At 46.0% G+C, this 121,896-nt stretch overlaps 1 protein-coding gene across 2 annotated transcripts; it reads left to right on the forward strand.

The window, feature by feature from the left end:
* Nucleotides 1-60,236: 60,236 nt before the first annotated feature.
* On the forward strand, nt 60,237-119,677 carry CD82 (CD82 molecule). Of its 2 annotated transcripts, none has more exons than XM_014602428.3 (9): nt 60,237-60,349; nt 86,912-86,993; nt 96,133-96,205; nt 99,569-99,693; nt 100,710-100,784; nt 110,555-110,662; nt 114,284-114,460; nt 115,127-115,210; nt 117,458-119,677. In XM_014602428.3, the coding sequence occupies exons 2-9, from the start codon at nt 86,931-86,933 to the stop codon at nt 117,533-117,535; spliced, it is 783 nt and encodes a 260-aa protein (XP_014457914.1). In that variant the 5' UTR covers nt 60,237-60,349; nt 86,912-86,930; the 3' UTR covers nt 117,536-119,677. The 2 variants fall into 2 exon arrangements, with proteins under 2 accessions (XP_014457914.1, XP_059578754.1); XM_059722771.1 differs by lacking the exon at nt 60,237-60,349 and adding an exon at nt 60,503-60,626.
* The last annotated feature ends 2,219 nt before the right edge of the window (nt 119,678-121,896 follow it).

The raw sequence follows: 121,896 nt of genomic DNA on the forward strand, positions 1-121,896 counted from the left end.
AAACATAGCCATCTACGCAGCCTCCAAAACAAATGCCCTGATCGCTCCATTCCCAACATGTATGCTTATTCCCCAAACATGTAGTCATACAGTTCCCCTGCAAGTTTCCTTTGTTGGTAAACACAGCCACATACCCAGCCCCAGCTTAAACTAGCACATTTTGCTTCCAATACATACACTGTCCCTCTAGCCAAGATACCTACCCACTCCCTCCTCTAATATCCTCCTCAATAGCCCATTTTAAAGGAAACCTGCCTGCAAGATGTCAGTTCCCTTATGCATTCCCATCGCTGCACAGCAATTGGAAAAACAGTCTCTGACAGGAGCCCATGTAGGCCTCCCATTGTTGGGAACTGAAGAGCTATAGACAGACCTCATGGACTGATGTATAAATAAAAGAGACAGTGGTAGAAAGTGCTGGACATGCAAAAAAATTACCTAAAAGGTAAAAGTCAAAAATAAATAAGAACAGTCCGTGTAAACTGTGTGCTCATCTTAACAATAAACAGAGCAGCTATGAAGCAGGGACTTGAAAGAGTTCTCCTCTGCAAAGATGAATGGTTTGTTGAAGCCGCTCTGGGTTCCGTTCTAGGGGTTCAGCATGAGTAATTGAGTGTTAGAAGAGCTTGCTCACAACAAGGGCCTGTGCATGCCAGCTCTGGGGAGAGGCAAGCATGTAATGATCCCTCAGGTTATTTATTGTTTCATTTGCTCATTAGCTTGGCATCACCGTAACTCTCCAGCCACAGCACGTGACGCCTTTGAACTGGCGCCCCGGGTGTTGCAGGCACAGCGACATGGGGTTTTGATGTGTGCCCTGCAGCTCTCATAGGATTTCCGCTCTCTGCTCCGTTCAGCCGAGCTGTCCAGCCAAGGATAAATCACCTTCCCTTCCTCAGAACAGCTCTGGGGTTTATGGGTATTATCTATCATTGTAGGCTCCTCTTCTGGACGTGTGCAAGCTTACTGTCTCTCAACAGTCAGGGCAGGATTTCACTGCTCTGGAAAAGCAGAAACCAGGGGAGCTGTGGTCTTGTGGGCTTCCCCAGTGTTGTTATTCATCACAGGCAATGTGTGAAACTGGAAACAGGTTGTGAATAGAGTGGAGTCTACTTGTGACAGGCAAGAGTTTCAGAGCACTGCTGCCTTCAGAAGGGCAATGTCTGTAGGAAATAAAGCAAAAAGGAGCCATCCTAGCCCTTAAAGCCCCTGATCACAGGCTAGTCAAATTTATGCCCCTTATTCTCATGTGCTTGGGGACAGTTTCTTGCTGGCAGCTCAGGCCTTATCTACAGTGGGAAAATACACTGGGATAGAAGACATGACAACAAACACAATGTTAACCTGGATTTTGCCCTTGCTGTGGACAAAGCAAGTTATCTTTCAGTGATTTTAGTTATGGAAATGGTTGTCTTAAGAAAGGTGCTTAACCACAATTAGCTAACATCTCTAAAGTGTTTTGGCAATGGCAGAGTTCCAAAAGCTGTCATTTCTGGATAAGGCTGGGTTGGGGGAGGGATGGAAGGGGGGGGTATGGCTGATGAGACTGAAGGTCATCCTGCCTTTTGGACTTTTGGATTGCAGGGTAGATGATAGCTGGCAGAAACTTACTACTGGCTGCATGCCGCATTATTGAGTGTTTCCATACAAGTAATTCAATTGTTATGTGCAAGTTTTCCCTGCCTTAATAAGAGCAACATTCAAACTCCATTGTAGCAGGACCAAGGCCCCAGGGGAGGCTGTAACACCAAGGCCCAGGGGCAGCTGTAACATCCCCTGGTGGCCAAATGTCTCCTGTCCCACTCTGGCTCCTTGAGGCACCCTCCGGTTATACCTCCCCAGCCCTACCCTGATGTAACTAATAATACCTACGGAGGCTGCCCCAGAGTCCCAAAGTGAGACTTAGTCCCTCTGCTACCTATTATAATGTAACAAGAAGCCCTTTCTTGCCTGCACCCCCCATTTTATGCTTTTCGTTTTCCTTCTGAGTATTGACAGAGACCTAGCACACTCATTGCATGGGTATGGCAAGGCTCAGAGCAAGCCAGAAAGCTGAAGTGGCTTTCTGAGGAGAAACCTAGAAACTACATCTACATATCAATTGAGCTAAGTGTCACTAAAGAAAACAAAAGAACTAAAATATCCATTTCAAAGCCAAGCTTGTAAGAGACAAGAAAAGCCAAGGTACATTGAAAGCATGAGTGTAAACATATCCTGGTGAACACATTCTCCCTTTGATTAAAACCTATTTCCCAAAGCAAACTTTCCATATCTATCTAATGTTTATGCTAAATCAGTCTACTGCATCTAACCTAACTCACTTATTGTCCCCAATGGCTTTTGATCCTCACTACCTCACATTGCATATTTATATATTTCTTACAGTGCATTTTAATATTTCATTTGTCTCATCTTTACCCTGACATTCTGTATTTTATATCTTTTGACTTTTAACAAATGTATTTTTCTTTAAAGTCATACCTTGTATTACTAGAACTACTATTGTAAAAATGCATTGAAATTGTAATTGCTGGAATTGTATTGCTGTATTGGGCTGATCCCCCTGAGTGAATGAGACTATGTATGAATCAGTAGATAAATGAAGACAAAGCAAAAGGCTCTAGCTGTTAATTAACAATAGCCTAGTCAAAGAAACTTACCATTACAAAACTCTACAAGCCATTTAGGCTAATTAAACCAAAGAACTGATTCCTTGAACTGAGCACTAGGGGTGTGAGAAGCAGGCAGTATTCTATTCGGATTTGGCCCGAATCAGGGACAGTGATTTGATTCATTGATTCGGATCACTGTCCCCGATTCGATTCGGCTGAATCCAAATCTGAAGATTAGATGCTGATTCAGAGAATCAGTGATTTGGCCATAGACACAGCTTTAAATGTTTTTCTACATACCTCGAGGTACCAGGAGTGGCTCGTGAATGCTGAGATGGCGGGGCAGATGGAACATCCCACGGGAGCATGGGCAGTGGACCCGGAAGTACTTCCGGTTCACTTCTGGGTCTGCCACCAAGCGCATAGTGGATCCCCACCACGTCCCCTGGGCTCGGCAATCAGCCATGGGGGACTTTGGGTGCCCCCTCAGACCCAGGAGGCACCAGTCACTGAGGCAGGGGTTGGAGGAGGGTCCCCCGCATGCTCGGCGGTGGACCCCCCCTGCCCCTGTGCTCCTGTAGGATGCTCCATCCGCCCTACCATCTCAGCATTTGTGAGCCCCGCCTGGTACCTTTAGGTACACAGAAAAATCATATAAAGCTGTGTCTATGGCCAGATCATTGAATCTCTCTGAATTGAATCGGAGTCTTCTGATCTGATTCGGAGAGATTAATGGGTCTCCTGATTTGATTCAGATTCAGAGATTCAGCTGCCAAATTGAGCCGAATCTGCTCCATATTGAATCAGTGACCGAAGCTTCGCACAACCCTACTGAGCACCCACCCTACTGACTATTCCTGCAACCTTTAACAATACCATTGTTAAATTAATCAAAATCACAAACTGACTCTCAAAACTGCATGTACCAGCAGGCAAGACCCCTGTGACTAATAGCTGTCATGCACTACTCAAGACCCATGCGGGACAGTGACCTCTGGATTGGGCAGCCAAAATGATGCTTGGGGATTACACAAGTCTGTCAGAAAGGGAAAAAGGCAGTGAAGCATGACCCTCAGTGGTGTCCTCTCATCCAGCACCTGACTTACCGAGACAGAAGCAGGTGACCCCCTTTTGGAGAAGACATCACCTTGAAGGAAGCTGACCATTGACACCAGACCCTAGGATTTCAGATAGGTAGATATACTGACACCAGTGGTCTCACAATCACTACAGCAGCTACTATACACAATACTATATAGGTTTAAATGACATGGGTTTGAATGGGTGAGTGCTTATGTGTGTGCGCTAAGGTGACCAGTACCCCTCATAACTCAAAAGTTTGCATTTATGATTTTATTGGTAACTTCATATCCTGTTCAATAAATTAAAATTTATTATGATCCTGTGAGTTGGTCCTTTGTAGCCAACATTATATTTCATGTGCCCAGCTAGCACTTGTCTCACTCCTCTGGCTGTAAGTCACAGCTTTATCCATGCCTTGGAGCACAAATGGCCTTAGAGATTATAATCATGGCCTCTATCCTCCCCTGTAGTCACATCCATGCCTCACAGGTGTTACTCAATTCAAGTGCCAGCCTGTATAGGTTTTGGCCCTCTTGGACTTAGCTCCTGGTTAATCTAGCTACAGACATGTATCCCAGGCCCACTTGCTCTGGCCTGCCTTCTGAGTCTCAGCCTCTCTTAGGGTGCCTCACTCTCTTGGGGTGCTGGCTGTGGCCCTCTTGGCTCTGGATTACCCCTGTCTCTCTCTCTGGACACAGGCCCTGGTCCTCTTGGCTCTGTCATGCCCCTTGTCTCCCACTCTCAGAGCTCAGGCTCTGGCCCTCTCAGCTCTAGCAAGCCCCATATCTCTTGCTCACAGGATACAGGTTCTGGTGCACTCAGGTCTAGCCCCCATCTCTCACTCTTGGGGCATAGGCTCTGGTCCACACACCTCTAGCCTGTTCCCCTGTTTCTTGCTCACATTCTCCCTCATCCCCTTTCAGGGCTTGAAACTCCCAAGTGCTCCAGGCAGCCTGGTACATGGCTTCCAATCCTCTCCTACAGCCACAAACCAGTCCTCCAGTATCAAACTTATATGTACAAACACAAGCACTCACTTCTAAACTAAAAGTCTCCTGCACTCTGGGTCAATTTTACCCCATAAGCCATACTTCCCTTTGAGCTCTCTTGGGTGGCTTGGGTGCATGCGAGTCTGTTACCAGCAGCATCTCTTCCCAAGGAGCTCCTTTCCTTGCAACGTGCATGGATAGACTGCCTGTCTTACTTCAGGACCTGCTCTTATATGCCCTGAAGCACTGCTCCTTCTGATCAGGTGACCCCTTAGTCACGGAGAGGGGTTTCCCCTTTTTCCTAATAGCCAGCCTGCCCTTCCTGTCCCTAATCCAGCAACTTGTTGCCTTTACTTGCAGGCTGCCTGAAATCCTGCCCTGCACAGCAAGCTTATAGCAGTGCAGCTACCTTTTGCTCATCTGCATGCTTGCATAGCAAGGTTAGCCTGCCGCACTTTCCCCTTAAAGTAACAGAAGCCTCTGGCTCCCTGTTACACCTATACACTGAGAACACCATTTCATGGGAGCTGCATAGATTCATAGATGCTAGAGTTGAAAGGGACCTCAATAGATCATCGAGTCCGACCCCCTGCATAGGCAGGAAAGAGTGCTGGGTTCATATGACCCCAGCTAGATGCCTATCTAACCTCCTCTTGAAGACCCCCAGGGTAGGGGAGAGCACCACCTCCCTTGGGAGCCCGTTCCAGACCTTGGCCACTCTAACTGTGAAGAAGTTCTTCCTAATGTCTAGTCTAAATCTGCTCTCTGCTAGCTTGTAGCCATTATTTCTTGTAACCCCCGGGGGTGCCTTGGTGAATAAAACCTCACCAATTCCCTTCTGTGCCCCTGTGATGAACTTATAGGCAGCCACAAGGTCGCCTCTCAACCTTCTCTTGTGGAGGCTGAAGAGGTCCAGGTGCCCCAGTCTCTCCTCATAGGGCCTGGCCTGCAAGCCCTTAACCATACGAGTAGCCCTTCTCTGGACCCTCTCCAGGTTATCCACATCCCTCTTGAAGTGTGGCTCCCAAAACTGCACACAGTATTCCAACTGCGGTCTGACCAGCGCCTGATAGAGGGGAAGTATCACCTCCTTGGATCTGTTCGTCATGCATCTGCTGATGCACGATAAAGTGCCATTAGCTTTTCTGATGGCTTCGTCACACTGCCGACTCATGTTCATCTTGGAGTCCACTAGGATTCCAAGATCCCTTTTTGCTTCCATGCCACCCAGCAGGTCATTCCCTAGGCAGTAGGTATGCTGGACATTTTTCCTCCCTAGGTGCAGCACTTTGCATTTCTCCTTGTTGAATTGCATTCTGTTGTTTTCCGCCCATATGTCCAACCTGTCCAGGTCTGCTTGTAGTTGTTCCCTGCCCTCCGGCATGTCCACTTCTCCCCACAGTTTTGTGTCATCCGCAAACTTGGACAGAGTACACTTCACTCCCTCGTCCAAGTCGCTGATGAAGATATTGAAGAGTATCGGTCCAAGGACTGAGCCCTGTGGGACCCCACTGCCCACACCCTTCCAGGTCGATACCGACCCATCCACTACAACTCTCTGGGTGCAACCCTCTAGCCAATTCACCACCCACCGGACTGTATAGTCATCCAAGTCACAGCCTCTTAACTTGTTTACCAGTATGGTGTGGGATACTGTATCGAAGGCCTTCCTGAAGTCTAAGTATACGACATCCACCCCTACTCCTGCGTCCAGGCGTTTTGTAACCTGGTCATAAAAAGAGACTAAATTAGTCAGACTTGATCTACTTGCTACGAACCCGTGGTGGTTTCCCCTCAGCATAATTTGTCCTGCCAGGCTCTTGCAAATGCATATTACCATACTACTGGTCAATAACTGACCAAAATGATATAGCACTGACATGTGGTAGCAGAATAGCTAAGGTATCTCACCTTGTCTCTGGAGGTGTGAATTTAAGCCCTGCTCTGGATTTGTACCAAAAGCTCCTCCCCTTTAACCCAGGTGCATGGGTACCCAGTGATTTGGGCTGAAGTGTCAAAGGCAACTGGATGTGATGCCAGCCGCATTGTCCCCTTGTGGACTGTTGGCTTTAGAAATAGGTCTGTCTTAACTCAGCTACTGTGGGCAATTGGGCTGGTTTGGGCTCAGGAAGACCCTTGTGGATATACCAGTATCTTTGCCAAACTGTTGTATCTAGTACAAAGAGAGACCCAGGGCAGGATTCTGATCTCATTTACAGTGTCAGTTGTAGTAGAGCTACTCCAGACTGATACAGTTGCAGATGGTATGGCGCATCATTCCATATAACACATCCTATATTTTTCTCCAGGTGAAAATAAATTAGAAGCTTTAGTAATATGCTAGAGGCCTAGGTTTATATTATTCAGTTTAATATCAAAGTAAAACTAATACAACTTTACTGGAATGAGTTAAAAATGGTCTGCAGGGCTGTGTCATAGGAGCATTACCAGGAAAAGCTAACGGACAGCAGAATTGCAAAACAAAGGCTAGCGTGATTAGTGGAACATCAAGACCATTAAAAAGCAGAGAGGATCATTAATACCTGTGAAGTGAAGAGTTTAGAAGGCATTGGGTAGATTTTAATGAGCCACGAATTCAATTGACACTCTCACTGGTGCCTGAATAGAAATGTTGCTGTCACTGCCAGGCAGTTGGTTTTAAACTTTGGGTGGAGTGGAAATCAAAGTGGGGTGCAACTAGATCTGTCTTTGCCAATCTTCAGTCCTCTGCTCGGCAACAGCTTTCCTGGGTGAATTTATATGTCACTTAGCCACCCTATGCCTCCATTTTCCTTCTGTAAAATGGGGGCAATAGCACTTCCCCTCCCCACAGTATTGTTGTACAGGTAAGTGCAAAGTGCTTAGATCTATCAGATGTAACATGTATATGTTTTAACATGTATTTAGATCTTTAGATTAAAATGGATAAAACTTAACTGTTCAGCTTCCAGGCTGCCTCCACCTGCCCCTTCAAACAACCCAATACTTCATTTTACTGTAGACCAGGTAAGTGAAATTTGTGCCCCCTCCCCCCAGCCAATACCTAAAACACTGCACTGGTGTAATCCCAGGTTTCTATTGAGTGTCTGCTTTGGGCCTTGGTCAGAAGTGACAGATATTTCACAGCTGAACAGTGAAGATAATCCCTTCAAGATATCTTGGAGAATCATCCTGATGTTACATGGTGAGGCATTGCAGTGATTTACTGAAGTAATATTAGCTTGCTATACCCTCATGCAGCTTCTTTATTATGCAACACATCAGCATGGTGCTAAAATGCTATTCCACTGGGAGAAAATGTTGTTGTGTTGTAACCTGAAAATATTTAATAGGTTCTCAAATTGCTTTAGACACCAGAATATGGGTTATGGGATGAAAGAAACGCTGAGCAATCCTAGACTTCCAATCCACCTTGACTCTAGGTGGCAGTGTAGCAACATATATATTACACTGGCCTTGGATGTCTTTGTGGATTTGGGTTTCTTAATTTTCTATATCATTGTTACAGACTTTGGTCATTTTAGGTATAATTACTTTCCCTATAATATAGCTTAAGGTTCCAGCCATAGGAGGTTGTAACTTGATAACAGAGCTGTATACATTATAAAATGTGGATAGATAAGTAGCTATGCAGATAGATAGGACATATATATCTGTGATTCTCAATGTTTTTAGACTGAAGGCACCCCTGATGAGACTGAAGGCACTCTTTGGAAAATGCCAGCTCTTAGATTTCACTGCTTCATCCTTTTTTGACTAGAGAAAAATAATAGAGCAGTTCTTCTGTTGCCAAGAACTCAGAACAACCACAACAGGTCAAAATGTTAACACTGTGGATTCCTATTAGAAATCTCTGGGTTTATCTTGTGAATTGTTTTTGCATATCTAATAGTGCTAAACATTGCGTAGCACCCCATGCCACCCTTGAAAGGATCTCAAGGTACCCCAGGGTGCCACAGCAGCGTGACTGAGAATCACTGATCTATATCATTGTGACAAGGTGGAATGAAAACTTGCTGGTAAAAGCATAACCCTTCACTTGATCCTCTCTGACAACACACATAAACAAGCAAAACCCTAAATAGACAGATGGAACTTGCAAAGTGCACTGAAAGCCAACAGACATCAAGCTTTGCTGGAGCAAACGAGGAAAATAAGATCAAGAGTTGACAGCCTTTCAGTGAGAACACCCTGAGCCCTGTCATAAGCTGACTGCATGAACTGTAGGGACTGATAGCAGCAGTACCTCAAATGATGGAAGCTGGCGGGGGGAGAAAGCTGGTCTCTGAGGGCATGTCTATACCCTTTCCACAATGAACATGGGAGTGCCACTGAGGATTACACCCTGCCCACCCACATCTGCTCTACACATGACAAATTTGGAAATGAGGCAGTGAAGTTGCTCCATGGATTGAGCCTGCTACTGCTCTCAGACATGCCAGAGAAAGAAATCTCAGTAGGAGGTGCTCATAAAGTGGTTTCACTGCCTCATTTCTGGGTTTGCTGCATGTAGAGTGGAAGCTGGTGAGGAAAGTAGAGTGCTTTTCAGCAGCAGTAGTGGGACCTCTGTGGAAACAATACAGACATGCCCTGAGATAGCCAGATCTTAGCTCTGGGCGTGGACATAGGGCTTTTCAAGAAAAAGAGAAGAAAAAGAAACCAAGAGCTTGATTTGTAACTAAAAACAAAATAGAAGTCTGTGAGACAGAGAGCAGGCAGAATTCAGATTTTCTTTGCGAAAATAACACTGCTAAGAAAGGTGTTTCCAAATAGTTTCAGGGGCTGCATTGCAGCAGAGAGGGGAAGAAGGACTGGCTCACCACTGTGAGTCTGAGAAGAATGTTTGCAATCTCGTTGGTGGGTGGAAAACCCTCCTTGACTAACAACACCACTAGGATCCAACAGGCAATCCCAAAGTCAAACCTTACTAACAAATGACAGAACACCCTGCTTAGTAAAGGGAGTCAGAGCTCCTGCTTCCCCACCCACCACCATCACCACCATGTAATCAGGAAATAGCTAGAATCAATCTTCTCCATTGTATTGCTCTGAGCCCAGGAGGATTCTGTGCTGAATCCTGAACCTCTTTGGCATCAAGGTGGCTTTGCAAGCCAGAGTGAACAACAGCACTTAGGCTTTACCTCAAGCCCTCCTCTGACCCCTTCCCATTCTGTCTTCACTCAGCTCTGGCAGCTTCATTTGTCAGGGCTGGTTTTTCCCATTTTCCACGGTTCTCCATTTCTGTCCATGCTGATGTCATATGCCCTGCACATGTGCCAGAGTTCAGACCCCCAGGGCTGCAGGCAGGGAGGCAGCCTCATGGCTTGAGTGGAGACTCTTATTAATGCACAGCATTTATATACTGCTGTGGGCCCAGAAACTGAATGCCTCTGACAAGCTGTGGATATCCGCTTCAAACTCTTTCCCCCTGTGGTCCCTCCTCCACTGGCAGACAGGAACAGATGGCTGCTAAGGGCATGGCCAAGTTTTAAAACCTGGTGTCTCCACTTGGTTCCATAGCCTTGAATACATAGCAGCTCACAGCTCTTCTACATGTCCTGAGCTTCCTCTACCTCAAGCCATCCATATAAAGTGCATTGTAAACTGTCCAAGTAACCTGATCCCTGACAGAGAAGGAAGGGCCCCTACAAGACCTGGAGGAACTGAGCATTCCAGCTGAAAAACCCAAGTGCACCTCTGCAATGCAGAATGACAGACACATTAAAGGCATCTATTTCAGCTCCTTGAAGCCAGATGCCTCCTCCTTCCTTTGCTGGGCAGAGAGCCGGCTCAGCATGGAGTTTCTCTCCCATTTCCTAGGGATGTCAGTCAAACACAGGCGCTTGGAAGTTCAAGCGTGGCCAAAAGGAAGCAGATTTCAAAACACACTTCTGCCCCCTGCCCCCCACCCTTCCTCAGCCTTTTGTTTCCAGTTTCACCTCCTCCCATCAAAGAAAAAAAACTAGAAAAGATTCTGGAGTCACCAAGCCATGATCTATCATTCCTTCAGGGGAGTTTCTCCTAATATTAATCAACAAAAACCTCCTCACCCTGGGGGAGCAGCAATCTTGGAAGTTTACAGTTGGTTTCTAAATGGGGTAAAGGCAGGAGTTCTTATTCTTCAGCTGGAACATAGATGGCTGTGAGGGCAGAGGGAAGGCTTTCTGGGATTCTTGAAAGAGCCCCTACTGTACCAGGCTCTGAATACAGAGGATACATGGAAAACACAGTCATTCCCTATAAATCCAGGGGTTTATTTGTTCAAAGAATTGAAAATACAGAGCCAGAAATTTTGCTCAATCAAGACGGTGGGGAGACATTAGGGGTCTCATTACATTTTCCTTGTTCTCTGGCTGCACTCCGGTGCAGCAAGAGGTTATGGCAGCTTTAAACATGTTGACTGCTAAGAGTTATCTACCACAGGAGATGTTCTGGCTGGCTTCTCCTCTTAGCTTCTCATGCCCCCTTTCTTTCCTTCGCACCCCTGATAAGTGAGTTAGTGATTCACCTTCAGCCAGCGAATGCCTGGAGGGTGGTACAGGAGTGGGTTGTGCTATCTCTTCACCTGTTGGTGACAGCTCTGTGTTGGAATACAAAGCAAGTCTCCATTTCCTTTATGCAGTCTGAATTGTACAAAAGAAGTGGAGTGAAGCACCTCATCCTTGCAGTCTTTCCACCATTACAAAGCTCCAGACAAGCTGGGATGTGAAGCTCTAGTGAAGATCCAGAGACTGTCCTGATGGCTGCAGGATAAGATACTCTAAGTCCAGGGCAGGCAATTATTTTGGCTGGAGGGCCACTTACTGAGTTTTGGCAGGCTGTCAAGGGCCACATGGGTAGCCCTGCCCCTTGGCAGGTGCCCCACCTCCTGGTTGCCATCTTGTGATGGGAAGTCCCGCCCCTAACCTTTACCATCAGAAGTCCCTCCCCTTGTCCCCGGAAGTACTCCTTTCAGCAAGGGGTTTTGCCATCTCAGAACCAGAAAAATACCAAATTATGTTCTAAAAACCAAACATCTAAAACATTAATTTGATTTCAAAAAATATTTTTATCCTGGTTTACATGTTTGTGTAGTGTACGTAGAGGTGATTATATATAATAGCTTAAAATGAAGTCTTACTCTTGTATATTGTGGGGGGAGGTGGGTATAGGTTTGTGGGAGGCTGTGGGTGTGTGGGTATGTAGGGTGTGGGGGAAGGTGTGGGTGTCTGTGGGGGGTGGATAGGTGTAGGGGTGTGGGTGTGGATATGTGGGGTGTGGGTAGGTATGGGGTTTGTGGGAGAATTGTGTGGGGGAGGGGTGGCTGGGGTGTGGGGGTCTGCATGTATGGCAGTGTGAGGGGGGTGTGGGTGCATGTGTATGGTGGGATGTGCATGCTGAACTCACCCGTTGAACACACACACATGCACAATCTATCCACCCACCCACACACATACACACACACACTGGGGTACCAGCATGGGCCTGTGCTGCCTGGTCCAGCAAGAGCCACATGGTGCTGGGGCAGTGTGGGGGCAGGAAGACAAGGAAATGGCTGGGGGTGGGGAAGGGCTGGGTTGCTGTGTCCTGCTGCCAGCTCCCCTTGGGTCCTACTGTCTGTAGCTCCTGTCATCTTTGACAGGCAGCCAGGAGCAGATAAATATTTTTGGAATTTTTTAGGTGCCCCGCAGGCCAGACAGAATGGCCTGGTGGGCCAGATTCAGCCTGCAGGTTGTATTTTGCCCACCTATGCTCTAAGTCCTGCAGTATGCTTGGGTCACCTATTGCTAACCAGTGAGTACCCTGGATTGTAAGTGATACATAAAGACCCTCCCTGTTTTTCTTTCTCCCATGGTTTCTGTTCAGTCATAAATCTCTGAATTAAATGGAGGGAGATTTTCAAGTAATCTTTAAAGACACTCTCCTACTCTCTTCTCACAATTGTCCCTATTGCCAGTCATAAATTTAAGCAGGGATAATGCATTTTTTAGTATACGTAACAGCACTGATTTGATTCCCTTACAAAATAATTAGGTTAAAAAAAAAAGTAAATATAATGATGATGTCACTTTGTTACCAGGAACTTCACCTACTGGGAAAACCCTTCCCAAAGGTGCTTTTGCCCTGGGGACCCATGCCGACTGTACTAACTTTAATTACTTTGGCATCATCTCTTCTTCACATAACATTCTTTTTGTTCATTCAGCACGGACTTTCTGATACATCCTGTTAATTAGTTAGTTGCTCAGACCAGAGTGTCAAACAGACACTGAAGTCATCCAAGCCAGTTTCTCCTTACTAGTCCTCTTCATAGCCTCAAAAATTGATGCACAAGACACAGGACCAGACGGAATCCTGTATAAATCTACATAGGGGAGCTCTTGGAAATGAAGAGCTATTGGCGAAACTGCTGTTTGGTATCTCTCCAAGAGATAAAGGCAGTGTCACTGAAGAACAATGCTATCTACTTGAATTTAGGCAACTTGACACCACCTCTGAAAGCAGGTAATACATTGGATAACAGCAGTACAGTCACCTGCTCTTCATCCATCATCAAAAGAAGATAATCAACCAGTGCTCTCTTCAAGCCACAGCCAGGTTAGTGCTGAGATTGACAAGAGTCAAGGAGAAAGAAGGTAATTGATTACTCTGCAAATTATCTTGCAGCAACACACTGTCTAATATCAACCAGTAAAAGCCTCTTCCTTCACAGTTCATTTTACTACATTTTATTTTTTTAGCTCATTTTAAAGTTAATTTGGAAATGCAGCACATCTACATCTCTGAATTTCTCTATCCTACTCAATATAATAATATTTGAACTCCACAAAATCTTTAGGGGTCTTTGTGCAAAGATGATATAGTAAATATGGGACCATAGACCTAACCTTGAGCTGTCATTGGCTCATTGCTCCTGCGGTTATCAGGACCACATAGGAAAAAGCTATATAGGCTAACAATGGGAGAATTTTGGTTTAGTCTATCACTAAGCTCAGGTTCTTCTTTGAATTGTATCCAGCTAAAATGTCAAAAACTCTTGATTCTGCAAAATGACACAGAATCTTACTGGAGCAGGCTTTTCAGTATGAGTTCCAGTACTCACTGCTTTCAATTGCACTGGGTTTACTGGAAAATGTACCTCTCCTGGGATTGAGGTGGTCTTGCTTTTGCTTGTCGGTTAATCATACAATGGGTGGTGGAAAGACAGAAAAGAAGAGAGCAAAAGAAACAAAACAGAACAAAAATCTGCAGCTCAATCTGGAGATAGACCTTGCAATATGCTTCATATAGACAAAACTTAGTTACAAGGAAGGAATTCTGTACTCTGAAAGCTGGACTACAACAAATCCTGTGGTTATCTCCAACTCTCTCACCACACATCCAAGTCTTAATTATAATTTATTGTTTGTATTTCAGTAATGTCTAATGCCCTTCTTTAGGGATCTGTCACCATTGTGCTAAGCTTTATCTGCAAAGAGACCCTAGCACATACGGTTTGCAGTCTAAATATACAGGATAGAAATCCCTTCAGACCTAGAATTCATCCCCAACTGTGAACAGTCATAAACACTTATGCTTAGATTCATCTCAAAATAAGACCAAAAAACATCAAATAAGCCAGAAATTTCTCATTGAAAAACAAAAACTGTCTTTAAAGTCAAAATGTCCTCCTTCTGGAGAATTTTGTCTTTGACAAATGTTCAAATTATGTGTCATCATTTTTATACATTCATTATCCTTATTCTTTATTTTTTTCATTTTTGTAGTATTGTTTTTAAAGAATTTCATAGTATATCAGTACCAAGAGATAATCTGAAATGCTCTTGCTTGTCATGCAATCATCTAACACAATAAAAAGTATTTAACAATAAAAGAATTAAATTCCAATCAGAATTTGAAAATTCATCACCATTTCTGAAATTCTAAAATGTTTTGTCCAAAATGGAAATGTTTTAAAAATTTTATCTCACATGACAAGTTCTTTTTTTTAATATATTCATTAGGATTTGGACTGAAAAATAAAGTTTAAAATGGAAGTTTTGAGCTTAAACCAATACTGAGTACTATGGCTTTAATAAGGATGCATGAAGGGATGTAGAAATGTAGCTTCTGCCAGCAGTTCCAACATGCTCTGTGTATTATAAGAGGACAGGCGGGTTGACAGTCTCTGTGGTTAGTTGGCTACAGGCATGCAGTCATAATTTTATATTAATGTGAGATGTGAACATTGTTTTGCTGGCTATAATTATTCTCTGAGTGATACAATCTTAAAAATTACAGCTTTGGAGAATATTTTTTTTTCTGTAGTTCTCCCTGGGAGTCCCTGCCTGGCTCCATGCCCAATAATGTGATTTCCTAAGAGGCCTGAAAATGTATTTATTGATGTATTTGTTTTTGAATTGTAATTATCCTGTCACTTTGATGTTCTGTGACCATGCTCCTTGGCTGCTATATTCAATGTGGGGGAGTAGCTGGGCTGGTCCTTGACTTGCAAAAATGATGATGGCCTGGATCAGAAGGAAAACTGTGCTATTGATTTCTGTTGAACCACTATAGCTCTTAACCTAAGAGGAGAAATCTTTCAGATGAGTCCTTTTAGAAGACTAGACAGGCAGAAGCTGGGATCTCTTCTTCAGAATATGTCTGCTGATATGGGCCTCTTACTATGGGGCTTACTTTCCAATCAGTCATAAAAATAGAAATTGCAATACTTGCACAGCACACACAGGTAGCTTTACCTCCAGAAGAAGTCAGAGGCTTCCACTCGTCCATTGTGGTCCAGTTTTTGGAGTCCTCTGCTGCCCCACCATCCCCTAACAGGCACATAGAAGTGAATTTTAAGCACAGTCTTGAGGGCTAGGGACAGACATTCAAAAAGCCAGAGTCTGAATTGATTCAGTCTTTGCAGGTGAGTCTAATCTGCCTAAGTTGAATCTATTTGCACGTGTACAGACATTCCTTCTGGACAGGGGAAATGCAGGCACACTCCCTTCCCTTCTATAATACTGAGCTGAAGTGGGGGGAGTGGCTAGGCCCTGGCAGGACGCTCTGATTTGGGAGGGGTTTAAACCCCTACCCGGCCTGCAGTCCCAGGCTTTTCCCCGCTCGCTGCTCAAGGAGTGGGAATGTTGCCAGCCCCCCCGCCCCTGGCTAGCACTCTAAGGCAAAGGTGGAGGGGAGGGGGGTGCAGTGCATGCATCTTTTGATGATATTGATCTTTTCAATCTCCCTATCCTTGCATCTTCGAACTGTCTGCAGCAAACCTGACAGGCAAGGGAGCCAGCAGGGAGCTGATAACACAGCATTTAGCAGCCCATCAAGAAAACAAAAGCTTCTTTCAGTAGATCAAGCTCTTCTTAAACAGCTTTTTGCAAGGAAGGAGCAGAGGGACATTACCAGCTGACCTACTGATTAGCTTGAAAAAGCTCTAAGCGGACACTGTCCTGTCTGCCTTTGTCCTGTCCCAGTGAAATTGGAGACACACACACAGACACCTCTCAGCATTAGCTAGCATACCACATGCCTAGGGGCCATGGGGCTGGGGTCTGTGCTGTGGGAGATGGGGGAGGGGGTTCCCTGTTTAAGCAGTGAGTGGCAAAGTTGGGGGGGCAGGGTAGGGGGAAGCAAGGCAGACCCTGCTGTGCTTGCAGTCTCCTCTGGAGCTCCAGCTAGGGAGCATAGGGGTAGAGCCAACCCTGCTCTCTGGAGCAGACAGCACAGCCCAACCCAGCCCAGGACTGCAAAGCATCTGGGATGTTGGGGGACTCTGGTTTAACTCAGACCAGGAAGGTGTCTAGGACAGACATTGCATAAGCTGGTTAGACGTAAATCATTTAAGTCTGATACTACATTCAACTAAGTTTATCTTAAACCAGTTCCAGCCATTTTGAAACATGTTTATGTGCACTGAACTTATGTTCTGTTACAGGTTTAAACCAGTTTCTGATCACTTAAACCGATTTATATGTAATGTCTGTCCCTAGCTAAGGACTGATTAAATTGATGTACCTCTCTCCCCATAAGGTAGATGGTAGCAGTGAGAGCTTTCTCTGTTTCCCCCAACATACACTCATTTCTTCTTCCCCCAGAAAAGGCCTCATCAGTCCTGTTCTGAAGGAGCTGCCTCTAGTGTTTCATGAAGGTCACTCTCAACATGATGTTTAATCCTTGCCCTCTCTACTGGGTCTGCTAATAAAGGATCATATGAGTGATACCAAAAATCATGGAAATTGGCTCTGAAGATAATAAGAACTGGAGTAAGACTTACCCACACCGTTCTCCCTCAACAAACAGCAACAGCAATGACATAGAATTATAGAATCATAGAAAATCACGGTTGGAAAGGACCGCAGGAGGTCACCTAGTTCAATCCCCTGCTCAAAGCAGGACCATCCCCAACTAAGTCATTCCAGCCAGGGTTTTGTTGAATTGGGCCTTAAAAACCTTCAAGGATGGAGATTCCACCACCTTTCTAGGTAACCTATTCCAGTGCTTCACCACTAGTGAGAAAGCTTTTCCTAATATCCAATTTAAACTTCCCTTGCTGCAACTTGAGACCATCGTCCCTTGTTCTGTGATTTGCCAGTCTAACTCCATCCTTTCTGCAATCACTCTGGTCCCCCAGCATACAGCTAGATTGGAACCAGGAATGAAAGTGTCCCTGTCCATCACCCCTGCCTGAGCCACCAAGTAGGCATTTGAAACAAACTGTTAGGCATGAAAATTGGAAGTATTAAAAATTATTTTTTCTCCTCAGACTCTTTCTTCCTCCCTCTTCAGGTCCTGCTTGTTTTGATTGAGCCTTAACCTCAGCAGGATGTCAGAAGAAACTGTAGGGACTTGGCCTGACAGTGAAGAAGGGAGGCAACACTGTTTTACAGAGAGAGGCACCCTGCCATTTCAGAATGCATCACTTTAAGAGCCCTAGAGTTAATGCTTACCTGATGCTGCATATATTAGAGCAGAACATGTGACACCCACATTTATGGCAGTGGAATCCCCAGCCATCAGTTTACTGCACACATCATAAGTCCGCAAGACCTCCAGTGTGTCGCCCTTGGAGCTCTGGCTCTAAGCCTCCCCTGCTCAATTCGTACCATAATCTGAATATTTAACAGTTCACCACATAGTGTAGCCAAGCCATAAATCCCTTGCAGGGAGCAGTGCTGGGAATGTGCACTTGGCTTCTTGCAATGCCAGCTTGAAGCAGTCTGCTGCCTTAGGCAATTGGAAAACTGACCTATCCCCTGTTCCCAGTCACGTAAGTCACTTACATAGTGAACAGAGAGAGTAGACTGTCTGCCTGCACCAATAACCCATTCTGTACCATACCGAGTGATGCATTCAACTCCAGGACACAAATACCTCATCTCTGTGTTCCAGTTGCACTGTAACACATTAGGACCTGACCTTCCATAACCACTCACAGGAAACAACTCCCCCAGGTTCAAATGGAACTTGAAGCACAGAATGGATAAACATAGCCCACTTTCTGCTGACAAGCCTGATCATTCTGGTCTCCACACTTTAGAAAGGTTGTGGAGAAGCTTGAGAGTCCAGCGGAGAGCCATGCACATGATTAGAGGTCAAGAGAACTGGCCTTATGAGGAAAGCCTGAGAGGCAAGGGACTCTTCAGCCTGAAGAAGCAAAGACTCAGGGCTGACTTGGTGGCTGCCTATAAGTATATAAGGGGTGTGCATCAGGATCTGGGAGAACATCTGTTCACCGGAGCACCCAAAAGGAAGACAAGGTCTAATGGTCACAAACTGCTGGAAGACTGTTTTAGACTGGACATAAGGAAAAACTTCTTTACCGTCTGAGTCTCCAAAGTCTGGAATGGACTCCCCCCAGAAGTGGTGCAAGCACCTACTCTGGATACCTTTAAGAAACACTTGGATGCTTATCTTGCTAGGGTGGTCTGACCCCAGCTGACTTCCTGCCTCTTGAGCAGGGAGCTGGACCTTAGGATCTGCAAGGTCCCTTCCAGGCCTAATGTCTATGAAATCTATAAGAAGTAAGTGACACCACTGGAGAGGCTAATGCAGAGATGGCAGGCTAACATGAGTGCATGTTCAACAAATTACAAGTGACCAGCTTGCTAAGAGTCTACTCTTATAAGAATGCAGGGCTCATATAGTCATTGGGAGGGTATTGCCTTACAACGGGATGGAAATGAAATGAGCATTGTAGAGTGGCCTTTACCATGTAATGTGGGTGGAACCACCTGCAACAATGGATTGAGAATAGCTGAGAAGGGTGGTAATTTAATTACATGTTCCTGTAGATTATTTGGTAATTGTGCAGAGATAGTATTGTTCATCAGCAGTTGAGTTGCCCTATAATTATCAGATAATTAGGGTTCCCCTTACTTACAATAAGCCAAAATCTGCTCTTGTGACACTTCTGTATGTCAACACCCAGAACCTCAACAATCCATAGGTATCTAACTCCTATTTAGGCATGTAATTCCCAGCAAGATCCATGGGGGGAGTTAGGCAGCTATACACCTTTGAAGATCTGGGCCCCAGACCAACCTGTTTAGACTAACTGGTTGTGAATCTTTCATTGCTCTTCATTTGCCATTCTTTTTCTCACAGCTTTGCCTCAACACTGCATGCTGTCAGTCTTGGTGGAGACTCCAAATATCACTTGTCCATGGCTAAACATAACCATGATGTACCTGCTCACAAAGAATATGATTAATTCATTTCCCTGTGTACTGCGTTGCCAGCTGCTTTGCCTACACAGACCATCTATTGTTCACCACTCCACAGTGCCTGTTTATTTTAGACATTCTCCCATATCTCTCTTCCCTTGACATGTGGCTTCTTGGCTACTTGAGAAGTTTTCAACACAGCCTTCTCTTTGGTTAGATTTATTTGATCTTCTACCTTTAATAAACATGACATTCTACTGGATGTCTGTAGTAATAGAGTAATTTTCCATACAGCTAGTTTTTGTGTGGTAAACAATCACACTAGCCAGTAGATAATTCCATAAATTATGCTTATACATATAGTGGCATCTAGTTAGGCATTGACTGAATATGCAATGGTACATATGGATATAAGTACGCAGAGAATAAGTAATGATGCTTAATACTGAGTGAATATGAAGGAACAAACAGAAGTACAGAGTCAGTGGTGTATAGATGTACAATACAGGAGCTTTCAGTAGAGTCAGTACATGCAATGATATGATTTACACTGATTCACAAATGTGCAGTGATGCCAGGGTACGCACTGCACAGTTTCAGGCAGAAATGTGCACAAATAATAGATGCTCAGTATCTAGGGTGTCATTTGTAAAACGCTTCCCAAACTTTCCATCCTTCTTCAGGTTTCTCAAAAGCAACAGGTTTATTATGCGCAGCAAAGCAAAACAGACAGCACTACTAACAGGAACATAAGAGCTAATGTGTGTGTTCCCCAAAGGAAATTGTAAAGGAAATTTTGACATTCATGTTATCCCTTTTGTTTCTTATTTTTATATGCTCGAGGCATTTGAAAATCTAAATACATGCTGTAGAAGCACAGTTAGATAATTGAAGGTCAACACAACACATCTGTGCCAGCACATAGTTGCAGGAGCTAAGGGTCTTTGTCTTGCTCTCCCTCTTTCTCATCATTGTAGTATCTGAGCATCTCACTGTCTTTAACATATTTATCCTTATAACATACTTGTAAGGTAGGAATGTGCTATTAGCCCCATTTTAGAGATGCGGAGCACAGAAGCTAAGACACCTAAATAGTATTGATTTTACTGGGAGTTAAATATCTTTGAGAATCTGGGACTTACTAGCCTCATATCACACAGGCAATTTGTAACAGGATGGGGAATCGAATCTGGGTGTCCTGAGCCCTTCAACAGTGCTCCAATCTCTGGAATAATCTGGCTATCCAGCTAACATCTCAAAACAAGGCTGTTCAACATCAGACCCTGATTTTGGGGAGGAACTAAGCAGTTTTGTGAATTAGAGGTGCCTGAATTGAACTACTTCTTCAATTGCCATAAAACTGGAAATCCAGAAACTTACAAATGATCTAGGCTGCATTTTTTAGACAGAAGCTGGATTGGATGGTAGCCTCTGAGGCTAGGGACAGACGCTGCACATAAACTGGGTTAAGTGATCAGAAACTGATTTAAACCTGTAACAGAACATAAGTTCAGTGAACATAAACCAGTTTCAAAATGGCTGAAACTGGTTTAAGATAAACCTGGTTGAATATAGTATCAGACTTAACTGACTTGGGTCAAACTGGTTTATGCAATGTCTGTCCCAGACCCCTTCTTGGTTTAAGTTAAACCAGAGTCCCCCAGCATTCCAGATGTTTTGCAGCCCTGAGCTGGGCTGGGCTGTGCTGTGCTGTGCTGGCTGCTCCAGAGGGTAGGGCTGGCCCCGCCCCTTTGCTCCCTGGCCAGAATTTCTATGGAGACTGCAGGCCCAGCAGGGTCTGCCTTGCTTCCCCCTGCCCCTCCGCCCCCCCTTGACACTCACTGCTCAAGCAGGGAACCGCCGCCCTCCCCCCACATCTCCCACAGCATGGACCACAGCCACATGAACCCTAGGCATGTGAGCTAATGCTGAGAGGGGTGTGTCCGTCCGTCCGTCCGTCCGTCCGTCCGTCCAATTTCACTGGGACAAGACAAAGGCAGACAAGACAGAGTTTGTTTAAGGCTTTTTGGAGCTAATCAACAGCTCAGCTGGTAATGTCCCTCCATTCCTTCCTTGCAAAAAGCTGTTTAAGAAGAGCTTGAACTAATGAGAGAGTCTTGTTTTTTCTTGATGGGCTGATAAACACCATGCTATCAGCCTCTTCCTGGCTCTCTCACTCATCAGGTTTGCAGACAGTATGAAGAAGCAGGGAGAGGGATATTAAGAAGCTCAGTATCATCAACAGATGCACACACACCCTTTGTCTCAGAGTGTCAGTCCATGATTGGGGTCTAGCAACACTCCCATCCCTTGAACAGCAAGTGGGGAAAAGCCTGGGACAGTGCAGGCAGTATGGGGATTTATACCTCTCCCTGATCAGAGTGTCCTGCTGGGGCTTGGCAACCCCCACCCCAGCTCAACTCCCCCAGATTCTAGCCTGCACCACTGCAGGCATGTGCCTGCATTTCTTCAGTCCAGAGGCAATGTCTGTGCAGTTGCAAACCAGTTCAACTTAGTCAGGTTAGACTAACCTGCAAAGATTGAATCAATTCAGGCTTAGGCTTTTTGAATGTTTGTCACTAGTTCAGGCCACTAAGGAAACTTGTTTGTTGAAAAGTGATCACTGGTTTCCAGAGTTACTGAAAATACTTACTGTGGTGATTAGATGATGTTACCCCCAATTACGTTATTAAGGCAGCTCTTTTTTGCTAAATGTTGGAACTTACCAAGAAAAAACTGGCCCAGCTGAATAGCTCTACAAACAATGGGCCTGAAAAACCCTGTAGAGTTGCTGTTAACTAGGTAGTACTTTTGCAGTAACTGAGATGCCTTTCACAACTCAGTCTGTCTATTCAGTTTGTGGGCATCCAATTATCTGCTGCAAAGACTGTTAATGTTTTATTGCTAAACAGAACCTACCGGCTACTTGACATGCTTTGTGTAAAATGTAGAATAGCCAGACTAGTCATTTTAAACACGCCAAATCAGAAAGCCATGGTCCATCATATCGAACATGTCCTGCCTGAAAAGTTGACAAATCCAGACTGATGAAGGGAGAAGGAAATTTGTGACTTCCTCTGAAGCAACTGGATCCTCCCAGGAACACAGAGCCCCTTATGTAAATGTCCTTAAGAATAAAGAAGCAGAGAGGGGAAGAGAAATACTAAACCCCAAGCTGCATCAGCATAACTGACTCAGAGGAGAAGCTTGCTTTTCTAAGTTTTCCACGAGGCGTCAGCTGCTCTTCAAGTGAAGTGGCGCTTGCAGGCGTCATCCCACTGTGGGAACTGAGCCTTATAAAACTGTTTTGACTGTAACCAAGGAATTAGAGAGATGGATGAAGCCAGCCGAAAGTGTGACAATCTCCTAAAGGCGCACAGATGGTTAGCAGATTCTGCAAACCAATTCACCATGAGCGATCACTTTCCTTAAGCACTGTTTGGACAGCTTTCAAGCCAGGGAAGAACCTGAGGGAACCTGTAGCTTCTTCTAGGCAAAAAGAGAAATAAAAAGACACGATTCTTCCTTAATTCTACCTTAAAATACATATGCACACATCATTATTTATTTGCACTTTGACATCAAGTGAAGCTCATCTTTCAAAAAATGTCACCCATGGCTTAGTCCATATGGAGGCAGGATACAAATTCATTGCAAGCAATAACCATGAAAAGATTGTCTCATTTCACCAGAAACCACAATCTTCTATGGTTCCCAGATGGCTCAAGTGATGTATGATTTGGTAATTGCCCTGAAAGATAAGGAAAGCCTCCTCTGTGGTTACATTAGATATTGACCTAATATGTAGGATTGTTCATAGTCAGCTTGGTGAAGGTTTTGCAAATTCAGTGTATATGCCTCCCCACACTTTTCTTGCCAGAGAGCCTCTGCTGGTGGCAAGAGGGATTCTGTGGGTGTGGTGGTTCCAAATTGTTTTACCACATCCAACATCCTTTTCATAGCAGCCTCCTCAGTCTGTTCTCAATGCAAGGAAGAAAGTTAATAGTGGTTTATAATTGTTCCAGAGCTGCTTCTTCAGTAGTGTTATATTAAAGGGGTGTAAACATCAAGGAGGTAGAACAATTGTTTATGGCAATGTAGAGCATGGAAGTAGGAGCTAGGGGAGATAAAAATGGACAGACAATCTCTTTAGGATAGATTTAAAGAAAATCTTCTGAATGGTGAGGACTGTAAAACAGTTTCTCAAGGGAAGTGATAGAAACACCTTCACTTGGGCCAGTTCAAAATATACTGGACTAGGCCTTGCTTGGTATTCTTGGTAGCAATTAGGCGGAGCCTAAGAAGGATTTTCCACCTCTACAGTATATTGAAAAGATTGAGACTTGCAGATCAGACTCCACCATATCCTATTTTTCATTCTCTAGGTTTAGATACAAACTAGAGTCCTCTTAAGGATTCTCAGGTAATGTGGTCAAATAAGCATTTCCTGTGCTATGAGTACTACAATTAGAGTGACCATTAGAGGAGTTCTGCATCTTTTCCTACACACACTACCTCACACACATCTGACATTCTACCAGATACTTACCATAATATAATGCCATATGCATACAAAACTGAATGTGAGATGGTGTCACGGCGGGGTCCTCGCGGAGGGCCGTGATCTCCTTGAGGCCCTCTCACTGCGCTACTCCGGCCCGAGGGCACCCTCCATGTCTTGATCGAATATGTAATAGGGAGGCTGCCTTGTGTTTCCTCGGGCCTGTCAGCTCCTGGACCCCTCGTGGGTCTCCCCGTACAATGGGCGCTACCCAAGCGCCCTAGCCTTATGGGCTATGCATGGCTCCTACCAGCCCCTAATACCACACCCCAAGCCTTGCAGATGTAATGGACATTGTCCGGTCTATACGCCCGCTTCCCGGGCCTCCTCTCTAATGTGGCCCACTCTGGGCTCCCTCTCTCGTGCCCAGCCTCTTGCTGGGACTCCCGTCTAGCCCACTGTGGGCCTCCCCTGCCGGTGTGGTTCCGCTCCGGGACTCTCTAGCGGGCCTCCGGTCCTATGGGCCAACTGCACGAATACCCTCCCTGACTCTGGCTCACTGCGCTGCTACTCCCTGTCTTCTCAGGGGCAACCGCAGCGCCCTGCCTTGGTCTGAGGGGTATTGCCACACTAGCCTACGGCCGGGCTCGCTATGCCCGTGTGCCCACACTGGGCTACTCAGCAAAGCACAATGGCGTTCCCCCTCTCTGGGGCTCGCCGCGCCCACACTGGGCTACTCAGTAATACACAATGGCATTCCCCCTCTCTGGGGCTCGCCGTGCCCACACTGGGCTACTCAGTAATACACAATGGCATTCCCCCTCTCTGGGGCTCGCCGTGCCCACACTGGGCTACTCAGTAATACACAATGGCATTCCCCCTCTCTGGGGCTCGCCGTGCCCACACTGGGCTACTCAGTAATACCGCCCCTTTCCTGGGGCCGGGGGCTATGTTCCCCCACACGCAATCCGGGGTCTCGGTCCCCGTCCGCAACCTACAGGTTGCGCCCGCGACCCACTGGCCGCGCTCCTCACAGCCAGTTGCTCAAGCACTGGCGTGCGAGCTGCGCCTTCCTTGGCGCTATGCAAATAATGCACCCTCTTGGCGCTAGGGCACCCCACACTCTCTGGGGTCCCTATAGTTGAGGCCTCCTCCAACCCCTACAGCCTCACCCAAGCCTCCAGGTGTAATATACAGAGCCAAACGTAAACTAGAGCCTCCTGGCTATAACACAAACCTAAAGCCCTCTGGCTAAACCATAGTGCCCAATCCTCTCAGGGCTATCATGCGCTGTACTTGCCCATCAGGCTTCTCCCCATATCTCAGCTGAGGAAGCTCCTGCCTCTCCGGCTGCTGGCAGAGAACTGCCAGCCTGGCCTCAGCCCTGAGCTTTATAAGGGCCAGGCCCTGCCCCCTACAGGCAGCTGGCTCCGCTTGGTTGCTCCGGCAACCCGCAGCTGCGCTCATTACCTGAGCAACCCTCAGCTGGGCTCGTTATGTCAGGCCAGGGCGCGCTCCCTCGCTCCCTGGCAGTTTCTCCTCTATAGGAGCAGGGGCACCGAGGTGCCCTGCGACAGATGGCTTCATATCTTTTAAAATAGTCTGATACATTGGCATTCATTTGTGAAGTAGAGTTGCAATATTACAGCATTTAATCTATTATTTTGACACATTATTTTAAAGTGAACACAGATTTGGGCTTATATTTAATTCTCATGTCTTTCAGGGAGTGAAGTGGTACTGGGTTTGCAGAATTTGTGTACAAAATATTTAGCTCTCAGAGAAGCAATATTGAGCTATGCTCTTTGTAGGGGGAGCTAGAGAATTCTTCTGGAAGAACTCTCAAAAGGAAGAAATTATGGCTAAATATTACTTAACAGATCCCCCAGTTCATGTTAATTGATGCTGCTCCATTGACTTATATTGGCTGAAGATTTGGCCTCCATTTTTGTGCTTCAATTCTACTATTGAAGAAGTAAGTATTTCTTACTTCTTCAATAGTAAGAAGAGATCCTTACTATTGTGTGCTAAGCATCCATTTAAGTTTTACAGTAAAGTCAGTTTATTCCATTGTAACTGTGTTGTGTTTCCAGACCCTAACTTACCTCCCATGTGCTTCCCCCTTCTGTTCATTTAAACACCAGAAATTTTAATATAACTTTTTACCTTTGAAAAGCTGTATTGTGCTTTGTTCAGGCTGAATAGCGAAGCTTGCCTGATCAATTTTACTTTCCTTCACAAGTCATTTTTACCCCCTGGATCTTATGTAGCAGCCAAATACTATGTATTTAGATCATCAGACACTGCAAGAAAGATGGAACTTTCTCTCCTTGCAAAAAAAAGTTTCTAATGCATTTGAGGAAGCCATGAAAATATCATACCAGATTTTTAAGTGTCCTTAAACCTCCTATTTTGTTCCTAGGGCAAAGCTTGAATTTAGGCCTGGAATTCTTTTAATTTCACCCATTGAAGAAGCATCATTCTCTGCATCAGGGCTCATCATTCTTCATGTTTTATTTACATGAAATAAACTTTTAAAGCTCCCTGGCACTTGCTTTGAGGCAAATCAGCTCAGCTTTATATAACAGATAGTGATTAGAGCAGGTAAAATGATGAAAAACACTATATTTTAGTCAAAAAGTGCTGTGGGATTCTTAAATATGCAAAGAGATTTTCTTAGTTCAACAAAGTGAATGAAATATATTGGGAAAATACCACAGAACCCTAAGCTTTTGGCAGCTGTGACTTACTTCTCAATATGTATTTGTATAATGCTTAGCACAATGGGGCTCTGATCCATGACTGAGACCTCAAGCAACTCCTTTAGTGGAAATATCAGTCATACTCAACTAGATGGTACCTAACCAGCAGTGGGTTAATGTGGATCCACCCTAGTATCTGAGACTAAACAGAGACACCAAGTGGGGAGAGAGGAACATGGCAAGTTGCAAAAATTTAGCTGGACCTTAAAACACCAAATTTTCAGCCATCTTCTTAAAACTGGATGGGTACATTTTGCATGCATAAGTGGGCATCTGAGTGACCAGTTCCACATTTGACTGGCCAAACTATGGGCATCATTATGCCTTAGTATGAAAAAGAGAGAGCAAGGCAAAAGTGAAATAGCAAGCTATTCATTCAAGGCTACCTGCCTGCTCAATTTAAAATAGGGTGCATCTGATAAAAGTGCATCCCTGGTGTAGGAAAAATGCTATTTATTCCACTCACCAAGCATCCCTTTAGCTCAGTTGTTCCAGGGACATATGCATATTTTTAAAAAATTCCTTTCCACTTATACCATCTCTAGGGCAAACTCAGGGACAGATTTTTCTTTTGGAGAATCCATAGATATGCTTCATAGTCTGAGTGCCAAATTCTCAATAGTCCCTGGGAGTCTGGATGCTTGGAATCAAGACAGCCTAGACAACAGAAGCTATGCCCATTACTTATCAGTGAGAAGAATTCTCCCTTCCTCCAGGCAATGATTCCTTTCAGGCCAGGACTCTCTTGGTCTGCGATCTGGTACCATGTAAACCACTACAGCCTGTTCCATGGTTGGGTTGTTGGCATCTAAACTGGTGCCCCCACCTAGGCTAGCCTGGGTGAAGAGGGTGTGTGGGCACCCGGCAGAACTGAAAACAAGACCTGTCAAAGGGATGAGCTCCCTGGGAGCCAATAACCAACCATACTTGAAGACGAGATGGGTGCCACCAGGTCACTTTGCCTGAGGAATCACCAGTGATGCAAAGCAACTCAACTAACCTCATGCTAGATCATTCGAGGCCTGGGTCTACAATGACTGTGTCCAAAAACAAGGTGGAGTGAAGGAGAGTTGTTACAGCACCTGAGGTGCCCCAATGGTTACAACAGCCTTGGGACTGACTTGATCCGGCAATGATCACCTCTTTTTGCCATGATGATTAACACAATGAAGGGTTACTTAACTTTTTTATTCCACTTGTTCAGTTATGAGTGATGGCTGGGAGTGGGTCTTGTGTATATTGTGAGTGGATCAACTATAAGTGCACCATGGGCCAAATACAGATTGTTCTTGCAGGTTTCCAAAAAGATGGCAGAAAAATGTAAATGCTTAAATAATATAAAGTGAATCCAGACTGACCCTTTCCAGCAGCTGCAAAACTGCAAAATGTCTGGCATCATTAGGGATCTCGATGAAAATTCTCGAGGCATGCAGATTTAAACTTCTAAGCATGCTCAGAAATTGTCTAGTACCTAGGCACCTAACTGCTGTCTGAGCTTTACAGTGACCAAGATCCAGACCTGGGAAACACCTAAAGTCTGAGTCACTAACTCTTGAAGCATCCACAGAGCACACCTAACTCACCCTGACAGTACTGAGTTCCTTACAAAGCACAACCCATAGAACCTTTCACTTGAGAACACAGACAATGGCAATGGTGATGGTACCCACTTTTTGTACAAGAGCCTAGTGGTTGGAGCCCTTGCTTATAAAGTGGGAGACCCGCTGCAGGAACCAGGCGGCAGTCAAGAATGCAAGAATTCTGGGACCAAAAGGAGAACCACCAAGAAGCTTAATTCTTGAGGAAGATACTTCCCTGTGGATGAGAGTCTTGGCTTTTGGTTCTTTCTGAAAGGACTGTTCACATAGATATTCACTGGTGAAGAAACCAAAATGTCACTGGGAATAGTGATCAGAGCTCAGGTCCCTCCTCCAGTTGATGTACCATAACTGCTAAACTATAGACTCTGGTTTCCTCTTGTTTGTTCCTCTCCTGACCCCATGTCTCTTGTTCAGTCAGAGGTGTTAGCCCTGTCTAGGGCTCCTATTCAATTCAAAGAGAGCAGAGGGCATTTGCAATTTAGAGGATCAAGCCCTACCGGAGCAGCTGAATAGACATTCTTCACTATTAACAGGCCAGAGTTTGTTACTACTTTTTGAAATTTTCAAATAAATGAACAATCATGTGTCTAGGTTAGGATGGAAGTTTCCAAGCTATTATCTCCTGTTCAGGGGTTATATTTACAAGTGCCCTATTTTAAGAACATAAATCATTCCCACTTCTGCTGAATTACTGTTAATGCCAGTTCCCCTCACTGGAATGGCATGGGCAGATCCAAGCAGCCTCACATTTGCAACATAGTCACAGAAAGAATTTAGCCCTATTAGCAGTGCTCTGGCTTTTCCATCCTACTGTGCAGAAAAATATACAAATTCAACGAGTCAACCCAACCCTCTGAGACACTGTTATGGAAAGAAATTACTTAGTAGAGCCTCTCATCTTGTGGGAAAGGAGAGATCTCATGGTGCATTGGGATTTTATAACCTCGCAATGCAATCTGGGTGTGAAAAACAGAATTCTATTTAAAGTTGTAAATACCAGTTTAAAAGGACCAAGCAGATGCTGTTGGGTCTATCTTTAGGGCAAAAGACCATATTGTCTTGGATGGTGCCGCCGATACATATTGTAAGGCCTAGGTCCCTTCTTGGCTGATGTCCTACCCACTGGTGGTGGCAGCAGGGTGAGACCTGGAGTATGTCAGCCAAGTATCCTGGTAGCTGTTTCTTCTCTTCTGCCATGACTTTGATCTTATATTACTGGGAGCCAGTTCCCCCACAGGTGACTTTCCAGGTCCAGCACCCTAGCTTCTTTGTGGGACTCCAACCTCCCCTGTACCCCACCCTAACAACTTTCAGCCTCTAAATTGATGTCAGTGTCCTAGTGTCCAGGCCTACAGGTGTTGCCATGCTTGTCTTACTCAATACAGCGGTCTTTGGCAGTAGCCTGTAATAAAGGCAGCTCTCTAGCTCAGCCCCCTTTCCAGAGACCTTGGTGGCCCATTAGCACTAAGCCAACTCAAGAGTCTTTTCCCTAGGAATAATTCCTCAATTCTGGCAAACGAGTAACTTAAAACTATAACTGAAAATGCCAGCTGCTATGTGCTCCAAAGTACCCTCTTTAGGGTAGCTGCTCCTCAATAGAGTTTTCCTATTTTAAGTCTCTATCACAGCCTTAGTCCCAGTCACCTGGAGAAGTCAGTCATCCCTCTGACCCTTCACTGCTCTCCATCATGTCTCTTTAAGGGGCCCTCCCCAGCTGGCTGCCACCCGTCCCTACCCCAGACCCTCTCCCAGAGGAGTTTTGTAGTCCTGGGACACAGCCCCTTGTGCTGGTCCTTCAATTCCACAGGGATGGAGATCCCAGCAGGGCTGATGCCCCCAAACCTGGGCCCCTCCCCCTATCCACGACTTCCCTCCCTGGCCACGTCTGACCTCATTCTGCTTTCTTTACAGTCTTTCTCAGTGGAACCACTGCTACATGTCCCAGCATCAGCATCCCACACAGGCTGCTTTTGGGGAAACAGCGCTCCTTCAAATGCCATGCAGTGCAGCCAGGTCAGCTGCCCCATCTCCACCTGCCTGCTGATCCCTGCTGAGGACTCTCTCTGGCATCTGCCTCCTTGACATGCCACAGGCTCCCCCTGAAGGCCCCTCACTGAAGAGGGGCATGATCTGTCATTACTGTGAACTAGCACCCTGGCAGACAGTACTGGAAGTATTCTGTCCGTTTAAGAGCCAAGCATTCCCTTTAGATTGTAGCATACCTCTTTTCCTGCTCATTACATTTTTTACTGGCATAAGCTATCAGTCTTTCATCTCCCTTGACCCTTTGGGAAAGTACAGCCCCTACCGCCTGGTCCCAACATGTCCACCTGCAGAACAAAAGGCAATGAAAAATCTGGTGTATGAAATATCACATCTTGACACAGGACTCTCTTAACGTTCTCAAAGGCCCTCTGTTGCATGTCATTGCACCTAATTGAACCATTCCCCTTTCCAAAATGAGGAATAAACCTTCTATAATAACTAGCCAAGGCCCAAAATGCATGCATCTGCTTCTTTGTGTGAGGAATCTTGTAATTCCTTATTATCTCTACCTTGTCAGCCAAAGGCTTAATTTGACCCTGGTGCACTAAGAATCTTAGATATTGGTTTCAAGTTGCCCCAGTGCATGCTTCCTGGGGTTGACTGTCAAACCTATCTGCCTCAACTCCTACAGCACTACTCTCACCACTACCAGATGTTGGTCCCAATCTTTCCATATATACCACCATATCATCGATGTAAGCTCCCACATATTCCCAATGTGGGACTAACACCCAATCTATCAACCTCTGAAATGTCACCGCTGCCCCATTGAGGCCAAAGGGCATTCTACAAAATTCATAAAGTCCTCATGCGGTCCCAAAAGCTGTGTTAGCATGGTCTTCTGGCCGTAAAGGACTCTGCCAGTGTCCCTTAAGTAAGTCAAAAATTGAAATAAACTTGGCCTGTCCTGTTCTCTCCAACAACTCCCTAATCTGTGGCATCAGAAATGCATCAAACTGCATGATGGCATTAAGTTTATGAAAATCAGTGCAAAGCCATAAGGTCCCATCTGTTTTCAGGACCATCACAATAGTGTTCCTCCATAATTATCCCTTGCCTAAACATTTTCTTTATCTCCCTCCTTACCAACTGGTAAAGATGGTACAGTATTCATCACCACCTCTCCCTCACAATAGCCCTCTCAGGTGTCACAGTTTTATGTACCGCACCTTGAACCTGTCCTGGGATCTCACTGAATACACCCACGAAATCCTGGATTATCTGTGCCAGTTGTCCCTGCTGGCTTTCTGTCAGGTTTTAACCCATGGAGACCCCTCCCCATTCCATCACCCCCTGCATAGCCTCACCCAGCTTTCTCCCAAACTCTGTCTTCTCTGGAAAAGGGGTGACCAGGACCTCCTCTTTAACTTTAACAAATTGATGTGGAAGATCTGTTTTTTCCTTTGTAACAAGAAGCCCCTTCTTGCCAGCCCCCCCAAACACCTTTGATGACCAGGCCACAGCACTTCATAGTCAACCGGGCCCACCTGGCATACCGACTGAAATGGCCCCTGCCAGCATGTCAAAACTTACTTGTTGAACTAGGTAATAGGACCAACATCCTTTGACCCACCTGGAACTCTTGTTCCCCAGCACCTTTATTATACTGTGGCTTCTGCTTTACCTGAACCTCCTTCAAATGATCCGTGGCCACCTTGTTGGGCTTTTTCTATCGTTCCTTTAGGGCAGCTACATACTGGGAGGGAGTTGCCCCCTCATCTTCCTCTGTCTCCTATCCCTCTCGTACAATGTCCAACAAAGCTCATGGCATAGGCGACTGGTGCCTCCTGAGTCGGGGGGGGGGGGGGTGCATCTGCAGATGCCGCCAGAGGTGTCAGTGCTGGGGGCAGAGATGGTGAGCATGCCCTGATCGGTCACAATTTTTCGTACCAAGCCCACTCGAGAAACCCACCTTAGCAGTTCTTCAGCCACTTTTGAGTCAGTCACTGATCTTAATGGGATGGCCTCGAGGTACCAAATCGCATAATCAATCAATACAAGTATGAACTGATGCCCACTGGAGCTCTTAGGCAGAGGGCCTACCATATCCAATGCAATACACACAAATGGCTCAGCAATGACCAGCATTGTCTGCAAAGGCACCTTTGTGGGCTTCTTCTGATTCACTCGCTGACATTCTGGACACAGCACAGAATTGCTCTATATCCTGATAGTGATGGGGCCAAAAGAATCAGCAGGACAGTCAAGCTATATTTTTTTCCTTCCCCAAGTGAGCCCCCAATGGGTTGGTATGTGCCAATCACAACAAATCCAGCCTGTGCATCTGGGGAACCATTATCTGTGCCATCTCTTCCCCTTCCCCCCATGCTTTCTTGATTCAGTACAACAAACCCCTCCTCACCTCAAACTGGTGCAATTGCTCACATAATTCTGACCAGATCACCTGCAGATCCCGTCTGGCAATCTCTGCTTCCCAAATAGCCCAGAACATGGGTTCTTCCCTTTCCACCTCTCTAAATTGCGTTCTGCATACAAATGACCCTGTATCCCAGAGAGCCTGATCAGCATTGTCCAACTCTTTTGGGGTCCCTTCCCCCACTAGGCCCTAATATAAACTTCCCTTTGCCCAGTTCCTCTCTAATACCTTGTAAATTTCAGGCCAATCTTGCCCAAGAACCAAAGGGTATGGCAGATCTGTTGCTATCCTAATTGGCATCTCTCTGGTAATCCTTTGTACAGCTAGCTGGACTCCCTGTCTAGGATACATCAACACTTGGCCGTGTAAGCAGGCCATCTTGATGGGAGTTGCTTTCGCACTCCCTTCCAGGGAAATCAGCCTCACCTTTACCAAAGTCTGGTCGCACCCCGTATCTATGATGGATCACACTAACTGTCCTGCCACATTTGCCATCACAAAGGACTCGGTCCAAAATCTCTCCTCAGCTATCCTTCCCAGGCTACAATCCATCATCTCCACTGGGGAGGTTTCTTGTGACCCTTGATGATTTTCTTTAATTTCTCTGCACATGTTTGGCTTGGGTGAATATAAGCATGTATTTGTCAAGTACTCCCTGACTATATGTACCTTCTTACCACTCCGAAAACAGGGAATTCCTGCCAGGGCTGACTGACCTGAGCTTTTACTTTCTTAGTCCCCCCACCAGTCTGCTGGCTTGGTGTTCAGGGTAGTCCCTGCCTCATCAGCTCTTTCACAGGGCATCTCCCTTTGGGCACAGTCAAAATCCTCCACCAACCACAGTGCTTTCCTTGACATTTTCAGGTGATGGCAGTGGACCCATCTTTGCATATTTTCTTCTAGATCCACCAAAAATTTTAAAGGTAAAATAGCATCTATGATCTCCTCCCTGGACATTATAGTGAGCCTCATCTATCTGTCCAAGATGTCTGCCAACTTCTGCAGAAGCACCCTGGGAGACTTGTCCTCCCTCCGTTTCCAAGTCTGAAATGACTGACAGTATTGCTCAAGCACGATCCATGTGTAGACAAAATGAGAAGTGCGTGTGCACGTCACTTTAAAGTGGGCAAAATGCTTTTGCGTTGCTTTAATGGTGTACGGTGTTTGCACACCTCAGAGGGGTATTGCGCATTAATTCCAGCCGCTGTAGGAAATATGGCAGCAAAACGTGCCTTAAATGACTTGGGGCACAGCAAACTAAAACTCCTTCAAGGAATTTTAGTTTGCTGCCCCTACAGTCATGAAGCAAAGTGCTGGGCTCTGTGCAGCTCCATGGCTCTGCAGGAAGACCTGCAAGCAGCCTGGCAGCAGCCCAGGAAAGAAGACTCTGCCCAAGAAAAGCAGTGAGACTGATCTTCCCCCACCCAAACCTGCCTGCCTGCCTGAGCTGCGCAGGGGCCTGGTGCTTCCCTCTGCAGCTGCGGTGCCCCCTGGGACTGGACTCTGGTGGATCTAGAAGAATTTAAGGGAAGACTAGGCTACCTGGCCTCTCCCACTGAAGAGAAAGGAACTTCTTCAGAGGGGCTAGAAGAATGCCTGGTTTCCCCAAAAGAAAAAGGCACAGAAGGCTTGCATAATGAGTGAGAAAAGACACTCTCGTGGCCTTGTGTGGAGGCTAAAATTAGAAGTTAAGCAAAGTTTCAGACTGTGGAATACTCATAAGAATTGAACCCAAGTGACAAAAGCCAAGCTCATCCTTGTGTGTTTCCATCAGACTCAGAAGAGTCATACCTGGGGGGTTTTTTGGTTCCATAAATGGATGTAGTTTCCTAATATTTTTTCAAGCAAAACTCAGCAGTTCATCCAGATGCCCCTAGCTAACTATGATGGCACTCCCCTACTTGTTATTTTCTCTCTCACTTTGTGCCCAGCTAGCCACCAGTGTTGTTAGCCATGGTCTAGTCCAATATGCTTATGCTTAGTGGGAGATCATTGGGAGTTGGAACGAATTGATTTTCTATGAGAAATAGAAGCAAGACTGGGAAAATTCAGAGATGGTAAAATGGCTCAGAGAAGCCAACTTGGACCTTCAGCTGGGAAACTTATTCCAGTGAGATTTCTGGCACAAAAGTTTAGGCAAATCTCCAGATCAGGATGACCTAGAGGCACATTCTCACCAAGATTCTAGAAATCATCATGTGCCATGCTAAGTGAATTCTTAAGAAGCTAGTCGTATTATTGGAACTGCTGTGTTCATAAACATTCTTTTCCTTGACTTTGCACATACTTTGAGACAGGATGAAGTTATTATTGTTAATTCCCCAAAGAGATGTCTGCCATAATTGGAATTTCTCACTAGATTTATCCCTGGGTCAGTAGTAATTCTATTTGCATTTATTCAAAAGCTGTTGAAAAATAAGTTATTTTCTCTTGCAAAAACATTGAGTCTGGGACTGCAATCACTCCTGCAAGAGGCAATAGCTATGAGGGGCCCATACAAGATCCAAAACAGAGTCCTTGGAAAGGGAAATTCTAGATCCTCTGGAGGGCCTCTCAGGAGTTGAGCAAATGCCCTGGTGGATCAGCCTTGACCAATGGTGCTATTTTGGCCCTACAGATCAGATGAGTGGCTCAGGGCCAGTTCATGGGCTGGATTGAACACTGCACCAAGATTGGGCCCTGGGGCCCTGCACTATCCCCTGTCTACCCAGATCAGGCCCTGGATCTGGAACTTGCCCTTGAGCTGGGGGCTGAGCACCCCTGGACTACACCAGTGACTCTCAAACAGGGTGCTACAGAACCCTGGGATGCCTTGCAAGAGATCCTTGAAAGGGTGACACAGGGGGCCATGCAATGTTAGCACTGTTAGATGTGCAAACATAAGTCACAGAGTAAATCACATGGGATTTCAAATATGAATGTATAGTGTAAAAGCATTTTGACCAGTTGTGATCTTTCTGGGTTCTTTGCAACAGAAAAATTGTTCTTTTATTTTTCTGTTGCCAGAAAAATGAGCAAAAACTAAGAACTGGAATTTTCTGAAGGGTGCCTGGAATCTAACAAGATTGAGAACCACTGGCCTACAGTTTGGTTTTTCCATCCAACTTTTAATGTTTTGTTGGAAAATTTAACTTGACTTGCATATCTCAATTTAACCAGGAGAGGGCACATGGTTGTCAAGAGAATGCAGGAAGTCACTTCATAAAGGTATATTGTCCATTTAATATTTATATTGTAAAAATGCATTAGTGACCTGTATCACTTGCATTACCATTAACACTTTAGTGTTTAAAGGGCCATAAACTGGATAAAGATCATATACTATTAATAAACACATTCCCCTACCTATGTTACACTTAAATCTAATCCATGTTTATTTTTGAAATCTTAGTTCTTTTTCACAATTTATAGTACTTTTAAACTTTTCTCCTAACTTTGTACAGTCAAACTAGCTATCATTTCATTTTTTCTGATACTCACTGGTTTGACAATTCTACTTTTCAAGCCAGTTACTATAATTCTGGTTTGAAACAAAAAACAGGGTTTTGTTTAAAAATACCATGAAAACCTATATTTACACATAGGAAAATCTTGTGAAATGCTCCAAAATGCCTATTTAACCATACTGGTGATATAAAGCACACCCCTCCAGTTCACATGAGCATGGCCATTGGCGCACATATTTTACTCAATAGCCTAGGAGCCCAATGTGAGTGGTATGATTGAGGCCCCAGTGTGGGTAGTGTGAGTCCCAGGGGAGTCTGAGGACTCCTGAGGCCAAGTTTAGGCCAGGTGAGGCCAAGTGCAGCCCAGTTAAGGGGCTGGAGGGGTTTGTGGATTTGGATGCCAGCTGCAAGGCATTGGACACGGTATAAGGGGAGTTTTGGCACCAGGGCAGTTAAATGGGTAGCCTCCTACCTGGCAGCAACATAAAGATACATAAAAGGCATGGCAGATGAGGCAGGTGGGTGGATTCCCCTAGACAAGTGGGCGGGCCAGTGTCCAGACTGGCCCCAGGATAGCCCACTTGTTACACATCACAGAATACACAAACATCATCACAAAACAACTTTAGCATAAATTCTTATTCCTAGTGCCAAAAGACTAGGGCTGGATGAAAGGACTTAAATGAAATAAGAACCAATGTGGATCTTCAATCGGAAAGTTGGTTCCAGTGAAGTTTCTTCCTCATTGCAGTAAAAAGGACCTTGGCACAGGAAGGGGTGCTCCAAGGACTCAAATGATCAAGATTCCATCCACTGTTCTTATATATGTTCCCTTGGGCAAGTCACTTAGGGCCAGGTCCAAATTAGGCACTTTGTAGGAGGAGGCAACACTAGAAATTAGACTAGTCACTGGCTCACTGGCTGCAGAACTGCTCTTATATGCTTCCATTTTGGCTTGAAGAGGTCTCTGGCAGTAGACTTGTGCTATAGCACATGCTCAGATGCAGCTCAGACCAGCCATCTCATTCCTGCCTAAGCTTTCTTTTGCTCCAAATCAGTGTTAGGTGATGCTTAAATCCCTGTGACTCCTTAGGTAAGATTAGAGCACCCCTAGCAACTCTTTGAACCAGTGACTGTCTAATTCATAATCAGTCATGTGGAACCCAGGTCTGCTTCTTGCCAGGGAGTGCTATAACCACTAGACTACAGAGTCAGGCTTCCTCTTGCTTGCTTTATTTCCAGCCCCATGAATCTTTGCAGTCCTGACTGCACAATGGTTTAAATTTAACAGCTGGGTGGAGGTAGGATGCCCATTCAGCTTAATCTCTATCTGGGTGGTTAGGACAATCTTGTAGGAAGTGAAAGGTGTGTGTTGGAACCATAGGCACTGACTTCTATATTTGTCGGGGGAAGGGGCTTAACATGATGGACATGTGGAAAGTTTTATGCATTTCAGGTGATGCCCTCTTCCTGAGGGGGGCTAGGCTCTGCTGACCCCCATGTACTCAGTACCTCTGGTTGGAATCCTCTCAAGGTGAGAAGGGTCCATAATCAAAGTCTCCCACTTCCTGGTCAAACAATCTTACTACTGGCCTACTGAGTAAAATATTGGTGAGTGTACCACCAATGGCCATGCTCAAGTGAACTGGAGGGCTGTGCTTTATATCACCAATACGGTTAAATAGGCATTCTGGAGCCTTCCTTTTGAGAAATCTAGATCGCAACATGACAGAAGCACCTGTCTTGCAGCCTTGACAACTAAGCCCTATGCCTAATATTTCCCACTGGATAACTGTAGTTGACTCTTTATTGAGTAGTTAGGGATACTTGGGAGGAACCTCTATTTCCCCATTCACTGAATAGGAAGTCTAACCCTTTGGTTTGGGTCACCCTCCTGATGCAAGGTGCCTAGAATTTAGTGGGTGTGGTGCCTAAGCGGAGGTGCCTGAGGGATTCTGATGCATCACTTCTCTGTGCTTCAGCTCTTTATTAGAAAAATTGGTACAATAATACTTCCCTTCTTTACAGACAAAGTTCTTTGCATAAATCCAATCTCTTTTATTAGACCAACTCAAATAGCTGGAAGAATTCTTAGCAAGCTTTCGGGCACAAACACCCTTTGTCAGGCTGAGAAAGTTTCCTCAGCCCAATGAAGGGTGTTTGTGCCCAAAAGCTTGCTAAGAAGAATTTTTCCAGCTAATTGAGTTGGTCTACTAAAAGATATCGGATTTACCCAAAGAACATTATCTGCTTATGTCCTTATTACAATATCACTGTAATGTCTCCCTTTAGTCTTTTCCCCCCTGCTCTCTTCCCCCTCCCCTCTCTGCTTTACCTCTCTTCTTTACCTTTTGTCTTTCTAATTTCTACCTATTGGCATTCTCACTGACATCCTGTCATACTCTTATCTTGGGAGTCTCAGACCAGCAGAGACTCCCTATGCCTGAAGGAGGGTGATTGCACCCAAAGGCTTGCTAAGAACTTTTTTGATATAAACAGCAGGACGGTGGCCATGGAAGTTAGAATCCGCTAAGGAGTGTGTAACAACTCACCTGCCGAATCAACTAGCCCTGAAAATGGATGGCGGGCTAGTAGTTGAACTTTTTTCCAACTACTCAGTTGGTCTAATAAAAGATATCACACCTACTCAAAGAACCCTGCCTGCCTATGTCCTTAGACCAACATGTCCATAACCAAAAACTACTGCCCGCTTTGAAATCTGATGTTATAGTCCCCTGCTTCCTTAGATCACATAGGTTATCTACTGCCCACTTAGCAGTCTGGCTCCCCTGCTTAGCTCATTTATTCTTCTTTTTCCACCCACCTCCTGTTGAATTAGTTAAAGGGCCCACAACTGTTGTGACTATGCCATGCATTTGCCACCAGGAGGGTGGGGGAGTTAATAAATGATTAACTGGCACTTCCAATGACATTTATCCTAGAGGCCTGGGACTGGTCTTCAAATGTTTTCTGTGTTATTATACGGCATTCCAGGACTTGATTAGCCAAAGAAAGAATTAGACATGGGATAGTTTTGGTTTTTTTTCTGGGGGTGGGGGGGGGGGGGGAGGATGGTTTAATTCAAATGATTGGAGGAAGCAACATACTGCTTGGTGAAATGATGTATAGGTGATATTTCACTGTTCAGCTTGCCTTTGAACTAGTTTTTAATCTCTAGAGCTATGTGCCATGAAATGAGGGAGTTTTCAGTTCTGTGTGTTACTGCAGGGCAATGCTGTTTAATCACCAGCTGAGTACCTGGCCCATTGTGTATGCATTGTAAGTGTAGACCAGGTAACTTGGGTATATACTCCCCTTCTCCAATTGAAGGGGTTTGTTAGCTGGCAGGTGTACTGTGGGGGGAACTGCAGACCACTCAGTTTCCTTCTGTCCCTATAGAACCAGGCCAGGACAGTAAGGACTGGGACTTAACTATATACAAATTTATTTACATTAAGTTATCACAAGGGAAAGGAACATGGATATAAACATATGTACTACATATATATATATTTATAAGATATCTAAACCAGTAACATAAACAATACCCTCTCGGTAAATGACATAAAACCTTATACCAGTGCTCCAGATACACAAGTCACAGGTAAGTATCTGATTTGAAACAGATAAACCCCAAAGATAAACCTAATCCTAAGGGGAAACCCCAATGCTCTTGGGCTTTTCCCAAGCCCTACAAAGAAGCTGGTAACTTTAGGGAGGGCATTCCAGTGGGACCTCCCCTTTCAGGAGCCCTTAACTAATGGAGGGGGACTCCCCCTCCCCTGTGGGAATGCTCTTTTCCCCGCAACTCATGGCTCCCAGGCCTGGAGGGTGGTCCCCATCCTCTGCGCCAGGCTGCTCTCTCGCCTGCAGTGGGCCGGGGGGGATTGCTGTCCCCTGGAACAGGGCTCCTCTATGAAGGGCCTCTGGTGCCTCTGGTTTGGTCCTGTCTGCTGGCTCAGTGGCCCAATCACCGTCTGGCGCTCTGGACTCAACCTTTTGCTATGGGTCAGAGGCCTGAGCTGCCTCACGCAGCACCAGGCACGGTCCGCTCCTGGACCCTCTGTGCAGCACCTCCTGCACCGAGCTCCCAGCCTCGTTCCAGGGGTTGAGGATCTGAGCCGCCCAAGTGCTCCAAAGTTCCTACTCCACGCACCGGCCTGTGCATCATGTCTCTGGCTGCACGGCAGAGGTTGCAGACCTGAGCCGCCTCACACATGTCCCAGGGTCTGGACGCCATGTGCCGTGCTGCACTCCGACAGCCTAGCTGGTGGAGCAGTCCACCATTCCCCGCTGATGGAAGTCTTCAGGGGCACTTCTGGGCTACTGCTTCATCCTGCTGAGTAGCTCTCCTCAGCTCTTCTAAGCCCCACTCTTCTCTCTTCTCTCTCCCAGATGTGTCCCCTCATGCTGGGCATGCAGCTCCTTTTATATGCTCCAGGGCTCTGCCCCTGAAGTCTTCCAGACCTGAGTGTTGCAGTCTTCAATTGGGGGGTGGGGGGGGGGGGAACTCCTCTCCTCTCCCCTCCCCGCCCCTCCCCTCCCCTCCCTTCAAGAAAGGGGCATGACTTCACTCCTCTTGCTGCCTCCTGACTGGTGGATGAGCTCCACGAATCAAAACAGCAGGATTTCAAGCCGGGACTGAACCCATGCTCCAAAAGGCAAGCCTGCTACATAAGAGATGTTTATGCTTAAGGTTTCAGTTTTCCCTCAGTGCACATTTCAGCTGGGTACTCCCTGAAAATCTTCTCTTCCTCTGCAGACTCCCTGTTGCAAGGCTATTGCAGCAGCAATTCTCCTATGCAGACTCCTTGATAAATATCTAGTTCTCTGCACTGTCCTGAACCTATACTCTGCCCTCCTCAGCAAACTCAGTGATATAAACTTAATCCTTTTCTACAGACTCACTGACTCATACTCAAGTCACATGGATGCATAAGCAGTTACCTATACAACCACTGATGTGTACAGGTTCCCCTCCCTTTATGCTGTACATGCATTCCTGGAAAATGGCGCATAACTCAAATTCATAGATGTCATAAAGGGAACCCACTTTACAAAGTAACTAATATGGATACGTTCCAAGACCTCGCCTGTACTGACCCCCAGACCCATTTCTGCCACTTTTACAAGACAATTTCGGTATTCACCAACAGCAAACAGTACACACAAGCACAGGGTGGTGGTGAATGTTACCATAATGGGTATGGCAACTCCTGAAACGTGTTGCAAACAAAGAGCAAAGAACACAGATCCACACAAGAGATTATATTTTGGTGTTTGTCACTCCCACAATGCACCACACAAAGCAGTTGACTGCAGGCTTCCACCACACTGATCGCATAAGAGTGAATTTACCTCACAGATAACGAATTTTTTGGTATAAAAAGGGTCATCACATAAGAGCGAATTCCCACATACAGAACCCACCTAAAGTGAGGAAAACCTGTACGTACTTCCCCCACTGTCCTTGCTAGCCTTATATGCTATTCTCAAAGCTACTGACACAAATTTACTCAGGCACTGGAAATGCTGGCACATAACAAATCAATTTGCACTGAAAGTTGAAAAAACTTTTTTATTTTATTTTAAGATCATCTTTTCAAAGAAGCCTCTGCACTAATCCTTAGGGAGAATGCTTTGGAGTACAGATTTCTTCCTCTAAGTAGGACAATGCGTTTAGAAGTGAGACACAAGTTATACTGTATCATAGAGTTGGCAAGCCAGTCAATTGATTGCATATTTTGACCAGTCAAAGATTATAACAATTTTACAAAAAAACTACATTTTTTGTAGTTTTCTTGACAGAAATATGATTATTTATTTATTTTGTATATATTTCTTAATGGAAAATGTGTGCTTTTTCTGTGGATGAATTGGTAACTTTTTTACAGTGTTGACTGATATTTGACTGGCCAATTAACAGAACTTTATTTGACCAGTCAAATACCCAACCCTACTATATTAATATCTGTAAGCCCAGACTGCCAGCTTGTATACACATGCTGTGTTTAAGGCCAGGTAGGCAGAATCTAATACCCCTGGAGTCTCAGTACTTTAAACCTCAGTATATTGAGATATAGACCTCCTAAGGGACATACAACTTTCTCATGACTAAGTTAAGAACAAGGCTCACTGAGGAAAAAGGTAGGAAATAAAAGTTAAGCCTGGCTGCTCAGTGGGTCTTTCTGGTAGGAAAATTACAAAAGGATGACAGTAGCTGCCATGTCTCATCTTGTAAAGACCTGAGAAATAAACCTGTCGTTACAAGGTGGTGGAAGTAAAAGAGCAGGATGTGGATGGAAGGAGGATTGTAGTGCTAGTATTACACAGGTATTTTGTATATTAAGCTATACCTTTGAAAAGGAGAATTCCCCCCCTCCCCCAATTACTCATTGTGTGTGACTGCCTCAAAGGAATATGAAGAGGGAGAAATAAATATAGCTGAATGCTGGACAAAGGATGGAATGAAATGACCCTGTAACAGTGGGCACAGTTCCAATAAAGTTTAAAGTTCTGTACTTCCTTATCCATACTGAGGATGGAGCTTTTCTGCTCCAGATCACATAAGCCAGTTTCCTTCAAACTTTTTCAGCTCTGAACTAGGTATGACAATCTTTACAAGGAGGCAGGGTTTAGAACTGGGTGACAAGGAGCATAGAAAAGTCTCACATAGAGTTGTAGCTACCACTCATAATGCTGTTTTCAAAGAAGCAGAGTATCAATGGTTAGCTATTATTGTTGGTTTTCCATTTTTGGGAAGTCCAGAAACTGCACATTTTGGTTTGGGGTGCTCAGTAGTAGGGGTGTGCAAAATGGGCCCTATTCAATTTGGATTTGGCCCAAATCAGGGACCCCCCCCATGATCTCCCGGCTCAGTGACTGGCTGCAGGGGGACCCTGGGTGCACCCCCCGACCCAGGAGATACGAGTGGCCAAGCCAGGGGGGACACAGAGGGGCCCCCCAGCATGCTCCCTGGTGGCCCAGGAAGTGCTTTTGGTCCACTTCTGGATCTGCTGCTGAGCATGCTGGGGAGCCCCCTGAGCTTCTGTGGGATGCTCCATGCAGCCCAGCACTACAGCGATCATGAGCCCCAGATACCTAGAGGTATGTAGAAAAAACATTTAAAGCTGTCTCTACGTCTGAATCGCCAAATCTATTCGAATCTCTACGAATCGATTCAGAGGGTTCTGAATTGATTCAGAGAGATTAAAGGGTCCTCCGATTCCATTTGGATTCAGAGGACTGGCCACCAAATCAGGCCAAATCTCTGCTGAATTGAATCAAGATGAGTAGGGACAGATGAGGTTGACCACGAAGAAACCAGCAGCCCTGGAGGTCTTTTGCTGCATCTCTGAACTATGCATGATGCAGATGGGGGAAAGGGGAATGTTTGTGGCTGCCCCTGGCCTCTTCTTGCAGGGCACAGGGCCATCCATAAAGGGTTTGAATTTTTTTTTCCGTGTGGTGCGGTGGTAGGCAAGCGCCTGCATGCGAGTCTGGTCCTGGTCCAAGCAGGGATAGTGGAAAGCCTGGGCAGCTCCCCTGGCTGTCTAGCTTAGGGAGGTGCCTTCTGGGCCAGATCAGTGCAGGAAAAAGATTTTTTTCACCACGATTCATGGAAGCTGCCATGGGCCCCAGAACCAATCGAAGTGGCAGGGCTCCGGGGTGGCAAGATTCATGGCCCGGGTTTGGGATCATGGCCCCTCCTGGCCAGATCAGTGCAGGCCAACATTTTTTTTCACCACAACACATGGAAGCTGCTATGGGCCTCAGAACCAATCAGACAAGTGGCAGGGCTCTGGGCTGCCAAGGTTCATGGCCACGCCGAGGCCCACATTTAGGCCAGTGCTTCAACTGGAGCACCGGGTGTGTCTCTGTTGAAGGGGATGATGGTGGGATGAAATTGGCTTTTTTTGGTCTTTTTTAATTTGGGGGCAGGTGAGACAGTTGGGGCGTGAGCACAAAGAATCCACCAGTGCTGGAGGCCTTTTGTTATGTCTCTGGGCTATGCATGATGCAGGCAAGGAAAAAGGGGATGTTTGTGGCTGCCCATGGCCTCTTCCTGCAGGGCACAGGGCCCTCTGTCAAGGGTTTGAATTTTTTTTATTTTCCATTATTACTGGGGGGGGGGGCTGGTGGGCAAAAGTCTGCGTATGAGTCTGGTCTGGTGCAGGCAGGGACAGGGGAAAGACACAATAGACCCATTGGCTGTTTAGCTTGGGGGGTTGTATGCTGGCTAGTGTGCCAGAAGGTTATAAGCTCAAGACTGGGTCTGGAATGATGTCCCCACCTTGCTGAATCAATACAGGAAATCTTTTTTTTCACCACGACATATGGAAGCTGCCATGGGCCCCAGAAACAATTGGACAAGTGGTAGGGCCTCAGAGTGGCATACTGAAAACCTTTGGGGTTCGGCATGTCACGCTGAAGCCCAGATTTCAGCCTGTGTTTCAATCAGAGCACTTGGAGTGTCTCTGAGGAAGGGGAAGTTGGTGGGGCCAAAATGGCCTTTTTTGTTCTTTTTGAATTTTGGGCAGCCAAAACCGTTGATTCCCGAGCACAAAGAGGCCAACAGCCTTGGAGGCATTGCTTGTGTCTCTGTGCCTGAGCATGATGCTGGCAGCAAAAAGGAAGATGTTTGTGGCTGCCTGTGGCCTCTTCCAGCAGGGCACAGGCCCATCTGTCAAGGTTTGAATTTTGCCTGCCAGCATCATACACAGCCCAGGGCACTCTGAGTGTACCGACTGAAGCCCGGGCCTAAATCTGAGTTAAGGAGTGGCATGCCGAACTTCAAATGGGGATCGGCATGCCACACTGAGGCCTGCACTTTTCCATCCCAGAACCTTCGCAGTACTCTGCTTGGTTCTGCACCGCATAGCAGCATGTGTTGTGGTGCAAAAAAAACCAAACAACTCTGGGACGTAGGGGTCCACCTGGGAGTCTGGGCGTACACCCCCAGGCTTGAAATTGCCCTCTTGGGGTCTGGAGTCAGCGCATACACCCTAAGGCCACACAAGCAGGCCAAAGCCCAGCCCAAGCTCATTCCCCTGACTGTCTCCCCAGCACCACACTCTCATACATAGGTTGGCCAACCTCTGGCTGCGAATGGGGTTCGGCAAGCAACACCGAGGCCTGCACTATTCCACCCTGGAACCCTGCAACTACTCTGTTAACTTATGGGGCACATGGCAGCATCCATGTGCTGTGCGGCAAAAAAACCCCAACCTTGAGCCGTAGGGAGCAACCTGGCCGTATGTGCATATACCCAGGCTTGAATTTGAAACATTTTGGGTTGGGAGTCAACACATACCCCGCTAGGCCACACAAGCAGGCCAAAGCCCTTCCCAGGCTCATTCCCATGGCCCTGCTTCCCCAGCAAAACACTCGCAAGCATACGTTGCCCACCTCTGGCCAAAATTAAAAAAAAAAAATACTAAACCCTTCACTGATGGGCCTGTGCCCTGCAAGAACAGACCATTGGCAGCCACAAACATCCCTCTTTTGCCTGCTACCATCATGCACAGCCCAGGACAGACAACAAAAGCCTCCAGGGCTGCTGCCTTCTTTGTGCTTGGGCCTCCACAGTCTCGGCTGCCCCAAAATTCAAAAAGGACAAAAAAAACCCATTTTACCAGCCAAAGTTCCCCTTCCTCACACATACTCTGAGTGCTCCGATTGAAGCATAGACCTAAATCTGGGCCTCAGGGAGGCATGCCAAACCCCAAATGAGCTTTGGCATGCCACGTCAAGGCCTGCACTTTTCTACCCCGCAGACTTGCCACCACTCTGTTTAGTTCTGGGGCACATGGCAGCATCCATGTGTTGTGGTGCAAAAAAACCAACAACTGGGAGCTAGGGGTCCATTTGGGAGTCTTGGAGTACACCCAGGCTTGAACTGGCAAGTTTTTGGGCCAAAGCCAAACTGAATTTCATTCCCATGAGCCTGCCTCCCCAGCAGCACCATCATATAGAAACACTGACCCACCTCTCACCCAAACTTAAAAAAAAATATATTATAAAATAAAATAAATAATAATAATAATATTTAAAAAATTAAACCCTGCATGGACAGGCCTGTGCCCTGCAAGAAGAGGCTATAGGCAGCCACAAACATCCCCCTTTTGCCTGCCAGCATCATGCACAGCCCAGGACAGACAGCAAACGCCTCCAGGGCTGCTGGCTCCTTTGTGCTTGGGCCTGAACTGTCTCGCCTGCCGCAAAATTTAAAAAGAAGAAAAAAATCCCATTTTGGCCCCCCAGGTTCCCCTTCCTCACACACACTCTGAGTGCTCTGATTGAAGCATGGGCCTAAATCTGGGCCTCGGCTTTGCATGCCAAACCCCAAATGCCAAGTGTCTGTGAGGGTGGTCCTCCTGTAGGCATGCCCTGGGAAAGGGCCAGTTTTTACCTTTGCTCTCTGGCTTAGTGTTTTGTGCCTTGTGGTCAAGCTGAGAAAGTTATGAGCTCAACCCTGGGGGTGTCTCTGGCCCTCTAGCACTGGCCAGTGGTCTGCCAGACTTTTTTTTTTCTTTGATCACCGCAACACATTTAAGCCGCCAGGGGCCCCAGAACCAAACGGACCAGTTGCAAGGCTCCAGGGTGGAAAAGTGCAGGCCTTGGCATGGAATGCCACACCTAAGGCTAGATGTCAGCCCTTGCTTCAATTGGGGCACTTGGAGTGTCATTAAGGAAGGGTTTCTTCACCACGACACATGGAAGCTGCCATGGGCCCCAGAACTAAACGGACTAGTGGCAAGGCTGCGGGATGGAAAAGTGCAGGCCTCAGCGTGGCATGCCGAACCCCAATATGGTTCAGCATGCCACACCAAGGCCCAGATTTCGAGCCATGCTGCAATCGGAGCACTTGGAGTTTCTCTGAGGAATAGGAAGTTGGTGGGGCCAAAATGGCTCTGTTTATTCTTTTTGAATTTTGGGCTGCCAAAACAATTTTATCGCAAGCATGAAGAGACCATCTGCCCTGGAGGCATTGCTTACGTCTCTGGTCCTGAACATGATGCTGGCAGCAAATAGGCAGATGTTTTTGTGTGCCTGTGGCCTCTTGCAGCAGGGCACAGGCCCGGCCATCAAGGTTTGTATTTCTTTTTTTTGTTTGTTTTTTAGAGTCGCCTGGTGGTGGGCAAATGTATGTCTGTGAGGGTGGTCATTGTTTTGGCAGTGCTGTGCCAAGGGGCCAGGTGTTGCCTTGGCCTCCTCTGGCAGGGCACAAGCCCGTCCCTCAAGGGTTTGATTTAAAAAAAAAAAAAATAATAATAATAATAATAATATTTACTTACTGTGGGTTGCTGGTGGGCAAACCTCTGCATATGAGTCTGGTCCTGGTGCAGGCTGGGCCTGTAGAAAACCTAGGTAGATAGCTTGGCTGTCTACCTTTGGGAGTTACCTGCTGCATAGTGAGTCAGAAAATTATAAGCGCAAGCCTGGCTTGGAGCCAGTGGCCCATCCTTGCCGGATCAGTGCAGCAAGTAGTTTTTATTCACCACAATACATGGAAGTTGCCATGGACCCCAGAACCAAGTGACAGGGCTCCAGGGTGGCAAGGTTCATGGCATTGGTGTGGCAGAGGCCACGCCAAGGCCCAGATTTAGGCCCATGCTTCAATCGGAGCACTGGGGTGTCTGTCTGGAATGGGAAGATGGTGGGGTGAAATTGACTTTTTGTGTTCTTTTTTAATTTGGGGGCAGGCGAGATAGTTGGGGCGTGAGCACGAAGAACCCAGCAGCCCTGGAGGCCTTTTGTTGTGTCTCTGGGCTGTGCATGATGCAGGTAAGGAAAAGGGGGATGTGTGTGGCTGCCCCTGTTCTCTTCCTGGAGTGCACAGGGTTGTCTGTCAAGCGTATTTCTAAAATGGTGGGGTGCACCTCAGAGACTATAATTCCATAATGAAATGTATTTTTTCCCTTTGTACTACAATTACCCTTATGGCCTGCAGGTTTGGCCACTGACAGTGCAATAGCAGCAAAGCAGGTCATGTCAACATGGCATTAACCCATGCCTGTGTGTAATATGCACAAGACTGAAGATAGATTGGTTGAATGGGTTGGTATTGGCTCCATGATCCACCTTAGTAAGCTGTTTCTTATATGATATGGTGAAACTTCAGGTGAAGGTGCTGTTATATCAGCAAAATGGAAACTTTTATTTAATAGCCATGAATTAATACTATACATTGTGTCCTTCATGAAGAAGGATTAGAAGAATCTGTTACAAATTTAAACTGCTGAGCAAATTATGCACAAGGGAGCCACAGGAACAAAGCCAATTTTAGGGTAAAACACAGCAGCCGCTTGACTGCAGAGTAATGTCTACATTGCAGTGGCTGTAGCCCATGTAAGCAAACCTTTAGATTAGGTATACCAAGTACTGCAGGCAGACTGGAGTTCATCTTAGGCTGCAAAACTGCCTGTGACAGCCAGAACCAGAGGGATTAATAAGCAATAAATATGTGCTTCTTGGAGGCATTTGGTATTTTGCCTAAACAGGTAATATTAGTTCATATAAGTTTGTAGGTTTGTAAACTGCAAATGTAACTTGTCTGTCATAAGTTTAACCAAAATGATAAATTAACTGTTCATGGAACTAACTGGGTCCCATAGGCAAAGCTGTAGCTGTGAGATTAGCTGGCCTAACGGTTTTTTGCTCAGGGTTCAGCCTTAGCGATAAAAACTGGATCTAACCACTTGGCACACCCAACACATTCCAGGAAAGCATATAAGAAAGCATATTCAAATGAAGCCTAGAAGGGGTTGAAACTTAGGCGGGGCAATGTCAAGTTCAAACCTAAAGGTGCTGCATCATAATTTGCTTATTGGATAAACCCGAGACTGGGTAGTAACCTTTTATGATAATTTTAACACCTTTCAATCCCATAGGGTAACAGCTATAGGGCAACGTTATGAGTGGCCCTGAGGCCAACAGATTAACATAAGACTAGGTATAAAAAGCATGTGCATCGGGTAACCAGCAGGAAAGAGGGAACAGAATGGTCATTTCTGTTCCACGCCCAGACCCCGGACTCCTGGTGTGAGTGAGGATCGGATCCTGATCAAGGGACCTTCCCCAGTAATCCCTCTGACAGTGTCGAATGGGGACGCCTGACTTAGCTGGAATCACTTGGTGCGCACCTGGCATTGAGGGACTATTGATAAGTTGCCAACCCATGTCTGTCTATCTGTTATTTTGAACAGCCCAGTGGCTAATACCCTTGCAGTGCCCAGTTGGCCTGCAACAGATTGATCTATCTATCTGTTGTTATTATCTGTTGTTATTATTTACTATTAGCTCTTTAATACTGCATCATCTGCTTATCGCATTTATCTTTCTGTTAACTGTTGTGTGTGTGTAAGCTATAATAAATTTGCCTTAATTTCACTCCCAACTTTGCCTCCTCGATCCAAAACTGACTCAAACAGCCCAGTTGTCCTGTGATAAAATTGATACACTCACAGTGCCCAGCTGGCCTGTGACAACTGCCTGAGAAGATGAGTAAATACAATTTACTTAGGAAGCTAGCTGGCATTGCTACCACAGTTATCCTATCAACAATTGGACAAACTAGCTTAAAACTAACAAAAGGACTGCAGCATAGAGCTACTTGGAAAATAATACAGCATGAAGGATTAGTACGAGAAATGTAGAAGGTGACTTGAATGTGACTGTGAAGTGTACTCTGTCCTAGTTTGCAGACGATACTAAATTGTGGGGTGAAATGCATACTCCGGAGGGTAGGGAACGATTGCAGGCAGACCTGGACAGGTTGGGAAAGTGGGCAGTACACAATAGGATGCAGTACATCAAGGATAAGTGCAGAGTGCTGCTCCTCGGGCACAAAAATATCCAGCACGCCTACTGTCTGGGAAGTGACCCTCTCAGCAGCACAGAAGTGAAAAGGGATCTCAGAGCCATAGTGGGCTCCAAGATGAACATGAGTTGTCAGTATGATGAAATCATCAGCGACGCTCACCACACTTTATCATACATCAGCAGATGCATGACAAATAGAACCAAGGAGGTGATACTTCCCCTCTATGTGGCACTGGTCAGACCGCAGTTGGAGTACTGAGTCCAGTTTTGGGCGCTGTACTTCAAGAAGGATGTTGATAGACTCAAGAGGGTCCAGAGGAGGGCCACTTGTATGGTTAGGGGCTTACAGGACAAGCCCTATGATGGGAGACTGAGGGACCTCGATCTCTTCAGCCTCTGCAAGAGAAGGCTGAGAGCTGAGCTTGTGGCCACCTAAAAATTAATTGTGGGGACACAGCAAGGGATCGGAAATGCTCTTTTTACCAGAGTGCCTCTTGGGGTAACAAGGAACAATGACCACAAATTGACAGGGGGCAGATTTAGGCTAGATATAAGGAAAAACTTCTTCATGGTAAGGGTGGCCAAAATTTGGAATGGGCTTCCAAGGGAGGTGGTGCACTCCCCTATCTTGGAGATCTTTAAGAGAGTGGTGCTCTGCCCTATCTTGGAGATCTTTAAAAGAGTGATAGGAGATAGTACCACCTCACTTGGGAGCCCATTCCAGAGCCTGGCAGCCCTAACTGTTAAGTAATGTCTCCTGATGTCCAGCCTGAACCTTCTCTCTAACAATTTATGCCCATTATTCCTAGTAACCCCAGGTGGTGCCTGGAGGAACAGAACCTCTCCCAATTCTCACTGGTCCCCCTGGTGAGTTTGTAAATGGCCACCAGATCCCCTCTTAGCCTTCTCTTCTGGAGGCTGAATAGGTTCAGGCTCTTTAGCCTCTCTTCGTAGGGCTTGCCCCGCTGCCCCTGGACCATGCGAGTGATCCTCCTCGGCTCCTCTCAATGCTAGCCACATCCCTCTTGAAGTGCGGTGCCCAGAACTGGACACAGTACTCCAACTGTGCTGCATGGAGGGGAAGGATAACCTCCCTGGACCTGTTTGTGATGCCTCTGTAGATGCATGACAAGGTGCGGTTAGCCTTACTGACTGCTTCCTCACATTGGTGGCTCATGTTCATTCTGGAGTCAACAGTGACTCCAAGATCCCTTTCTGCCACCGTGTTGACAAGAAGGGTATTCACCAGCCTATAGGTGTGTTGCTGGATCCTTCTCCCTAGATGCAGCACCTGGCACTTGCCTGCATTGAATTCTATCCTATTCTCATCTGCCCACCTCTGTAATTTGTCTAGATCTAGCTAGATTCTGTCCCTCCCCTCCAGCATGCCCATCTCACCCCACAACTTGGTGTCATCAGTGAATTTGGACAGCGTGCATTCCACACCCACAGCCAGATTGCTGATAAAGATGTTGAACAGTACAGGCCCCAGGGCTGAGCCCTGGGGGACTCCACTGCCCACATCCCTCCAAGTCAAAAATGACTCAGGAAACTATAGGCCCATAGGCCTCATATTGATCTTGGGGAAAATCCTTGAAAAAAATTATCAAGGATCACATCTGTGAGGGGCCAGCAGGGAAGATCATGCCCAGGGGAAATCAACATGGGTTCATCAAAGGCAGGTCCTGCCAGACCAACCTGATGGCCTTTTATGACCAGGTAACTAAATCCCTGGATGATGGTGTCACCGTGGACAGTCTTTCTGGACTTTAAAAAGGCCTTTGACACTGTTTCTCACCCCATTCTCATTAATAAATTGAGCAACTGTGGCATTGATGCCTACACAGTTGGATGGGTCAAAAATTGGCTGATGGGGCGCATCCAGAGAGTGGTGGTGGACACGTTGTACTCGACCTGGTGGGATGTGAATAGTGGGGTCCCCCAAGGCTCGGTCCTGGGGCCTACAGTGTTCAACATCTTCATCAGCGACTTGGACAAGGGGGTGAAAAACACGTTGTCCAAGTTTGCCGATGACACCAAGATGTGGGGAGAGGTAGGCAATTAGATTTAGACAGACTACAGAAGTGGGCGGATGGTGATAGGATGGGCTTCATTGTAGATAAATGCAGGGTGCTGCACCTTGGGAGGAGGAATCCACAGCATACATACAAGCTGGGGAGCTCTCCCCTTGAGAGCACAGAGGCAGAAAAGGATCTTGGAGTCATTATTGACTCCAAGATGAACATGAGCTGCCAATGTCAGACCGCAGCCAGCAAAGCCAACTGCACCTTGTTGTGCATCCAAAGATGCATCTCATGCTGGTCCAGAGAGGTGATACTCCCCCTCTATGCAACATTGGTCCGGCTTCAATTGGAGTACTGCGTCCAGTTCTGGGCACTGCACTTTAAGAAGGATGTGACGTGCCTTGAGAGGGTCCAGAGGAGGGCCACCCGCTTGGCTGGAGGGCAACAGGGCAGGCCCTATGAGGAGAGGCTGAGGGACCTGAACCTGTTCAGCCTCAGCAAGCGGAGGCTGAGGGGGGACTTGGTGGCTGCCTACAAATTCGTTAGGAGAGATCAGCAGCAAATAGGAAGGGTCCTATTCCCCCCAGCAGCACCTGGGGTGATGAGGAACAATGATCAGAAGCTGCTGGAGAATAGGTTCAGGTTAGAGATTAGGAGGCACTATTTCACTGTTAGGGTGGCTAGGATCTGGAAGCAACTTCCTAGGGAAGTGGTCCTTGCTCCTACCTTGGGTAAATTAAAAAAGAGGTTGGATGAACACCTGTCTGGGGTCGTGTGATCCCAGCATGTGCTCCGGCCAGTGGCGGGGGGTTAGACTAGATGATCTATTTAGGTCCCTTCTGACCCCAAACCACTATGAAACTGTGAAACTATGACTCGTCCACCACCAGTCTCTGGGTGTGACCATCTAGACAATTCACCACCCCTCTGACTGTGTAGACATCAATGCCGCAGTCACCAAGTTTTTTAAGAGAATGTGGTGGGAAACCATGTCAAAGGCCTTCTTAAAGTCCAGGAAGACGACATCTACTCTGACACCCTCGTCCAGGGATTTTGCGACCTGATCATAAAAAGAAACCAGGTCAGTCAGGCAGGACCTGCCCTCAACCCATGTTGGTTGCCCCTGAGCATTACCTCCCCTGCTGGGCCCTTGCAGATGTACTCCTTGATAATTTTCTCAAAGGTCTTCCCAAGGACCAAGGTAAGACTGACTGGCCTATAATTGCCGGGGTCCTCTTCCTCCCTTTCTTGTAAATGGGGACCACATTGGCCCTTTTCCAATCCTCCAGTACCTGGCCCCATGAGCACTCATAGAGCCATGCCAGGGGCCCCACTATGACCCCCACCAATTCTCTCAGCACCCTCGGGTGAAGAGCATCTGGATGTACTGATTTAAACGTGTCCAGTCCCTCCAAATGTTTCCTAACTAGGTCGTCCCTGACTCTAGGCATGGTGATGCATCCCCTAGGTCCATCCGCAATTCTAGTGCGGGAGATGTCCCAGTCCCTGTTCAGGAATATGGAGGCAAAGAATTAGTTAAAGAGGTCAGCTTTTTCATTAGCCGCAATCACCAGATTGCCAAGCCTATCCTGTAGGGGTCCCACATTACCCGGTGCCTTCTTCTTACTTCCTGTGTATTTGAAAAAGGAGTTTTTATTATCCTTCATTCTGGTCGCTAGCTCTAGCTCCATCTCTGCTTTGGCCTTCCTAACAACCTCCCTGCAGTCCCGAGCAACGGAGGTGTAATTGTCCTTGGTGATAGCCCCTTGCTTCCACTGTTTGTATGCCTCCTTTTTTACCCTCAGGCATCCCTGGATGCCTTTGCTGAGTCATGGGGGCTTCTTAGCACTCCTGCCCATTTGGTGTGTATTGGGACTGACTCCCTTTGAGCTTGGAGGATCATCTTCTTGAAGAACAACCATCCGTCTTGGACTCCCATCTCATTGAAGGTCCAATACCCCAACACCTCTCCTACTAACCTACTTAGCTTACAGAAGTTGGCCCTTCTGAAGTTGAGGACCTCTGCCTTGCTGCCTTTCACCACCCTGTGCTGGATAGTAAATGCCAGCAGGAGATGATCAATGTCTCCTAGGTGGTCGAGTACTCACAGACCTCTCACCAGGTTGTTGCCTGCGGCAAGGACCAAGTCCAGGAAGGCATTTCCCCTGGTGGGACTATGCACCTCCTGGGTTAGGTGGAGGTCCTGTATCCTGGCTAGGAACCTACGTGAGTGGTCGGACCTGGCTGACTGCTCCTCCCAGCAGATGTCTGGGTAGTTTAGGTCACCCATAATAACCACATCCCTTGACTTTACAGCCTCCGTGAGCTGACCTGAGTATTTCAGGTCCAGCTAGTCCCCCTGGTGAGGCGGTCTGTAGTAGACACCCACTATCAAGTCCCTTTCCCCATGCCCCCCTTGCATTCTTACCCAGAGCGCCTCAGTGTGTCCCTCCTCTGACCCCATCCTGATCATTGAGGATGTGTATTGCTCTTTGATGTATAGTGCTACACCCTCCCCTCTCTTCCCTGCTCTGTCTTGCCTGTACAGCCTGTATCCTTCAATGTCCATGGCCCAGTCATGGGTAGAATCCCACCAGGTTTCCGTGAGCCCCACTAGGTCTGGGTTTTTGCTAGCTAGCAGGAGGGAGAGTTCCTCCTGCTTGTTCCCCATGCTTCAAGCATTTTTGTAGAGGCATTTGAGGCCTCCTGTAGGTGCTCATGCCGCCCCCTTGTTCCTAAGCCTCCCCTAGCCCCTGTCACTTTCTGAACCTTGTGTGAGGTTCCTAGAAAAGTGCCCTTCCCCAACAGCAGTGCTTATTAGAGCAGGGATGTCAAAGATAGAGCATGCCAGCTAGATCTACTCTACAAAGCTGGTTCACCTCGACTGCAGGGCTCCTAGTAGGGCTAGGGATTCAGGAGAGGATGAGCAGGAGAGGGGCCAGATTTCCTCCCCAACCAAATTCCTAGACCAGTTACAGACATGTGTTGGTGGAAGGGGTTGAGGAGAATGACAGCTGTGTTAACTCCCACTGCTGCTACTGTGTCGGGATCAATCCCATGAGGCTCTCTCCTGGTCTAGATCCCACCTGAGAGTTCAAGTAAGTTTGCCACCCGTGTATTAGGCCATTTACAACACTGGTTATACTGCTTCTGGTTCCAGACATACTCTAACATGCCAACCAACATTTGGGTGGTACCCTCAGTGACCTTGCATCCTGAGCAGCACTACTGGTCATGCCACTCACATGGGCTAAGTACAGACAGTTAAGAAGCCTGAGGCTGAATTGCTTCAATCTTTACAGGTTAGTCTGAACTGCATAGACTGAACTGATAAGCAAGTGAGCAGGCATTCACTTTTGATTCCGGAAATGCAGTCACATGCCTGCTGTGGCTCAGGCCAGAAGCCAGGGGCACTAAAGCATGCCTCCATGTTTAGCTGGAGTGGACAGCTTGGACCAAAGCTAGCCCATCCACCAAGAGAAGCAGAGTTTGTAGGGGAGGTACAAAGCATCCTAGGAAGCTGGGGGACTGTGAGTTAACTTGAATTTGGAGGGGATCTAGGTCAGAAGTTCAATAAACCAATTTAACCTAAATTGGTTAAGTCTGATACTACATCCATCCAGGTTTATTTTATAGAAGTTTTTGCCATTTTTAAAGTGATTTGTGTGCACTGAACTTCTATTACATTACAGATTTGAACTGGTTTCTGATCACTTGTACCGGTTCATGTGTAATTTCTGTCCCTAGCCATCGTCATGGCTCTGCTAAAGGGGACATATTATTATCTGTGTTTTGATCCTACCTGCAAGGGAGGATCCCATTGTATACTGCACAAACTTACAGCAGGGAAATAGCCCCTGCCTTGAAGAGCTTGCAATTAAAGTCTGACACTAAAGAGAATGGACATTACAGACAAAAGGGGGAACCCAGGAAAACAATGAGATGCTAGTGTTCAGCATGGTAGATGGTAGTCACAGCACACCTGCTGCCTAACCACTACCACATTTTTTGTCATCTGTACAATGGAACAGATCTTTCAGGAGGGATTTGGCTGGGAATCCTGAGGTGGCTTGGCTGTTATTTTAAGGCACTTTTCCTATGAATCAGAGGCAGCATGGGAGAAAGTATGAATGTACATGCTAGAAATTTTTACATGTGTGCAATCTTAAATAGCATCCTCTGTGGGATAAAAATGCATGTCTTGGTATCAATGGAGACATGATATGCAAGGATAGTTTGAGAACATTCTTAAATATGGAGAAAAATAGTTTATGTTTGCCATGCCATGAAGACAGGGAAGCCACTAGAGTAGTGTTTCTCAGTCCAGGTGCTGTGGCACCTTTTAAAGAGTGCCACAGTGTGCCCATTCAATATGAGCACTGTTAGGTGTGCAAACAACTACCCATGTGTGGTAGGGCACTGTTGGTGCCTGCCACTTTAAGAACTGAGCCAAGCAGCCAGCAGGTGCTTGATTATGGTGGCCATTTTTAGATCTTTGGCCGCCTATATAAACAGAACATTTTGCTGCTGGCAGGCTAGGAAGTAACATTGCCTGGCTGGAAGGCTGCTTGGAACATCCTGGAGGTAAGGGTAGGAACTGTAGGGGATGTCTTGGAGGCTTCTTGTCCTGGGCATGTCCTAAAACTGCACCCTGCCAGGAGTGGGTGGCCTGGTGGAGCTCTCAGTGGCCCAGGAGCCCTGAGGAAATACCAGGCCAGTTACCACCCCAGTGAAAGGTGGGTCAGGGTGCCTTAATAACCCCAGCTCCCACAACCGGGTGGGTTACCCACTAGTAGGGTCCAGAAGGTGGATCCAGGAGACAGAGTGGGGCTATAGTCTTGGAAACCTGTCTTGAAATCCCTGACCAGTCAATGCTGAGGCCAGGACCAGAAGGGTTGAAGGGCCAGGGGCCCACCATGAAGGATGCCATGAGGATGAGGGATGCCCAGAGGCATCCCACCATGAGGGATGCCCAGAGCTGAGGGCCTGGGGTTCTGACTAGCCTGGAGGTGAGGCCAGGGCCAGTGTAGCCAAAGGTCCCAGGGGGACCACACCCAGAAGGGGGAACAGCTCAGGGAGCTAGTCAGACCAGTATGAAGGTGGAGTAGGCTTTTTGAGGAGATGAATCTAGCTAGGGGCCTGATTGGGAGGATTCTAGGGTCCAGAATGGAGCTGGTGATGTTAAGACCTATGGATGCCATCTGTGAGGCATGGGCTGCATGGCCTAGCATTGGGGCAAGAAATGGGCAGCCTCCCACCTAATCAACAACTTAATTAATTAACAACAAGGCATGGCAGGCAAGAAGGCGGGTGGTTGGCCCAGAACAGGTGAGTGGGGCTGTTGGTAGATGACACCCTGTTACACCATGATTCACAAGATAAACTCAGAGGCGGTGTCCATATGAGTGCAAATGTTTGGTTCTCTGGAGACAAGTAGTGGCGGCACACCTTGTGCTGCTGCTACTTGTCCCAGGGGAACACCTGCTCCATGTGTGCTGTGGCACATGGCAGGTTACCCTGGGTGCGTTAGGAGAGACTGGGGCCAGCAAATGTGCTGACCCCAGCAGCTTTACCAAATTCCTGGGGGTGGGGGAAGCTGCAGCCACAGTGCTCCTGCAGCTGGGAGTCTGGCCAGCAGCTGGAGTGTGGCTCCAGCTGACCAGGCTCTGGTTTTGGGCGGTACATGCTGCTGCTAGATGTGGTGCCACTTCTCTTTTTTTCTGTGCAGAACCTCCTCCTCTCCTCCTCTCCACCCCTCCCCCCCCACCTATGCTGCAAAATAGCTGTATGGGGAATGCCTGCATGTGCGGTGTGTGGTGCTGCAGATGGGTCTGCAGCATCATGTACTGCATGGTCATGCTTGTCTGGATGCGGCCAGAGATTTCAAATAGGAATCCACAGTATCAAAAACATGCTGAGCTGTTGCAGGTTTTCTACATTCTTTGCAATACAAGAACTGCTGCTGTATTATTTTTCCATAGTTGAGAAATGAGTGAAAATGAAGAGCTGGCATTTTCTGAGGGGTGCCATGAGCCTAACAAGGGGTTCTTTGAGCTTAGTGAGGAGTATTGAGTCCCAAAAGAGAAGCACTGTTTTAGCTACTTGCAAAGAGGCAGGTAACATGATTGAAGTCAGGAAAATGAAGTTTATAGCATCAGTCTGTATGGATGGAAGTGGAGCAAGATGGGATTTGTCAAGGCCAGAGAGGAAGACATTGCAGTAAAGGGATAAGAGGGATGATGACATTTAGCTGAAATCTAGTGGTCTAGAAAGTAAAAAGTTGCAGGTTGGACATCTTGTAGAGAAGAAGCAAGCAGGATACTGCAGGGATCTGAATATCTAGAAATGACAAGTTAAAGACAATGTCATCATTACTGGTGTATGTGACAGAAGAAAGATTGTTGTCCACAGTCCCTGAGGCATGTCTACACTGCAACCCAGAGGTTTGGTTGCATGGCACATGACTTGGCTTGAAACTAGGTAGTTTGGTTACTGATAGTACAGTCTGTTGCCACCATGCTCATAGCTGAGTGTCTTGTCTGTTGTGGCTACACTGCTATTATTATCAGAGTAAGCTAGGTTAAAGGTACATCAAGTAGGTCTTGGTAGGCTGCAACCATGCAATATTCACACAGCTGGTTTGGGTTGTAGTGTAGACATGCCTAAGAACAGAGGGAGCAAAGTGGGCTTGGAGGTGGGGACAGGGGAAGTGTGAGAAGCAGCTTAAGAGCTCCTTTTTGGCCTTGTGGCAGCTTGGCATCTAGGAGGAAGGTAAGGCAAGATTTTAGCTTTGAGGACCGTTTAAACGGGAGGCACTGGGGAAAAACCTGAGTAAAACTAGTACCTCTAGATCTCCAAAAGCAACTAGTAATGACAGTGAGACAAGCAAAACTGAGGCAGATTCTTATCAGATAGGATCAGCCACAGACCTGGAAACAAGGAGTCTCTAAATTCGTATACGAAAGTCTATGGTACCAAGATAACAGAAAGTTCAATTCTGAAATGGAAGGTCACTGCCAGGAAGCTCTTTCCTGCAATTATTAGGCAAGAAAAAGTACTGTTCACTAAAGCAGAATCGGAAAACTACATGCAACGTTTGAAAATGTTAGCAGAAGTCTTGTCATGCTGGGTGTTTTCCTATAAGGCTCAGCTCCCAGAGACACTCAGGGAGCTGCAAATGTCAATTTTCACTTAAAAAATAAATAAATAAAAAAGCACGTTTCTGTCACCGAAGTGGTGGAGAAAAGCCTGAAGAGTGAGCCCAGGGGCTCCAAAATCTGCCAAACAATCAAAAGACCCTGCCAAGCCTTCATTTATTTGCAAACTCATCATTTTTAAGCAAGTTTCCTCGTTTTGAGAGGCATCACTCTTGCCTTGTGAATGCCTGACCCTGAGAAGACTGTACATACAACAGCGCAGGGAAGGAGCCTGAGGCAAGGATGAGGGCCTGATCCTCATGGCACAAGGTTGCCAAAAAAGTATCCTTCTCCACAGCAGTGCTTATTAGAGAAGGGACATCAAAAGATGGAGCCTGCCGGCCAGATCCATCCTACCAAGCTGCTTCATTCAGCCTACAGGGTGCCTCCAGGGGCCAGGGATTCAGGAGAGGATGAACAAGGGAGAATCTGGATTCTTCCCCCCCCCCAGCAAATTCCTACCCCAGTCAGGGGTGTAAGTTGCAGGGCCCAACACTGGCATAGGCAAACTGGTCAGCTGCCTGGGGACCAGACAGAAAAGGAGCCTGAAAATGGAAACTTTTCCCCCATTGTCTGATTATTATCATCATTATCTCTAGCAAAGGGGGACCCAATATGAAAAGTCTGCCTGGGGCCGCCAGGAGTCTAGGTATGGTGCTGGTAGGTTGTAGCTGTGTTGGTCTAAGACAGGGGTGGGCAAAATGTGACCTGCCAGGCCATTGCTTCCAGCCCTCAGGACCCCTAAAATATGTTAGGAAATTAATATTTATCTGCCCCTGGCTGCCTGTCATGCAGCCCTCAACTGCTTGCCATAACTCAGTAAGTGGCCCTCCGTGCAAAACAATTGCCCACCCCTGGTCTAAGGACATAGGGCAGATAAGGCTCTTAAGAGTAAATCCCATATCTTTTATTGTTTGAGTTGGTCTAATAGTAGATACCCCACTTAGGGACATACCCTGAGCACAAACTGGTGGGGAACTGGGCCTCAAACTCCAAAACTTAATCCTGAGGTATCGAGCCCTATGTAGGCAGGGGCCAAAGAGGCACAGCGCGCAGAGTTTCAGCCCGTCTCCGGAGGGGGCAGGCCGCGCTGTGGGCGGGGAAAGGTTTCAAAGGCAGCTCGGAGCTGCCCCGCCTCTTCGCGCTGAAAGCAGCTGGGCCGGGTGGAGCCGAGCCGAGCCGGTCCAAAGCCATATCGGCTGCGTGTCCGCCAGGGGGGAAGGAGCGAGCCGGCCCGGAGCAGCAGCAGCAGGTAGGAGCGGGCAGCCGGGCCGGGAGGGAGCGCTGTATGGGACCCCCGGCTCCCAGCAGCGTCTTCCCGGGGACCGGGGCTCCCAGCCAGTCCTGGATCCTGGAGGGGGGTCGGGGGGGCTCCCCTCTGCCCCGCCACCTCCCTGGCTGCTTGCTGCGCTGCGAGGCCGGGATCCTGAGTCCCTCTGCCCCCCCATGCGAGTGAAGGATCGCTGATTTCTGCTGGCGGACAGGGGCAGATCTCTGGGGAAAGTGTCCAGCCCTCCGGGGGCAAGAAGGTTTTTTGAGTGTTTTTTTTTTGGGTGGGGGGGAGGGTATAGAGAGGTCCCAGGTCTACGTACCCTTTCGGGGAAGGCTCTGCTGGCGGGCGCTGGGAAGCCCCCTGGCAGCAGCCGCGCTTGGGCGGAGCGTGGGCAAGGGCAGCGACGGCGATCCCCTCTGCCCCGCTGCGCCGGGGGTGTCCCGGGCCGGGCCGGCGGGAAGCCCCTGGGCGCGGGGCGGGCGCCTCTCCCGCGCGGACTGACGTGGCCGCCGGCCGAGGCTGCAGCGCGCCGGGGCCCGGGGAGGCCGGCCGGCGCCTCTGCCTGCTCGGCTCGCCCCTTGGAGGCGAAGCTCGACGAGCCTGGCCGCCCTGTGCCCTAGATCTGTTGTCGATAAGCAGGCTGTCTCTGCCTAGCTTTCCCTCACGGGCCAGCCCTGTCCTGAGTGGGGCTTTCCCCTCCCCAGCACCTGTCTGGTGTCTGGCCTCTTCTGGGAGCCAGCCCAGGAAAAAGCTGTTCCTGCTGCCTGCTTAGACTGTCCGGGCAGCTGAGACTGCAGCGGAAGGGACTGTGGTGCATGGAGATAAATCTGCTGCCCAGGTAGAAGGAGTTTGTCTCCCACTGGCATGCAGGGGGTGCCCTCACTGAGCTGCCAGGCTTCTAGGGCTGAGCAGAGCAGTGTGCAGGCCTTCGGCGCCAACCTAGCTGGCTTTGCACAGAAGTTGACTTGACACATTTCTCTCTCTCTCTCTAATCTCATCCATATCTGGTGCCAGGGCAGGGCTGTTTTTAATACTACTCCAGGTTTAATCCAGTTTTAGGGTAACCATGGTGAGTGAGGTTCCACCTTCTCCTTTGGGAGACTTTCACAGACTAATAGGTTGTTTTTTCCTCCTCTGTCTTTTACTCCAGCCTAAATGTTCCTTAACGTGGCTCTCCCATACAATAACCTCTGTACTGTGCACTCTTTCAACATGTGTATGCTATTGTGGTATTTTCTCCCACCAGCCAGTTCTGTCACTTATGTAGCCTGACAAGAAAGTATCCTTTAAATTTTGGAGGGGGGGGCAGTGTGGGGGTGCAAATCTTCCCCAGGCTTTTGTTGTTTTGTTGACTTCCTTCAGTGTGTCTGTGTTTGTTCCTTAGTCTTTCGTTGTTTTCTTCTGACTTCCTTTAACCTGCCTTTGTCTTGCAATATGGTCCCCGGAAGTGAACAATCTTTTTCAAAATGGGATTTAGCCTTGTTGATGTGATACTGTTGCATTCTGCTTTGTGACTTCCTAGCAGAGTATCTCCCAGTGTATGCCATAGTTAGTTGGCACTTTGTGTACCAATCTAACCCTCTAATCTGGATGCCTCTGGGAGAGCAGAACTGTGGGATACTAAATGGATTGGGACCTGTCTGTTTGCAAGATTATGTCCATTACCTGCTGTCACAGCAGCTAAAATCCAATGAGAGGCTCTGAAACTATAGGACCAGTAGACCAGTGCTCTTCAAAGGAGTCTGCCAAGCTATAGCTTTGACAGGTGGCCATAAGGAAGATTTGTCAGTCTGAGGACATAGTATAAGAGTCACCTGTTCTCTTAGGTTTTAGATTAACTGTCCCTATGACAAAGGGTCTGTGTGCTACTTTTCTGGCATAACTCTTGCTTTTTAACAGCTGCTAAAAGAAACAGATGGAAATGATGTTGGAATTTAACTAGTTGGAGTGTGGGGGTTTTTTTTCCCCTCCTTGGCCCTCTTTAGCAGCATATGGTCTGAGAAGTTGTATAACAATTTTTGGCTAGTTTCTGGTTTCAAATTGTATATAATTACAGTGCAGATGATGTATTTCTCCCCCTGTGATTTGTGATAGCTTTTTAAATTGTTTCAGCATCCTGCAGCAATTAATTCCATGGCAATACTGGTCTTTGAATCGTAGAAAATTAGGGTTGGAAGGGACTGCCAGTAGGTCATCTAGTCCAACCCCCTGCTCAAAGCAGGACCATCCCTAGCTAGATCATCCCAGCCAAAGCTTTGTTTCCAAGGGTGGAGAGTCCACCAGCTCTCTCTGGGGGACCTGCTCCAGTGTTTTACTACCGTCCTAGCAAAAAAGTTCTTCCTAATATTGAACCTAAACGTCCCTTGATGTAATGTGAGACCATGGCTCCTTGTTGTGTCATCTGCCACTGCTGAGAACAGTCTAGATCCATCCTCTTTTGAATCCCCCTTCAGGTAGTTGAAAGCTGCTGTTTTGTGTCTCTTAAACTCTGAAAAGTTTGGCCATAATATGAATTATTTAAGGGCATAAATGTCCCTTAATTATGCCCTAGTGATATTTGGCTACAAAGTGGGATGCAGTTGCAGCTGGATATCCAAAATGGGATCTAGAAGATCTTTATTATGAGGGCAAATGTGTTTGGTATGAGTCTCAGATCACTTAGAATCAAGTAATAATGCAGTATGATGCAGCTTTAAAAAAGATACTGCTGAAGGTGATAGCTGAAATCATTCTTGGGATTTAACCTGCAGGTCTTGACTGTGAATGAGGACTTTAGAGCTGTGGTTGCTCTAATTTAGCTAAATGGGAATTTCAGAATGAATAACCACCCTGACAGTCTCTGTTTCAGTTTCAGGTTTTTGCATTGTATAACATTTAAGATAAAAAATAACTAAATTTCTTGTGGTTTTCACTTTTTTTTTTTTTTTTTTTTATTAAGGCAAAGGACTGTTATGTCCTCATGGGAGTAGCTTGAGACTTAGTAGCTGGATGTGGGTAGCTCAGAAATTTGTCCTTTAATACAATGATAGACTACGCTAGTACAGGAAAGACTGATGGGAGGGGATGTGATTCAAAAACAGAAGTTTTATAACTTGCCAGTGAAGTTGCCAATGACACTTCTCACAATGTCAGGGGCTTGCTAGGAGCCTGTCCATCCAAGGACTGAACAGAGCTCCTGAGAACACAGCCTGCCTGGCTACAAATGCTAAATGGCAAGCTCCTTTCTATAAATGAGACTAGAAAGGACTTTTAAAAAAATCCCTTTACTCAAGACATTTCCTGTCTTTATAAAAACTTCCCTCCTGTTCCCAAACATTCTTTCCTTTAGATGAATGCTTCTCAAGTGTCATAGTCTGGAGTTTGATAGGGCTGTGAAGTTGATTTTGAGTTGGTGATACTCCACGTGCTTCCTTGACTCCTTAAAGGATCAGCAAATTATGGTTAGGCTCCTACAAGCTTCATCATCTTACGATGCTGGAAGTTTGATAGTGGAACAGTGATTTCAAAGAAACATGGATAGGAGGCAACTGTTTCGGGTGATGCAAGCAGGTATAACAATATTCTGGTGTTTGCACATATTAGTATAAAGCTAAATACCTGACAACTTGATTAGAAAAGTGACAGTTTTTTCCTGCTTTAGAGGGTGACGTCTATTTGGGCCAGAGCCTTTTCTGTCCTCAGTTGCTTTTTTACATAGTGGACTAATTGACAGTGGGTTCTGGAAAGGATGCCCAGCATTCCAAGTTAAGTCTCCACCCTTCTTACTTCTGTGTGTGTGAACAATGTTGTGTGTCTAAGGGAGACCCTTGCTTATTAGAGTGGTGATATGGAGAAAGCAGTTTGGATCCCTTAGAAGTTCACTCAGCTTTTTACTGATGTGTGAGACAGAAATGGAGCAAGAAGCAAGCTTTGTGCCTGGAGAAGGCTTTCCCCCTGGGCAAGCTCTACCTTATTGCCTGTAGTCTCTTCCCTTAAGAGGATTTCACAGCTTTTAATGATGAGACTCATCTGGACTGCCTTCATTCTTGTTGGTGTCACTCCTTTGGTCTTTTGGCACAGGCAGGTGTAATGTGACTTACAATTGTAAGCACAGGCGACTGGTATGGGGAACACGGGGGGATGCCCCCCTGAGATGGCACTGCTCGGATGGGGCAAAGTCAGGGAGCAGTTTTTTTGCTGTGTGGGCCGGCAGTGTGTTGGGTGGAGGGGTGGGGCCACTAAGCCATGGCACAGAAGCTCAGGAGTGGATATGGGGCTTTTGGTCTGCCCCTGGGCCTGCCCACAAATTGTGCTCCCCCAGGCACCCCTGATTGTAAGTTGGCAAGAGGGATGTTCCAACAGGGCCTTTACACTGCTTGTTATAAAAGCTGCCTGATCTGTTCTTATTCCTTTTCTCTTAGTTTCGTACTATAACTGAAGTTCACATGAAAAATCTTTGCCTACTGTGGCTGGCAGAAGGCTATTCCCCTCTCATTCTTTCTGTGCCTTGTTCAGGGATGCTATGAGCCATGTGTTGGAACTCTAATTTCTTGCTTATTTTAGAGTACAGCTTCAGACTTTGCACTTCCCTGAACTAGTTTAGTGTGAACACTTAGATATCATCTGCCTGGCTTCTTGTGAGGGAGAAAAAAGGGGAGGGTTTGGGCATGAAGGGAAGGCAGCAAAATTGCCATGATCTGTAAACTTAGTTGTTTATCACTGCACTAAAGAAAAAAACCTCTGTGCCCTTATGAGAGCCTTCTCAGTTCTTGGCTTATCTTTTTAGCTTTTGATCATTAATTTTGTTTTGCAAATCTTTTCTCCAATAAGAGGACCCTCTGTTAAATCTAGGGTGCACAAATTCAGCCTTTAAAGAGGCATTTCTCATCAGAAGCCTCAGGTACTTCCACTTTGGAAACACCCCTGGGATACATGCTGGGATATATATTCTCTGGAAGATAGGCTGCTTGTAAAGATGGGGGCTGAACTTGGCCTACCTGCTGGGACTTTTCTTAAGTCACTAGTTTAATGGGCAAAACATTCATGTTGACAGAACTAGAAAGCAAGTTTAGCGTTCCTGATGAGTTTACACTCTTGCAAGGCATGCAGGACCAGGGCCTTCCATAGGGAAATGATTACAGCTATCCATCTCCACACATACATCTTCATGAAACTCTTCCCCCTTGGGGCTCCTTGTTCAATTATGTTAAGTCTTCTAATTATCAGATAACCTCCAGCACTTCACCTGACTTGTAAATATCATCAACATGAGGGATTAAGGGAAAGCAAAGGGTAGGAGTTACAGGAACCTTCTTAGAATGGTAAGAAGTTAACAGTGGAAGCACCCAGGCACCTTTGCTATAGTTAATGATTGGCACACTAAATGTGGAAGAGATTGTGCTGGTTAGTAGTCTGACAGCACTACCCAGTGTAGGATAATCAAGATGAGGAAGGAGTGTGAAAAAAATATTGGCAAATTTCAAATAAGACAGGGTAATAAATGAAATGCAAGGAACCGTAGGTTCGAAAGAATGATTTTTCACTGCGTGTGCACATGACGAGTTCAAAATGAATGGTCTTCTCCCAGAAGAAAGATGAGGCGTTACTGTGGGCAGCTCAGCAAAAATGCCTGCTCACTAGGTTGTGGCAGCCAAAGTGAATAAAACATTAGGCTGTCAAGACAGGGATCTGGAATGTAGGAAATGCTGTTGAGTAGCCTCATTTTATGTCCAACTTCTGCCTAAGAGAAGAGTAATGGAAACCCTTCAAGGCAAATGAAGAGAAAAGGTTGGGGTTATTGTCATTATAGCTTGTGGGAGGCAGGGGGTGGCATTTAAAGGTTCATATAAAGCTAGAGTGAGTTCTTGGTTATGCATTGCAAAGGTCTGCCAGTTTGAGGCATCTAAAATAATTTGTTAATCTACAGTGTACCAATAAGCCTGTGGAATTAATACTCACTAAACATTTGTTTGTGTGTACACAGTGTTGATTAGAGAGATGAAAAGATCACATTCATTCACTGATGTCATGATGCCAGCAAAGTTCTTAAAGTGTGGACAGAGCTCTGTCAACAGAGAGGCTTCTGCTGGCAAAGTTGCTCAACTGGTATAAATTGGTGACAGAAATTCCTTCTACTGGCAGAGCTAAGTCAAGAACCTGAGGAGTGGGCTGCTATAGCACTGCCAGTGTAGCTGTGATGGCAGTGGCCTCATAGCATGGACACAGCCTACACCGGATCAAAAGGAAATGCTTGATACTATGCAATTATTCTGTATTTAAGTGGCAAGACTTGCTGATCAGCTTTACCAGCTGGAGCCTTCATCTCCTAGCAGAGCTGTGTCCATGCTGGGGGAGTTTTGCTGGCAACACTGTCAGCACATGAACATGCTCTTTTCACGCCCCCAGTCAACATAACTACTAGCATTCATTTTATACAGAAGCAAGTGGCTTATTTGGCTTCTAAAAAGACCAGTAAATGAAAAAGGGTCAGTTTACAGTACTCCTGACAAAATGAGGCATAAACTGGTGAATTGCTGGGGTTAAAGAAGATTTCTTCCTTGTCCCTTTGCAGTACAGTAGTGTTGTACAACCAGGTGTGTATAAGGCTTTATCCCTTTGTAAAGACATGCAGTAGGCAGATCCCCGATTTGCCTCTACAGGAGAATGGTGTTCCTAGGGTCTATAGGACACCTGGTAGCCCCAACACACCCGGACTCAAAGGGCCTGCCAGAGGAGGATTCTTGGCTAATGAGTTTTCCAGGTTAAAGGGAGTGTTTTGCTTGTGTGTGCACTGAGCAACTTGAACCTTGCCATCCCTTCCTGAGTTGGAATGTGTTGCCTGAATTGGCAGTTTGAGCAATTGTTTCAGACTGACTGAAAGCAATTTGGAATGGGGGAGGGAGAGTTAGTCCCCTGCAAATAGCATACCTGAGCCAGATATCTGTCTAAGCTGTTTCACGTGTTGACTGCAAACCCTGTTCCAGAGCAAACAGAGGTTCCTTTGTTACTAGTCCCAAATTGTTATTGCCTGTTTTGACCACACCTTGTTCCCTAGTATGCCTTTTTGGTATCTGCCTGACACTCAGCTAGGTAGCAGTGCTTCAGGCTAGAAAGGGAGCATGTGGGATTTGGACCTTAGTTCATGGAATTGCTGATGTGTAGTGCTTCCTACACATGGTGTACTAAACAGCCTCCCCAGTGCTCAAGTCAACAGAGCTATTTGCCATGTAGCCATATGTTTAGGGATTGTCCTGGAGACTGAAGGGAACTATATGCTTTTTCTGCCATGGTAGAAAGGAAATTTGCATTCATCTTGCATTCCTATATAGTGTTTAGGTATGAAACAACATATGCACGTGGTTTAACATTGGCCTTAATGTCACAATGGTAGCAATTAACAGCACCCCTTACACTACCAGTTAACTTGTGTGGGACACCTTGAGTAGCTTGTGTAACTACCAAGCTGTAATGCCAGTCTTGTCCTGTGTGGGATGACAATCTTGTGAAGTGTCAAACAAATGACTCTCTAAAACAAACCTGCAGTTGCCTAGAAATTGGTTGTGCTTGGCCTTTGTACAGCATCTGGCGTGTTGTCTGACTGGGGTTGTATTGGAATCCTAGGTTGTTGAGAACACCCAGCTGTCAAACTGCATTCAGAATCAATGGGGATCTTTGATTGCTTTAGTGCATTGTGCTGTGTGGTCTTTGGCCTTACTTGTGTGGTTATGATTTGCTGACCTAGCTTATTCAAGCCTCTAGCTGGAGATGTTTGTAAACTGTTGCACTTATGAAACTATTTCCCTGCTTGCAACAAATTCAGCCTGCCTGCTCCTACTTACATAAATCATGTGTTTGTGGAGTCTTCTGGCAGTGTGTGGTGATGGGGGCCCTGTCTTTATGCTCACCTTCATAATTGTGCAACAATTATAGATTTGGTTGTCAAAGCTGATCCTGTCTTGCCCTACCCTGCAGCAAAATCATTCTTTTTTTAACCCCTGCAGAGTTGGCCAGCTGGGCCTGAATGTTGCTTGTGACTTCCATCTATGTTGGTGTGCAAGTTGTCTCATCTTGGTCAGCCAACCGCACACAAGAAATCAAGCTTCCTTAAGGTGTGGGTTGTGCTCTTGGGCCAAAAAGTATCATCCTCTGAATTGCTAAACTGACTCCCCAGTCTTCTACTGAGGCAATTTGGCTTGGTGGTTAGTGAGTTGGACTGATTGCAAGGGAGTTACTGACCTACAGGTCACTTGACACTGGCCATTCTGGGTTTTGTCAAGTTAAGGTGTGAGCATGAGTGAATCTAGGATTTTGAAAAGACAGGGTGCAGATAATGTGGTGCATCATCACATATAAGACTATATATGTTTTTCTCCAGTTAAAAAGAAACTTAGTAGGTTTACTGGGGCCATATTATACAGTTTCAGATTGAGGCAAAAAGAAATATAACTCTCAGAATGTGCATTCATTTGTTATATCATTTATGATGTACTAAAAAAATACAACAAACTGGGGAAAATAATCAAAAGTTGTTGTTTGATTAGTCCTGTAATCAGTAGAATTAAACATGCATCTCTTTCAGATTTGTAAATCAAGTGTAGCCTGCTTCAGCATATTGATAGTGCATCCAGCGTTTCACTGAGTTGTTTTCTTTTACATCTGAGTTCTCACTTCTGGCTAGAGTTAAAAACAGTCTTCAGGGCTGTGAAATAGGAGCTTCGCTACCAGAAGCGAGTAGCAGACAGGAGAATGGCATAGTGGAACATCAAGTCCATTAAGTGAGAGAGTGAAATAGAGTTTAAAAGAATCCAGTAAACTATAATGAGGACAAGGGCAGTACCCAATTGACTCCCTGCTGCCTGCATAGGAATCCTGCTGCCACTGCTAGGCAGCTTGTTTATAACCTTGGGTGGACTAGCAATCAAGGGGCAAGTAGAAATGGGGGGGACAACTGCACTCTGCCCTTTTTGTGACGAGCTATTTCTTCCTGTGTGTGCCAGTGATGATCTTGACTAGGGCTTTCAGATACTACTGTAATACACGCACAAAATCTTAAAACTGTACAACTTGACTTCAGAGCTCTAAACAGCACTCTTCCATGTTGCTAAGTCTCTAGGCTCCTCCCTTTTCTTCTTTGCCTTTCCAAAATCTATTGCTCATTCTTTGCAAGGCCCATAATAAAGGGAGCTGTATGTGAATAACTAAGGTAGTTCTTCTCCTGGCTTATGCATGAGGTTTCTATGTATCATTCTTTTGATCATAGTTAAAACCATTCCAGCCTCAAACAGATTACAAAATTTCTCATGGAGGATGGAAGTAGTCCTGAATCTCACAATGGACCATAGGTCAGTGCTGGAAAAGACTTTCTGCCTATCTAAGTGTCAGAGTAGGTAAAGTGTAATCTTGCTGGCTGTTCCTTCTGCTCCTAGATGCTTCCCTAATGGGTCTGCTGAGATTATTTTGCTCGAGGAGAGAACTGCATGGGAATCCTGAGGGAGGGGAAGGAGAATAATGGGAGCTGAGAGAACAATTGTTGTCTGGGGGCCTGACATTCCCAGAGTGAGTAAGAACAAAAGACCAGCAGTGAGGAGTTGCTGGGGCCCTGTGGGGCAGCCCTTGAAAGCAAGCAAGCCTGAGTTACCTCTGAGTTCACAGAGAAATCACTACCCCCTCCTTCTTCCCCTCTCTCTCAGTAACAATACTGGCATAGCCCTGGATGCAGGCTATGGATGCCTTGGCTTCTCCTTCATACGTGGAAAAAGGCAGAAGTCAAATGGCCCCACTTACTTTTTCTCATCCTTTGCTTGAGAGGTGAAGGGGGGAAAGGAAAGGAGGAGAAGGGATTACTGTAAGAATAGGCCTGAATGAACAAATCTTCTAAATGCAACTAAAGCAACTTGGAGGGGTTCAGCATTGTAGTTTAAACAGCTGAAAGAACTGCTCCTTGGTTACCAGTAAGAGTTTGTGTTCACATACAAGCTCATGCTATAAGAGGGATATAGGAAGGGGTTAACTTATACCTTGACCTTCTGCGAAAGGGTAGAGGACTGTTTTCCACATCTGCACTGAGTCTGCCCTCCAGGCTCCTACCTCTTCCTCTTTGCTTTCCCAAAGTCTATTGCTCATTCTTTGCCAGGCCTACAAGAAAAATGGTTGTATGTGAACTCCAGTTCCTATTTAAATGAAATTAGTTCCCTGCCAGAATGTCCAGCTTAACATTTGGATCAGCATTGGCAAGGGTGTCAACTTTGAGGTTTGCCTCGTATTTGAACTTCAAAGGTAACTGGTAGTCACTAATATCAGTGAACCCTGCTGTGTTTGGCTTTTCCCATCTGGGGTCCTGTCTAGCCTAGTATTTAAAGCTGACTGATTGGGTACAACATAATAGTTAGTGTATACCAAAGTCTGCAGTAGAAAAATGAATCTAAATGTGTGTAATGATATGAAGATGAAAATGGAGATATAGTCATTGTTAGCTGGCAGAGTTAAACTCTCCGGGAAGCCTAGGATTGGACTTGCATTTAAAATCAGTAGGCCATATCTGTACTACATTTTCAGGCATGTGTAGCTAATTGACACTGCAGATTTTATCAAGACAACCCCCCAGCCTGGAAGAAACTGACTGGGGCTGACTAATAACCCCCTTCCTCCTCGCCCCCAACCTCAGCCTACATTTGCACTTGATTTTTAAGGCTAAAAATCAAGTGCACTTCAGTCCAACTGGTTGAAGTTTGTGCTGGGAAAGGAAATCAGTCTTAAAATGATACTTGAAAATTATAGCGTTCTGCTTTTATTTCAAACCTCTTTAACCTAGTCTAACCATCATTGGCAGCTCCTTCCCCATGAGAAGGACTTGGCTAGCTAATACTTGTATGCTGCAGTATCATGATAAGGCATTTTACTTGGAACCTTACTAAAATTTACCGATTGCATGGGACTTCTGAAATGTGAGAATTTCATGGGGTCAGCTTATTCCTTAGGGAAACTGTCTAAAGCCTGGAAGAAATGCCAGTTCTGGATGTCCAGTCTCAGGTGGCTGAGGCATCTCTCACTTACAAGATATACCTGTTTCTGACATCTTGCTCTCAATGTGAATCTCACCTAATGGCTTTTTATTAAAATGTTACTAGAAATTGTTGTTTCAGGGCAAACTAGAAATAGCCTAGTTTGCATGGCATCGGAGATTAAGACCTTTAGGTATTTGGAGGGAACAACCTCTTCAAAAGCTCCTTTGACACCCCATCTGAAAGCCTGGTGGGCTATATGACTCCATAGTGTTTGAAATGCATAAAGGATCTGGCTTATGACCTTGGTTTTTGTGGAACCATTTTTAATGTGAAGTAGATGAGATTAGCTGATCTGGAATCCTTGTGGCTTTAATTTCATGCTGAATCCAGTTACAAAAGGTAAAACACCTTAATAGCATGCTACTAAATGTGAGCAAAGAAGAAGAAGGAAGTCTTTCTTTGCCCCTAGTAAATGGTATGGAGCATGACCTTTTTATAATGCATATCATTGCAGAGAAGTGCACTATTATTTAGCAGATTGTTAAATCTAATGGAGGCGTTAACTGTGCTAGCTAGAACATCATCTTTTGCACAAAGTGAAGATGACAGTGCTCTTGCACTGAGACTTTTTCTGTGAGCTGGAACTTGCCCACAACCTGGGCTGTATCATCTAGTAGGCGACCCATCCTATAGATGTCATTCACAACAATGGCAGGTCATCTGTTGTACATTTTAGTAGTTCCCTCCAGAACTGCTTGGTTGGTGACATCTGCGTATTTTGGCATTACAGTGGGTCACATCTAACTGAAGTGGGGTGGGATTGGTTTTTGGTTTTTTGGTTGGGGTTATTTTGATGAAAAAAGTCCTTCCGTCTGTGGTGTCTCCAAGTATTTGCAGATACCAAAGGAGACACCTCCTTAACTTAATGTCCCTTCATAACTTAATGTGCTCTTCAAAACTGGACAACATATATTGATTTCCTGAGAAGTTAAAGCTTGAATTGCTCAAGACCTGTCCATGGCAGTATCAAAAATGGAACCCTGGTTTCCCAAGTCCTTGTTCACTGACTTATTTGCAGGACTGTCTTGCCTTGGCTTATCCCTTTCTTATACAGAGGCGCTTATCTCTGTGATGATGCATGCCTGCTTTGTAAAGCACTTGGTGAACCTTGGGCAAAAGGCAATCTAGCATGGTTGGCTTTAAGAAGCCCCATCTACTGTCGTTCTGCTGGTCCTGCTAACTTTGAGGCCAATTTTCTCATGTGATGCTTGTGGTACAAAGCTGAACGTCCGACACGGACTGCGAGAGGCCACCCAGCCTGTCTTGGTTCTGGTACAGTTTAAGCTGTCTTGCAGACTGTTGAATGCAGGAGTGGAAATGCTGTGCGCATAAATCTGGAGACTTCAAGGAGTCCCCTCCTCTTTCTCCTGAAATGAATCCAGCTTTTTAAGTCTTACTGTCTCTGGCAACTGCCAAATTCTTAGGGAACTTATCCCATATGTCTGTTCCCTTTGGCATATAGCAGCCCTGCATTTAAGCAGTCCAAATGGACTGGCTTTCAGGGTGGTGTTTGATTGTAGGGTGTAGTGATGTTAATTGTAGCTGGCAGGGCTGTAGTTGATAAATGTTCTTGTGTCACTCCATTTAAGGATCACCTGTCTCATAACATGCTCAGTCTGTGGGGCAGTAAAACACCTGCAGGCACTGTTAGTCTCGCCAGTGGGAATGTTCCAGGCTGGGTGAAACTGGAAGCCTTTCTGACCTTCCAGTTGGCTTTGTATACAAAATAGAGGGGGTTGTTTAGTGTCAGCCTTGTCTAGCAAGACTTCTCATGACAATAGCTCATTTAAAAAAAGAACAACTGAAAAACTACCCCCAGAAAGACCCTTGGCTATAAATGAAGTATTTTCACTGGAGCTTCTGTAACAGCCTCTGCCAAATTGCTCACTTCCTACAGTGCTGTCCCTTACTGTTACTAAATAAACCTTATCTGTAGCAGTGGTTCTGGGGTTAATGTGATTTATGGCACTGTTTCACCATTAGAAGTGACACAGTGGTTCATGGCCATGAACCTGGCCCACATTTTAGTCTTGGGGTGTGGGGAAATCCCATGAACAAGTCTTTAGTTCCTAAAAAAAGAATGCCACGTCAAACAGCTGTCATAGGAAACCCTAGCGGGGAAGGCTCACAACCAAGCAGAATGGAAACATGCTGTGGCTTTTCTTGTAAGATTTTGAAGGACCCAAAAGCATTCTGCATGCTGGATGGATTGGCTAGACAGGAGCGGCTGCCAATCTTGTCATGCCTATAACAGGACGGTATCTCTAGAGAATAGGGATTGGGGAAATGGAGTTCTTGGGCAAGAAAGGGGATGCTCTAGGGTCTAAAAGCTCTTGTTCTTGAGACTCTACACCTTTTAGAGGGGACAGATGCTTGCGGGAAAATGGTCTCTCTTTTTAAAAATCTTGACTTTTTCCAAGTTCTTTTGCTAACAAAGGCTGCTGGCTGCGTCTAACACCTTGTCTTTCCCAGAAGCACTGAGGATTATATGCAACATCCTGAGTCCGTCACAGTTCCCATGACTGACTTGTGAGCATGAGGCTAAAACTAGCACAAGGGTTGTGAACCCTGCTGCACTTCCTCCTGAGACACTTCTGAGGTCTGTGGCTTAGTGGCCCAGGTAGTCCTATGGCTGAAGGCTTTCAGAATTGCTCCCTTATATAAAGCAAGGCTCCATTGTACTTGTGGAAAGCTTTAAACTATAGTCTTGCTGATGCATGGCCTAGCAGCCAGCGAACTCTTCCTCAGATCCTGCTGCATCTGTTTAGGAGGGACCACTTGATGTAGCCATTGAATTAGGGAGCTCCTAATGTATTGTTTCTGGAAGCGGGCATATTTCTTGCTCATGGGTCCCAGGCTTCCTGTGCTGACCCAGAATACGGCAGTCTGGCTCTTTTTGTCCTTGAAGCTGTAGTCATGTCCTGTGCTGACACCTGAAGTACAGATGCAGCAATGGGGTGGCTTCCCCCAGACTAAAGGGTTGCCTCTGCTAAAATTTGGGTTGAAAGGGCCACTGAGCAGGCTTGTAGCAGGGAATGCATCTTCTCCTGACGGTACTCATATTGTTGCTAGATCTTGCTATCTGTTCTCTGTGACAGAAGAAAGCCTAGCAGGTTAGCATGGAAGGAGTAATACTTTTATCTACCAGAGAATGTAGGCAGACAAATGATGGGAAGTGTGCCAGGATGCTTGTTCAAAGCAAAACATGAGTTTAGGTGATTATAAGATAAGGGGTCTTGTCTTGCTCTTCAGCCCAGAGATGGGGCTTTCTAAGCCCAGGTCAGTTCTGGATGAATGAAGAGCAGTGCTCTCCTTTCCTTTTCCAAGGGCTTCTTGAAAGATGTGCTACCAGTGCCCTATTTCCAGTCTACAGTTTGGACTGTGCATGTTTTGGGGACTACAGTTTGTGTACTTCAGAGCAGCAGAACGATGGCAACTTTGTGGGACACTTTCTAAACGCCTAAGATCAGGAAGGTTCATGGCCATGAACCTGGGCCGTGTTTAGACTTGGTGTGGGGAAATCCCATGAGCAAGTATTTAGTTTCTAAAAAGAAAGATGTGTGCATTAGCATTTCTAACAGAAGACTAAGCAGGTGGGGAGATGGTTCTTATGTAAAGTGTATACAAACTTTTCTATCAAGCCCCACTACCCAAGCCTTTTCAGATTTCTAGAGATACCACTGGACATCTTGGGGCAAGGTCCTAATTTATTAGACACATTTCTCAGAAACTAAGAAATCTATTAATAGAAGTGATTTCAGTTTCTTCTTTATCATCTGACTACTTCCCTCTTTTGGGACATTAAATGCATTTTGTTCTTAATTGGTGTTTAAAAAGAACCTAAGGGTGGAAAGTCCTTTGACACACTCCTTCCACAGACGCTCCTTCCGCAGAGAAGGCACGGCCTACTTTTTGGGGTGGGAGGAGAGGGGGTGCTATTTCCACAAGAGACTAGGCAAGGAATGTCCCCTTGTTGCTGCTGCCCCCTACCACTGAAAGCCATTCTTAAAATCTGTTGTTACATCAGCAAAAAATCTGGCCTTTTGCATCAGCAAAAAATCCATATATTTGTATACTCTCAACTTGCTTCCTTCCTGTTTTGGGACTACTGGGACTTCTAAAATGACATATTTTGGGGAGGGAGGTAAGGAATTAAATGAGTCTAGGAAAGATTTCCAGCACATGTAATTTGAACCCTGACCAAGTTCCACTTCGACTCTTGGTGGGGAGGGGCAGTCTACAAAAAAAAAAAAAATATATTAAACTGGTTCATTGATTAACAAGTCCACCTAAGTGAAGGAGCAGTCTGATTGGAGACCTCCTCTGGTTATGATTTTCAAATCTTACAGGCGGGCTCATGTCTCTTAAGTGGGGGCTCACCCCTTCCCCAAGCTCTTCCTTAATTTGCACCCTGAACTTGGTGACCTTTAAATGTCAACCAGTTAATTCCAGCTGAAGGGTTCTCCCTTAAATAAAGGAGGTCTGGGTACTGCCCTTGTCCTAGCAGAAGGGGATGTCAGGCTACTATTGAATATGGTATTATAATTTGGCATTCTGTTCAGTGCCAGTTGGAGGATGGGACTCACTTGTGTGAGTAACAGGATGTCCCTATTGATCGCTAATCCTGAACCTGGGAACTCTCCTAATGGAGTCACTATGACAGCAGGAGAGTGACTGCATGCGAGTTCCTGGAGTTTTTTCTCATCCACTGAAGAGGAATAGGCTTTGAACAAACTTTTTATTTTAATGTTTGCATATAGTAAAAGAGAACTCACTGCTTCAAAAGCACGGTTGTACTGGCCTCCAGTGGAAAGGCAAGAGTTGTATAAGTGTCTATTCCTGAGCTTACCACCACCTTCGGTTCGAAACAATGCAGTCAAGTGGCTGTCACCAAACTTAGTTCTTCATTTACAGAGTCAGGGGTGTAGGTTGTAGTCGTGTTGGTCTAAGGACATAGGCAGACAAGGTTCTTTGGGTGAATCTGATACCTTTTATTAGACCAACTGAAATAGTTGGAAAAAAATTTTCTTAGCAAGCTTTTGGGTTTAAAAACCCTTTGTCACTCTCTCTCCAATCTCTCAATTCTAATCCTTAAAGGGAATTTACAAAACACTTCTCAGGGACGAGCCTATGAACTTCACTTCTTCAACCTCCTGGATACAAAAAAATCATTGACTAAATATAGACATTGGATTTATGACACATTATAACATTCCTGACACCTGACTCCCCAGGTACCTCCACTATTTGCCCACTACATTCATCCGCCTTCTCGCCCTACCCGCCCGCCCCCCCCCCCCCCCTTTCCATGCTGTCTCTTACTCACTGAGTTTTCAATTTACATCTTCACTGACTGCCTGTCTTTCATGCATACCAGCCCAGCCTCTGGTGTCTTTACTATTCATTCCATCCAGGAAGAGCACACACTACCTGCAGGTGGTTCCTTAGCCTGATGAAGGGTTTTTAAACCCCAAAGCTTGCTAAAAATTTTTTTCCAACTATTTAATTTGGTCTAATAAAAGATATTGGATTCGCCCAAAGAACCTATATAGTCATGCATTTCGAACGGTTTCTTTTAAACTCCGTATTTAAACCCTTATGGTCAGTGTTGGGAGCCCCAGTAGCATCACATCAGTGCATAAAAAAGTAGAAATTCTACTTCATAAAATTAGGCTTGTAGCTTTTTTTGTTTATTTCTAGCTACCATAAAAAAAAAAGTTAGTCCTGCAGCTGCTTCTGAGGTTCTGATGGGTGCTGCAGCTGCTTCTGAGGTCCCCTGATGCATGTGGTTTTTACTTTTGCTGTATGGAAAGATTTTCTATTGGATAAAAAAAACCTGATACTGTACAAGGGGAAATGTAAAACTAACTGTAGCATAGTCAAAGGCAAATATAGAAACTGTTGCTTGCCTCCGAGCCTTCCAGCTCTAAGAATCAAAAACGTTACTTAGGGTAACACAGCATAGCCCGCATACACACATGCACTCCACTTTTAACAATCCCAAAAGCAAGAACTATTTTCTTTTTCTTAATATAGCATGTTGACTAACCCTAGTGTATTGAAACAACCTCTTAATGACAGAGGCAAGGATTTTTTGACTCATTCTTTTTTTTTAATCATTCTTCTTAATGCACTTCATTCAAAAGCTTGTCTAAGCCTTTCCTTACTGTGCAGTTGGTCCGCTAAAAGAGATCATCCACAAAAAATCCTTGCTGCTTGCATATTTCCTAGACCATCATGTCTAACATTATTCCAGTGCTTTTTTAAATAAACTTTCTCCTGCGAATTTCTTATGAGGGTTGTGCTGTCTTAGCTTAACATAAGTCTGTTGTTCAGATCATTTTTAATTGATTCTCTCCCTCTCAGTGTTCAGTAAGTATGCCTCTAGATCGGTGGCAAAAATAGGGTGGGAAGAAGGAAAAGAGAGGAAATGGCTTCAGCCATGATCACAATTGCAATAATGCGGCAACCAGAAGCTGCCTTGCCCTTTATGTGGCTGCTGCCCTGGGTGTCTGTCCAGCTTTATGCCTCAGCTCTGGAGTGTAGAGCTTGCTTTTTCAGTTTCAAACTTTCATGGCACAGCTCCATCCACCTTTTGATTTTGTAATTTGTTATTAACTTGATGTAATAACCATTGTGAGGCATCTGTTTTAGAGAGAAACTGCTTTTGTTTAAAATGCCAGGCCTGCTACTGTTTTTATAAAAACAAGCAGGAGAAATTTTAAGAGTCCTAATGTCTTTCTTTAATGCACAGTATCTAGGATGCTTCTATGCTGTCTACTCACTTTTAATAACCTGCAATCTTCTCAGTTGCAGGAACCAGTTTTAATTTTCTAGTGTTGCTTCTGAGGCAATTTACTAGTTAAATTGAACAAGTTGGCTCCATTTCAGTATTTCCTCTCAATATCCAGGGTCACAAAGGGGACCTCTTCAGCACTTGTAGGCAAACCTCACTAGCTTTCTTTAATTTGGCTAATTTGGGTAACAGTAGTAGTGGAGTAGCAACAGTGTGGGACAGAGTGGAAGGTTAATTTGTACAGGTTGCTCAGAAACCTATGCCACTGCCTCTCTATTTTTATCCAGGCTACTGCTGGGAACACCTTGCTGGTGCGGTTGTACTACCTGTTTGTAGTGTAAAGGCGAGGAGCTTTTTACTGCATTCTTGTTTTTGCTTGGAAGTTCCTTGCCTCTTTATGACAGCTTACTAGATGCAATTGCTTAGTAAATAGATCAATTTTCTCAGCATACACAACACAATCTCTTAAATATCTGTTGGTTTCACTTTCTGGTTGACAACAATGTACCTCTTACTCTGAACAGAAGTCTTGCCACTGACAATAACAAGGTAACACACCAATCTGTATTCACAGTAGTGGCTTCGTTGGCAGGCAGCCAAGTCTGGGGTCAGAGTCAAGAGTGTGGTGTCTTGAAAATTAAGATGACTGACTTCCTCCTCAAACTTTCTTGATGGGGTGGGTACTTCAGAAGGGACATTCTCGGTGAGGAAGAGGTTAAAGTTTGTCAAGAAAACTTCCTGCTCCACTTTCATGTTCTGGTGTGTATTTTGTTTTAGTTTTGTGTGTGTGGTGGTTTTTTTGTGTGTTTGTTTGTTTTGGGGGGGTTGTTTGATTATGGGTTTGTTTGGGTTTTTTTGGTTTTTAGGGGTTTTTTTTTTTTGGAAAGGCTATTTTGGTGTCATCACAACTGAGTTTAGGATCAGGTTCAATGGGCATTTGCTCACCTCTTCAAGGCAATAAATTGTTTCTGGGTGTGTTACTTCATTTCCCAGATGCACTCAAGTCATTACCCAACAGTCAGAAGCCTTGGACTTTAACGTAAAGGGAGTTCACCCTGGCAGGTGTGGCACACAGTTTGTTTTTCTGCTCACTTGTTAACATGATTGATTAGTCTCCTTTCTTCTTTTTATTAGCAAGTGCTGTTAAGAGAAACTGCAACTTCCCATCACTAGCCCCTTGAAATCCAGCCTCTGGATTCACTTTCATGCCCAGGTTCTCAAAGGAGAGGGTATCTACCTCGTTTGGCAATTTTGCCCAAAGCTGCCACTCCTGCAGCTCTAAAGCAAACACTTTTACTTCTAATAATGTCCCTGGAGAAAGAGGGTCCCTTTCCTGGGTTACAGGCAGTGTCATGCTGAATTGTCTTCCATTGCTTCCTTCTCTCATACATACGGGTGTTGGATTTGCAGTGGACTCAGAACTGTGGTAGAGGTAATTTATCTCTTATTAGACCAACGAGATATTTGCAAAAACTGTCTTTATTTGTAAGCTTTTCAGCACACTTATTTTTCCTCAGGCATAGGAGAATGCAAACACTAAAATTTCTCCTAGGTGGAAATGAAAACCCCAGACTTAGCTTCTTATGGAGCTGTAGCTTAGGCTAAGATTGGTTTTTTGCCTTTTTAAGGCAGTTGGTGTGGGACTAAAGTGAGTACTTGCTTCTGAGAGGTGTGATTTTTACTGCTTCTTAAAAGCATTAGGCATCCACAGAGGCTCTAAACACAATACATATCCATGTTAAAGGTCTTGTATGGACGAGAATGAAGAGCTAGGAGCTTATCTTGGTCTGCTGTCTTTCATGCAGCTTGGAGGACATGAGCAGAACTGTAAGGCCTGTCATATGGAAGAGAATCTAGAGTTGGGGTTGCTTCAATAAGAACACCCTTCTCAGGGTTTTAATCCTGGATTTATCAAGCAGTTTTGTCTAACTGTGGTGTCATAGAAGAAGAAAAGATGGCAAGAGCGTGTCACAGGAAGCTTTAGAGACTTAAAACCAAGACCAGGAATAGTGCAGAAGGAAGCAATTCTGTACAGTCTACCAGGACCAGGTACTCTAAAAAGAGAAGTGCTGCCATGTTCTGATTTAGGAAGCCAAGTGGAAACTACTGTGCTGGTTGATTCGGTTACTGACCCTACACTGGAATCTCTGGAAGATCTGGCTATCTAGTAGCACTGGATCAGAATGTGGACTCCTCATCCAATGAGCCTGGTGTGGGCACCAGCACCATGGGCATAAGTCATAGCAGATGTTGCTTTTTGGCGGCCAGATGGGCAAAGATCTCTGCTTATTTACAGAAGTCCAAGACCAAATTGGGGTGGGGGGGAGCATGCTTTTTTCCCTTCCCTTCCCCATGATCTCCCAGGGCTTTGGTATGGCTGAAGCTAGCTCTGTCTAACCAACTGTTGTTTTGATTTCTCCCTGTTCTGGTGGGAGACCATGCTTTCCACAATCTAGATTAAGATATTTTGTGCGTGTGGTCTGTTTTTAATTCTGAATTCTTGGCCTTTGTGGGATCAGCTGGAACAAACTCATTAACAGTATGTAGCTCTGCATGAATGTTGTTACTTTTAGTTGCCTTACAGTGATCCTCTCCAAACAGCATGGGAACTGAGGTTTTTCAGCCTTGCTGGCCATGGGGAAATTCAGGACTGGAGATGGGTCTGCCTGTCAGGGATTGAGTTCTGCTACGAGAGCTGTGGTGCAAGTGTACTTGAATCAGCCCAGTGTTACAATCACGCTTTAATGAGCAGCAAATTCACTGGCTTTCTAGAGTGTGAATACAGGAATGGTTGGAGCCCTTTCAGAAGGTTTTGTCAGGGCAGCAACAGGTACATCTTTAATTTTAGTACTCATTTAGCTGGGGTTAAAAGTTGGAGCTGATTTTGCTGCATTTGAATTGTTCTCACTTCTTCCACACACACATTGGAACATACTAGCTTGCTGCCCCATTGAAACCTATCCCTTCAATAAAGGGCTCGAAGCGTTTTGTGTGTCCTAACTTTCTGTGATTCATACCCCAGGAGATGCTTGGAGAGGTAGAAGACAAAAAGCATCTGTTCCAAGCAAGAATAATAACTTGGAACCTCTTCTTTTTTAAAAGAGACCTTTGGTAGCTACTCCTTTCTCTCTCCCCGTGTCCCTACTGTTCAGCATGGATAAGAGGTGTGGACTCTGCCCTCAGCCTCTCACCCCTCAGTTACTCATGGTTTACATAGAGCTGTCTAAAAGGCAACATTAGCTAGGACAAATGTAGAAGTTTGCTATTGCCACCTTTTGCCTGCCTTTCTCCAGCCAGCATCATAGGCACAGAGAAGCAGGCTGGATTCTCATTATAAGAGTGAAGTACAGCAGGATGTCACGGCTGTGTTCTCACCTTAATGTAACTGAGGGGCAGTTTTCTGATTCTGCCGCCCCTTGTTTGTGTGCTCTAGCTATTGGTTTTACAGCCTTAAAGCAGGAACACTGCCACTCTTTTGGGTCTTCCAGAACAATCGTCAGCGTTTTGCACTCCTGAGCCTGAATGAGGGCTGTACAGGGGAACAGAGGAAATAACTATTACTACTTGGCCTATGCAGACTGCTGCTTTGCCCTTAATGTAGGGAAAAGAACCAGGCTGTGGGAACCCAAAGGTGCTAGAGCTGCATAGTCTCCCTAGCCTCAGCATTTACCCGAGGTTAGTCTGTGAACTATGGCCACGTGACTTAGGGGAGAGAGCTGGATATTCTTATGGACAGACAAGTGATGCATCTGTCATCTTGCCAGCAAACTGGATTAATTGCTGCTTCTGGATTCCAGTATTGCTAGCATTCACAAGTCTTGTGTCTGTAATGACTCTTGGCCCCACCTCATAGAGTCCTTAAGAAGAGGGTGGGAAACTACCCTCTAATTAGTAAAAAATAAATTGCTAACCCCCACACTTCAGGCTTCCTTTCCACCATTACTTCAGTGAACCCTAAAAGTTCAGAAACCAAAATGCATTGGTCAGAAGCTGTGGTGTGTATTCTCTTTTGTTTGTTTGAGGCTGGCAGGAGAGGAGACTATTGTGAAGCAAGTTTAGAAAAAAAAAAAAAGAGTCGGTACAAGCAGAAACCATTTTTTTGTTATACTCTGAGGCCCATTTTGCCCAAGGCAGCCTCTCCTGCCAGCATGTGTTCTGGGTCAGAAAACTGCTTTTTGAAGAGTTGCTTTTTATTAGTGCGAGAGGAGGATTGGAATTTGGCTGGCCTTTCCCCCAGAGAAACACCTTGGGGAACTCAACTCAGGATCTGTGAATGTGCTATACTGGTACAACAAGATAAGAGGAGGAAGTGCCTAATAAGATTGGAGAACCCTTGCATGTTACAGAATTTTAGATAAATGTTTGGCTGTGTCTATGGGCTTGGTATGGTTTAAAAAGCAACCGTAGGAGTGGGAGAGCCTCGAACAAGGTCCTACTTAGGGGTGCACCAATAGAGATTTTTGGAGCTGATATAGATGGCTGATTTTTAAGGAGGCATATCTGCCGATACTGATCCTACTTCCGATACCAGCGTCTAGCTGGTAAGTCTGTTGTGGTGGAAGGAATGGGTGGGTGCAGATTGAGGCCCCTTTGGTGAGTTGGGCAGGTGCTGCCCAGTTGGGGCAGGGCGCAGGACACGGTGCAGGGAGGGGGGTGGCACTCACTGCTGCATGCACCCTGGGAGGGCACGGGGGGGGCACACACTGCTGCAGGCATGTGCCCCCTGGATCTACAGTGGGCTGCCGCTGGGCTAGGGCTGTGCTGGGGTCTTCTCAGTGGGGGTTGGGCCAGGCTGCGCTCAGGGTGGGTGGCAATGGTGTTGGGAGGGAGGTTACGGGGGGGCTGTACCCCCCCAAGCCCCTCCCAGCACCACTGCTGCCCACCCTGAGCACAACCCAGCCCATGCCAGAAAGAGCCTGGCACAGCCCCTGGCCCCAGCCTGTCCTGTGCAGATCTCAGGGCATGCCCCCCAGGGAGCAGCGGCATGAGCTGCCGGACAAACAGCTCCCCGGATAAGGAGCGTGCAATGGTGGGAGCCGCGCCCCCTCCCTGCACCCTCGGGTGAGCCACAGCTCCATCCCATGCCCACCCTGCCTCAGCTGGGCAAGGCTTTCCCCAGCCCCACTCCAGCCCTCACTGCCAGGGCCTTAATCTGCCCCCCCCCCCCCCCCCCGCCATGCCTATTCTCTTCCCCCTCCCCCTTTCCCTTCCACCCCAACAGATTTACCAGCTCCACTCAGCTCTCCATGCTGCCCGGAGTGCTCCTCCCACCTATGTGTTGCTCTGTGGTTACGCACAGGCCATTTATCGGCCATATCAGGCTGATTTATGATACAGACAATTTTCTTTATTGGTGCCAATCCAATATCAGACTCTTTTTTTTTTTGTGCACCTCTAGTCCTCCTGTTGCTTATTGTGTGAACTTGGCTAAGTTATTGCTCAAACCTATGCCTCTTTCAGGGTTTGCCTACAGTACTTGTCTCACAACTCCTTGGAAGTACTTGCATATATGTTAGTGCCTACAAAATATAAGGCTCCTCCTGAGCACTAGGGCTGGCTAAATGGTCATGTGAATACCTAATGCCGACATCAGGAAGTACTGCAGGTTATCCACTGCAGTGGAATTTAAAGAACAAGGTGAATGGCTTCTGGAGAGGTTGACTACTTTGGGGCAAAATCTTTTTAGTGTAGTCCACAGCATCTTGTAGCTGGTATCTTTTTACCTAGCTAAACTGTCTCTTATCTCCTTAATGTACAAAACTTCAGTGGGTCTGGGGAGCTGGCTGCTTGACAGCTCCAATGAGACAGACTTCTTGTGCAAGAGTGCATGTGGTTCACTTGTTGGGTTTGTAGCAATCATGTTGTGCTCTCATGGTAATGTCACAGGCTAAAAGTCTAGGGAACATCTCATAGTCTTCCTCTTTGACTGTAATCCCTGTTGCAACAAGAGTGTCCTTGACCTCTGCCAGACTAAATGAGCCATAGAGATGAACTCCCTCAGAGGTGACTAGAGGTCCATGTGAATGACACTTTTTTTTTGTTTTGTTTTGTTTTTTGGGGTTTGGTTTTTGTTGTTGCATGCTAGGCTCCTAGTTCGGGGGGGGGGGGGGTAAGGAAAACTAGTCTCCAGAGCTGTAAATTAAATTGAGAACAGTCTGTTCTGTTGACTCAACCTAGACAGTCGGGCTTCTGGTGGGAGCAGGGAAATTGCTCTTTAGTCAAGGCTTATGTGCAAATGAGGCTTCCAGCTATAGTCTGGAGCAAAACTTGCTAGTGTTTTCCCAAAGGTAGAGTGAGCCTATGCTGGTAATGAGATGTGCAGTGTCTATGGACATTGCAAATTAGAGCCCAGTGCCTGGTGACTCTTCTGAGAGACTGGAAATGAGGTTATTGTACATCACAGAATCTGGGAGGGATGTTATCACAATTAGCACTGTGTGGGGACTTGAGAGATGAGAAATTCCTGGCTGCCACAGATATGCCTGTATGTGCTCAGGGCAAGTCACCTTAATTGTCATGTCACAGTTCCACATCTATAACATAGGGAGATTTCCTTATCTCATAGGGTCTTGTGATGAAACATTAATGTTTGAGCTGCCCATATCTCCTAGTGGCATAAGGCCTGCACGTGGCCTGTACCAGCAAGATTGCACTTGCTTCACATTTTTCGTTAGCTTTTATACAGCTACACATGTGAGAGTTGCTCAAAACAGGGTCTCTGCCACAATTGCTGATGGTCAGTCTGGGTTGTATGGGGAAGAGGTTAAAATAATTCAAATGCAGCAAACCTGCTCCAACTTTAACCCCAGCTGAACGAATACTAAAATTAATGTATGATGTACCTGCTGCCACCCTGACAAAACCTTCCCCTTCTGAAAGGGCTCCGGCCATTTGTGTGTTCACACTGGAATCCTATAAAATCTCTGCTTATAACATGAGAGTAAGGACCCATCAGCGGGCAGAGGACCAAACCTAGTCCAATATTCCGAAGCAGGTACAAGTTTGCCAGCTTCAACAAGAGCTCAAAAGACACTGAATGGACTCTGAACTCCAGAAATGACTATTAATAGCAAATGCCAGCTGGAGTATAATCTGTATTCCAGTTTGGCTCCAGATTTAACCTAAGTATTTAATAGGATTAAAGAGAAGCCTTGGACTGAAACAAAAGAACCTGCTAGGTTCCAATGATCTTTGCTGCATACATCCCATGTCCTGAGAATCTCTGACCTTTCTCTACGTCTTGGAGAGAGTGCTGGCTGCTCACTGACTAATGAGGGAAGTACTGAAGTCTCCTTTTACAGTGTCCCTCCCCTTTTAGAGTTCGGGTTAATATCAGCCAATTGCCAGTGCTACAAAGTATTTTGAGAAACTGCCAGCTTCCTGTGAAATCTGGGGGACTGGAAGATTGTATTTTTATCAAGAGAAGAAAAAGCTGAGATATAAGATTCTTTATGCAGTCTGTCACTTAGCCAAGCTTTATTTCTTTAGGAGGAAACTGACTTGAACCCTGAACTAGTTTTGTTGGTTTCTTCTGAACGCCTTTCACTTGGTTTCAGTCATTTTGACACCCGTAGTACCCAGAACCATTTGCCAGATAAAGCCTTTTTTCCACAATGATGTCTGATGGTTATACAGTCTCAAGTAGCACCTCACTGCTGTCTCTTCTAGAATGCTGCCCATGTAGGAATGTTGATTGAACAGAAAGCTAATTCACATGATGAATCTGCTTTGGTGTGAGGCAAAGCATTGTAGCTCTGAAATAATATCTGGCTTGGCCTGCAGGTGAAATCATTAAGTGAATCGTGCCGCCTAAGATATTTTAAATCAAATCTGGGAAACAATTTCTTGTCATGTTCTCTCTGGAATGCATTTGCAGATGCAAGTCCTAAAATCTCTCTCTCACTCCCTGTTCTTGCTTGGCCTGAATCATTAATGCTGATGCAGGTGTTGGAGCCTGCACTACTATCTACATCCATAACCTATCTGTGTCTTCATATCCTAGCACTTCCACTTTTACATTGGAAAATTAAAACAAGGCTGGCTTTAAGTTTTTAACAAGTGTCTACTTGCTACCTACTTAATTGCTTCAACTGGTCATAAGCAACTGACCTGCACAGCATAATCACAGAACTACAGCTCCTATAGATGACTAGTTTGGAACAGTGTCAAATGAACCCAGCTTCTAAACTAACTTCTCAGCCCCATGGGCTATGGGTTCTGCATCCTTTTTCTAATGCTCTCTTCAGGCCTGTTGGAAGAGTATTCTAGGGAACTGAGGAGGTCAAATGGGCCCACACAAGGAAAAAGATGGAGAAACTCCTCTTGAAACTCACCTGAGTTCTCTGGCAGAGCAAGTCTTAGCTGCCTAATTAAATATAAAAAGTAAATGGATGTTGGGAGGTTCCTGTCTGGTTAAATCTCTCCTGTGACTGAAATTGCACTGCAACTGGTTTAGGCCCTCTGTCATCCTTCAGGAAACTTTTATCAGAGGTGATACTTTGGGGAGGACCACCAGACTGACCATCAGTGATTCAGAAGTGAGTGAACAGCTCACTAGCTGGCCTAAGCAATGCCCTTCTATAGAGCAAGCTGGTATGTGGCTGTTCCCAGCTGGCAAAAATGACACAGCTATGTATGATGCCTCTTTGAAATGGCCAGGAGACCATATGCTGATGTAATTTGTCTTGTTGCTTTACTTTATAGGTCCTGTGAGTGAAAGAAGATGGGGTCAGGCTGTCTGAAAGTTACCAAGTATTTCCTCTTCCTCTTCAACCTCCTCTTCTTTGTAAGTATCCTGTTGATGGGAAACTCTGGATTGGGGGTGTGCAGAAAGGGTTCTAACGTGAAATACATGGACAGGGCTTCAAAGGGAAAAATCGGTGTCTCTGACCCCAATACTGTAATTCACCTGGGTCTCTTTCCCAACCGCTGCTTTTTCCCTGGTCATGTAAGCCCCCACCGACATGTAGGTTAGTGGCTGGGCTGTGCCTACCTGTTCTAGTTCTCCACAGACTGATCTAATGAGGGGGACTTTCCCTGAGATTCGCCCTCCTCTCCTCAATGGGCTTGTGCCTCGAAAGCTGGAACCTGATATTTCCTTCCTTTTCCCACTTCTCCTGAGTTAGTCAAATAGATCCTTTTGCTAAATTTCATACAATATGTAGAAGTGAAAGAAGCCTGCTGGGCTCTGCTTTCCAAGCTCAGCCCTGGAGCAGCTGTACTTCAGACACCACAGTACAAGGAGTGAGGCAGCGATCTGATGCAGCACGCTGGAGAACTGGCCCAGATGTTGCAACAGAGCCACATCTGGATTTGGTTTCCCTTGGTTTGCTGTGCTGGCTCTTTTCTCCCTGCTTCCATCTCAAACCAGAATTCCAGCTAAATGTTGCTAAGGACCAGAGGTCACTAATGTTAAAAGCATGATGGGAGAGATCCTTAAAGGGCTGCAAAGGCTGTGGAGGGAGCTGATTGTTTAAGCCTGGCTTAGAAAAGTCCTTTTATGGCCTGCCTGGAACATTTTCCTGTCAACACAGGATCATTTATAACAACCTATTGGTTCTCGGGGACCTCAGGATTTTATTACACCTATACTTTCCCAGAAAGGGACAAGGTGATACATCCCTTTGAGTAATATTTTGTACACTGTAACCCTGGGGTTGGCAACATTTTTGACCAGAGTGACGAAAACACTGCAGCCCTGACCCATGGCTCAACTTGGCATGCCAGGGGCAGGACTGTGGGGGAGCCACGTGGGGCCCCAATCCTCATTGGTGGTGGTGGTGGTTGAACACGCACATCTGGGCAGATGGCAGGGGAGGGGCCAGAGTTATGTTGCCTTGGCCCCTTCCCCACCCTGTGTCCCAAGAAGTGCATGCACTCATTGCTGGCACAAAGCCAGTGCTGGGACGCTGGAGCCCAGTGCAGCTGTTTGCAGCCTGCCTGCTACAGCTGCCCAGAGCTCAGGTTGGCTGTGACAGGCAGCTGGGAGATGGCAAACAGCTGCACTGGGCTCTGGAGCCTTGGCTGGGCTCTGTGGCTGTGGCAGCTGCATGTGCACCCCAGGCAGACAACAGGGAGGGACCTGGGGTAGCACAACCCTGGCCCACCATCCACCTGGAGACTTGCTTGCAGCCATGAAACTTGGACTCCAGAGCACCATGCAGCTGTGTGTACCCTCCCAGGTGCCTGCTACAGCCAGGCCAGGCTCTGGGCAGGCTACAAACAGCTGCACCAGGCTTTGGAGCACCGTCACTAGTTCTGTGGCAGCTGCGTGCATGTCTCTTTGCGGAAAAGAGGGGAGAGGCCGGCATTGTGCTGCCCCTCCCCTGCGTTCGGACCTCTCCCCCACCATCTGCCTGGGGATGGACATGCAGCTGCTGCCATGGCCACGGAGCCAAGCCGGGGGAACCCAGTGCAGCTGTTTGCAGTCTCCCAACTGCAGCTGGCCTGGGCTGTGGGCACCTGCTGCTCCCCGCAACACTTGAGCTGCTTGTAGCAGGGCTTGAAGCCTCCCTGGCTGCCTGTTGCAAGTAGCTTGGGCTCTGTGGCCAGTGGCAGCTGCCCAGAGCCCTGGCTGGCTATGACGTGCCAAGTAAAATGGCCTCACATACCATGCTTTGGCACATGGGCTGGGGGTTGTTGACCATTGCCTTAACATCTAGGGGAGCTGAGAGGCCTGAGGGAATGGGGAGAGACCCTAAAGTAAGAGGATCAGGCTTTGTAACCTGCAATTTCTAGTCCGTCTCCATTAAGCCAGTTAAGTGAGGGAGGGAACAGCCCACAAATCATAGGATGAAGTGGTGAGAGGCACCATATTTTTATAGTGGCAAGGTGGTCACCACCTCTAGAAACTGAAAGATTTTTGCATGCTCCATATACAAACTCCATCTCCCCTTAGTGGAGGGAAATCGGCAGTTGTTCTCTCACCCTACTTTCATGTCTTGGTTTCCATTGTTTCTCTCCTTTTGGAACACAAAGAACTAAGGAGTAGGAAGACTGGGGTGATTGAGAGGAGTTGTCTTGTTGCTGAATAGCTTGAACTCCAGGAGCTCTGCATACAATTGCTGTGATGAGTGTTCACATCAGGAAAACTAATCCAACAGGGAAAGAGAAGAATTTATACTACAGCATCTTGTAATAGTCTTGCCTGTGTAATAACCTCACTCATCCACCTTTCTACAGCAGCTTTAAGTGGAGGATTTCTTATTCTGTACATCATTGCTTCCCTTTTTTTCTTAGTCAAGAAGCCAGGCTTGTTTTTGAGGTGTCCCAGAGGGAAAACTCTCTGAGCTGTTAGGAGGCAGAGTTGAGCAGCTCCATCAGACTGATGCAAATCTGAGCTAAAAAGTTTCCCACGTTTTTATATGGAAAGAGCCTGGAAGAATCCACTGGGAGGAGAGGCTTATGTTGGAACTCTTCAGTGAGGCTCACTGGAGCTACAGGCTTCTGGCTTGGCTACAGGTGATGGAAGACAGCTGTTCTTTGGGCAGCTGTGGACATTCTGTCTCAGATAATATTTGCTTGGAACAAGATTTGTATCTGTAGTTGCTTGGCCCCTCTGCGGCAGACAGCTAGGCTGAAGTGCTGCATTGGCTCATGGGAATAATGTTTGTGATGGTGGAAGAGGACATCTTGTGCTGACCAAACTAGGGGAGAAACTTTGAAACGGTCTTTCCTATGGTAAACAGGTTTGAATTTGGAGTCCCACAAAAGAGGTTAACCTATCTCTTGAAGTGCAGCCCCTAATTAATCATTGATTCAGTCATTTATGATGTGAGATACTATCACCTAATCTTCCTATTATGTTGTAGTGAGGAGGATGCAAAAACTGAATCCAAAGCTGCTATGCCACTTGGGAATTAGTCCCCATTGGGGTAGAAGCATTCAATCTTCTGCTTTGCTCCAAATATTTGCGCTGACTTCTGTCAAAGTTGCTGGCATTGCTGACTATGCTTGCAGTGCTGAGAGGAGAGCAGTTCCATTAGTGCTTACCATGCCACTGAGGAAATGCTCAGGATCTGGGGGCTTTCCCTTAGAGTAACTGAGGGGTTGTATAAAGATATTTTGAATGAAGTGCATACCCCAGTGATACAGAAGCACTCTATAGATTTCCATATTGGTTGGTGGGGGGAATGCAGGGGAAAGGGGACGACACATAGCTGCCCCGTCCAGAGGCTTGCATTGCGCTGCTGCTGCTGGGGAACTGGTGTTAGTATGCAGCCCAAAAAAGATTTTTCTCTCAAACTTGAGTACGTGAGTGACTGGTGCCTGCCCTTAGCCCAGGGTGAGATAGGTAAGTGCTTGTCTAGATTTGTTCCATCCGAGATGGGTGTTTTGGGCTGTTCTTTCCATATACTAGCACTGATGGCAAACTATCATATCAACAAAGAAGCCTAACGTTTATGTGGGTAGGACATCTCGTGGCCCTGTGATAACATTTCGTCTTGCAGGTCTGGATTAGAAGGAACCAGTGTTACTGATTTTAGTCTGCATGTTCTTGGCCTGCTCCATCCTGAAATTTTTTCTTGTCAAGTCCTGGGCATTACCAGCTTGCTTTTGTGTACCGTCTGCACACTCTCCAGTTGGCAGAGTGGGACTCCCTATTCTTGAGATCCCTGTATTGGGTAACTAAAAAATGGTCTGATTTGAATCAACGTTAAGTTTAAACTGGGTAGCAAAGGTCTAGGATGGGGCTGGGGAGGGTGTGGATGGGGACACAGGGCAGTTGGCAATGTTCACTGAACAGCAAAAACTTGAGCAGTGTGTGAGCATGGACTTTTAAACTGACGTGGTCATAACACTTGTTCCTTTAAATCCAGACTGGTAGGACAAGATGTTTACATGGAGTCACGAGATGTCTTGCCCACATGCAAATTACCATTAGTAGGTATGGGAGTTTTCCATCAGTGCTGGTCTGTTTTGCATGCTGGTAAAAATTGCCTGAAGCTTTGGATTGGGCAGCTATCCAGTTAAATGAGCAGCTATCTTGGGTTTAGCTACACACAAACTCTTGCGACTGCCTGGCCACCTAAGTAGCCTGTTAACAAGTGGTTACCTGGGGTGGATGTAAATAAATGCCACCCATTTTAAGTTTATAAAATTTTTAACTCGTGTAATTTAAGCAGGTGGAATTCTACTAGTTATTCTACTGGGGGTAAGCTTCTGCCACATTGGATGAAGTTATCCCATTTTGAAGGCTTGCATAGTCTTATAAGTATGAGAGATGAAGTCAAAGTATAATATTAATTTGTCCAAACCCTACTTCTCTGCTCCCAGAACCAAAACTTCTAACTGCTGGTGTCCCTGCAATGGCTAAAATGGGTTCTTGAGTCCATTAAGAGCTGATGGATTAAACCAGTGAGGACCAAACATTTTGGCAAGCACGCCACAAATTAAGCCCTGCATCCTCCTGGGCTTAAGTGCCATGTGTGCAGGTTGAACACCCCTGGATTAAACGTTAGGGGCCACCTACTACTATTTTTGGATACTGCTTGGTCACTGAAGCCCCTAACTAGGTTAGAGGGAGGGATTGAAACTTGAGCCATGGAAAATAGTTTTGGAGAGACCAGCAATGTGTCTAGTTCTAGGGAAAGGTTTATTTGAATAGAAAAAAAATTTGCTTATATATCCACCCATCCATCCACTTCAAGGAGACAAATCTTGAGATGTTTCTGAAGCCAAGGTGGAAGAGAGGGGATGGTGTGGTGAGAGGAGAGAACTAACTAGGTCCATGGTATGTGCTATCTAGGACTGTGCATGGCTTGTTTATATAGTAGTTGCTGAATATGTGCCTCTCCTTTTAAAGAAAAACCACCTATGGCAGCAATCCTAATCTCTAAACTAAACCCTTTGGAGCAGGCAGCTGCTGCTTCTCTTTAGGGTCCAGGGTTAAATTGCTTTTTCCAATGTGCTTGAATTATTATTTTAGGATGAGGACCTGCAGCCCAGTTCAAATGGGTGGACTAGCCACATTGCAGGCCCAGAACTTCAACCTTTATTAGAAGCCTCTGCTATGAGGAGGCCTATAAGGTTGAGATCCTATGATGATTAATGAGGGACTAGCCCATCTGTTTTTTATTGGAAGAGCATGTCTGATGCAACTGGAACTATGTTGGGGGATGAAGGAAAATGTTTCCACAGCACTAGACAGCTTCCTGCTGTACTTTCCTCTAGTGTTTGTATAAGTGATGCAGAAAATTACCCAGGATAAAACCCACCCTCATACTCTTTCCCTATTAGGCAGAATTTTGAGCCTAAATAACCTGGTTACAAAACATGGCTGTTCCTGGATAGCATTGAGCTGGGCTCTGTAATTATCACACTTGAGGAAGGAAGTAGAGGTTGAGGCCTGACACTGCTATCTTCCATTGGGTTTGGCTCTGTTACTTAACTAAGCTTCTTTTTGGTGCTGGGTGATGAGCAGGGCATTAGCTCTGTTGCTGTGGTTGGGAAGGACAGGCCAAAAGTCATTGCAGCATAAGGGACTCTGTTGTGAAAGCTGCTGCTGGTCCCTTCCCTAGCCCAATGCCTCTGGTCTGCTAATCTGTTGAGATGTGTTCTGCTGACTTAAAGTCTCCTGGGCCAAAACAAGGCCCAGTCTGACCATGCTGGAATCCTGTCCGCTATATGTTGGAAGTGTGGGGAGGAGGGGAGAGCGCAGGGAAGGGAGGCAATGGAAGAAATGGGAAGCTTAGTGTTTGCTTTTCTTATTTGTCTAACTCCAGTTCCTGTTGCGGGAACTGGAATCTTCCTGCCCCCCTCTTCTCCCAACTCGAAAGATGCCGATCTGAACCCAAGGCAGCCTAGAAGGGCTTGCTCCATTAGCTATACCAGTGATTTTCCCATCAGAGTGCCACAGCACCCTGGGGTGTCCTGAGATCCTTTCAAGCATGCCATGAGATGCAAACCTAGCAGTGCTAACATTCTGGGGCAAACATGATTCACAAGGTAAACACAGAGATTTCACATAGAAATCCATAGTTGTGGTCTTTCTGAGATCTTTGCAAAAGAAAACCAGCTTTATTTTTCTATAATAAAAAAAAAAAAAGTGAAAACTAGAGCTGGAACTATCTGAGGGGCACCTCGAGTCTCTCTAGGAGTGCCTCAATCCAAAAAAGATTGAGAACTGCTAAGCTATACTGGTCCAGTTAGTCTAAAACAGGGGTTTCAAACATGCAGCCCTGGCAGTTGTATCTAGTCACTCAGCCATTTCACCTGGCCTACAGGGCTCCTAGAGGGCCAGGGGCAGGGCCTACCACCGGATTCCTAGCTATTCACATGGCAGGGGTAGGGAGTGGAGGACAAGTGATGTCTGTTTCACCCTTGCACTGACCCTCATTCCACCACAGGATCTGACCTGGGGGCACAAGTGAGTTTGACCCAGTGGCCTCTTCCACAAAGGGCGTCACTACTGCCATCACCACAGAACATCTGCCTGTGTTGTCTCCCCCCCTCCTCAGTGCTTTCTAGCAGATCCTGGCAAACATGAGCTGCAGATGAGAGAAAAGGGCAAAGTGACCAGAGGCCTTTGGAGAGCCCTGGTGTCTTGTACCAGATAGCTTCCCAGGAACTTGACTCCGCGCGAGCTCAGCCTTTTGTTAGCAACAGCAGAACTTGAGTGACACCTTGGGGGTCAGTGCTTCAAAGAGATGTCACATGCAACTAGGATCACTTTTGTTCAAGACAAACATTTTTATAAACCCATGGGTTAAGCATGAGGCAGTCTCTCAAACTGTAGATTCAGCGGTTCCTGGGAATATAGTTGGAGCAGCTTTAGGAAACCCCAGCTGTTGCATGTCCTAGCAGACTTTTGGGCTTGCTCTGTTCTTCCAGCCCTGCTGTGGGATAGTGCCGCAGGCTGGAATCGCTTGGAAGGAGGACTTTACCAGGGCATCTTTAGCCTGGGACAGGTTCAGCCCAGTCTTGTCAGATCTGGGTGGGAGCTGATGCTCCTTAGGGTGAGAAGCTGTTGTTAGCTTCCCACTGCTATTAGGAAGGAGGCACAAGGGTGAGCGAGGGACATGAACTTTGACAGTGAATTTCTGAACAGTCCACCTTCTTCCCCCAGAGACTTGTCTCCAGCACAGAACCATGTGCTGTGGGATGGGCAAGAAAAGGATACAAACAGAAGAATAGATTTCACAGTTGTAAGTTACTACTGCATCCTTGCTCAAAGAACACCTGGTATGAGCAGAGGTGCTATGTGGTTTGCAGACCTGAGAAGGTTTGAAAGTTTCAAAATGTGTGTAATGGGGGAGCGGACCACCATATCTGCCCCTAGCCCTGTTCTCAATCCTCTGAACTTTCTGTTTCCTATCTAGCACTGATCTTGATCCTGTCTTACTGCTTCCAGAGCCAAAGCTAGGTTTAGGGTAGGATCAACCAGGACACTGCAAGGGCACTCAAGTTGCAAGATGCAGTCACGCTGGCTCTCATGGGCTCCAGGACTATTCACGCCAACCTTTTTACTGCCGTTGCCACTGCGATCACTTCTAGACTCTGCTCCCAGCATGTCCTCAGGACAAGGGGTGGGCAGGAGGGAGGAAACTTATTGTGGGTTTTTTTCCAACAAAAGTTCTCACCCATCCTGATGTTTGGTAGTGGACGTTAGGAAGCTACTGCAACCACGTGGGCATATTTTGCTTGTGTTTTTTGCTACACACATTTATACTTTCTTAAGGTTTTACCATATTATGTCATAAGTGCCTTTTTTGTTTTACTTTTTCTTTAAAAAAAAAATGTAATGCATAATAACTTTTATGTAGTGACACTCTACATGTGAGCTGCACTAGGCACTGAAATGTCTGGCTATGGTTCTGCATACAGGTATGCGAGAGAGAGTTTAAATACTTAATTCAGTGCCAGGCTTAGAGCCACAGGAATGAAAACATAGCTACAGTGTTCTGGTATCTTGCAATGGGTATCCTCCAGGGGAACAGCAGTTAGGTCAAGGATAACATGATGATCATGTTTATTAGTCTGTCCTGTAAACAGAATATATCAAATGCCAGAAGGCCCAGGCTGCCATGAGGTCTCATAACATGCACTGCCAGAACATCTACTTCCAAGCTGTTGCCTAATGGAGGAGGAAGTTCATAGAGCACACAAGAGGCCTCCAAAATAAACCAGAAAGACCACTGAAAACAGTACAGCTAAAACCACCTCAAACTAGTAACAGGCCTCTTTTTCCCTGCCCCTCCCACCCACCCTTCTGCCACCCGCATTTGTACCCCTCCTGGGTTTTTGTCATAACGTGAAGGAACTAATCCTTAGGGACACTGACTGACAAAAATCAGCTCCAGCTACCTAGCTGAAAACAGGCACTCAGTTCATCCTGATGGGAGTCACAGCAGCAAGGCAGGCTGGGCAGTGGCATTAAGGCAGCTGTTGGAGCAGTGCATCCTGCCATATAGGAAGTAGCCTGTGGGTCCCATGCCTAGCTGAGACTTTAAAGCAGAGCAAGTTGGGGCATAGGATGGGGAGAAGGAGAGCTTGGTTTTGTGCGTGCTGGCCACTCTAAGTGGCAGCACCGGCCTTCCCATCTGCCCCCTGCATGGGATCCTGCTGCCATCCATTTGTTTTTGCATGCCCAGTGTATGGCTGCCACTGCTTTTGCCATTGTGCTGCCTGTATGATGCACATCCTCTTTGTTCAGTTTATGTGCAGTGTTTTGGACTGCAGCAGTCCAGAAGCCCAAGATGCAAGACTTTTCATAAAAGGGAAACTTGTCTGGATGTCATAATCATCCCCTTCACACAGCTGCATGTACAACTAAAGCACTATGAAGAAATTCCAAACAGCAGGTGCTCCAACTCCTGTACAGCTGGTGGATACTTTCTATATCTCTTCCCAGGAAGGAAGTGTAGGAACCGTGGGATAATGGTGTTATCCTTGGGCTAGTAACTTTTTTCTTTTTGATCTTTCAGATCCTGGGCGCTGTGATTCTGGGCTTTGGAATATGGATCTTGTTTGACAAACTCACTTTCATATCAGCTTTGAGTAAGGCCATTTTCCTCCCTCCTGTGCTGTGTGAGAGACCTGATCCTCTGATTAGCTCCTTCAAATACAAAAGCATGGTGGGGAGAGATGATGTAGCAGCAAAGCCAAAGAGTGTTGTTCTATGTAGAGACTAGTTTCTGGTTGGGCTGGTAGAACTACAGTAGTGAATAGATTTTTCTCTAATCTGGTTAATGATCAGTTCCAGCCAAATGCTCTTAAAAGTCCTCCTATAAATAGGAACTACTTTTAAGAGTCCAAATCTCTCTCCTTCATCCAACTAAGCAGTTGCATACAAACACTCTTACCTGCCAAGTCCCTAGTTTGCAGCTGTAAGGACACTGAAAGTACTTAAACCTGCATACATCCAAAGAGACAGTTTGTCTGAACTGAATCAGCAGTGAATGTGCATCTTAGATGGATAGCAAGTGGTTGCTACCCTGTGTTCCTCTGAGTGAAGACTGGTAGCTGTCCCACTGCTTCCCTCGCACCTTCCTTGCAGGTGGCTTTGCCTGCCTTGTGGTGATTATCTCGATTTAATGTGGAGGAGGAACCTGCAATAGAATAACCCCAAAATGACAATGCTTACACTTTTTTTTTTTTTTAAACCTAGGGTTTATAAGAAGCAGCACCACAAGGTTAACACAATGAGGGTGTGAAGAAACCCCTTGGCTGCATAGACAAGGGGATACATAAGAGCCCTGGCAGTAAGCTGTGATACAGTAGGGCAGAGGTGGGCAAAATGCAGCCCGCAGGCCGGATGCGGCCCACCAAACCATTCTATCCGGCCCGTGGGGCCCCTAAAAAATTTAGAAAATTAAGAGTTATCTGCCCTTGGCTGCCTGTCATGTGGCCCTCGATAGCTTGCCAAAACTCAGTAAGTGGCTGTCCACCTGAAATAATTGCCTGCCCCTGCAATAGGGGATTCTAGGACCACTGTTGATACATCAGCTGGATATTGCAGGCTGTAGGGTTTTGCTGTCCTTTGCTTCACTAAGGAATTGGTGTCTCAGCAAGGGGGTGAGGGGGAAGAGTGTGTGTGTGTGTGTGTGTGTGTGTGTGTGTGGCTTTTTTGGTTTTGTTTTGTTTTTGTTTTTTTCCCCGTTTTACCCATAATCTCTCTGCTGACTATGCATATGGGGCTTTTGGCTTCCTTCCTTGGGGTTTCCAGACTAAGCCTATTTGCTGCCTTTCCCTGTGCCCTCCCCCCTCTTTTTCCCCTCCTTTCTCTTTTGCTTCTCTCCTCCTCCCCTTTGCTTTAGTAACTCTCATAGTCTGGGAGGGAGCTCTGCACAATCAGGCATTCCAGCGTACTGCCAAAGGGGCCTGTGTCTCTCTGTACTTGTTTGGCCGCCTGCCCAGAACTGGGGAATACACGGAGCAGGAGAACAGAAAACGGGAGTCTCCTGCCAGCACAGCCCTTTGCAGAGTCAAGATGTGCTGCAGACGAGGAGCCTGAACACCGCTTTTCCCAATGATTTTTTTTTTTTTTTTTTAACCTTTGGCTTTGGGATTGGAAATTTACTGATGGGGTTTTTTTTGTTGTGTTTTGTTTTGTTTTTTTTTTAATCATGTGGAATTAAGAAAATGCCTTTTAGCAGTGTGGGGAAGGAAACTACAAGCATTTGGAAGTCCCAACCATTGTCTGCCTGACTACAGGGAATCATATAAAAGGCTTTGAATATGAGTTGCTTCCCTTAAAGTGCTTTTCTCCCATAGTGAATGTCTTAAAGCTGTGTGGGTTTTGGCTGGCAAGGAAGGGCAGGCCGGGGAAGCTCAGTGTCATCCTGTCCAGCATCACCAGTGTTTGTCAAAACAATGGTGTGGTAAGGTATCCCAGTCTCTCTAAACAAGCAAGGCAGAAGGAGCCCTGATCATTAGCCATTTTTTTTTTTCCCCCCTCCTGAGCATCCCAACGTGGCTGTTGCGTGGTAGGGAGGCTGAGGAGGGGAAACAAGTCAGCTTGGGGAAACTGACTACCATACTAAGTGTGTCATCCTGGTGAAGTCATACCAGGAGTTTCAGAATACAGGGAAATTCCAGCATTTGTGAAAGTTATTGTTCTATGGCACTGGGGGATTTCTGAAGGGCTGGCTGGTGAAACCAGCTCTTACTTTCAGGTAGGAGTGCTCATGGTGGTATGCTTGTCCTAGTGCCTGCCTGTCTCACTTTATCTCCCGATGACTGGGTGGACAGTCTGCCAGGGATGAGCTAAATGCAAGTTTCTGTTCTGGAGTCAGAACTCTGGGTGGAGCTGATCTCTCTTATTACAACAACTAGATATTTGCAAAACAAATCTTTTATTTGCAAGCTTTCAGGCATGCTCCCCCTTCTTCAGGCATAGGAGAATTAAAAAATTTATAAAATTTCTCCTAGGTGGAAATGTAAATTCATATTTTTCTTCTGTGATTTCACTTCTGTGATTTCCACTCTCTAATAATTGGGAAAGTAGGGAAGGGTGTTAACTGAAATGATACCTGAGCACTTCCTTAATCTCCTCTTCTCTTTGATTTGAGTATAATTGTCAGGGCTACCTCTATTCCAGTCAGGTATATATTCCTCTGACAATCCTGGCAAGAATAGCTATAACTAAGTGTGACTTTTTTGTTTTAACATGGACTAAACTTTTTCTGCACTGCACAGCATGGTCCTGGCAGTTTCCCCATAATGAGTGCAGGCTCATCAGCATGCTGTGTTCAAACTAGACATGTCAGGTAATTTGAATATCTCTTGCTGTAGCTCCTCCAGCACTAACTGGTTAACATCAAACTTCCAACTCTTTCAGTAGAGGGGTACATTTAGTTGAGGGTGTTTTATGGTGTGCTGCTCCTGTCTGCAACTTGATAGGAGTAAACAAAGTAAGTGAAGAAGGTTTTTAAGGGGTGGGTAGGTAGGGGAAAAAGATGAAAGAGCATCTTAAGCAATAGCATAACTCTCCCCTGCTCTAAAAGATTTTTCAGCTACTGAGAACTCTGGTAATGGACCAGGAATGATGGGCAGGAAGATTTCTCCTGTAAGTCATAGCCAGGGGTATCGGTGTCTTCCGACTTCCACCCTCCCCGCTCCCCGTTGCTGGCTCGCCTTTTCCCCTCTATCTGAACTACTTCTGTATCTGAGTTCTAGTTACCTCAGGCTTGAATGGAGGCTCTGAAATGGGTTCTGCAATGGTTAGGAGGTGGTGTTGGTTGGGGAGGCAGAAGAGAAGCTTTTTATCTAGTGTCTCTTGGCCACTCTCTCCCTCTGAATTTCTCTTTAGTATTAGATGTATTAGCACTGTGAAAAGTGCTGACTGAAAATACTTGTGATAGCTGACTTTCTTTTCTTCCCTGACTCTCTCCTCTCCTCTCCTCTCCCCCCCCCCCCCAGAGACTTCATCAGACTCGTTTAAGATTGGGGCATACATCCTCATTGCAGTTGGGGCTGTTACCATACTGATGGGCTTTCTGGGCTGTATTGGAGCTGTCAATGAGATCAGATGTCTTTTGGGTGTGGTAAGTGAATTACTGCTATTGTTTATGCATGCTTGTGGCTTCTTATATGACTTTCTCCCAGTATGCCTTTCCCTTCTGCTTGAGTTGTAGCCCTGGACCTGGTTAGCAAGCTTCTTTCTTTGAACAGGCAGGAGTTTGGTATTTGCAACCCTTAGTGAGGCATTGCCCTCATGTTTAGGGCTTTAGCTGGGCTGTCATCTCTACAACCTCCTGTAATCCCTGTGGTAAAATTATTCCCTCTTCAGGCATCCAGCAGTTATAATCAGCTAGAGGGAAATGCCCTAAGTGTTTTTCCCCCTAGCTCTTTGCAGGACGAATAAGTAAAAGGTAGGGAGCGAGGAGACCTGCTTCTACTGCAGTGCCAGGCTTGGCTGTCATAAGGAATGCACAAGACTTAAAATTGAAAGTGACTGAAAACCCCAGTGCTAACATTCATTCTGAGTGCTCCTGGACGTCAGCCAAGACCATACAACATACCTCAGTCTGGTACCCGGAACAGTGTCTTCCTGGAAGTCCTGGAGCTGGAACAATAAAGGTGTTTGGGTGGGGGTGGGGGGAAGTGGGACAGGACTGGGATGAGGATACGATGGTCCTGCATCAGCATTTGTTAGATTAAGAAGCTGCAGATTGCTCTGCTCCCTCTTGAAATCTACTGATGTCGGGTACCCCCTGCAGTCTGTGGCTGAAGTGCATTGGCAAGGAAGCCTGGGAAGTTGATTATAGCCGGTTAAAGCAGCTGTTTACTCATTTGCAACCAAGAATCGCAAAACATTAAACCTGCTTTAGTTCTGGTATGAAAGGCCTGTATCCTCAGGATTTGTCTTTGGGGCCTGTAAAGAAAAGAAACCTTGGTCTTAAACTGGTCAGGACTGGGAGCTTTTCCCTTGTAACTCTAGCCTATGAAATCCTACTTGGAGACTCTTGCTAATAGCAGTGAGCTCTAAGATGGGTCTCTTTACAGACAGCACTCTGGGAAGTCAGTAGAGCTCACCCTTTCTCTCCTGTTTTGTTTCTAGTACTTCACCTGCCTGCTGTTGATCTTCCTGGCTCAGATTGCTGCTGGGCTGCTCATCTATTTCCAGCAAGACAGAGTAAGTGTTACTTTCCCTATCTGTTCTGAAGATAGCGCGGGTGAGAGAATCTCTGCACCGTCCCTCCACAAGACACGTCATTGGAAGACCTGAGAGTCCTTGTTGTTCCAGTCTGAGCTGTATCATCTTTATGCAAACCAGTGGGACTTTCTCGTCTCCACCCACCCACCCATACACACCCACCTACCCTGCTGTGTACCCCACTTCTGATGCAGCATCTTGCACTCGGGGAAACAAAGCTTTATGCTTCTTATCAAAAGTGCAAAGTATCTGATCCTCCCCAGCATCTAGCCTGGAGTTAGACTGAATCAACAGGGATCATTGGAACTCTTTTCATTCTGACTTCACTGCTGAGCCGTTCTCTATTTTGAACTTTCACTGTTGCTGGCTAGACACTGCTGCAGACCTTTCTGCATTCACCTCGTACGCTTTCATGGGAGGAAGTGCATATATCAAGATTTGACTTGGAGATTGAGTGAGATTGTGCTTGTAAATGCATATTGCAGTAGTACGAGGTTGGTTGCTCTGCTAAACATTCAAGACTAATGAAGGAGAGGGCAGCATCCAGACATGGCTGTTCCTCTTGTTTCTAGTGCAGCTGCTTAGTTCTCCAGTGTATCACCTATTGCCTTGCATTCCTAGACTTCTTGCCCTCCTGCTGTATGGCTCTTCTATCCCCACCTGTTCCTGGGTTAGGAGGACTGTTCTACTCTTCCTAATGTTTCTACCTCTACTCTGAGTCTACTGAAGTGGCATCTAACAGGTTGCTGCACCAAGGAATATCTCTTAAATGGTGCTGTCTTTGTTTTAGCACTTCGTCATTTCTGGAGCTTGAAGGAACAACTCTGCAATATCTCAGTCCCAGCTATAGGTTATCAGGCCTCTAGCTACTCAGTACTTCATCTGGCTAAAACGAGGGCTGTATCTGGACATAACAGGGAATTACAGCTATGCTAGCTGTCCACTCTGGCCCACAGGGAAGCTGCTGTAATCCTGTGCTTACAGGGTTATCTTGGGCTGATGTGTGGCCTTTCACGAGTTATAAAACCCTGGTACTGGTGGCACTGTGGACAGCCTTAGACAATGTGTGTGGGGGGGAAGCTGCTTGTCTTTAATTCCTTGCAACAGGCTGCAGTGATTCTAGAGCTGGCTTCTGACAGTTTGTGGTATAAACATAGCTTTATCTCTGTTGTTTCTGTTGCAGCTGGGGGAGGAATGGAAACAGTGATCAGCTGGTGTGAGGCACACAGCAGACTTCTGAGGGAGCCATAGCTTTCTGGTTCTGAGCAAGTGGCTCTTGCACACAAAGTTCTAGGAGGGGGAGGAGGGGAGTGAGTGGCTCAGGGTGAACGAGGCAAGCATGTTTCCTTGCTCCCTTCTGCCCTTCCTTTTGCTTTAAAACTGAAGGGTTTTGTCCAACTTGCAATGTTTAGCAAGTGTCTATAATTAGGAGGGGTGGAAGGATTTCTAGGGAATACTTCGAGAAGGATCCCTGCAGCAAAGTCCAAGCAGCTATGCCACTAGGTGTATGTACCAGCAAGATTGTCACCTCTGCAGATCCTTTGGAGCAGAGGGCATGAGTCAGACCTCCCAGCTGAAATTCCAGGTGCTTCCATCCTGCCTCTACAGGCTGCTACATGAACTCCCTGGGGAACTCCCTTCACAAAAGCACAGTGGCAGAAAGATCTTTGAGTTATTATTGATTCCAAAATGAACATGGGGCGCCAATGTGAGGACACGGTCAGTAAGGCTAATGGCACCTTGTCATGTATCCACAGATGCATCATGAGCGGGTCCAAGGAGGTGATCCTCCCCATCTATGCGACACGGGTCAGGCCGCAGATCTGGACTGCATCCAGTTCTGGGCGCCGCACTTCAGGAGGGACTTGGCCAGTATCGAGATGGTCCAGAGGAGGGCCACTCACATGATCAGGGGGCAGCAGGGTAGACCATACGAGGAAAGGCTACAGGACCTGAACTTGTTCAGCCTTCACAAGAGAAGGCTGAGACAAGATCTGGTGGCCATCTATAAACTTACCAGGGGGGACCAGAGGGGAATGGGTGAGATCCTGTTCCCCCAAGCACCTCCCCAGAGTAACAAGGAATAACGGCCACAAGTTGATTGAGAGTAGGTTCAGGCTAGACATCAGGAGGCACTACTTCACAGTCAGGGCAGCCAGGATCTGGAATCAGCTTCCAAGGGAAGTGGTGCTGGTTCCTACCTTAAGGGTCTTTAAAAGGAGGTTTGATAATTACCTAGCTGGGGTCATATGAGCTTAAACTTACTAGGGGTCTGGGCAGGGGGTCGGACTTGATGATCTGCTCAAGTCCCTTCCGACCCTACATCTATGAATCTTTCAAAGGATCTTTGAAAGTGGGGGTGCTGCCTGATTTGTGTAGTGTATATAAGATGCATCTTTTGAAGCAATGCCATATAGTGTTCTGAGCTACAACTCTCTCAGCATGGCCTGCTGTGCCTCAGTTAGCAGCTGCACTTCAGTGATGCTGTGGCTGTTCATTTTGCTTGCTGTCAGGAAGATGGTAGTTAAATAAAGCAGAACTGGGGGCAGGGGGAACAGGAGGCTGAAAAGTACTAGCATGCATTGGACTTTCCAACCACTTCCCCTTCACAGTTCAAGAAATTTGGCTAGAAATAAGCTGGAGGATGAGGGAGGTTCATAAGGAGGGGACATTCAGATATGAGAGATGCAGTTGATAAACCTGTACAAAGCTGATAAAGCTTTGTTTTACAACGGACAGAACCTTTATTGTCTACTATCTTTTCAATAGTTGTCGGCTTTAGTTGGTGGAATCTCTTCTTTTTCCTTCTTCAGTATTTTGCTGTGGGTAGAGGAGCACATTCAGGGTTTTTTTGTTCCTTCCCTTTCCCTTTGGTTTTCAGGTTCTGGCCCATTGCATGAAAAAGTGAAATGTTTTATCATGTGTGTGGCTGCCCATGCAGCCCAGGGTGCTTGCAAAAATTTTAAGCCCTTCTGAAGGGAAAGCTTCTAGACAGCAGTGTCCACAGGAGGGTAGAGTGTTTCTTGATGGGAATTTCCTGGCAGTACCTCCTTGAATGAGGTGCAAAGCTGTTTGCAGAACATTCTACGTTCCTCTTTGCTTTTCTTATTAATGAAAATACGGCCTCTTATCAGCTGGTGTTTCTTCTCCCTGGAGGGTGGAGGAGTTTTTGGGGGGGTTTCCACGATAGTGACATGATTCAGAAAGTTTATCTGGTATGGTATCGCCACTCTTCCATAGATGACTATCTGAACACAAACCAAACAAGTCTACAGCTGTAGCCTAGGGTACAATTGAGGACTGCTACAACTCATTTCAGACAGAATTTTTTGTGAGATTTTCCTTGTGGCCTGGCTGTAAAGGCTCTTGAGTGAAAAGAGCAGTAGTCATTTTGAGACTGGCAATTTTCTATGCCCTAGTTGCTACCTATTGTTATGTACATGGATGTTTGTTTGCAGAGACTTGCCTGTGGCTATAACCTGCATTAATGTCAGGATCTGAGCTCATTTTGGGAGGGGAGTCTTGTTTCTTGACCTGTGATTAAAAATTGGACTTGACAAATGCAAGGAAAAAGTGCTGCAGGGAATGATTTAGCACAGGACCCAGAGAGATGGACTGGATGATCCATGAGCCTCCTCCATCACTATGCTACATGAGTCATGCAGTAGGTGAGACTAAAAGCTAGAGACTTGGACTCATACCACCACCCACCTAACTGCATTGGTGACTAGGAAAACTGAACCAACCAAAACAGAAGGAAGCTGAAAAATTTTCTGCTTTCTGGCTGACCACCAGTCCCCAGGGGCGTAGGGGAAGATCTGTTGGGTAGCTGTATGCAAATTTTTTTCAACATTTTTTTTTTTTTTCTTTTTTCAGCTCACTGCTCATTTTAGTTCCCTTAGAAACACAGAGAGTGAGGGGTTTAGTGGTAGATACGTGCATTCTTCCTTGCTCTGCCAGTTAGACTTAAGAACAAATGTAGAACAGCCTGTTCACAAGAAATAATACTACACTGTGTAATTAAAATACCTCTCAGAAACACTCAACAGTACCAGATTAGGAAGTAAAGTTTCTTGGAACTGGGGTTCAAAAACCTCAGTCTGTAGTTTACGATACTCTTTTTAATGCCCAAGGCACCAAAGCATGCGATAAGGGCAGGGTGTACAAAGTAATACCTGAGCATAACTGGAGTTTTCCCTGAAGCTCCAAGGTGCTTGGCCCTGAAACAATACTCCAGGTCCATGTTCCCATATGCTGAGCATTGCACTGAAGTTGTGCATAGCAGTAGAGATAACAACCCCAGGACTGAATCCTCTGGTGTTCAGGGGTTTACATGGATGACCTTTGACACTGTGTGGGCTAAAAGTTGGCCTGGTGAATCTTGGTGGGGTAGGGGGTGGGGACATGGCAGAAATAGCTCTTTCCTATCTCCTGCACTTACATACTTCTTTGTATTCTTGGCAAGATCTTTGAGAAAATAGTTAAAGATTCCATTTGCGAGGGACCAGCTGATAAAGTAATGCTAAGGGGCAATCGGTATAGATTCATAGATTCATAGATGTTAGGGTCGGAAGGGACCTCAATAGATCATCAAGTCCGACCCCCTGCATAAGCAGGAAAGAGTGCTGGGTCTAAATGACCCCAGCTAGATACTCGTCTAACCTCCTCTTGAAGACCCCCAGGGTAGGGGAGAGCACCACCTCCCTTGGGAGCCCGTTCCAGACCTTGGCCACTCGAACTGTGAAGAAGTTCTTCCTAATGTCCAGTCTAAATCTGCTCTCTGCTAGCTTGTGGCCATTGTTTCTTGTAACCCCCGGGGGCGCCTTGGTGAACAAATCCTCACCAATTCCCTTCTGTGCCCCCGTGATGAACTTATAGGCAGCCACAAGGTCGCCTCTCAACCTTCTCTTGCGGAGGCTGAAAAGGTCCAGTTTCACTAGTCTCTCCTCGTAGGGCTTGGTCTGCAGGCCCTTGACCATACGAGTTGCCCTTCTCTGGACCCTCTCCAGGTTATCCGCATCCTTCTTGAAGTGCGGCGCCCAGAATTGCATGCAGTACTCCAACTGCGGTCTGACCAACGCCCTATAGAGGGGAAGTATCACCTCCCTGGACCTATTTGTCATGCATCTGCTGATGCACGATAAAGTGCCATTGGCTTTTCTGATGGCTTCGTCACACTGCCGGCTCATGTTCAACTTGGAGTCCACTAGGACTCCAAGATCCCTTTCCACCTCCGTGCCACCCAGCAGGTCATTCCCTAGGCTGTAGGTGTGCTGGACATTTTTCCTCCCTAGGTGCAGCACTTTGCATTTCTCCTTGTTGAACTGCATCCTGTTGTTTTCTGCCCACTTGTCCAGCCTATCCAGGTCTGCCTGCAGCTGTTCCCTGCCCTCCGGCGTGTCCACTTCTCCCCATAGCTTTGTGTCATCTGCAAACTTGGACAGAGTACATTTCACTCCCACGTCCAAGTCGCTGATGAAGACATTAAAGAGTATCGGTCCAAGGACCGAACCCTGCGGGACCCCACTACCCACACCCTTCCAGGTCGAGACCGACCCATCTACCACGACTCTTTGGGTGTGACCCTCTAGCCAATTCGCCACCCACTGAACTGTGCAGTCATCCACATCACAGCCTCTTAATTTGTTCACCAGTATGGGGTGGGATACCGTATCGAAGGCCTTCCTGAAGTCCAGGTATACGACATCCACCCCTCCTCCTGTGTCCAGGCGTTTCGTAACCTGGTCATAGAAAGAGACTAGGTTGGTCAGGCACGATCTGCCCGCCACAAACCCATGCTGGTTTCCCCTCAGCATAATTTGCCCTGCCGGGCTCTCACAAATGTGAGCCTTGATAATTTTTTCAAAGACTTTACCAAGGATGGAGGTGAGACTGACCGGCCTATAGTTGCCCGGGTCCTCCTTCCTCCCCTTTTTGAAAATGGGGACCACATTAGCCCTTTTCCAGTCCTCCGGGACTTGGCCCGTGCGCCACGAGCATTCGAATATTCCCGCCAGTGGCTCTGCAATGACGTCGGCCAGTGCCTTCAGCACCCTCGGATGGAGCCCATCCGGGCCGGCCGACTTAAAGGCATCCAGTTCTTCCAAATGACTCTGCACCACCTCAGGATCTACGCATGGAAGTCTGGCGCCTTGCTGCTGCCTCTCTACAACCCCAGTGAGAGACTTGTCGTGCCCCTCGCTTAGGAACACTGAGGCAAAGAACTCGTTGAGGAGTTCAGCCTTGTCCCCTCTATCTGTCACCAATTGCTGCTGCCCATTTAGCAGGGGTCCTATTCCTCCCTGGGCCTTCCTTTTACTCCCAATATATCTAAAAAACAATTTCTTGTTGTCCTTTACTTGGGTTGCCATCCTCAGCTCCATGGTAGCTTTGGCCCGCCTAACTGCCTCCCTACAAGCACGAGCAGAGGAGGTATATTCATCTTTAGTGATCTCACCCTTTTTCCACTTTTTATGTGCTCCCCTTTTGGCCCTTAGGCTGCCCTGGATTTCTCTGGGTTATGGGTTTCTCTGGGTATGGGTTCATAGCAGGCAGATCCTGCCTGACCAACCTAGTTTCACTGTACAACTGGGTCACAAAATACTTGGATGAGGGAACAGAGGTAGATGTTGTTTACCTAGACTTTAAAAAGGCCTTTGACACAGTGTCACACCCAATTCTTATAAATAAACTAAAAAACTGCAATGTAGATTATTACACAGTCCAGTAGGTGGAAAATTGGCTTATAGGACACACCCAGAGAGTGGTGGTAAACGGGTTGGTTTCTACCTGGGGGACGCCGCTGCCTACATTTCTCCAAGGCTCTGTCCTGGGACCAGTACTAGTCAATATTTTTCATTAGCGACTTGGATGAGGGAGTAGTAAGCACCCTGTCCAAGTTTGCTGATGACACCAATCTATGGGGAGAGGTAAACGCACTAGAGGGCAGGGAGCAAATCCAAGCAGATTTGGACAGGCTGGGGAGGTGGGCGGAACAGAATAGGATGAAGTGTAACAAAGATAAGTGTCATGTGTTGCACCTGGAGAGGAAGAATCATCAGCACTCCTATAGCCTGGGAGAGACCATTCTAAGCAGCACAAGTGCGGAAAGGGACCTCAGAGTCCTAATCGACTCCCAAAATGAACACGAGTCACCAATGTGATGAGGTAATAAGTAAAGCTAACTGCACTCTTTCTTGCATAAGTAGGTGTATCACAAACAAGTCTAGGGAGGTGATACTTCCCCTCTATGCGGCATTGGTCAGGCCGCAGCTGGAGTACTGTGTCCAGTTTTGGTCACCGCACTTCGGGAGGGATGTGGATAACCTGGAAAGGGTTCAGAGGAGGGCCACCCATCTGGTTAAAGGCCTACAGAAAACCCCCTATGTGGACCGATTGGGAGACCTGAACCTCTTTAGCTTCCACAAGAGGAGGCTGAGAGGTGATCTTGTGGCTGCCTACAAACTCGTCAGGAGGGGTAAGCAGGAAGTGGGGAATAAGAGGTTTACCAGGGCAACAGTCTTGGTAACTAGAAACAATGGACACAAGTTAAGAGAGCAAATTCAGGCTGGACATCAGGAAAAAGTTCTGTACAGTGAGGGTCACCAAAATATGGAATAGGCTTCCAGCGGAGGTGGTGTTGTCCCCTTCCTTGGAAATATTCAAAAGGAGACTGGACAGACACCTGGCTGGGGTCATCTGACCCTAATAATTATGAAACTGTGTGTGGGGGAGGTCCAGAGTTCAGAAACCTGTAGACTTGATTGCACTAGCCAGGTGCAGTCTCGTTAGTGGCAAGCAGTTCAAGTGGCTTTGATTCCTGTAATTGGGTGGGGAAGCTTGTTTGCCAAGTAGTTAAGGAGAAGCAGGGAGACGATGTGTCTCCTATCTGTCTGAATGGCATACAGCAAGCCAAGTTGAATATTTTATGTTGTTGGGGGGGTGGGGGGGAATATGACTAACCATGGCCCTGAGAAAATTTTGGTAATGAGATGGCCTCTGCTGTTGCAAATGGAGATCAAATTGCTAGGTCTCCCTGTGTTTATCAGGGCCAGCCAGCCTGGAGCACTCTGTGCCCAGAAAGAAGTCTTGAAACCTGCTGGGATGGTCCATAACTACCAACTAGGAGTGAATGCTGACTCTGGCATCATTTTAGCTTAACTATGTCCACTATCAGGCTGGTTTGGGGCAGAAAGGGGCATAACAAATGTTTTAAGATGGATACTAATTCTAGCCCCAAACTTTCTGATGTTTCTTTTAGCTTCCTGTGCTCTTTCTTATATGGTTCTGCCTCTTTCCTGGAAGCTGTTGCTGTAATCACAGTAATGATGGAGATCATGAAACTCTTTGAGAAGGGTTGGCGCTCGGAATGAGGCTTGCCTGAGTGACGAAGGGCCCAGTTTGCCCTTTTTGCCAGGCTCTAGGTTGGTGTACACTGCAGTGGTTAAGGGGGCCTGTATACTGACAGCAGATGGTCCAGACACTGAACACCAGAAATGCAGCTGTGATTTCTAGCTGGGAGGATTACTGGGCTTTTGGACTGATGCATAAGTTGGCTACTGTCAGAGTACAAAAACTTTCTTTTAGATATACCAATTGGCCTGAGAAGTTCTGACTCATGGTACCAAGTGCAAATACCTGGGTGGCTTACTTTAAACAAAACAAGATGGTGTCCCAGGGTAGAATCTAGCATTCAGTGAGGCCTCTCTTGTCTTCTAGTTCAAGCAACCGTGACCTGTGTTGCCTACTTGCTATTGTGGTAATGCTGCCCCTTTTTGGTGTTCTTTTTATATATTCCTAGTGTAGTGCTCAACAGCACTTGTAACCCTACTCCCCCCTTCTTAGCCTTCATCTTACTATGCTAAAGAATACTAGCTTTTCTAGTCTTCTCTTGTAAAATAGATTTTCCAGCTCTTTCATCGGGTAACCCTTCTGCACCTGTTCACGTTCAAGATGACTTAATTCAAACTTGGGTGACTGGGATTGAATATAGTATTCCAGTTGTTGGCTACCTGGCTCCTCATACTTTCTTTTCTTTTCATTTAAACCCCTGGTTAGTTCAAGTATTTCCTGACCTACTTCCTTCATGCCATCCCTATAACTTGCACTCTTCCTCTCCCTTCAACTTTTTCATTTCTGTCAATTCTCAATATCTCCCATGCAAAATGTATGAACAGCCATCCCAGTCTGGCCTCCCTGGCTTTCTCAAGGCTCTGCAAATCTAGTCACTTCCTGATGTAATTTGTGGTGTCAAGAGGTGCATTCAGCATCTATATGTGAATGCCTGTATCTTGTACCTATGCCTTTCTTATGCTCTGCTACCATGTTTTTACATCTTCTTTTGTAATACACACTTGGTTTTGTTTTTCCTCCCAGTAGTTTAAGATCACCTTTCTGTTTCTGTAGCAAGGTCCTCTGCAAATAGTGGTTCCCATGGTAAGCCTCTGCAAGCTAATGAACATGCAAGAGAGGTCTTTCTCTCCACTTGCTCCTGATTCACATGCTCAAAACCCAGAACTGAGTCAGTGAGGGCACCTACTGACATGTTCCTAGTGTGCTTGAGAGCAGTGACAGGCAGTGATGGAGCAAGGGTTGGGAAATGGAGGTAAAGCACTTCGCCCAAGGCTGAATAGTGAGTTGTACAGGTGGATGATAACATCCCGGCTTTAATTCTGAAGAAGTAAGTAAAAGGTTAAGTGCATGCATAGCAGCATTGACTCGCTGACTTCTTGTGTTTTTTACATTGCCAGGTAAAAAATGAAATGTCCACCGTGGTCCAAAGCTTGATTCAGGACTACGACCCTGACAGTGAAGAGAAAAAGAACATCCAGGATGCATGGGACTATGTGCAGAAACAGGTGAGTTGCTGAGGAAGGGCTAGTTAAGTTTGACTCTTTCATACTGGTATCCTAGTGAGGCATTGCTAGAACGAGATGGCCCCTGGCACCTGCGCTCTCATTCAGCCTCCCACTGTTCCAGTCCCATGCTCATTGTCCTTTAATACTGTTCTGAAGGCCCTGAGCTCTTTAACACCTCCTTTTTATCCCCACCTCTGCACTCCTATGGCAGTGGAACCCAAGGAACTGCCTTTCCCATTGTGGGTTTGCTCTGTCTTGAATCTCTTGCAGTTTGGCTTTGTGGCTATTGTTTCAATGTCTTCTCCCAGGCTGCAGCCTCTACCTAACGTGCTAGGATGCAGTTTCTATAAAGGGCTCTTCCTTGAGCAGTCCTCTACAGAAAGCACAAATGGCTGCTTGTAGCCAGTGAGAACTGAGATGGCTGGGGCAGGGCAGCCCACTGGCCTCTGCCATCTGGCTGACCAACACAGTGGTTAACCCAGGATTTGGGTGCTTGTCTGCTTTGAGACCATCTTGGTTGCTAGCCTTAAATGGGGTAAACATGCTGTGATTTGTAGAAACAGTTGCTATTTTCTACCTAATGAAAGGGGTCCCTGGCACTGGGCAACACTGGGAGGAGGAAAAAGAAAAAACTCCCTTTACCGTAATCTGCATAGCATCCAGTTTTCCTCTGTGCTGCCCCCTTGTCCCCCAACAATTAAGCCATGGTTTTACCCAAGTAAAAATGGCAGTAAAGGGTGAATCTATTGGTAGCACACTTAATGGCAGACAATCCAGAAGCTACTGCTTCTGTCACTTCTTTCCTGGCATGCAGTGTTTCTGTGCAGTGCTGACTTATCTGGAAGGTGTCGGCTTTGCTTGGAATTGTCCAGCTACGAACGGGTTTAACTTTGGTCAAGTTGCTGCCTGAGCAGCTGGCTAGGAAAACTTTCTCAGCTGAACATTTAGGAGCATATGTTTTGTGTAGTGCCAAACCAACGAGCTCTTCAGGCAAACAGGAAGTCAGCCCAGCCCCCAGTTTTTTGCATTTGCATTTTTTTCTTGTTAATTGCAGGATGTGTGTCGGATGTAAGAGCAAGGCATGGTTTCCTTATTGCCATGGCTTTTGCCTGTTTCTATGTTGGTTCTGCTTTGAGGGATAGACTGCATTACCTAGGCTTCCTTGAAGTCTTGTGCTGTACCTACATCTTAGCATCATGGTTGTGCCACCCTTTTTACTGACAGTCGCAGCAGAGGACAGGCTGGGCTGTGGAGAATAGACTTCCCTCCTTTGCACCTGCAGTGTTTTATGGTGTGGGTAAATAGCTTCAGTCTCTTGACTCATGAGTGGCCCAGTGGGCTTTCAGTGTGTAGTATCTCTGCAGTAGTACATCGTGGTATATGTCAAGCTGTGGTGTTCAGACTCCAGAACTCCTTGGAGTGGTGCATGTTCTTCCTGGGACTCCTTCAATGAAGCTAAAATATGTTGGTACTGTTAAATACCAAATGCTGATACTCTGGATTTTCTTTACCCTTGTCCCAGATTTTTTTTAATGTCCCCTTTCTATAAATTTCAATAATTACCAACAAAAATTATTTTCCTGTTTGGTCTGTGAGGGTCAGGCAAAATATGTTTATCTATCAATTTTAAACATTGAATCCTGCCAAGCCTAATATTATCCAGGTGGAGGCATGTGGTAGTGGTGTTGTGTGATTTCTTTTGATTTATTCCACCCCCTTCCCCCTTAAGTGCTGGTATCTTGTTCTTTAAATCGATAATCTAAATACCAGATTTCCTCCTGGGTCACTTTTGGCAAACTTTGTTCCATACTTTGGCAGAAGCATTTGGATATGTGAGTGGCAGGTGTGGTATAAGGCAGCCTACTAGGTCACATGCCTAGAGCTTGGCCTTTTTAGACTCTTCTGCTGTACCTTCTAAGCCTACAAATGCCCATCTCCTGGAATCTCTTTACAATTAGAAATTTCTGTTCCCAGGCTTGTTTTGTAAACTAGTCCTGCGCCACGTTTGAATAGCTGGCTGTATTATTAACAACATTGTTGGGCCTGGAGTTTCAGGCATAAGTGCACCATCTTGTGGTGATTGGTTGCTGTTGACAGTTGAGTTGGGCAGTCTATGGGTGGACTTATGTTCCAAAAATTACTTTATCCTTCCCCCCCAAATCTTAAGTAAATATTCACTTTGGCCAATTGCTTAGATGCTTTAAACATTTTTAATGGTCTCCTTCTGATTCTGGGCATGAGTCTGTCTCAAACCTACCACATGTAAATATCTACCATCCTTAGCCAAAATGCTGTCCCTTGCATGTATTACCCCTTCTTCCTGTCTTCCCCACCACCTCCTTCAGCTTTGTGGCTTTTTTATGAGATGAGGTTGGTGTTAAGATGGCTCTTCAAAAGCAGTATGGAAAACAGTAAAGATGGACATAAGCATAAGAAATATATAGAAATATAAATTTTAATGACCTAGGCTGCCATCAAGAGGTGAGGCTTATGAAGAATAGATGTTGTAAGGCAACTTTTGATGCTATGGTGCATTCAGACCAGGTTTTGTAATGCCCATGGTTTGGTTTCAATTTCTGGATTGAAGACTGACCATGAAGCAAGTTATGGTCTAAGCCAGTGGTTCTCAACTGGGGTGCTGTAATGTTGGTGCTGCCCTTGCTGCGGGGTGAAATTCCCTCCTGTGCCTCTATTTTCAGGAGGCATATGGAGCTAAATGGAAAAGCAGCTGCAGCAGAAAGGTGTGCCTCCTGTATTACACTATGCAGGCAGGTGCACTGTTTCTGACACAGCTGTTCCTGGTTTGAAAGTGGAGGAGCATGGGACAGTTCTCACCCCATGGCAGTGGCCTGTAGATAAATGCTGCCACTGGATAGAACCGCCCCATACACTTCTGTTCAGGAGGCAGGTTGGAACTGAACTGGGAAGAGCTGCAGTGGAAATGGCCTGCTTGGCTGCATAATGTAATGCAGCTGGTGCACCTTTCTGCTGTAGCCATTTCTTAGTTTGGCTCAGATGCATGTCATGAAAACAGAACTGTCCTGCACATCTGTTTCTGGGAGACACCATGTAGGATTGGGCTGGGAGGGGCTGCAGCAGAAGGGTGACAGGAGTATGAACCTTTGGCTCTGCACTCTCTGGGTCCACCTAGTTGCGGCAGTGGTGGCTGTGGGGTTAGTGTAATATAAGATCTAGTAAATGAATAACTGATTAATACTTAACCATAATAGTAGACAATACTATGTTATGCTATTCAGAATACATTTCAGCATGTCATGGTACCCTATTTAAAAAGCTAATATAAAAGTTTTGAAGGGGTACCCTCAGTCTAAAAAGATTGAGAAACACTGATCTAAACACAACAATATCCTTCAGTGCCTGGCTGTGCAAATGACACTGATAAGGTAGTTGCCTCATGAACACATGTTCAATATGACCTTGGGATGCCAGAAGTGTTCTAATACTCCTGAGGTGAGATCAAAATCAACCCTCTAAGCTTTGGCTTAGCAGGTACTACATGAAGAGGATGTACCTGGTACCAGCCCCTCCTTTTCTCTAAGCACTAATAGGTCTTTTTAAAGGGAATAAAACCTAATGATTATTTTATGTATTTACTGTTAGCTGTATTGCTGTGGCTGGGATGGACCAAAAGATTGGATGAATAACACACTCCTCAAAAATGAAAGCTACGTATCCTATCCTTGTTCCTGCTTTTCCAACGATTCATCTTCTGGCTTCTGTACAATGGACACTGCTAATGGCACACTGGGCTCTGACTGGTGGCCTGTCCATTCTAAGGTAAGTGTCTTTAGGCTTTGAACAGGCCCCCCATCCAAAGTGCTCCTTGTGTGCTCCTTAGTACTCAAGAGAAGCTGGAGAGAGGGAAGCCTACTTCAGGGATCATCTTGCCATTGCTTCCCCATGGCCATTCTAGTTCCCTTCTCTAGGGTGTACTTCCCAGGTTTGGGACAGTATTATTTATTAATAATAATAATAATAATAATAATATTATATATATTTTTAAGTATTGAATGGTCTCTAGCAGTGGAGCACCAGTCCTTTCATAATAAGGCTACTCAACAGTATTGTTGGCTCTTGTTCACATTTACTATCTTTTATTCCTTCCTTTTGCTGTTTGTAGACCAGAGTATTATGACACCCTGAGGTGCCTTGAGATCCTTTCAAGGGTACCATGAGGTACCACATACAGATAGCACTGTTAGTTATGCAAACATGATTCACAAGTTTTAAACCTAAAAATTCCAAATAGGAATCCATAGTGTTCAGAGCATCCTGACCTGCAGTGGTCTTCTAGTGCTCTTTGTAACAAGTGCTCTGAATGAAAACCTAAAAGCTGGTGCTTTTTTCTGTGGGAGTGTCTCATACCTAAAAGGCTAAGAACTGCTATTGTAGACTCTTGCTTTGTACTCTTGCACCTTACTAATAACTGTGTTCCCTCCCCAGGGCTGCATGGATGGTGTGCAGAGCTGGTTAAGTGACAACCTTGGCATCATTCTTGGGGTGTGCACAGGAGTTGCTGCTATTGAGGTAGGCTTGTCACCGCTCCGTACGTGGCAGCTTAACATCAGCTTAGCAAGCATTTCAGGCTGTTGTGGAGGAGTTTGGATTACAGCCCTGGTGCTAGCTTGTTGGGCTCAAAGCAAGCACAGCCATGAACACCCTGTCAAGCTTGATTACATTTTTAGTGGCTGTCAGTTAATAGAGTGGAATTGGGAATCTAATCAAGCATAACTTGTTACTCGTGAGTGAGAAATGTTCCCAGGTTAGATGGGTTCTGGCCAGCATATCTGCTATCTAGCAATTTGCTGCATGCTTGACCAAGTATGTGGCTAACCAGTTACAGCTAGTGGAATCCCAATGGTATCTACCATATTTACTTGAACATGGTAAGGTTTCCCTGCCCCCTTCACTCCCCCTCTCCCCCCCCCATCAGCATGGGAGAAGAAGCCTTTCATCTTATATTCACATACAAAAAAACATCATTAAATACCCCATTGAACTGTAAACTGCTGCTAGGAGCAGCATGTGCTTAGTAATGGAAATCAACTATGAAGTCCACACTGAGCATACCTGTAAAACCCATGGTCCATGTATGGAAAAACATACTGATGGGCACCTACCATAGGCACCAGCTTTGTTTGTTTTTTTGCTGGTGGGTGCTTGGAGATATTTTTTGATCTTTTTTTTTCTAAAAAGAAGGGAAAAAAATGTAAAGCAGTGCCAAGCCCTGCGCATGCCCAGAAGAGACAGTGTGTTACTTCAGTATGGCTCTGCAGCATCTGTAAAGATCTGGTGCTTTAGTGGGGCTTTTTATCTAATTGCTGATTTGAATTAGCTTTATCCAAAACCAGCACAAAGCTCTGCTGAAGCACCTGATCTACACACATGGCAGAGCCTGGTTGAAGTAACACACTACTGTTTCCAGTAAAGTGTGGGTTCTTAAAACATGTGCAGTCAACTCTGTGGGTGCATTAACTTAATTTCCCCGAGGCTCAAGCAGCCACTGAGCATGCACAGAGTTGGCACTTACCACAAAGCTAGGGTAGCTCTACCTGTCTCAATAAGATACAGTGCCTATTGTGGTCAGTCCCCCTCAGCACTGACTCCTTTTAAGCACATGGTGAGCAGGTACAGTGAATACATTTAGATTTCCACATCTGAGCAGCACCTTCCTTTTTCCAGTTCCAATGATTCCTATTCCTTCACCATCCATAAATGTCTGTCAAACATCACCAAACTTATCTCTAGATGAGAGGCTCTGTTGCTCCTTCCCTCAGCCTGTCATATGAGATTAGTGTGGCCCTGCCTTCCATGCAGTGAAGCTGGACCAGGCAGCTCTGAACTTCATCTGGATATACACTGTTGGAGGATCCCAGGGCTTCTACCAAACACCCAGTTCCAGACATCATTAGGGAGCTACTTATGTGTATGGATCGTTTGTGGGAGGCTATCTAGAGTGCGCACACGTACCCGAGCAGTGCTGAGGTGTGGGTCACCATGGTTTGAAACAGAGTCTGCTGGGGCCCAGCCCAGTGAACTGTGGTAAATCATAAGCCTTTTGAACTAATAGCATGCATTGTTTGTACTATGTAAAAGCATATATAAGTGCTGCTCAAAAGGTGTGTTTTATGAAGTACCTGCATTTAAAACTTGCAACGGCTTGCAAAACAGGAATAGTGCATCAATTCTGGATGAACTAAGTCCAAGTACCCATAGTAATTTCCCTATATGCAAATTCCTACAGGTATGTTTATTTCAGTCACTGTCTTTAAATTTGCCTCTTATGTTCATATATTCAGGGAGAAAACAGAGCCCCCCAAGCAGGGTCTGACAGTAAGGAGGGAGAAGAAGTTAAGGGGGGCTACCTGACCCTTTCTTCTCCCCCTTCACCCCCCACCAAAGATTTTTCTGTTGCTATAGCAGTAGGAGGGGAACAAATTCAAGGCAAACCTCCAATAATTAGGTTCTATATCTGGAAATTATAATGAATTTTATACATTTTTCCACCTATAGAATCTAATTATTGAGGGGTCATTTTAAATTCAGGGTCAACTTAGATTTGAGTAAATACATTCAGTAAGGGAGACTTTTAAAGACACGTCTTCCAGTACAGGACTATGTCCATATTTGCCAGCTGTTAACAGCCTCTTGTACTGATGGGGCCAGCTGCCTGTCCACCTGATCACTGAACCTAAATTAGCATCAATGTGCATGGTTCTTCCTTTGCCTACATCTATCTGCTTGATGTTCCCCCTTCCCAATTCTTTGTTCCAGCTGTTGGGCATGCTGCTGTCCATCTCACTCTGCAAGAATATACACAATGAAGACTACACCAAAGTGCCAAAGTCCTGAGTCTGTTGACCCCAGCGCTGCCACACCACAGAGCAGAGCAAATGAAACATTCCTGCCTCGTACCCAGGCTGTTCAATCAACATTGAATATTACTCCTGTGACATCACACACTGCTAACACCACACTGCTAAGCAACTATTGGAGCTGCAACATGATCTGAATCTTCCTGAGACACCTGCAGGCCCTGGGCTGCCCTTTCCTGTGTTTTTGATGCTCTGAGGCAGGCCACTTATCAGGGCATCGCATGATGCAAGTTCAGCCTGAGGGAGAGGGTGGGGGGTGGGAAGGATTTGCTGCCTGGCCTATGTTTATGCAACCCTTTCCCAATCTCCATTCTCTGCCAGCCTATTTGGTATAACACAGCATAGAAGATTCTTCCTCCTCCCCCACTAGATCTAAGACCCCCCCCGCAGTAAATCCTCAGGAAGCTTCAGGGCTTGGCTTGCTGGTGGTGATGCCTCGGAGTGACCACACAACTCTGCTTTTTTTTCTCTCACACCAACCATTGCTCTTGGTTAGTTCTCCCTTTTTTTTGAGGGGGGAGGTAAACCAAATACTGCCTTTCACACACATGCACTCTTTCTCTTCCTCATTTGACCAGTGGATAGATATCTCTAGAAAGAGTCAAGCCTGGCCATTCCAAGTGTGGCCCCCTCAGCTTGTGACACAGCTGCTGAGCTGCTCTTGGAACAGGTGCATGTGGGTTTTGGACTTCATTAGCTGCATGTCCCTCTCAGCAGCTGCCCCTTTACTGGTTCTGAGGCACTTTAGAGACTTGTATAGTATGGGCTCAGCCCAGGCTGGCTTTGCTGGTTGTATTCTTGGGCTGCCAACTTTTATAGAAGTGATTTTTATGTATTTGCTGACTTTTATAGATCTGTGATTTGTTAACTCTCACTTTTAATCATGTTAAAATGGAAGTATCTGCTGGATTACTGGCTCTGTACCAAGGGTAGGGTGGTGGGGGGGCACCACTCCCATTGGTGTCTTGATTTATGGACCCTTTCCTGGACTTGCTGATCAAGAGCCCCTTTCCTACCTGTATCTGGCCTGCTGGTTAAGTGGCATAAGGTCTGGAATCCTTGATACTGGTGCCTGGATCATACGTGTCCTGTAAAGGATAGTGGTTTCAGCAGGTATGCCAATAGCAGTCTCTGAGTTGGTGCAGGGAAACCCTATTCTGTACCAGACAGCAGGATCATGGCCTTGATTCTAACTGACCAGCAGCACTTACAAGAACTGACAAGTTGGTGGTCTAGATAAAAGATTCCCTCTTCCTTCCTTCCTTTTAGAAGCTGTGTTGGAATCAACAGTCACACAGTAGCATAAAAGGCTTGGAAATGGGTGACTTCCTGCAGCAGTGCATGGAAGTCATTGTCTTAAAGGAAATAAAAAGACCTTTTATTTAGACTCTAGCCCTGGAGGGAAAAGAGACTATCTTAATTTTGGATACAGGGTGCCTGATAGGCAAGTATACCTTCTTAATGTGTACCATGGTTCCAGGGATGGTAGGGACCCCTTGTGCCATGTCTTGGGAATAGTCTGTATATGCCAGGTGCTAGCTGCTTGTTTTTTGTATTTTTTTCCCTTCTAGCAAGGGAGAAGTTGGAAGTTTTCCCCTCACTCCACTCTCCCAAGGATGGGGGGCTTGGCAGCAAAGCTAAAAACAGAAAGAGCCATATTAGCTAGGCTCCCTCTTCACCAAGGATATAATCCTTCCAGGGGCAATTATGTACAGGTAGGCAGTTGGCATGGGGAAGGTTGCACTTTCTTTGCTTAGACTCTATTGTGATCTCCCTCCTCTGAACAGATCTCCTCCAGCTGAACATTTTGCTTTTGGGGGGGACGTGCCATTTCCTTTTCCTGATTAGTAAAGTTAGCATTGACCCCTTATCTCTTGCACTAAGACTCCTTCCCTACTGTGTTTTTATTTGTTCGGTTCTTGTTCTCTGTTTTTGATTTCCCAGTGCTGAGCAGAAAGAAAATGGAGCCCCCTGCTGGGTTTCTTCTTCTCCCCCTCTTCCTCTCCCCCCCCAACTTTTTAAGGAAGCTCTTCCCACTGGAAGAAATGCATGTACAGATTAAAAAAAATATATAGGGTGGGGTATTTCTATAATAAAGAGATTGGCTAAAAAAAAAGCCCAGTGGTCGTGTGCTTCACTGTTTTTTCCTGTCCTTCCTGTTCTGCATAAGACTATCTTTGATGGGAATGCACAGCTGTGATCAGTGCATCAAAAGGTGGGATGTTATGAAACACTTACCAGTAGTGGTGGTAGCTGCCAAGGTGCTGTTGGAGGCTTACCTATGAGAGAAATGTGAGTTAGTGTTGTGGAGAATGGCCTCTGCTGCTTGGAACCTTGCACCTGCTTTTGGGTCATAGGAATTAAGTGATCAGCCTTTTTATGGGGGCATTTGAGTAAAAATGGTGTGGCAAGTCCTCTCTTCAAGGGAATTGTATGTTGGATTAATTTGAGATGCATGGCTAAAGAATTGGAGGCAGTAGGCTGGCTACCTGTTAGCCAAGGTAATGGTGCTTGTGTTGAGTTAACAGGATTCAAGAGGCTAATACTGCCTATCTAGAGAATTGTGTGCCTTTAGCAGGTGCCCTTAAGTCTCCTCATTATGCCCACAGCGAAGACTGTTCCTCTGCTAGTCTGGTGCTGCCCTTCATGCTTAGAGTGACATCTCTAAAGTGACACTTAACTGCCTGGAGTGGTGAGAAGTTATGTTTATAGGTTGCTTGGAGAGTACTTATTTCTACAGCAAATCGGGTATTGAGAAATGACCAGGGTGATTATGCAAATAAATTCAGAGATCTCTAGGATTGAGAGACAATGTATGAGCTAGAAACTCTGATTTTTCTTCTCTACTGGCTCAGCTGTAGCATGCCGTTTGCTGTGCATGCAAAACAGTTTGTCTTCACTCCCATACATACCTTTCTGTCTATTAATGAAGTCCCATCACCACCTATTGGGGAACAAGAATCATGGATGAGTACTATAGCCCATTCAAAGGGCTGGACAGACATAAACTTTGCTAGTCCTCAGCACCTCTTTTAGTTGGTGACATTCTATTCCACTCAAAACTGAATTTAAAAAAGCTGAAATGTGAAATGCCCTGTCTAAGATCTCCCATCAGGTCAAAGCTATAGCACAGGTTAGAGCCATAATAAACACCTCCAGGCCATATCATAGTTTTTCCCCTTCTAACCTGGCTAAACTTGTGCTTCAGACCTTAGTGGCCTACTTGCAAAGAGGCTGGGATCTCTAGCTTTCAGCTGCCAGGAGACCAGGAGTCTTGATTTTCCAACCTCAACTTTAACTCCTAATTAGTACAAGATGCACTATATTGCTCTTGAAACAGAATTATGCTATCTAATAGTGTTACTTCTGTTAGTGAGTCACTTTTTTTGTCCATCAGGTGGATGCAGCTGGCCTCTGCTTTAGGTCCTTATCCTCTTTCTGTTAAATGCACTTCAAGCATTTAACCACTAGAGGGTAGTGCCTCTCCATAAAAAGTTTAAGATTATACACTAGGCGTGTGCAAATAGGGAAGTATTCGGTTTCAGATTTGGATTCAGCCAAATTGGAGGACAGTGATTTCTATTTGGATCGCTGTCCCAAATCAGTTCGGCCAAATCGGCTTCGGCACTGATTCGGAGAGATTCAGCCATAGACTATAATAGGAAATTACTGAAATACTTTTAACTTTGTCATTTTTGGCAGATTTGGATAAAACAGCGTGGACGGTAGCCCCTTCTGAGGGCACAAAGCCTGCAAAGTTTCAAGGAGATGTGTGCAGGTGTTTCTAGGAAACTGCACCTCAAGGTGCTGACAAGCAAAACACATGACGTGTGACTTTTCTGAATAGATTTGGAGGCTCTGAATTGGAGCCAAATTTGGAGGGTTTTTTCTGTCTCCCAATTCAATTTGAATTCAGTGATTCAGCCTCCGAATAGGGCCGAATCTTCTCCGAATCGAGTCGGCAACCAAAGCTTTGTGCACCCCTGTTACACAGCCCTTATTGGTGCTGTATTATCCTTTGGTCTATATTTGAGAGAGGCTTTTTTCCAGCAGTAGGAAGCTCCTGGCAACTTCTAAGACCCAAGAATTTATTACAAAAATTAATGATTGCATTTTTTGCTCTGTGCACTGAAGTCAAGAAACCAACTTTTGTCCTATTTTTATGGCGGCACCCTACAAGAAGGTGTTGCTTATCTGCATGTTCCCTTCCACTATTGTGCTTTGCCCTGCCTTTTTCCCCTCTTCTGTCTCTAAAGGTGTAGAGGATCAGCAGTTGGTGCTGCCTCTATTCTGGAATGCTAAGGTTATATCAGACTAGAGAAAGAAATGTTCTCTTTC

This window comes from Alligator mississippiensis, chromosome 2, assembly GCF_030867095.1.
Source record: "Alligator mississippiensis isolate rAllMis1 chromosome 2, rAllMis1, whole genome shotgun sequence".
NCBI classification, from domain to species: domain Eukaryota; kingdom Metazoa; phylum Chordata; order Crocodylia; family Alligatoridae; genus Alligator; species Alligator mississippiensis.

Bases quoted from the DNA above. Each gene is read 5' to 3' on its own strand.
- CD82 (XM_014602428.3), top strand. From the start codon at position 86,931: ATGGGGTCAGGCTGTCTGAAAGTTACCAAGTATTTCCTCTTCCTCTTC. The intron at 110,663-114,283 runs GTGAGTTGCTGA...ATTTACTGTTAG, and splicing joins GGGACTATGTGCAGAAACAG to CTGTATTGCTGTGGCTGGGA. The intron at 115,211-117,457 runs GTAGGCTTGTCA...TCTTTGTTCCAG, and splicing joins CAGGAGTTGCTGCTATTGAG to CTGTTGGGCATGCTGCTGTC.